This window comes from Antedon mediterranea, chromosome 5 (assembly GCF_964355755.1).
Source record: "Antedon mediterranea chromosome 5, ecAntMedi1.1, whole genome shotgun sequence".
Lineage (NCBI taxonomy): Eukaryota > Metazoa > Echinodermata > Crinoidea > Comatulida > Antedonidae > Antedon > Antedon mediterranea.
The window spans coordinates 12898512-13011154 of record NC_092674.1 but is presented as its reverse complement, the minus strand read 5'-3'; the positions used below and the strand labels follow the sequence as shown (position 1 = coordinate 13011154).

At 32.3% G+C, this 112643-nt stretch overlaps 3 protein-coding genes, 2 long non-coding RNA genes and 1 pseudogene across 8 annotated transcripts; 1 reads left to right on the top strand and 5 right to left on the bottom strand.

The window, feature by feature from the left end:
* Positions 1 to 4762: 4762 nt before the first annotated feature.
* On the bottom strand, positions 4763 to 19823 carry LOC140049708 (organic cation transporter protein-like; annotated as a pseudogene).
* Positions 19824 to 25186: 5363 nt separating this feature from the next.
* Positions 25187 to 38714, bottom strand: LOC140049707 (integrin beta-PS-like). The gene is made up of 6 exons (XM_072094657.1): positions 38260 to 38714; positions 31060 to 31262; positions 30573 to 30696; positions 28119 to 28226; positions 27344 to 27510; positions 25187 to 26906 (listed from the first exon to the last, which is right to left on the bottom strand). Exons 1-6 carry the CDS (start codon positions 38369 to 38371, stop codon positions 26844 to 26846), a joined length of 777 nt encoding a protein of 258 aa, XP_071950758.1. The 5' UTR covers positions 38372 to 38714; the 3' UTR covers positions 25187 to 26843.
* LOC140049706 (integrin beta-6-like) lies at positions 38590 to 42252 on the bottom strand. Its single transcript, XM_072094656.1, has 5 exons — positions 42053 to 42252; positions 41009 to 41193; positions 39287 to 39523; positions 38920 to 38992; positions 38590 to 38625 (listed from the first exon to the last, which is right to left on the bottom strand). Exons 1-5 carry the CDS (start codon positions 42071 to 42073, stop codon positions 38590 to 38592), a joined length of 552 nt encoding a protein of 183 aa, XP_071950757.1. The 5' UTR covers positions 42074 to 42252.
* Positions 42253 to 42331: 79 nt separating this feature from the next.
* Positions 42332 to 56467, bottom strand: LOC140048534 (integrin beta-6-like). 4 transcript variants are annotated; one of them, XR_011845087.1, is made up of 6 exons: positions 56329 to 56467; positions 44814 to 44910; positions 44309 to 44395; positions 43754 to 43835; positions 42913 to 42990; positions 42332 to 42510 (listed from the first exon to the last, which is right to left on the bottom strand). XR_011845087.1 is itself a non-coding variant. In XM_072093276.1 (5 exons), exons 1-4 carry the CDS (start codon positions 56373 to 56375, stop codon positions 43785 to 43787), a joined length of 282 nt encoding a protein of 93 aa, XP_071949377.1. In that variant the 5' UTR covers positions 56376 to 56467; the 3' UTR covers positions 42745 to 42990; positions 43754 to 43784. The 4 variants fall into 4 exon arrangements, 3 of the variants coding, with proteins under 3 accessions (XP_071949377.1, XP_071949375.1, XP_071949376.1); XM_072093276.1 differs by lacking the exon at positions 42332 to 42510 and having other exon boundaries at positions 42745 to 42990; XM_072093274.1 differs by lacking the exons at positions 42332 to 42510; positions 42913 to 42990; positions 43754 to 43835 and having other exon boundaries at positions 43843 to 44395.
* Positions 51903 to 89659, top strand: LOC140048535 (uncharacterized). The gene is made up of 4 exons (XR_011845088.1): positions 51903 to 52163; positions 87900 to 87974; positions 88317 to 88397; positions 89560 to 89659. It is a non-coding gene; the product is annotated as an uncharacterized lncRNA (long non-coding RNA).
* A 9092-nt stretch (positions 89660 to 98751) lies between these two features.
* Positions 98752 to 100126, bottom strand: LOC140049518 (uncharacterized). Its single transcript, XR_011845288.1, has 3 exons — positions 99898 to 100126; positions 99172 to 99329; positions 98752 to 98794 (listed from the first exon to the last, which is right to left on the bottom strand). It is a non-coding gene; the product is annotated as an uncharacterized lncRNA (long non-coding RNA).
* Positions 100127 to 112643: the final 12517 nt, after the last annotated feature.

The following is a 112643-nucleotide window of genomic DNA, read 5'->3' as shown; positions in this document are numbered from 1 at the left end:
CTGAATTATCCTAAATTATTTGTTGTTGAATTCAATTAGAGGGACTGAATTATCCTAAATTGTTTGTTGTTGAATTCAATTAGAGGGACTGAATTATCCTAAATTATTTGTTGTTGAATTCCATTAGAGGGACTGAATTATCCTACATTATTTGCATTGTTTATTTTGATGTCTTGACACATTAAACTCTGCCAATGATATATAGTGTGCATCATAAGCATCAATATTATGATTATAAATATTATTATGATTAGAAGGCGTACTTGGTATAACTTGGGATTATAAAACCACACGTTTTGAAATAATTTTTAATCAGAATTCTAATCAGCTGCTGTCTAGTGTGTGTGACGATCAACAGGCTTCTGAAAACCTAAAACAGAATGGTCCTTTCTCCCCATTCATCACAAAAATAAGATATTTTTACTGACCGTACAGATGCCTCCAATCAGTCAATCACATCCAATATTAGCATGATGTGTTTTCTAGGAAAAATATGTTAGATAAATTATGAATAATTCCTCCGAACTTTTGAGTTAAAATAACGTTTGTGAGGCATTTGATAAATAGGCGAACTCCCTTAAAATGTCTTGACTAAAAAAGTTTGACATTTTAAATGATTTGAATGCTAGTTTAATATTAACTCTTTTGTAATATTTACGTGTAATCGATTCTTTATTGTGCGCATTTGACAAACTGTAAGTAGGGTAATTTAAAATAAAACCTTATTTTGTTCAATAATCGACTCAACTGACGCAACATTACAAGGAGAGAGAACATTATTAAGATATTTGTAAATATTGTCATTAATTATAGTGAGGGGAACAGTTCTTACTTAAAATGGTTTAAGGAATGGAAATGACATTAATAATTGCTAACTAAAATTGTAAATTTATATTTACAAGATAACTCTTGTAAAGATAAAGTACAATGTTGTGGTGTATGCATGCTGTTGATTTAAACTTAAAAAATATACATTTATTAGTAGAGTTACTAAATAAATACATATTTCATATTCTATTTTAATAAAATAAATGATATACAATATTGTTAACTTTTTTGTATTGCATTTTTAAAATCTCAACGCGACCAATAGGGTTAATAAAAAGAATTTAATAGAAAAACAACACAACATTTAAATCTTCAATTGATCCTAAATGCATGGGACATAAAAATCACAAAATTAAATCATATTCCTGAGAATAATTGTTATTTACTGAAATTACATACTTAGTTTTACATTGTTAGTTTTACATGATTTGTTTATAATAAAATTTAATATTAGGATAATTTCATTTTCATAAAGTTTACTCATGCGTGAAAACCAAATCAAAGCTGAAAGAGCTTCACAAAGACTGTATTATTGTTTGTATTGTGAATAAAAATTGGTACGACAGCACACGCATGTAAAAAATTATGTCAATATTCATTTTTCTTTCAACATTTATATAGTAGACAATTTGCGGCATTTGACACAACCTTGATACTGGTGGTAGTTCCTGGATTAACATACTTACAACAAACCAAGTAACACAATACCAAAAGCTATATTAACTGCAGGAGTGGTTGCAACTTACACAAACTTGTTAATGATGGTTCCTTGATTTACAGGCTTCTCTTCTGTAACACGTTTTATATTCAGGTGCTCAGCAAATCAGCTAAGTGGTAAAAATAAATGTTAAATTGTATAAAGAAAAAAAAAGTATTAGATTGGTATAAACACCATAAACTAAATGTTTATGATTTGAATAGTGAGAATATTTCATGAGTTAAAAATTAACTGATCTCTCAGTAAATTAAATATTCTCGATTCAACATTTTTAGTTTTATAACTCAATACATATCAATGATGATGTGTTAATTCAACATCATTAAAGTACATGAGGATGAAGGAACATACTTCACTTGGTAAAGTATGTTGGTGCAGCGTAGATTGAGAATTGAGAGTTTTAAGTAAAGGCCTACCTCGTCTGAATCTACTTCATTTAGTTGTTCCTCTAACTTGCGTTGATGTAAACGAATTGAATATCCACTCATAGCATACTGTATGACACGTGCTGCCTCATGTCGTCTCTTTACATCTTCTCTCACCTTCCAGCCTCTAAAACATACAACACATCAATTCTAATAAGTGACTCAGCATCATAGCATAGTGTATGACACGTGCTGCCTCATGTCGTTTCTTTACATCTTCTCTCACCTTCCAGCCTCTAAAACCTACAACATATCAATCAGTGACTGAGCATCTAACAGTACATAAACACATTTAGTTTAATTATAAAAATTTTAAAATGAATAAAAGTTAAGATGTAATTCAATGTTAAAATAGCCTTCTGTGGCTTGGTTTGGTAACAGCATGATGCCTGCAAGATATTTGTCAAAACACTATTACAATCAATACCTCTTGTTTACTTTTGGTTGCCAGGATTTTCCTCCACCATATCTGTATTACACCAGCACTTAAATTGAATTCCTTCAATCTTGCAACTTCAAGTTTATCTAACTAAAAAAAAAAAATATATATATATATAATAAATATACAATGATACGGATTCTTACTTACTTTTTTACACTGAAAATCTAAAAACAAAGTATTATAATGTGATGCTACACCTTTTTCATAATGTTATAAGATTGGAATTTTACTGATTTTGATTCAATGACTTACACACATTTAACTGGGTAATAATTTTTAATAAAATGGTATTTTTAAATTGTGTTAAATTGATTTTTCTTTTGATTTATATTTATATACTTTTTTTAAAAAGAAAAATGCCTCAATTTTACATAATTATGTATAGTCAATTTTGATGAATTTCCTATCTTATACTACAAACATATTCTTGTAGCATTACTTTTAAAAAATAAAGGTTTATTTCACGACACTGATTCTGCTCTACTGCAAATGTTTATATTATACAGATATTGCCTACTTTTTTAGAGGTGAAATATAACAATTGACATCCCCGAGGGAATGATATTTTTCTCGATGAACTATATATTACATCTGCTATATTAAAAAATGTAGCAAAGTGTATGGGTCGGCTAGCCTAAGTAATAAGACTGCCTAATTCACCTTACCTTTGCGAAAAATGACCGTATAAAGTCAATAACATTTTCACTTTACAAACGAATATAAAAGTTAATTTATTCTACTACAAATATAAAGTCAACATGTACAGTATGAACAGGGATATATAGTATATATATATATTTTAAACACCACAGGCACAGAATAAATACTATACCGTGATATACTGAAATTTAATTAATTAATTTGAAGATGAGGAAATCTGTGAGAAGGAGAAAAAGTCGCCCCAACCGAGATTCGAACCCGGAACCTTCTGATACTTTATTCTTTATATCAAACCAACAGTGTAAAACACCAATAACAGGTTGAAAATAAAAGCTAAACTATAAAATATGAGCCAATATAAATATATACAAATGAAAAAGAAAATTTAAATAATTTCATTAATAATACATTTAAATTGAGAAAAATTACAGTTAAAAATATCTAAAGAATTATTTTTTAAAATACAAGAATTGTACAATGATTGAAATGCATATGTCCTAACCAATAGACCACTGAAGAATAATATACAGATAATTACTAATTAATGATTCCTTGGCAATAAAATATTCACTTAGGCCTAGGCCGTTTAAATTTACAGAATAATTTCCACCAATAAGCATACATAATAATATTATTATCAGGTCACATCTAGAGAGGACTAAAAACTAAGCGAGGGCGCTATGTATGAATAGTTTAAATAGTTTAGTTGATTAATTTCTTCAAGCAAGTTGCGTGATGGAGTAACAATTCATCGCGAGTTCAAGTCCCAGTAGATGACTTTTATTACTTTTATTAACTTATTTATCGCCAAACGCGAATGTTGCCACACGAAAATTACACAGTCAATATCATCGTACTCGAGAATTTGCTGGATGTTATATATGTTTAATGACAGGGACACGATAATTACTCGACAATTACTCAGTCAATATCATCGTACTCAACCAATCACGTTCACGCATTTATATAGGCTATTTAATATATATATATATATATAATTTATTTCTATGCCTGTAATAAATAAATAGCGAGCCTACGCGTGGATCTTAGAAACACTTTTTAATATTTAATATGATGTATTCAAATTAGTTTTAAAAGCTTACTTATAAGTATTTTGGAAGAAAACAAATTGCTGGCTGTAGTTGTTTGTCTTTTTGTGAGATTCACTCTCTAAACTTTATTTCAATTTCAGTACATCATAACTTACTTAGAATTAGTATATCACTGTTACATATCAGTAAAAAAAATGATGTTTTGTTTTGTTTATTTTCATATTTTGATGCTATGGCTTTTTCTGTTAATACAAAGTTTCCCATGCAGCATCATCCATACATTAAAATAAAATATACGGTATGTACATCAATAACAATTATACATTGTATTATCATTAACAATTCAATAATTGGCTAATTTGTTTATTTTTTCCAATACTCTAAATAGGCCTACATTTTTATAAATTTGAAATTTAATTTTCTAAAAAGGCGAATTGCTGCCTATTCTCATGTTATTCCATTAGAGAATAGGCATCAATTCGCCTTTTTAGAAAATTAAATAATGCTATACAAAGTCTAAATTTAAATCGTGTAAAATACTTACAACCAGTTGATGAAATGCGTTTAGTTACCTATTATAAGGATTTTTATTAATTTGTTGGTATACGTTGATACTAGTATTCTATAAAAAATCTAGAAGTACTGATACAAATCAACATCATAATGTTGATTAAAAAGTGTAATAGCGTTGAGTATTTAATAACCCTTATCATCCCAATTGCTTTTATGAGCAAGCCAAAGGAGACTGGATTATTTTTTTTTTGGAACTGCTGTTTTTTCACGTTTTTACGGAAGTCTATCATGGTACGTTGGTGTAACGTTTCTCATGATATCAATGTTGTTTATGTCATAGCTTCTTTTTCTCCTAATTCTGCTGACGATAATTTTGTCACAGATCTGAAAATAAATGATAAAACGTTAATATTATCATTAATCGACATTAAATAGTGTAGAAAATAAAGTGAAAGAAATTATACAAATACACTCAAGGTACGGCTGGTTAGTTTAACATAAAATAGCTATTTTACGTTTTAACATGTTTGTTCAGACCATAAAATTCAAAAGTGATCGTATTCCTGTAACATTAGCATACGTCTACACGTCTTCCCTGGTCGAAACGATGCTATAAACTTAGAAAGAAGATAAACCACACACACACAGACACCTACCAAAGCAACATGCTCTTACTAGCGCTGACAACAATTGATGCAAATATTAACTTTATAATTACAAAAAACAACAAATTACACATAATAATCATAATTCGTGCCTTGATAGATTAGACATCTTACTGAACCCATTATATTTCAATGACTGCGGTTTATTAGTACATTCTGAATGCAAATTTTGAAACATTTACAAACAAACCCTTACATTTTAAGTTCTGTGACTTCATCCATTGTATCTGGTAACTTTCTATTGGCAGTTTCGGGTAAATGTAAAACAAGTACTCCTGATGAAATAGCTAATACACTGAATGTTAACATTGCAAGTGGTGCCCAATACCTTGACAGGTGGAGGATATATGGTGATAGGATGGCTCCAATCCGACCAGATGTTGAACAAATACCAACAGCAACTGACCTATTGCCAAATGAATAAAGCAGTCGGTAAGTTTTACAACTAGATACATTTATTCAATAACGCCATCATCATAATGAAGATGGAATGGATAAAGAACACATCAACTTTACAATAAAAAAACTAATGAGATTATAATGTCAAAATAAAATAATCATCAGCGAGAATCATTGTTTTATTCTGTATGAGTTTGATGATAGTGAATAGGGGAGTAAAAAGATGATGTGCTTTAAGTCCTCACCACCTCAGGACGTCGAATATACAATTATAATTATTATAATATTACAGTTGCTCGTTTAACACAATATTTAACTTTTATCAATTGAACTAGACTAGCTATAACATCTAAATAGGAAAATATTATATTTCTAACCGTATGTTAGTTGGATACAGCTCTGCAGTATAGAAAAATATAATACCGAATGCAGCGGTTACTCCAAACTTTCCTACCATCGCTACTGTCAGTCGTCCTATTCCCATTGCTTTTCAACAAAATAAAAAATATATTACAAAGTCAATTATTGGTATAAACAAAACAAAGTGATGTCTTACTATATTTATTCATAAAAAATCAATAGGTGATTCTAGTACGAATCACCAATAATTAAGAGGAACTTTTAATTCATAGATCTTCTTCATTGGCTACCAGTTCATCGCAGGATTAAGTATGAATTACTCATAACCACATTTAAAGCACGACCAAATTATTATTTGAGTAGAATCTTGTATCGTATCAACCAACTTGCTCACTTAGATCATCAGATGATACTATCAGACTTTGGACAGCTGGAGAATGTTATGGAGAAGTTTACTATACCGCGTACAACAAGATCGTCAATGTGGGCACCATTTGAGAAGTTAATTAATAGAATAGAAAGTATACAAAGGAAAGCAACACGGATAATGATGTTTAGAAAGGTTCCTGTGACACATCTTATTTGTATAGATTGAAAGTGCTAGAATTATTATCTATTGATGACTTGTTTAAGCAATTCCATCATTAAAAGACCTGGATTATACAGAACGCCTAAAACGACTAAATCTACCAACATTGGCCTTTAGAAGATTACGAGGAGATATGATTCAAGTTTTTAAAATGGTGACAGGTGGTAGTGGAATGCGTAACTTCTTCCCTATGAAAACATACGAGAGAAACCTAAGAAGACATAGATACACCATATATAAGCGACGACCTAAACTGGATATCCGCAAGTACAATTTTTCTGACAGAATTGTTAACCTATGGAATAGTCTACCAGAGGAAGCCGTTAACACCACTACAGTAAACGCCTTTAAAAATAAACTTGATAGATTCATTGAAAGAAAATACAACAAATTTACTTTTATGGGATAAAGTGTATTGCAGAAGAATTTAAATCAAGGAAACGAATGAAGAAAAAACACCAAAAAAAAAAACCATGCAGTGATGACTTGATGAAATTGGGAGGGCATGACATGTACCATACAGAAATGTATGGTCTACTTACGAGCCCGACAAGACTGGTGATTACAGGTGATTACAGGTGATTAAATTACATAGACTTCTATTAGGACTTAATGTGCTGAAATGTTACTGTCCTCATTCTTATAATAATGTAGTATATTAAAACTACTGAGAGGTGTCCGTGTAAGTTTTTACGTTGGAATTCGAAAGGTAATACTTTCGAAAGCTAATTCTGTATTTGACTATGGAAGCAAATACCAAATCCTTTAAACAAACAGTTTAATTACCTTAGTATCACTAGTTGTCGTAGACCTTTATGGAATTTTAACTTGTTTTATTCTTTTTTTAACATAAATGGTTTTATATATGTATGTACTGCAGCTGTGGGCATTATACATTCTTTTATTATTATCATTATTGGTGTTGTTGTTTACTTACGAATAAAAATAGTTAGCAAACAAGCAACGCCAACGAGTAACAATGTTGCTGATAAAGATCGTCTGCGTCCAAAATAGTCCAGAGCTACAATACTCAATGCATAGGCTGGTATCTCGGTAGCACCAGATACAAGAAAAGATATGTAATGATTAACGCCAAAATCAGAAGTACTCAGAGAGAGAGGCCAAAGTAGGAGATATTAACAGCAATCCTTAAAAAAAACAATATTTAAATATTTAAAAAATTATTATTATTAAAAATAGTCATGGTATTGATAAAATTGAAATATACTGTCGCCTTTGACGTATGGTAACTATTGAATAATACTAACACTATTGATAATCAGCCTAGTCTATCTTCTAGCAAACTCTAGTTTGCAAACTTGATTTTGGAAAACTGCTGACAACCATTGTTTGAAGAAGGCCTGCAAAATGACAGACACCAGTAACAGCAGGCAAACAAAATTATGCAAGCAATGGTAGATGCTAAGGTATTAGACAGCTTTAGTTTGCCAATTTCGAGTTTGACAAAGGAAGTTTTCCAATGTCTGTTAGTGGAAAACTTGACAAAACTAAAGAAAACTATTTAGTTTGCAGAAGTTAGATCGTCAAAAGCCTCTAGTAACTAGTGTCCAACAGACACAAAAACATCTCCAAATTGTTAAGTAAACTATGCTAGTGTAGAATATGCTTTAGGGAAGTGGAGACAGATTTTTATTTTTCAGAAGTTTCCTGAGGTTCTTTAAGTTTTTGTCACCATGCAGTAAACAAAATGAAAAGTTTGCTTGTGTAGACGTTTAGTGTTTCCTAAAAAAAAGATCCGTACACATCAGGTAAAATATATTATAAGCATAACTTACCAGCATAATATAACATTAAATGTTCGCTTACAAACTGGCCATGGTCTAAATAAATCAAGAAACGACATGGGTGAAGATGGTTTACCCTGAAAATATAAAAGTTCAACAAGTGAATAGAAGAAATGTTATAACTTAAAAATAATTACATCCTAGTCAAAATATCTAAGAAGCTTTTACCGCAAAATAGAAAGGTGCGTTTAAATTTATGAAACATACATTTCTTTTGCTGTTGTTAACTTAATAAAATACCCTTGTTTCGTGTGTGTTACATTTTTATCTTCATATTTTTATCGTTTGTCTATTAAGGAATACCAGAACCAAGAAATAAGATAAATGTGCCCATGTTGACTTTTAAAAAGATACGGGATAAGATACATATACATCTTCACCGTTTATAAATTAATTCCAGTATTCAACTCTGGTGGTTTGTAATGTCTCTACGCCTCTTTAAATCCGTTCGTTGTTTAAAAATCTCTGTATATATTGTAATTGTTTTACCATCAGGAAAAACCAATAAAAAACATTTTGTATCTTGTATGTGAATGGATATTATTATTACTGGAAATTTTCAATCTTATAAACAATCATTGTTTTAAAATTAAGAAATATTCGATAACGTTTCATATACCTAATTATATGTAATAACTATTACACGTACAGTGTGTTCAGAAAAGTGAAAATCTGTTGGCAAATTAACGTTGTTTACAGTTGCTGCCTTCTCAGTTATCTTCTTTGCTTCATCATATCTTTTTTGAGAAATCAACCACCGTGCCGATTCTGGGAAAAATCTTGAAAAAGAGAGATTATTAGTATTTAAAGAGAGTAATTTCGATCAAGAATTTGAGCAAATGCATTAATTATTGTTTTGTTAAAAACTAAAATAATTTTCTATTAGTCCTATAATGTTAAAACATATGCCCTATTTTAGTTTAACAAAACAATAATGTATTTGTTAATTTAGCGTATTTGATAGCTTTTAACATGTTCATACATGTTTTACCATTACACTGGTCAAAGTGCCAAATAAATGAATGAAAAAAAAATGTTAATCACTTCAATTTACTTTCATTCTTTTTTTTTTGTATTATTTATAATAATTACAAAAGAAAGGCAAAACTCCTGTTATGGACTTGAATATTTGAGAGTAAAACAATAAAATAAAATATGCAAAAAGTGTTACGTTATTTATACAGTGTTTTGGTAACTTTCTCTTACGGTATATAAAGAAAATATAATAGCCCAGGAACACTAGCCACAAGCTGTAAAGTTCGCCATTCACGGATAAAGTATGCAAGTCCCGCCATGATTATTAGACCAAATGCAAAGAAGAATTCGATAACAAGTCCAGCATATGTTCGTTTGGAAACACCGACAGTCTCGGTACCTAAAGAGAATCGATAGTAAATCGTAATAATAATAATAATCGTAATCGATAAACAATGATTACCATTATTATAGTGTATTTTAGTACAGTTTAAGGGCAATTTATACAGACGATTCTAGCGGTTAGTGGTTGGTGGAAAACCTTGTGCTTGTCCCAGGTAGAATTTGTATCTATCATGAGCGGGTTTCCACTCAATCGCTCCTTGTTTTGTAAAAGGTCATACGAAATAACATGATTCTATATAGGCTATTTTTGTTTTCCGCTTACCGCTTACCGTTAACGATCGTTTTGTAAATTGACATTTAGTATACTTACATTAAACTTTTAAAGGGTTGCTCCGGGAATAAAGTAACTATTGTTTATAATTATATTTTTCGTCAGCGTTAAAGCATAATGAATGTAGGCATACGGCTTTACCACGTTGAAACATTGGTTCTCGCCAGGTCGCCGAAGTTAAGCAACATTTTGTCCGGTTAGAGCTTTGACAATAATCTGGTAATATCGGGTGCTGTATATAATGTATATTATGAAGCTTGGTTCCATTAGGCATTTGAAATCATAACTGCTGACACTTATGGCAGCCCCTGTTCAGACGTATTGGTTTATGCGTCTCATCTGGTTAAGATTGGCACTGAACGAGTGAAGCACTTGATTAATGATTGGACCAAACAAGGTGATTTGTTCATCCATTATTCACATGAATGTAATGTAAAACTATTGTTGTTGTCTTTCGCGAAAGACATCGACTAAAGAAAGGTAAGGCAGAGCAATGTTTAGCATCAAGCTACTATTTCAAGATGTTATTGTGTCGATCTTTGTTGGAAATACAATAAACTCGATCTACCATAATTATCTAAATAATTAATATATATAATATAATTAGGTGGTCTGCAATGAGCGAAGATTATGCATATCTCTATATATATACCCTACCTATAACTAAGGCAGTGATGAAAACAGCAGTGTTCGCTGCCGCCGTGATGAATCGCAACGCCGTGTAAGCAGCAAACGATTTCACAAACGAAGTTAATATTCCAGAGCCACACTGCAAGCCTACAGCTAAAAACAAAACAGGCTTCCTCCCAAACCTATGAAGAAAATTATAACAAAAATGCGTATTTGTATCATGTAATAAATTATAATCCCAAATACAGTGTCATCAAGATACAGTGCGGGACTAGTGCGGTGAATACATTGAATAAACCAGAGTAATTTTCTAAATTAGCGTTATAGCTAAAATAGCATATTATGTAAAATAATTTTAACAAATCAATTAGTCAAGAGTTTTACTTTACTTTTGTTGTATAGCTCCATTATTAGCACCAATGGTCTGCACTAGTCCCATTGTATCATATCTGTTTCAGATTGTTACCAATTTTAATTTTAAACCGGTTTAATGTTTAAAAAGTTTCTTTTATTCGAACAAAGCAATATTTATAAGTATGATAAACATAATACTGTAAATAGTTTTGTCATTCTGTCTAACAGACCAAATAAGCTCAAAGAGCTTTTATATTGGTTCCATCAGGAAAAACATTATTATTAAAATGTGGATCAATATACAGGAACAAAGAGGGGTTACAGACGGTACATGCACTAGAGACAAAGGGTAAAAGCTGAGTTGAAATATGGGTTTTATATTGTGATATTAGGTATTTTTGAATTTGTATTTAAATGTGATGAAAGTATGGTCAAGTAACTAAACTTGTTAAGGGAGTCCCATAGTACGGGTCCTGTTGAATGATTGATTTTAGAAAGTTTCGGCTGAGTTAGATTGGACATATTTACATTTCGGTTCGGTTTTTAAGTCACGGAAGAGTGACATTATGCGAACTGTGATTTTGATTATAGAGCAATTCAATGGAATTATGTGTACGGTTACAACATTCGTTGTTTAGCTCATAGCACCAACAAGGATTTATCATTTGATATAACAACACAAAACAATAAATAATTGGAATGTTCTATTAAATAAGCGTTTAGTTGCAAATAAATTTGACATATGAATTTCGCAATGATAATATATAAGTAAGACCATTCAAAATCTACTAACTACATATACCCCTACATTTTAAAACAACAGACAGACCAATACGTCGCCGGTTGTCTGTTCAGTTAGGAAATGCTAACATACTTACTTGTCCGCTAAAGCTCCAAAAACAAGTGAACCAACTAGTGTTCCAACAAAAAAAATTGACTGTGAAAGCGATGGCTTTTCGGCCTTTTCACAGACAAGATCAAACTGAAATTATAAAACAGAAACTGGTAAAATCAAGATAATGGTTTACAACTGATAAACACTTAACGTTAAACACTGTTTGGTAATAATATAATAACGTTCTTGTTTATACATTTTCATTACAAAATGTGATACTTTAAATGATTTAATAAACATGCAGTGAGCTGTACAGCATATACAAATAAAATTAAAAATAAATGATCCTTGTTTATTATCTCTTTCTTGTAACTATCTTTCAACATTCGTGTTTTATTTATTCAAACATTCTGAAAAGGCATTAGTATTCTACTTATTTTGTGCCGATTGTCGTCTTTCCTATCCACAACAAAAAGTAATTCTTCGTTAAAGTGCACAACAACATCTAGTCAACGTCCAGATTCCGGATGAACAGCTTCTCATGCGGACCGAGATTCGCCGAATTTCTTATGGACTAGTGATTCTACAATTGTGCATGGTAGTCGTTAAGTTAACTTTGATTTGTGTAACTCGTTATAATCGTATCACATGCATCATTTGCCAAGAAAGTATATATTATAATGTGCAGTAGGCTACTTTGAGATTTTATTCAGTGTCTTCATGAGCTCTAACAGTCTCACCTACCAACGTAATAACAAACAAAGGGGAAAAAATACGATCACCACAATCATTAGGACGTCATTAGAGCAAACACTCATACTTTCAATCGCAGTTTGTACGGTGGCCTGTAAGCGTCACGGCAACTTTCAAAAAATATACGGCAATTTACAAAATAAACCTCGGTAATTTTTTTTAAAAGCCATGGTGTTCATTTTTAAGTTGCTGGGGTATTTTGGTTCAAATGCCGTATTTTTTTGTAAATTGCCGTGGCTTTTTTGTAAATTGCCGTGATATTTAAAAAAAGTTGCCGTGACACGTACAGGCCACCGTAGATTTGATAACCCTGACCAACTTAGTTTGGTTTTCGGTAAACCTAAATTAAAGTTGATGTACTATCTAACTACTGTTTAAAGATTAGCTGATAAAAAAGGGTTGATATAGCATAAAAAGTTACGTTCGGATTGGATTGCTGAATTGTCATGTCTACTAAAAGCAATACCACGAGAATGGAAAGATATAATTTATTCAAAAATTGATAATGTAAAAGAAGTTATATCAATACAGTATAGTAAAATGAGTTGTAAAAACATTCGTCTCTTTTTTATCAAAAAAAAATGTAAAGAACCAACCAAGAGTAAAACAAAGTGGGAAACACATTTTAATATAGCGAACGATTGGACACTGACGTGGAAAAGAAAAGTAAATGATATTAAAGATAACAAACTTAAACAGCTAAATTTCAAACTATTGCATTGTATTATTCCTACCAATAGAAAGCTCTTTAAATGGAATATTAATAATACAGACACTTGCCTGCAATGTAATGTAATAGAAGATGATAAACACTTCTTTTACCAATGTACTGAAGCAAATGATTTATGGAAATACATTAATGTTTATACCACATATAAGTTTGCAATTGAGGCAAACTTTCAAAATATTGTACTCAGTACCGGAAACAGATATGTTGACCACATTTTCTCTCGTGGATGCTTCTGTATCTATAAAGCACACATTTTGAAAAAAGTAAAGAAATGGAATTATGGTTCACTTTCTCGCCTCTTTTTGGCAGAAAAAATAATAGGTTATACCTTAACCGACTATTATAATACGGTATATTCTACAGAGGTTTATATAACGTTGTGCAATGCCAATATGTGGTTAAATCTTTATATAGAATTATTTAAAAAAAATGAAAATAAATGAAATAAATATTAAAAGCAAAACGAAACGTAACATATAAGTAAGCAACAAATATAATATAATATGAGACATAAAATTAAAACACAAGAGTAAGGAAAGAATTTTTTTAAGCTTACTATAATTACTCTAGTAGCTTGATCAACTTTCGTATGCACTTTGAGGTCCAGAGAATTTGACTTCAGAAATTGGTTTAGGGTGGTCAAACAATCATTTTTGGCTTGGTTACACATTTTGAAAATGTGGCGAAAGGTCAAAAGGTCAGGGTCAAAGGTTATAAGATCAAACACCATTATGTCCTTAAATCTTGACAACCACTGGTCACAGCGAGGTAATTTTGGTCTCAAATTGATCAGAAGGTATACATTCATATTCAGTCTAATGAAACATTTTAGTCGAAAATGACCGGAAATGCCATTTTTGACCTTTGACCCATAAACCAGGGCATGTCTGTATCTCCGTAACTATTGGCCGTAGAGATTTGTATTTGGGCTCAAATTGTTCGAAATATACATTTAGTTATTTGTTACACATTTTGAACAATGTTACAAAAGGTCAAAAGGTCAAGGCCAGGGGTTATATGAATAAACACAAATAGGTATTTGTATCTCGGCAACCACTGGTCACAGCGAGTAAATTTTGGTCTCAAAATGTTCAGAAGGTATACATTCATATTCAGTCTAATGAAACATTTTAGTAAAAAATGACCGGAAATGACATTTCTGACCTTTGACATACATACCAGGGCATCTTCTTATCTCTGTAAGTACAGATCGTAGAAACTTAAATTTAGTATCAAATTGTTAGAAATATACATATTTACATTCATTCTAACAGAAAATTTGGATAAAAGATGATCAGAAATACTATTAAGTACTAATCTTTTAAATGAAAAACATATCTACCCAACTTATCATTAGACAGTAATGTTATGCAATAATTGATGCTTAATGATTTCATTATACTGTAGGAATTAAAACAAATCCTTTACTGTTTGTAATAATTGTACTTTTGCTTATAATAATGCTAGAAAGTATTGTTGACCCCCGAACGTTCAAACATTTTGAGAATGCTAGAAGTAATTTACTGTAGTTACCCGAATAAAAGCCACGGGCATTTATTTATTCAGGGAAAGGCGTTTATTTTGTTGGGTGTAATAATGGTAACATGTATAATCAAATAAATACACCCAGATATATATATATATATATAAATATATAATAAGAATAATAACGGGATTAAACCTCATTCTATCCTGGTGGAAGTACAATCATGTAATAAAAGGTATTGGAGACCACAATAATAGACCAAGTCATTGTCATTATTACGTAACACTGTTGCATAATAGTTTTGAATGTCAACGACAAAACTTATACATATACACGTCTGTTCCCAGTGTAGATAATAAAACAATATATATTTCTGGAGATTTATTATCAATACCACTAGAAACTTTGACATGTTTTAGGTACTGAATGCATTGACAATAAAAGCATCAGAAGTTTATGATGATGAAAAAATCATACTACAACACTGTACTACAGTACACAAGGGTGTTTTCAGGAAAGCTGGACATATTGTACAATAGTAATGAAACTATGTATTGGCATTTAAAACTATGCAAAAGATTGTTGTCAAATTGTAGTTACAAACAAATAGATGATAGAATGAAGATCCATTATGAGTGCAATCGTGTCAGGATAATGATGTGTCATTGTTTTATATCATTATACTGGCACCTGGAGGAGAAGATCCATTTAATGGAATCTATCACTTTTATTTTAAAAGACAGAAACATTTCGTTAAAAAGCATAAAGAGGAAAACAAATCATGTAAAGTACCTTTTATCAGTTGAGAAACGAAATACAATTATTACAATTAGAGTATTCCTTCAAATAAACGCCACCATTCCCTCCAATAGAACACCATGTGGAATAAACGCCCCGCCACGTGCATTTACACAATAATTGTATCACGTCAACACATTTCATTAACTACCATAATCTACAATTTACCAAGCATTTTGACATAATTTTATCACTTTTTTATATTAATTGTGCAGTATTTTTTTACATCTAGGTGGTATTTATTTGATTATACGTGTTACCATATTATACCCCAAATGAAGATGCCTCCTTTCCCCCTAAAAACCCTTTTGAACAATAAATGCCTGGGGCAAGTTACTTCTATCATTCTGAAAAGAACTGTTGAGCTTAACGTTTCTATCAAAATGTCCTCAGGGACAGCAATAACTAGTACTTGAAATTAAAACAATTTAAAGTATCAGTTATTGCATAACATTACTGTCTAAGGATAAGTTGTGTAGATATGTTTTTTATTTGAAACATTGGTAATAGTATTTCTGTTCATCTTTTACCCACATTTTCTATTACAATGAATGTAAATATGTATATTTCGAACAATTTGATACCAAATTTAAGTTTCTACAACCTGTACTTACAGAGATATGAAGATGCCCTGGTATGTGGGTCAAAGGTCAGAAATGGAATTTCTGATCATTTTTGACTAAAATGCCCCATAAGATGGAATATAAATGCATGCCTTCTGAACATTTTGAGACCAAAATTGACTTGCTGCGACCAGTGGTTGCCGAGATACAAGTACCTTTTTTTATTTGTTCAAATAACCCTTGACCTTGACCCTTTGACCATTTGTAACATTTTTTAAAATGTGTAACAAATAACAAAACATATATTTCGAACAATTTAAAACCAAATTCAAGTGTCTACGACCAGTAGTTACGGAGATACATACATGCCCTGGGTTGTGGGTCAAAGGTCATAAATGGCATTTCCGGTCATTTTTTAATAAAATGTCCCATTAGACTGAATATAAATGTATACCTTCTGATTAATTTTTGACCAAAATTACCTCGTTGTGACCAGTGGTTGTTGAGATTTAAGGACATATTTATGTTTGGTCTTATGACCTTTCACCTTGACCTTTTGACCTTTCGCCACATTTTCAAAATGTGTAACCAAGCCAAATATGATTGTTTGACCACCCTAAACCAATTTCTGAAGTCAAATTCTCTGGACCTCAAAGTGCATACGAAAGTTGATCTAGCTACTAGAGTAAATTATTTGAATTTTGTATTTTTAATTATGTTCTTATTGTAAAAAAAAAAAAAAAAAAAAAAAAAGAATTAAGAATAATAATTGTATTGCATTTTATATATTGTGTAAATATTTATTTATTTATATACCTTTGTCGTGGGTACGTATGTATGCATGTGCGCAATCATGTACTCGAATATATATGCACTTGTGTGTTTTGTACAGAGACATAGACCTATTGTAGAAAGGAATAGTTAAAATAAAAGAAAATAATGAAAAATGTGGATAATACATATAAAACATATATATATATATATATATATATAAACAAATCAGGCAAAGAAAATTAATTCTAAACCGCCCGGTGATATACTGAAATGTTATTAATTAATTTGAAACGATAAAGATGAGGAAATCTGTGAGAATGAGAAAAATCCGCCCCAACCGAGACTCGAACTCGGACCGCCTGCTTGATATGCAGATGTTCTAACCATTACACCACTGGGGCTTTCATGGTATTGTTCGAACTCGATTGGATAGCGACTCTTCAACATTCTCGGCGTGGTACGGCGGAACAGCACTAGTCCTCAGTTGTACGCACGCGCACCAGAGATCAAATTGATACGCCCTCATCTTACAGTATTTTTATTCACGAGGCGGGATCTCCGAAGAGATACTTTTATATATATAAACAAATCAGGCAAAGAACATTTGACCGACTTGTTTCGATCAAATCGTACTAAAGATAAAAGAAAGTACAAGAAAATAACAGAACAGAATAACAAGGGAATATATATTTGGATGAAGTGTAAAATCATTGTATTGATCATTTGAGAATGAAATGAATAAAATAGTGGTTAACGCCACAAAAGAGAAAAAAAAAGTTACGTTCGGGTCTTTTTTCAGTGTGTCATTTGAATATAAAACGAAATGTTTGGAGTTGTGATAATTAGTTCACTGGATGGCCCCGGCATTTATACTCACAATGCATTCATACGGAAGTGAAATGTCTTGTTTTGTAAGTAACGCGGTATGCGGCAAGTGTATGACTATTATTCGATATTTTAACAAATATATTGACACATTATTGACATTTTCTTGGCATAATTTTAATTGCTATAAATTTCATACCATTTGGCCTACTATCATAAAAATTAGAGTCATGGAGTCATGGATTCATTTTAATAAACATTTCATGAAAGATGTTATTGTATAATACTGACAATATAACGTTGCAATTCATATTTATCCTATACTACAAAGTGTAACACGGAAAGCATCTCACTCAATCGTGCATGATAAAGTGACCATCAAATCATTTCTTTTTTTAAATGGTTAATACAGTTGAACCTCCGTGAGCGTGAGTGGAGATTCTGTCCCAGTAATCTGTTCCCAACCACATAATGCAGTCTTTGCAGTACCACAAAGAAAGACAAACTGTCATTTGATCAACCAATCAGAAAAGTTTCTACCACCATATGCCATTCAGCTCACATCAACGCGTACAATATCTCTTAAAATTCTCTCATACAATAATGTCGACATTTAACCCTCATTGGAATATTTTTCTAAAAAAAACGCTAATTCTGTGATAATTTTGTCGTTAACGGATGGGTTTGTATACTAGATAAATGTGCTCTAACCATTGTACGGGAGGTATTTCCCTGGTTCGACACAGCGTCCCTAGAAACCTGTATTACAAAAAGAAACAAACACGTAACTATAATTCTTATAGGGGTTCGTATTTGAGAAACAGTTGATTCTTTATTAGCAACCAATTACGATTTCGATTAATTGTATTAAAATATATAAAACAGCATAATTTGAAATACACTAAGACCGTGGTGGGCGACGATTTTCAACAGAAGACACGTATAGCGCGACTGAGCCAGTTATAGAATTGGACCTTTAGTTGACCGGAAATTAAATAAAAATTTGTCAAAGTTCCAGCTTGGAATTAAGTAATTATATAAAATATAAGATAATTGTTCGAAGCTCAATACACTGATTCCAGTGGTTAGTGGTGGTGAGATGATTTCTATCACCTCATCCCACTAGTGCTGAAGCAAGATAATTTTGAGACTTTTACCAGCATTACGATATCATAACATGCATTCTTTTCTCTTTCTAACAAAACTTCCAAGACTTTATGTGTAACTCCCTTCATACCGCCCAAATCAATATTATGCCAAACAGACCGAATGTATAAGCTCTCTGCTGAGGCATATTGCAGCGAATAATGTTCTTTCAGCCAAAAAAAACCGGCTTGTGGTGTGGGCTTGCACACATAGTTATTTATTAGTTCTCCATCTATTTATAAGCATTCTTATACAGTAACTATTGAGAAAGAACCATTCCCTAAATTGTGAAACACCTAAATGTCCGTATTGACTTGACAAGGAACACAAAATGAGGCATCGTTTGTGATGTCACGCTACTAATATTAACACAATTTTAGATGCTTACGTAACTACCTATATTTGACTTTACCTCTTGAATGATAGTTGACTTGTACTGAGAGGTATCGTATTCCCATCCATTTGTACACAATGTAATGTCAAGTTCTCGAGATACGTTGTTTGTAAAAAGTGCTTCCGTGATGTCTTCGCTAGTATACATCCAGCATTGTGCTTCGTTCGGTATTGTATTTACATCATCTTTAGGTCTTGCTAAGTTTTGTTTTATTTTGATACATGCTTCCCTTTCGACTGAATCACTGTTTGTACAATTAAAGTTTTGTAACTCCGGTACGACACACCAGTGATCTGTTTTAGCGGAGATAAACACATGCGATAGGCTATGTATTGCAACAGGAATGACGATTAACAAACCATGACATACTGTCGCTTCTGATATCGACCGAAGTCGCCAAGAAGTTTTAGAACATCGTCAAAATCCATTGTAAAACGAAGTTGATATCAATGTATCTATATAAAATGAATAAAACTCTGGAGTAGGAGAGGACTGCACTGCACTGCCAATTGGAAGCCATAATCCTTTTATAAGTTAGACCAGCTAATAAAACTTCATGCTGTGTACGATTAGTCCACTATTGTTGCGTGTGACATTTTACGGTTAGATGATTCGCTAGACTTGATCCACAAGTTTGTAGTAGTTATTGTTTGTTTATTAATATTTCCAGTGAGTGGGCGTTCCAGTTTGTATCTGTTAAGCTTGAATTATACGTACTAGATGGTACGCTCGCTTCGCTCGCGTACCATCTAGGTCGTGCCCATAGATGGTTCTCAAATACATAATAATTTCAGCGTTAAAAAACTGACAATTTCAAATGTACGTACAATAATACATCTCGTTTATACAGGAACGAATAAATAGACACTGATTTATGTACTCAACTAAAATTAGCACCCTGGGAATTACTTCCGAAAAAGAAACGTGTCACAAAATGAGACCAATTGTTTAAGTCAAATTTAAACAAACTTAATTTGTGTTTTGTATGTAACATTAGGGTTGAGGGATGGGGAAGAGGATGGGTGCAAAGAGGAACAATTTTTAAATATATTCTTTATCCATTTAGTAACAAAATATTAATTGTTTTCATGTTTTACAAATAATATACCACTAAACACAGTAAAACATTGCGATGTAATACTTTGTTGAAACTATCAGTATCACCGTCCTAGTAGATTGAAATAGCAGTACAAGTAACGATACATCACTACGACGTGTATGTTTATATAATGTTAAACAATTTGTGAAAACCACCTCTATTCGGGGGAAAATCATAAATTCGATTTAATCGTCAATAAATATTTTAATATTTAAGTTGAGTTAGATAATTTAAAAATTATCTAACTCAACTTAGTTAGTAGTGGTAATGGTTTTCAATTGTTTCTTAGAGCCAATTCATACTTAAGTTGGTTTCTACCCTACCAACCAAAGTTGTTTTGCGTTTAGGGCATATGATGCACTGTAGGCCTATCAGGCTCTACTATGGCTTTACAACGCTACTCATGCCAGTGAGGGAAGGGTGATGATATGGGTGGTTTAACTGCAATAATAAAGATTTGTGCATAATATACGGCCACTGAAAACGCTAGCACTAGCTCATTATCCGTTTAAAAAAAATTATATCCAACCTCTGCAGCACAGATTTAAAAAAAATGGATCGAATTTCTGTTATGAGTATACAGTACTTTCCTTTACGACGCCTGAGGGAATAGACACTTGTGGAACGACAAAATGAGACCAATTGTTTAAGTCAAATTTAAACAAACTTAATTTGTGTTTTGTATGTAACATTAGGGTTGAGGGATGGGGAAGAGGATGGGTGCAAAGAGGAACAATTTTTAAATATATTCTTTATCCATTTAGTAACGAAATATTAATTGTTTTCATGTTTTACAAATTAATAATATACCACTAAACACAGGAAAACATTGCGATGTAATACTTAGTTGAAACTATCACCGTCCTAGTCGATTGAAATAGTACATGATACATCACTACGACATGTTTATATAATGTAAAACAATTTGTGAAAACCACCTCTACTCGGGGAAAATCATAAATTCGATTTAATCGTCAATAAATATTAAATTATCTAACTCAACTTAATTAGTAGGCCTAATGGTTTTCAATTGTTTTTTAGAGCCAATTCATACTTAAGTTGGTTCCTACCCTACCCACCAAAGTTGTTCTGCATTTAGGGCATGTGATGCACCGAAGGCCTATCCTCTACTGGCTTTACAACGCTACTCATGCCAGTGAGGGAAGGGTGATGATGTGGGTGGTTTAACTGCAATAATAAAGATTTGTACATAATATACGGCGACTGAAAACGCTAGCTCATTATCCGTTTAAAAAAAAATGTACAGTATATCCAACCTCTGCAGCTGCACAAATTGAAAAAAAATGGATCGAATTTCTGTTATGAGTCATACAGTACTTGCCTTTACGACGCCTGAGGGAATAGACACTTGTGGAACAGAGATTGGAATGTTCCATTCATCGCAAATAAATACATTTGTATAAACGTATATTAAATCTATCAAAATAGAATTTTTTAAAGAAAATCGGCCTGTCTTCAACATTATGATGCTGTACTCGAGCTGTTCAGCCGGTTTTCAGCCATTAAAAACAACTATCGTAGGAGGAGATAGGAAAATGCGAAGCATCCTTGTATTATTGACTGCGGGTATTTTTCAAGACGGACATCCATTAGACAGTGTATACCACGATCTAAAAACACCCCTATTTGGGGCAAATCGTTGAACCTAAATTCGTTTTAATCGTCAATAACTAATTATCTAACTCAATTTAATTAGTAAACAGGGTTACATCAGGTGGTTAAAATCAGTACCGAGATTCTAACCAACTTTATATACCATCGAGTAAACATTCTAGAAATAACGCGCGATTTACCGAATTTTGCCCTTACGTAAATTTATATATAGATAAGACGTCATGTGTTATTCTTTTTACCAAGTTTAAGCCAAATCACTGTATATAACCTATAAAGGCGGTGATGGAAATATGATTATCCTCTATCCTAAAAATATGTTTGCAATATGATGATTTTTCGGAACAAATAATCGGAAAAAAAATTGTACATCTATAATTTTCATTGTCACCTTTTGGCATCTGAGGCGATGTAATCGCACGAATTATTAGTTTAAATTGCATGTCGTGTTTCGTTTTAGTTCATAAAAAAGGGCCTCGTTAAGTATGTTTTGTACGCCGTGCATAATACGAGCGTGACGCTAACAAGACGGACAATGAAATTATTTGAAATGCTTAAAATGGCCGGCAACGTTTTAGGACATTTATTGTGTGCATTTTAAATGGTAAAGCTCTGTAGAAAGTTTACTATTTTAATATTATAAACCAGTGCTGCATTGGAAAATATCTGGTTTCGAATTTATGATCATAACATTTCATAAAATCGCGCGTAGTTCAGACTAAACCATATTATAAAAAAAAATCTTTGGCAGAAATGAATACAGTAAAGACCTATTACCTACAGTATCCATATTTATCTGCTGGTGGTCAAGTAAAAGATAACTGTTCATTCGTATGTTAAGTTAAGTTATAATATAAATTTGTATATCGTAAAATAAAAGAAGTATATTCAATGACGTAACACAAAGGGAAAAATGATGTGATAAAGTGTTTTATTTGATATTATCCTATAATAATATAGCTATTATAAAAACATTTGTGTACGGTTAATACTATAAATATCTATACAAAATATTACAAGCTTTTTTTTTCAAGGCACTTACGGATTACATTTAACTAATTTATTGTTTCAAACATTATATACATACACTAAATTCATAAGGTTCTAAGACAGCACTCGCAGCGCGCACCACTTCATCTGCTGGACATTGCAAGACATCGCAGTGTCCTACGCTGTCGATTTTAAAGACGAGAAGACGATACAACGCCGTAATACACCACACAGGCCATACTACTAATAAAGCAGCATTCATAATTCTAAAATATAATGTTACGTAAAGGTTGTAGTAAAGTCAATTGATTTAATGAAAAGTATATGGCAAAATACACGTACAGTTAATATCAACACTCATAATAAGTAAACGCGTGATCTATATTATACCTGGTGTACAAATTGAAGTTGGTGCCTTCATGACCAATCGACACATTGCTATTTATTATTGCCGATCTCTTTCTTCTAGTATATAACATTATGATCAGATACAATTATTTACAGACAAAAATAAATAAAAATAAAATTGTGTAAACTAAGTTATAGGCCTAAATATATTACAAGATTATATAAAAAATGCTGTTGGAAAATCAGATACACCTTTTTTTTTTATGTCACAGAATTGGGTTAGATGTGATTGTGTTTTGTATATATTATTTAATAATTACATAAATACACTATTTTATAGTAATTCACAATTAAATAAAAAGCAATATCAATTTTGGTATTGTTGATGTTTTTTTTAAGGGCCGGGAGCTCTGTACTGTAATTTTAAAAGATGAACGAGTCTTACTCTTCGCTGTTCCTAGTCCATAGCCAAGATTTTTCAAAGAAAATATAGCTGTAGGCCTAGTATAGTAGTAGATGAATGAATTTGCCAAATAATTGTCATGAGGCCTATTTACCACTTTCGCTGCTGGTTTCTAACTTGAAAAGGGCACCTTAGGATTAGAATTATTTTGAACCGAACGACCCGACATCCCTGGACGAGCTTGTGCTCTTACATAGGCCTACAATAAGACTTGGTTTATATTAAATTCACTAAATACTCAATGTTTACACAATTCAAACCCTTGAACTATTAATAACTACCACATTGATACTAAAAAAAATCAATAATGTACCGGTAAACAGTTTTTTTAAGACGGTAATTTCATCAAAAATGTCTATTTAAAGATTGACATTAAACTTGAATTAAATAATTCTAATGCAAAATCTAATGGCAAAAAGATTAAATTAATGACGTTTCATATATGATTTTTAAAACATTCTCTGCCAATTTTATATATTTGTCAAGGAAGCAGACAAGAAGATGCAAGATTAAATAAAAGTAGCATTTGGAAAACAATACATTGTAGAATAAATATACGAGTTCATGGTTAAAAATGGTTGCAAGGTCATTAATATATCCATACCATATAATAACACGATCATAACTTCTGTTCCTTTGACATTATAATACAGTCTATTTCGAAAAAGAAGCCCATAGTATCGTGAAAAGAAGCCTAATAGGCTTGATATCGAGATGGACTTATTTTCGATGTTTTACGGTATATTATGTATATTATTGTTTGATCTTGAAAGTGGTTCCACGATGGTTCATAAACGTTGTTATCTCATTTTGTTATTACAATTTATATTGAAATTATATATTAAACGTCTTTTCTGTCTTAAACAAGTAATAATAATATACACATACAATAACAAAGTAATAATAAAAACAAACTTAAAACAGTAGTAAGTAGTAATATTACAATATTGTTTTACAACCAGTATTGCTTATTAATGTTTATAGTGTCAGTATGACACTAATGTAAATTGAGTCAAATTTACCAGAAAAAATGTTATGTATTGACCTGTGATTGTACATAGTGAATGAATACATTGCCGAATGGCACAAGTTAAAAAAAAACAGTAGTAAGTGTATATCGTATCGGAAGGATAAATATAAGACATTTATTCAGAAAACATGAACATCTTTTAAAAAGAGTTTTGATATTTTCAATACTTTAAACATTTTAAATATTCTTTTTACTGTTTTATGTATTAATTTAACAGTTAAACCTTTGAAACATATCCATGTATAAATTGGAGAACAATCATCAAATCAGAAAACTAGATATTTAGGATATTTTTATTCTTATGTACCTGCATAACTATTACAGTGGAAACTGTATTATGGGGACACATTTGGGACCAGTGTCCCCTTAAAGTCTGGTTCACAATATGACACAATGGATTCTACTTATTTGCTTGCGTTGCGGCCTACGTCCTTGTACTGCGTCCTAGTGGGAACCAAGCTGAATAGAGTTTCCCTTAAAAACTGGCTGGGAGTTCTTATTTATACAGTCAGTACTGTGTTTTTTAAGTTTTCTATCATAATCATCAGTCGGCTGCGGAGCAGGTGACTACAAGCTTTCTCCAACCACAACGGTTCTTGGCTAACTCTGACAGCTTATCAGAGGTAATCATGCCTCCTTCATCCCCTAAAAGCTGTTGGATGTATCTCAGAAAGTTGGTTCTCTGACTTCCTCGTTTTCTTTTCCCATGTTGAGGAACATACAGTGCGTACTCTTTGAATGGTTCGTCATCAGGCATTAGAAGCGCGTGGTCCAGCAACTTTAATTGACGGGATCTAATATTTTCCTTTACTATAGAGTAACCAATTACAGTATTACTTTTAATAGGCTCACTAATGTATACTGTCCTAAGAAAAGATATTATTATAATTTTACACACAAATAACAGCATTTTCACATGTTTTATATAAAATATTTATCTTAAATAAAATAAAGCACTTTTTTTAAGGCAGAAGACATGGCCACACCACTATACGCTACTCTAATTTATTCTTAAATCCTAATTTTGTTGTTGTCATATCAACCTCTAATTTTATCACATATTGCAACTTAGCACCAAATTCAGCATGATCTAGGTACCATTGAGGAGGTAATAGATTGACTAGAGTGCTAACTATGTTACAGCAAATTGACGAGGACAGTGTTGGTGCTTAAAAATTATCCGCTGTATCTGCTCAAAAATATTATTTAATAATATAAAACAATAACTTACCATATTATGAATACATGAGTTAGAATATATATATATATATATATTTTAAAATATAAACATACATAAAAGTACAGTCCAGTTTTTACAAATTACTTATTTTTTTAGGGTAATGAATAGAACAATTTATTGTTAAATATGGAGTTAACTCTCTAGCCAAATAATTAATACCTCAATTTATACTACAGAAATGTCATGTTCTATCAGATACCTGTGGTGAATTCTGTTTGACAAGATGCTCTGGTTGTTAGTTTCTGGTATCAGACCATTTTATATAATTATGTGGTATATTTTGTGTTGTGTGCCTACGACATCCGATATTATTAAACATCATTTGAATGTTTTTCTGGGATCTTTATCTGGATCTGGACATGCCTTGTGGATCTGGACAAGCCACTTTGATCTGATATCCTACTGTGTGGCCCAGTGGAGAGTATCTCATGGTACTTTGATCTGATGTCAGTTGTGGCCTAGTGGGCATTTCTTTTTCTGATAACAGGCTTGATTGATCTGTCAGTTACAGTCTGAACTTTGCCATAAATTATTATTCTGATATCATTTAGTCTGTGTATCAGTTTTCAATTTGATCGGGCCTTGTTGGATGGTTCTGAATGAGGTCTTGTTTGGCAACAGGTATCAACATCTTGCATAAAACCTTCTATTTACCATATGTTGGATTCTTGTAGGTTGTAGTAGAAGATTTAAAAAGGGGATTTATATTCTGAAAAAAAAGCAAGTAAGTATGTCGAGGTAATATTTTCTTGGTTTCATTTTTCATAAACATATAATTAAATTTCAATTAGTATTTTCAATGCTAATGTTCCACTGCAATGCATGTTAATCACATAAATTGACATAAATATATACTTATACTTTAAGTTTAAGGTATTTACTAGTACTGTTAGATTTAACATTTTCAATTACAATACTACGATACATCATAATCATACTAGAAATAGATATAGAGATAGATAGAGAGTTCAAATGCAAATAGAAATGTTTAAAATAAATAATGTTGTCTTGGAACGTCAGCTACAGTGAACTTGGATGCTATGTAGTGGTGACTCTACATAAAAATGGTCTGGTCTTTAAAGGGAAACCATAAATAATAAATAAATAAACATTAACTACAAGATAAAAAAAGTAATCATTCCTTACTGCATCTGTTCGTGCATTTTCTAACTCTTTCAAAAATTTAGCATATTCTCGTTTGTCATATATATATGTAGCTATCTTCCAGGCCAGCAGAAGGGCTAGACCAACTAGTAATATACCAATAATGATGCCAATAGCCAGCCATAAGGCATCTATTCCTTCTGGGCAAGCTGAAAATAAAGTACCACATGTTGATAAATATTCATATAAATTATTAACATGAAGTGTTGCACATGTTGAATCAAGACAAGCCGTGTTTGCTGCACTTGAATGACATTTATTTTTCTGCAAATATTTCCTACAAAAAAGCCATCACAATCATTTTTTTCACTCTAACTCTATCATGCATTTCACATACTTTGTACAAACAAGTCTAGTATAATAATGAAGTGCATGTCTCAAATTGAAAAATAAAAGATGTTTAATATACAAAGAATACAGGTTACTGATGGTACTCTTTCGTAATTGTTTGTGAAAAAAGTTCAGTATGTCTGCTGATGTCCATCAAATTGTCCCTGTCAAATGAGGGGATGTATACTGTATATATGAAGGTGTGTGTGCGCGTGCGTGAAGTGCACAGAGATCTCAATATATAGCTCTATGTCTACACTATCAAAATAGTTGGACAAAAAAGTGTAATGTACCCATTACGGTAGTTTTCATCACCATATATGGGCACATAACATGTTTTTGTCACATAAAGTTTGATAGTGTAGACAGAGCTTTAGACAATGTATTGGGTTTCATTTTGCTTGGGTTTTCTTTTTACATTACTTACATGTTATTTTCTGTACCAGAATCACCTCCATTGTTCCATTCATAACAAAGTTAAAAGAGAAGAGACAACCAAGTTCATCTTTGTATGTACAAGGATCAGTTCCATTTACTGTGAAAAAAACTCCACCAATTTGGCATAAATAAATTCATAACCTCCATACTATTATTTTATTTTTATACACTTTTATAATTTTAACTATAGTGAACTACTTTCTATCTATAAAGATACCAGATATTTCAATAAAAGGTTAAGACAATTGTAGAGTACAATGATGATGCGTTTCATTAAACAAACATAAAGTCATGGTTATGTTTCATATAAAATAAAGTTAAGTGGCAATATTCAAAAAATGTTTTTTTAACCAAAAGGTGTGGTCCTCATATTTATTTTATTTCAACAATATTTAACAAGGATAGTACATCCAGACAAAGCTGATCATAATAGGGACCCTTAGTACAAAATAATTTGACAAGACAACATAAAAATATAACACTTAAAAACAACATTTATAAATAAATAAAATAATTTAAAAAATAATTAAAATCAGAAAAAAATGATTTAAAAAACAGAAATCGCTACAAACGCTAGTGAGTTGACCAATCATAATTGACAGTTTGGATAATCCATTGCGTTGACAATAACGTACATCATACGTTTTTAAAGACACTTTGCTTCAAATAGTTATTTTTTATGATGTTAATGTAATCTACATATGTTTCATTGATTGTACCAGCAATATTAGTATTATCATTTCTAAATTGAATCCAATTGCCATCAGATTATTTTATTAACATCAATAAAATATTTTTAATATATACCATATTTTTTAACCCAATATGTTGTCTGAACAACAGCCAATCAGAAAGCAGAAAATGTTGTGTTTTTTGTCGGAACACATATATTTAAGCTCATACAAAGTTTTGATTTGTACTGTACAATATGCGGTTTTCGTACCAACATCAAAGCGAATTCCTTGTTTTTATACCAATATCAGAGTGAATTCCTTGGTTTCCATACCAACATCAGAGTGATTCCTATAAATTTATTATTATTACAAAATCATGGCTAACCCTTGTATTATATGTCTTAAAAATTGTGAAATAATTCCAAATAATAAAAATCAGAATGTTATTATTATTATTATTACTGGAATCTGTGGCATTTTATCAAAATACTTATATAAAACCAGAAATGTATTATATATTTATTATTAAGTTTTATATTTTACTGGAATCTCTGGCATTCTCCAATTCATTACACACCTACCTAGCACAACATATAAAGCATCCACCTGTAAAACTATGTGGAGATACAAGGTTTTTATAGAAAGCAATGCATAGTTTTCTTCATAGGGGAAATATTTCAACAGTGTTTAGAACCGTACTTTTTTTAAGGCGATTTATATTTTGAAAGTAAATAAAATGTTTTGGCAAACAATGTTTCAGTCATTACTGCCAAAAGTCATGGGTTTATGTCCCACCCGAGAATTACTTCCATCAATTCCTGAATTTTTTTTCAGTTCGCAAAAAGTAAAAACTATTCGAACAACCAATTTCCCTGAAAAGAATTTATGAACTGAAAACATCAATATGCAAGTGCTGAAAGCTTTTGATTAACACAAACAGGCCTAGCCCTATAATTCGCTAGATCAGCAATACACAACCCCATAGAAAACAAATGATGAGGACCATTTTTTAATCAATCTTAATTTTAACGGATGAATATATAAATGAAATTAAATAAAAAATAAATATAATAAATTAGTTTATTACTTTTCAACTTTTCGACTTCTTACCAATTAAACTTTCTTCTTCCTTTCTAAATAATCTTTATTTTTTAGAAATTTTTTATAATTCAAGATAATAAACAGCTAGTATATAAAACAATTAGATCACCGAAGATTTCCTTTAAGTGCTTAAGAAAGACCTTATAATAATATTTTACAATGGCATAAATTATACAGTACCTGCAAAAACTCAGTATAGATTATACAGTTCTTATAACATCATGACCAGATAGCTAATAAAGAGCATTCATTTTCGTTCATTTGCATAACAGCGTAGTTTTGAGAGAAAAGTTTTGTTAAAATACTTGTTCATTTTGATTTTGCTTCGACAGTAAGTTTAGTACGCAACACATGTGTCGCGAAAGCAACATATGCATAAGGCCCTCTTCCCTGAACGAACCAGAAACATTTCCTAAATTGTCATATGCTTGTCCTACTATACTTTATAGTTTATAAACACTGTGAACCACCAATTACAACGTGGCAACTCAATACATTGAATTGTACTAATGTAATTTAATCGGTGTTTTATCCTTTATAAAGTTTTTTTATCGGATGGTTAAAATAAAAGAAATGAAACAATTAAGGTTTATCAGAATCTTGAAGACAAATATAATAAAATAAATTAGTTCATTACTTTGTAATTAAAATGTTTCCACAATTCTTACCTATTAATTCTTCTTCCTCAACAAGTATAATTCTTTGAGGACACTCTTGGCATTTTTCCTCAGATATACCTGTACCGTAAGCTAGACATTGCACACAGTCACGATCACATTTAGCTGGACATGTCTACAAACAGTAAATATGATTATGGTCATTTGAGGTTCTGTACATGATAGTCCTATAGTAAGTACAAAATATAGGTGGAACGGATCGTCTATAGAACGATTTGCTGATGGGTGTCACATGACTTAAACTTAAGACAGTTTTACATAGAAAATAGAAGTACATTTATTCATCATCAGAAAAATCATTGGAAAAAGAATGGTGCTGTATAAATTATTATGGTACTGTACAATGTTAAAATGATGAAATGGGGTCTCAACAATGTATTAATATTTCATGAATAGGACATTTGATAAATCCTGATGATGATGACATCATACATTTGAATTTAAGGATGCATTAAGATTTTAATATAAATGAACTTACATCACAATCCTCACAAGTTGGGCCATCGTAGACCAGTGTTGCATTACACATGCAAACACCACATTCACAGTGTCCAGCGTCATTGCACTCTTTTCCAGTAGATGCTAGGCAGTTTTCAATGCTCGTTGGACAACTGCAATCAGGACCACTATAGCCTGGCTTGCATTCACACTGACCACAAATGCATGTTCCTTTTGATGGACCTATCAAAGTTAATAAACACCTATAAGCTCTGTCTATACTATCAGACTAGTTTGACAAAAAAGTGTAATGTGCCCAAATATTGTATTGATAAGATGTTATCATGTCCATGGGCAATTTTTTATTAGTTACACAAAGTTTGATAGTGTAGACAGAGCTTAGTCATAAATTATTTCTATCAAATCTAAATATGTTATATAGCACAGAGCATACAGTACATAATACACAAGACGATCAAAACCATTTTCATAGTAATTAATAATAATTAAATACCTCATTTGTATACTACAGTACTGATTACAAATCATGTACCATAACCCGCGTTTGTCGCGCGTGTAAAATATGTGTAATTGCCGCGTGCCTGTATTTGCCGTGTGGACCATGACGTCATCACTTTGTAGCTTTTTACTGGTAAAATATGGAACTCCCGGTACGACGCCCGCGACAACACACATGTGGATATCAGTTGTTCTGTTTCTATTGTTTAGGCCTACCAACCATCATATTTATGTAATCTGAACCTGCCCGTTACTGTATGTAACAAAGTTTCTTTTTCTCTATTGTTAGGCAAACAATAAATAAGAAAGTTTATAGAATTCATGTAAATTGTTTTTCATCGGGGTTTTGTTTAGAGTTCACGTCGTATTATTTTATACAGTATAATGTGAGGCGTACAGCTAGAAGTGTAGTCTGGGCTCCAGACGGAGTTTTGTCTTAATATTAGTAAAAATATAAATATTTTTGCACATATGGCGTTTCATACATGTATTACTTGAGTTTGGATACTCCGTCTGGGGAAACACGCATAAGTCACGTGGTTTGACACCAAGAATTCTTGGTGCATAAATTATCCAGTTGACTAGTTTCAGCCGCATGCCATTGGCTACTCACTCGCAGGCAGTTTTAATATTCATATTTCAGAATTTCAAAGACTCAACATCTAAGATGATACGCATGCGCTATGCTACGTTTAGACAATGTGTACTTGGGTATACATTGATGAAAGTTTCTGAAGGCTATAAATGATTTTATATGCCTAGTAGTCTGGTAAACATTTGATGGGATTTTTCCCAAGAACATGAAAACTCGTCTTGATATGATAGGCTAGCTTCTCCGCCAAATCAAACATTGAATGGATCATATTATGCGGAGATAATTTGATTTTATAATTCCCACCCAGACCCTGTCCTGTTCTGTGTTTGTGGTGGTGTAGCCCTGTTGTGTGCCGGTCGGTGGTGGTATGTACCTTATTTATTGGCGTTTTATTTGGCAGGTCATACGTACGAGTTGAGTAGCCCTACGCAGGAGGACTAAACAATTAATAAACAAAACAACTTGGCAACACGATTTTATATTTCATCAACAGTTGTTCAGTCTCGATAGTACATTCAGCACTGTACGTACTCGATCTTTTTCATTTTGAAACAAAATGATCATTGGTTGATTCAAAATCCATATTTACATACCGCCCGCCCCATATAGCCAAATACGGTATGATAACCTACGTCATTCTTATCGGAGGTTTGCGGTCTGCAAATCGATTTCTATACGTGTTTCACAAGTCTGTATTTTCAGACAAAAATCGCTGTCGAAATAAAAACAAATAAATAAAAAAAAAAGACAATAAATACAGACTTGGGGCAAGTCTACTAGAAGTGTACAACAGCAGGGAGGCTAGGCTAGAATAGAGAGCTACTGTACCTAAGCCCCCCCCCCCCCCCACAAAAAAACATATTTAGCGATCTTTAATAGGTGCCTAGGTCAATAAATAGCCTAATAATAGTAATATTATAAAATGATGTTTCCTTGTATTTTCATAACCGTAAGCCAAATATTTAAATTAAAATACAGAGCTAGTGTTTTAGGCCAAGTACATAAGGATTCCCGTACATAACTGTGAATGGGTTTTTCCGCCGCTCGGTGTAGAAAGTCAAATTATTACGTTCTTCCAACACATTTATTAAATGTCTTTTAGTATATTTCTATCTAACATGTCTGCATTGTATACTTGCTTTATAAATTCTCTGCTTATGAAACGACTTAATAAGTTGCTAAATTGATGTTTAAAAAGCAGATATTTGTCTGACATCAGCCCATGTTTATAATGAAAACAAAACAGGGTTCCGAAAATGGCACAGTCCAAAATGAGGTGTGCAATTAAATAATATCAACGTAAACATATGCGCACGGTATCAGGGCTGTAATTATAAGAGAACTGATTTTCCCTGGACGGGAAATGGTAAAAACTTGTATTTATTCGACCTCGCTTCTCTCTCGCTCTGGCTGTGTGCGGGGAGGAGGATCGCTCCAACTTGGTTTCGTGGAGCGATTAATGGTCCAGTCCGTAACAGGGGTGTACATTAGTTACCACGCTAAATACATGCATGTCGTTGTAATACTATATAAATTATTTCCTCCCCGACGGGGAATGGTAAAACCTTTATGTTATTATTTGGCCTAGCAACTGTGTGTACTCAATGGATGAACTCTACAACGTGGTGCGTACAGAAAGTACGTCATTCGGCCACCAGCGACGATCGTGTTTTGAAAGATATTGTTAATTTAGTTAGTTTTCTCAAATACTTAATAAATATAACTTAAAAATATATATAAACAAACTCTGAAAGCAAACTAGGCCTAGAATAGTAGTACTGTAGTGTAGTAGGCCTACTAACCTCCATGATTGCACTATGATAAATAAATCGATTTTTTACTCGGGGTACCCGAGTCTAGTACTTACTCATTTTCTCCTCCACCATCTGGACACTATTGAGTAAAAAGTGCGATTTTTAAAGTACTACTCCTCCCTTATTAGTTGTAGTATTGAGCTGGGATTTGGCATGAACATACTACAGGGACATGTCCTCAAAGCTATAGAGCCGGATTTTTAATTTTTTGTTAATTAATTTGTTTAATTAAGAATCCACAATGTGTGACACACACCACAGCGTTATGTAGTTATATGGTTATATGCGGCTTCTTGGCGTAGTGGTTATCACGTTTGCTCAATACGCAGAAGGTACCTGGTTCGAGCCCGGGCTAAACCTTTTTTTTTAAACTTTATGGTGAAAAGTACTGTATACGCAATATGATAATTATACACAGTATATCTTATTATTATTTTTTAAAATACTTATTTTGTGTAATCGGTAATTATCACTTTTACACATGTTTATTTTGCTTTGTGCTTATTACCATTTATTTGTAATTTAAATGGATTAAAAAACTTTCTGTAACCCACAATTTCAATGTAAGAGGTTTCGTAGTGTAGTGGTTGTCAAGTCTGCTTAACACGCAGAAGGTCCCGGTTCGAGCCCTGGCGAAACCTATTTTTCTTTAACTTTCTAACTGTATACGTCTGTATACAGCTTCTTTCGCTGTACCCCGAGTATTGCACATTCGTGCTTGTTAAAGTACTACTCCTCCATTATTAGTTGTAGTATTGAGCTGGGATTTGGCATGAATATACTACAGGGACATGTCCTCAAAGCTATAGAGCCGGATTTTTAATTTTTTGTTAATTAATTTGTTTAATTAAGAAGCCACAATGTGTGACACACACCACAGCGTTATGTAGTTAAATGGTTATATGCGGCTTCTTGGCGTAGTGGTTATCACGTTTGCTTAACACGCAGAAGGTACCTGGTTCGAGCCCGGACGAAACCTTTTTTTTTTAAACTTTATGGTGAAAAGTACTGTATACGCAATATGATAATTATACACAGTATATCTTATTAGGTTATATGCATGATTATGCATATAACCTCTTGATTCTGTCAAAATCTTTATTTATTTATTTATTTATTTATTTATTCTTTCCTTAGCACTATTTGTCCGTGAATTATCTTGGCATCAGTTTCATCTATCTAAGTCAATTTTTCAGAGTATATTCCTTATGGCCAGGAATCGATGTGGTTATGTTTTCACGATGCGCAATCAAAAATTACGCGGTCTACGCGCGATTTAACGAAATCACGTTTGTAATCATATCTTCACAAACATGAATCACTTTTAAACAAAATTTGGTACTCATAAATTTCAGGTCATATTTCATCATATGGCAATACAATTACGTGCGTAGCGCATATAACGCATGCGTACGCGCGCTTAAAAAGTTCAAAATTGTCAGAATTTATTTTCGATGAAATTAGAGTACGTTTCAGGCAATTTTAAGCGTTTAAAAAATTGCCATGAGTGCGCAGATTTTTGCACGCGCACTGCGCGTCAAACGTTAATGCGCACTGTTTGTGTCCGATTACTGTTGTATAACCTTTCTTTAATAATATCATCATATTTTATTCACTTTTCAACGCGAAACAGCGTTATACGAGCACGTCAAAAGTGACGGGCTACGCACGTGTAAGTTAACAAAATGGTGAAAATATGCTAAATTTTAAAATTAATATATATCGTTAGAATGCTCGGGAACACCTATTTTTTATTTAATTTTCTTGAAGTGTATGTATCATATGTATGATTTATTATGAAATTAGAAGAACAAAAGTTGATTAAGTCATCATTAATGGCATATTAAATTTAACAAAATTAATTTCGACAATCAAACAAATTATAACATTTTCTTAGGCCAAAATAACAAACTTAACATTAACTTTCTTCCTTAAGAAGTTCATATATTAAAGTTAAAAGTATATAGTTTGACAGTGCATCATTTTTTTCAATTTTTAAAGATGTCATCATAGTAAAACATTATAATCCATTGCGGTATGTAATAATCTATCTGCACCAAAGTGGTTACTGCATAGTAAATACACGGAGGAATCTTTTCATAACTTTTAGTCAGTTGTGTATGGCTCGGTGGTCTTTGCTCGTGTCTATAGCATTCAAGTACCGAGATCGAGTCTCACCTTGGGAAACGAAACAAAATTAGTTTTTTTTTATTATCCGTATTGTTTGTTCAAATTTATTTCTTAGTGTATAGATTATACACATGATTTATAATGAAATCTAGATAAAAAGTTACTTTATGTCTTTATTATTATGTAACAACAAATGTGGTTTATGACATTATACGCATATGGATCTTTGATCGGATTGTGATACCGGCTATGGTGTTCGCGTTAGCAAGGTCCTATCATATATTATAAATAATTAAAGATTCTGAGAAAATCAATCAATCAATATATATTTTAAAAATCAATTATCTTTATTTAAATCAATGCATATAACCTATAATTCGTCATAGTGACGAATTAAATCTAGTTTTTATTATTTTTTTAAATACTTATTTTGTGTAATCGGTAATTATCACTTTTACACATGTTTATTTTTCTTTGTGCTTATTACCATATTTATTTGTAATTTAAATGGAATAAAAAACTTTCTGTAACCCACATTTTTAGTGTAAGTGGGTTTCGTAGTGTAGTGATTGTCAAGTCTGCTTAACACGCAGAAGGTCCCGGTTAGAGCCCTGGCGAAACCTATTTTTCTTTAACTTTAACTGTATACGTCTGTATACAGCTTCTTTCTCTGTACCCCGAGTATTGCACATTCGTGCTTTTTTACTCGGGGTACCCGAGTCTAGGACTTACTCATTTTCTCCTCGTTTGTTAATTAATTTGTTTAATTAAGAAGCCACAATGTGTGACACACCACACAGCGTAAGGTAGTTATATGCGGCTTCTTGGCGTAGTGGTTATCACGTTTTCTTAACACGCAGAAGGTACCTGGTTCAAGCCCGGTCGAAACCTTTTTTTTTTAAACTTTATGGTGAAAAGTACTGTATACGCAATAATAATGATAATTATACACAGTATATCTTATTTTTATTATTTTTTTAAATACTTATTTTGTGTAATCGGTATAATTATCACTTTTACACATGTTTATTTTGCTTTGTGCTTATTACCATATTTATTTGTAAATTAAATGGATTAAAAAACTATCTTTAACCCACATTTTTAGTGTAAGAGGTTTCGTAGTGTAGTGGTTGTCAAGTCTGCTTAACACGCAGAAGGTCCCGGTTCGAGCCCTGGCGAAACCTATTTTTCTTTCACTTTATGGTGAAATATACTGTATACTTAATATGATATAGAGTATATCTCGTTTTATTACTCGGTGTACCTGAGTCTAGGACTCTCTCATCTTTTCCTCTTTTTCTTCCATCCGGACACTATTGAGCAAAAAGTGCGATTTATAAAGTACTACTCCTCCCTTATTCGTTGTAGTATTGAGCTCGGATTTAGCATGAATATACTACAGGGACATGTCCTCAAAGCTATAGAGCCGGATTTTTTAATTTCAAACCGGATGCAGCCATATCACGTCTCGAATATGATACCGTATAGCCGTATTTGGTAGCGCGGTTATTGATGTGTATGTGACGTTACATCCGGTCTTATGACGTCATTACAGCTTCTTTCGCTGTACCCCGAGTATTGCACATTCGTGCTTGTTTATTTCAAATAGGCCTATATTTTTTATATAAAATGCTGTTATCCTGTACTGTAATTCCAGTTATTGTCTGTTTGATGATAATAATATATGAACAAAACATCAACAAGTTATAAATGCAGTTCGCTGCAGTTGAATTACTCAATGCAGTAATGCATGAGTGAATATGGACAGTATTGTTATTACCTAATTACACGCGAGTCACGCGTTTTTCACACCCGTGTAAAATGTGTGGGCTTGGTATATGATATGTAGTCAGTACTGTACCTTTTTCAAAAATGTTCAAAGGCAATTCACAATAAAAAAAAAGAGATTATTATCTTATTGCAGTTATTGCAGTAACTAAACTATTTTGTTTCTGTTTAACCTGTTTATGCAATAATCTAATAATCTAGTTTGGGTAATAATACACACTGTTTATTGCAGTGACTCTCATAGCTTCTACATTTGAAACAGACTAAAATCATATTCAAGATATTTAGTTACTGTAGTAGAAAAATGCTGATATGGTCCTTAATATTGTCAGCAGAGCTTAAATTTACCAAATTCTGTGCATGAAAAAGAAAATATAAACAAAATTGAACATACCACCACAAATGAGGTCAGCAGAATCTCTGCGACAAGAGAAGTTATCACAGTTGCAAAACTTTCCTGTGATTTTTTCTAAAGGATTCTTGAAAAAGAAAAAAATATTAATCATAACAAAAAAGCTCTATTTATAATACATTTTATATTATATTAATCGCATTCAAGAAAATATATGACCAGTATATAATCAGGATCCGGGTTACAACATTTGGCAAAAAATTAGTGGGTTGGATTATAATCTAGCTTGGCATTATAAACATGTTCATATGGTAATAACATTTTAACTGTAATATATATTTATTGATTGTAATATTTTATTAAACTAACTGGTCACGACACCAGTGTCTGTGATCGTATAGTGGTTGACTATTATTAGAAATAGAGAAACTTAACATGTACAATAGTTATAAATAACAAATTGACTCCTTGAGTCTCGCCTCCTCCTCTCAAACCCTATATAAAATAGTGACATTCTCTATGTATAGGGTTACATTATTTTTAATCTTTTGCATTAATTGTCAATTGTCATCAGCAACAGATTTTAAAAAAACTTCTTTTTTCCTCTAATTGACCCACAATAGTATACTCACAGTACATACTGTAATAGTTGACCTACTGATATGCCCCAATAAGAAAATTATAAAATCATATTTCACCTACTTGTCGCTTGTTACACAAACATTTCCCACATATGCATGACCCTTGACCTGAACAAACCAAAGATGAGTTACTTCTATTGAAATAAATAAAAATAGGATTTGACAAATATTTTTTAAACATACAAGAACAGGCCTATACATCATTTCATTGATTGGATATTGAAAATAAGAAATCAAAATTATGATTTCTGCCCTCTATAGTTTACAGTATGTGTTTAGAAAATAATGGTTAAACAATTGTAAAATACTCAACAGCAATATTTTTTTTAATGCTTGATGTATGATGAATAAACAATAGTAAACTAGGTTAGCGGTATATCATGCTTTTCCAAAATGGAAATAAAGTAAAGAAGTTGAAAAAACCTTACGTTTGACATGGTAAACTATCTGCAAGTGTTTCAGTTTCGTCTGAGCCAGTGTCATCACATTCACAGACCTCTCCATACCGGCCTTCATTACACTCACAAATACCACAGACCAGTGAACCATTACCATTGCTACATAGCTCACTGTCTGCTGTCACAGATTTGGTACATTCACATTCACAATTTGTTATTATGACAACTTCTAGGTTCTCTTCAAATCCGAGAGGTTTAACTGAAAAACTAAATATTTTGATAAAAATTCAAGCACATCATGTATCTTGTAACTTATTAATATTAGATGAAAGCTCTTATTTGTTCAACCACTGCGTATTCAACCGCAGCGCCTACCAAATCAGCACACCGGGAGACGATCCCCTACTCTTTTCGAATAGTGTACCAAGTTAAGTACACGGGACCAACGGCTTTACATCCCATCCGAAGGACGAGGCAATGAGAGTAAAGCATCTTGCCTAAGGATGCAATTAGTGTGGTACAGATAACCTCGAACCCACGCCTATCACATGCTAGTTCGATATTACCATTACACCATCACTCTCCAGTATAAACAACTGTTAAGTACACGGGACCAACGGCTTTACATCCCATCCGAAGGACGAGGCAATGAGAGTAAAACATCTTGCCTAAGGATGCAATTAGTATGGTACAGATAACCTCTAACCCATGCCTATCACATGCTAGTCCGATATTACCATTACACCATCACTCTCCAGTATATACAACTGTTAAGTACACGGGACCAACGGCTTTACATCACATCCGAAGGACGAGGCAATGAGAGTAAAACATCTTGCCTAAGGATGCAATTAGTATGGTACAGATAACCTCTAACCCATGCCTATCACATGCTAGTCCGATATTACCATTACACCATCACTCTCCAGTATAAACAACTGTTAAGTACACGGGACCAACGGCTTTACATCCCGTCCAAAGGACGAGGCAATGAGAGTAAAGCATCTTGCCTAAGGATGCAATTAGTATGGTACAGATAACCTCGAACCCATGCCTATCACATGCTAGTCCGATATTACCATTACACCATCACTCTCCAGTATATACTGTACAGCACCCGCCGCAATTTCTAGATGGTCTCCCATCCAGAACGCAACCGGCCCAACATTGCTCAACTTCGGTGATCTGACGAGAACCGGTGTTTCAACGCAATATGGCCGTATATATTATTATTATGTCATCATCATGCTTTATTGCCACCATTAAAATCATCATTATTGATTATGTCACTGCATTTAAAAGGGAAATGCTAGAAACACAAGAATTGTTATGTTGCACAGGAACACCATCAATTGAAATACATGGTCATATCAGTAGTACAATTTCTTTTTATCTATTTTGTGTTTTATGAATAAATAATATAAATTTTAGATTTAATAAAATTGGCAAAACTTTACAATAGAAATAGAGGACACTAGAGAAATGTTTGCATGCAATTACAAAAACAAAGATGTTTGTCCAAGAAAGCCTAAATGTTGATAAAGAAAAAAAATGTTTCGGAAAATAATATTGCCTTTAATTTTAATTGTGCTTTCATTAAATGCTCCTACAAGTAAACAAATAAAAAAAGAAGCTGACCAAATTTTGGGTCGGTCAGGCTTGGGCAGCAGAAACATTTATTTTAAGCGTGCCAATGCATACACCAAGGTTAATGCCTCACTTGTGGTAATAAACAATGTAATCATGTCTTACGAGATAGGATTTGCTGTACACTCATCAACGCTAACATCTAGTTTAAATTTAATGACATTTCCTAAGCGAATGTTACTACAGTTCTGCGAATTAGGCGTCAATGTCTCGCCATCGCAATAGGCTGAGTAGGTTACATGAATAGGAGCTGTCACCGTGTCTACAAGTTGAATCTCAGATGTAATTTTCTATAAAAATAATTTTTTGAATTAATTATGATACTAATAACTAATAAAACATGTGCAATAAACAAAATGTGTGCATTAATCCTTTCGCTGCATGGTGTATAACTCAACATCTGTGTGAAAGATGTTTTTTACAGAATTAAAGTAATTTTGAACAAGAAAAATGTTACTTTAATTGAGGTTAAGTATTTTTATGTAGTTAAATGTTTAATTTAAATTAAATTTAAATCAAACTTTCATTTCAGTTATTTTTCTCTCCATAAAAATACAATATAGAAAAACATGGACAAAGAAAAGAAAACATCACACAAAACTAGGCAGAGACAGGATTCCTAAAAAGAGACCTTAATCACTATCTAGTAGGTCTCCTATTGCACTGATTGTATAAAAAACATTTACATATAACATACATATAACATTATAATTTGTATAAACATTAAAAAGGCATATAAATACTATATAAAAACAAAACAAAAATATATTGCAATATCATTAAAAATCGTCAGTACTTTATTCATCAAAGTCTGTAGAAAAAGCAATTTTTCAATAAGTTTTAATGGCATGTAGGCCTAATTTTATTTACACTCGATAAAGGCCTATAAATCCAAAAATTGTTTCACAAACACCATAAATATTTGTTTAGCTGGTTTTGTGTTAATGACATAATAATTGGTAAAACAAATACTGGGAAAAAATCTCAAATAAAAATAAAGGTGCTATGAAAAACTCCAAACTTACATCATAACTACTACGAAAAAGTTCAATAATGTTTCTTGAATCACTAGCTAGTTCCCACAGATCCACCTGGGAAAAACTCATTTACAACTTCCTGTTGAAATGAAGAAAAAAAATTAAAATATACCTCATACTCCGGATGGGACATAAAGCCGCTGGCATGTTAAAGAACTCGGTCCATTATTCGAAAAAGAGCAGGGGTCATCTCTTGGCATGCTGATCTGGGTAGATGCTGTACTGTTGGCAGGTAGGTAAATCATTTTTTGCCAACCAATTTTTGGAATGGACTAACCATTACATGACATTAAAATGGCATATCAAACCATTATTTTTCAGATAACAATATATATATATATATAAGTTGATCAAGTAGCAGATACTAAATCCATGCACTAATAGGACTAGCATGTGGAGAATTCTAAAGAACTAACACAAGATACTAGAATGTATTCTATCATGATTCAACATATTCAATACCTGATAAAGAGCTGGATCAACACGCTGTTTTGATTTTGCTACTGCAAAAATTGGAATTACATTTCTTTCTAATAATTTCTCATGAAGCTGTCCTAAAGATGGAAAATCCTGAAATTAAAAAAAGTAAATGTAAAATATGTATATTAATCATACTTTGAATTGACCTCTTTTTATCATAATAGGAGAGAGGGAGTGGAATGCATAACAAGAAATTGACATGCGTTTGAGAAAGCGTGGGTTCAGATAGTGCATGCACCATTTTGTCTTGTTTCCCCTCTGATAGAATTATGTGGATTTTTAATAGATAACACAGTCAACTCTCTCAATATTCAGTTGGTAGGGTTGACCGTATTATTTTTATTGTAATTTAATTAATTAATTGTGTTTTTATTATTTTACTTGGTTTCAATTTAATCTCATATTTCTCATATTTGGACTATTGTCCGTATTTACATAAGTAACACAACAATGATAAATTAAATCAGAAAAGTAAATCAGAAAATTAGTTACATTTTTTACAGAATGAGTATAATATCCTTGATCATCTAAATGACATTCACCATCGTTTGGTAAGGTCAGCCCGCCAACCTAAAAGAAAAATTAAAAATATTTGGTTGCAATTTTTTTTTTCTTCCACTTATGAACTCACTCAAAATGTGGTATATAAGAACACAAAAATGTTTCCCTCATTTCTTTTAAATCAATGTGGTATAATAAGTTTGAAAATTAATTCATAAATGGTACAAAATACAAAAGTAGGAAAAATTGTTACACACAGCAGATACATCTCCACTCTCCCACATGGAAATTATCCACATCTTTGGTCTTAATTTTGAATTTTTTTTATCTGTAAATAGTTTATATAATAATATTAATTATTTACAATAATTAAATTATGACTAAATATTTTAGCCAGCTACCCTTCAAATGCGTCAGCTACCCCTCAAATAATCCAGCAAACATCAAATGAGACAGCTACCCCTCAAATGATACAGTTACACCTCAAATGAGCCAGCTACACCTCAAATGATACAGTTACACCTCAAATGATACAGTTACACCTCAAATGATACAGCTATCCCTCAAATGAGCCAGCTACCCCTTAAATGATACAGTTACACCTCAAATGAGCCAGCTACCCCTCAAATGATACAGTTACACCTCAAATGATACAGCTACCCCTCAAATGAGCCAGCTATACCCCTTAAATGATACAGTTACCCCTCAAATGAGCCAGTTACCCCTCAAATGAGCCAGTTACCCCTCAAATGATACAGCTACCCCCACAAATGAGCCAGCTACCCCTCAAATGAGCTGGCTACCCCTCAAATGAGGGGTTTTTTCTACAAACCTTGCCATCAAGTGCGAAGTGAAATCCTGTATCACTCATAAATAATAAAATGTCTTGAATAATTACGCCAACCAATATGCTCCTGAAAAATCAATTACATCAAATGATCATTAAAAGTGTGGAAGGCCTTCTCTTGGTTGGGTTTCATTTTGAATTCATGTTAAAGATGAAAAAAAAACCATGAAAATTGAACTTAAGTCTTAATAAAAACAGACTTTAAATAGGCAATTTTGTAGTTCTAATAAAGTTAATCACTTCTCTAGAAAAAAAAAATGTTTTTTAACTTATAAAACTTAGTCAAAAGAAACAGTTAAATTAAACACAAATCAAACAAAACATTGTAAACAGTACGATCACAGTAGGCCCACTATTGTATAGAGAAATAAATTATAAATTGTTAATACATTAAAATTAAATTAATAGTATTGACACATCCTTTGATTGATAGATAAATCAATATAAACATAAAATAATAAACTACTTTTGATCCAACAATATTATTTAGGTTAATTTAGCATACAAACTACCAATAAGTAAATAGGTAAAATTAGATACCCTGCAGACAGTAGCTTGCATCAGGGCATCAAGTCCACCCTCGGGTCTATCAAGACTCCTTGAAAAGGTTTGATCTTTAAGTGTTCTCTAAAAAAAAAAAAGTATGTGCAATTATAAAAAAACATAAAATGGCAAGATAATTTGGTATTTAAAGTCCATGCAAAAAGCAAGGCTCAGATTTTAGCCAAGCCTATATTGGTTGGTTTTCACATTTTTGGGCTTATTACATGACAACAAAGCTCACCATTTTCACTTGCCCGGTGAATGGGACCATTGAATGTCACTGTTATCACTGAATGCAACAAAATTACTAATGTCACATGATATAAAATAGTAAATTTGGTAAGTAAAAGTCTTCAATTCGATGAATGGGTTGTTTTGTGTGAGCAAGTGATGTGTTTAATGTGCGCTTAGAGCATTAATTCCTGAGCCATGTCAGTAGCGTTTAATATAGCCATCATGCCAATAGAAACAAAGTCTAGGAACTCAACAGAGTATATTTTACCTCAAATAAATTAATATCATCAACCAGTGGAATGACATTTCTAAAACCATAAGGTTGTTCACAAAAATCTCCCTCTAGAAAACATGGATTGTCACGTCTAAAAAAGAAACAGACAATGGTTGAAAAATGTAAGTAACTACAAATTCAAGCAAATAAAAAATGAGTGTATTTCAACAGTTTTAAATTAATATGACTGATGAGTAATTTATAGTATATACCGCGCTCTATAAAGATCCCATAATTTGTTTCTTCTCAACAAGCATGAATTCAATCTAGTTTGAAACTATTGTTATATTGTTTTTATTATAAATAAGTGTACATTTATAAGAATGTACACATTTGATTAAAATAACAAAAACTGATAACATGCATACAAATCAACTGGTTGTACACTTTCTTAATTGTGAATGATCCTCATTCATTGACAATACAATAATAATGATGTAGGCCTACCTAGGCCACAATACAAACACAGAGACAACTGTTAATTTAAAATGCGTTGACCTGATATGATCTTCAACGATTAACTGCAATAGTAATCAAACATACATAAGATAAAGGGGCTAGGCCTAGGCTAGACCAGAACTAGGCTAGGCCTAGCTAGCTAGGGCCAGGCAGGCACAGCTAGCTAGAGAGGGCATGATAATTTATAAACACAAACATAGCTAATAAAACGGTAACATGTAAACTCATTCAAAGGGGTACAGATATTTACCGTACAGTTGAATTTCTCTGATATGGACAACTACATTGCATATTCATTAATGTTTAATAGCTTCTATGTGATTGTTTTATACTGCAAATAACTAGTTTAGCCAACATCTCAACATGCTTGCATGGGCGCAGCCATATTAATTTTCCATTGACAACCTTTTCCAAGTAGAGGGCGACAAACACACAAAAAAAGAGAGTTGGTGGCAATTAACAAAAAGTCTTGAAACTACAGATCATTACGTTTTTATTCTAAAGTGTACATTTTTTAAAAGCATGTACACATTTAATAAAAATAACAACAGATTTTAACACTAGAGGGTGAGCTCGCTTCCCTCCCCCTCTAGGAAGGAGGGGAGGGGGGAGGTTGGCCTTTTGGGGAAGAGGTGGGGCGGATTTCATTGAGGTAGGTGCTTATTCGAGGGATACGTTTAATGTTTTAGTTTTAATATGGTAATAGTTATAATCAAATAAAATCCTCTAATAGATATGAAAAGTGGTAAAAAAAAATGCTTGGTAAGAATTCTACTACAATGTAATTGTGTTATAAATACAATACACTGTGTAATGTGGATGGGCGATTATTATTCTAAGTGATGTTTTATTGGGGAGCTGTTGGGCGTTTATTTCAATAAATACCATCCTATTTGGTATAATTAATACACTATTTAGTTTAAACAACGTTTGGAAGCGCGAAACAGTTAGTCCGGGAGCCCATGAACATTTGTTTAGCATTGCGAGTACAAAAGGTCTGAAGCATAGCATTTGTCAAGTACCCAGGTAGCAAGCCCATATGGGCCCATGACTTAAATATCTGGGCCATCCCATATGGGAAATCCCATATTTAAAAAATAAAGACCCCATATGGGATATCCCATATGGGTTTGCCCCATGATAAACCAATGTGGCACTTATTTGCCAAAAATCTGGGCTGATATATATGGGCAAGCCCATATATATTCTATATGCGACCCATCTGCCAAACATCTAGGGTAATACATATGGGCAAGCCCATATATAATCTATATGGGACCCATCAGCAAACGTCTGGGCTAATACATATGGGCCAGCCCATATATAATATATATGGGACCCATCTACCAAAAATATGGGGTAATGCATATGGGCAAGCCCATATATAATCGATATGGGACCCATCTGCCAAACTTCTGGGCTAATACATATGGGCGAGCCCATATCTAATATATATGGGACCCATCGAGCAGAAGTGTTTCGCAACAAGAAATTGCTTAAGAATTCTTCTTACTCTATAACCGAGAACTTAACACCTTCTCGCATGACCCTCCTGCGCGAAGTGGGCGCACATGCCGCTGTGGAAGCGAAGATTGTCATTAGGTCTACATCCGACCTCCGTAATCTCTAGATGTAATTAAAACATCAACTATCAATTAATATTGCTTGTATGTTCCGCTTTGCGGATTCAGCTACAGTAAACCTTGATTGTTCCTGTCTGATCCCAAAATTATATATATTACATATTACTCCTGCTGTTGTCGTTTATCGTCATCATCATCTTTTATTATAATATTATTATTATTATTAATGTTAGTGTTATTTGTTATTATATTATTATTTATTATTTTTATTTAAATATATATATTATAATATTATTCATTTATTTTTGGTAACGAATATTTCCTTGCAATATAGGCCTGGCCTACTAATACCGTACCACCCATAGGCTAGGCCTAGCCTAGGTAATAATTATTATTAATATATTCTACCCATAGTTGCCATTTCTGGCATTATTATGCTTTTTGGCATTATTTAGAGGCCCACGGCATCTGGCATAATGCCGCGGCATTATTTAGCCGTTTTTAGCATAATCTGGCATAATTTTGTGTTTTTTGAACAACCAAAAAAATAATATACCACAGAACAAAAATAAAATATTTTGTTTAATCTTGCAATTTAATACATATCACCTTACACAATATCATATCGTACAAAACAGATCTGTTCGGGTTTTCCGTCTTCCATCCTTTTGTTTCGGACTTAAATAGACTCTTCGGATAGGAAGACTGCTCGAAAACTACCGTGTGTGCGATATAGGCAGCACAACAAATCCGAAGAGGCTATTTCAGAGACCATGCAGGTTATTGGATCCCCAGATATAGAGACAATTGAACGAAAACATTATGAAAGGGGTTTTGTTGTTTCAGTTCATAATTATAAGTGGCCGCATCCCTACCCCAACCCTTGAAATGGCAATTTCCAGTAACTAATTAGAAGCTCTAATTTTAAAAAGAATTTCTTCTAGGAGAATTTGTTTTCCATATTTCAAATTATGTTCCATTTGCATCGTCGTAGCAACCCTATTTTTCCAAATGTTCTTCACCTCTCAGCCCCAGTAGTGACCATGTGGGCGAGGTAATTTTTATTTAAAATTAAGTGCCATTTCCGCCCATCAAGCAGCTCTATTTTTCCATTTTTTTTTACCTCACCCCCAACCATGGTGGGGCTGAGGTCATGGAGACACTTAATATACATTTTTATTTCCTATTTTAAATTATAATTGCCATTTTCAAAACTATGATGGGCTAAGATCCTGGAGGTACTAATAAATATATTTTTATTTCATATTTGAAATTAAGTGCCATTTCCGCCCATTGAGCAGCTCTATTTTTCCAAATTTTCTTACCTCAGCACCAGCCATGGTGGAGCTGAGGTCCTGGAGACACTTAATATATATTTTTATTTCCTATTTTAAATTATAATTGCCACTTTCGAACTATGGTGGGCTAAGATCCTGGAGGTACTAATAAATATATTTTTATTTCATATCTGAAATTAAGTGCCATTTCCGCCGGCCATCGAGCAGCTCTATTTTTCCAAATTTTTGTACCTCAGCCCCACCATGGTTGGAGACACTTAATATAATTTTGATTTCCTATTTTCAATTATAATTGCCATTTTCAAACTATGGTAGGCTAAGATTCTGGAGACACTAATAAATATATTTTTATTTCATATTTTAAATTAAGATGGCATTTCCGGCCATCAGCATTTTTCAAAAATTTTCTTATCAACCATGGTGGGGCTGAGGTCCTGGAGACACTTAATATATATTTTTATTTCCTATTTAAAATTATAATTGCCATTTTCTAATTATGGTGGGCTAAGATCCTTTCATATTTGAAATTAAGTGCAAAGATCAAGCAGCTCTCATATTTCAGCTCAAAAATTCTAAATTTCCATGCCTGTAACAGGTTTTTTTGGGGGGTGGGGGGGGGAGTAAGGGTTCGTGGGTTGGTGTTTGTTTCATTTGCAATTACCATTTTCGCACCCCAGATATTTTTAGAATTATTAGTTATTACTCACAAAAATAAAAATACAATTTTTGAACGACATAGGGATACAATTAAGGCCCTATTTTGTATCAGTTGGGGTTTTACAAACGTTTATTAGACATACAACCGTTGGTGGCGCTGTTTAGGGCCAGATTTTGGGGATCTGGCATTATTTTTCCCAATCTTGCATTATTTGAGACAGGATACGGCATAATTTAAATTTTATCGCTGGCAACGCTGATTCTACCTAGCTAGGTCCAGTAATATTATTATTTAGGCCTATTATTTAAATTAGGCTTATAGGCCTATGCCTATAGAGGCCTGGGAGATTTGCCCTTTATCAAGGCTTTGTAGGCCTATTGTATGTATTGTAGGCATGTATGGGCTAGGCCTAGCCTATGCCTACCATTGTAAACCAATCTCTGATGGTTTTATACAAAGTTTCTGGATTGTCAACAACACTAATTTCTTTCACCCTTTTCCATGCCTCAACTTGTGTATCCCGTTTTTTTAAACCAATCGAAGATTTGTCATACAGACATGGAAACTGTCTTACCTAGTCTTTTTTACATCGTGTTTCATAACTTATATTTTTTGTGCAATCATGTGTGTGTACATACTATTATGGAACGCCGTTTACGCAACATTTCGATGATATGAATTTTATGACGCGATATGTGAATGAAATGCATCGATATGAATTAAATGGTGCGATATATGAATGAAATGTTTTGAATTGAATGCTTTGAATTGAATATTTTGAATGAAATGTTTTGAATGAAATGTTTTGAATGAAATGTTTTGAATGAAATGTTTTGAATGAAATGTTTTGAATGAAATGTTCTGAATGAAATGTTTGAATTGAATTGAAAAGTCAAACTATTGGTGGCGTATGTCATTCTCGCTCGCGATTATTTTCTCAACCTCTTAGGCCTAAGCCTGGGTACCCTCATCTCCTTTCTTCCACGCTGCCTTTACAGAGAATCCTAACAGACCTGGGTTCGGAAATATGTATTCCAATGTTTCAGGTCTGTTAGGGAGTCTCTGTAAAGGATTCATATTGATGACAGCGTTGAAAGGAAATGAGGGTACCCATGCTTAGGCCTATTAAGAGGTTGAAAAAAAATCGCGAGCGGGAATGACATACGCCGCCAATAGTTTGAATTTTCAATTCAATTCAAACATTTCATTCAAAACATTTAATTCAAAACATTTCATTCAAAACATTTCATTCAAAACATTTTATTCAAAACATTCAATTCAAAACATTTCATTCAAAACATTTCATTCAAAACATTCAATTCAAAGCATTCAATTCAAAACATTTAATTCATATATCACGCCATTCAATTCATATCGATGCATTTCATTCACATATCGCGTCATAAAATTCATATCATCGAAATGTTGCGTAAACGGCGTTCCATATACTATATTATAGTGTATATTTATTTATTATTGTACTAATAATTGTCAATCTTCAAGAAGAATTTCTGTTGTTATTTTATGATGATGATGGACAAATAAAGCATTTCAGTATTCAGTATTCAGTATTACAACATCCATGAACACCGCCTCGCATTTTGAAACCATTTTGCTAACACACACACTACACACCCCACCCAGTGATAATGTGTAAAATTCCCCTGGACTACCACCCGTCGAGACTACTCCCTCTGCTAACTAGCTGCGGAGACACCGCGATGACCGCGAAACAGCAGGCGGAAAACTTTTTGATTTCATGGTCTGAGCATGCGCTATACTATGTTTCTCTTGCGTTTGCCTTACGTTATTGCGTAAAATCAAACTGATTTGATTTCCCGTAGCGACTGTTTGCAGCGCTGTTTTGTTGTCAACTGCACAACGTTACGTCGTTCGATTCCCACTTGTGATTACGCAATACGGCACGTTGCGTCGATACGTCATTGCGTTGCGTTACGTTGCGTCCTAGTGGGAACCACACTTTAGGAAAACCAGGTAGGCCTACTTGTTTATTCATATACTTTGTGTGCAAAAATTATAATATAATCCGCTCGAAAAGGGGAAAACTTATCAGAGAAAAATCTCCAAATACGTTATAAATCTGGTCGGCGTAGGAAAAGGTAATAAGGAAATGTCTACATTCGTAACAACATTAACGTAAGCGCGCGTCGTGAATTTTAAATCTTGTTTTCCACTAGCGACGCAACGTAACGCAACCTACGCAACGTAAGCAATTGCCCTTCCAATAATTGTGTTTGCCCCGCCTTCGTGAAATCACTGACCTGTTTGTTGCGCGTCAACGTTAGCATGCCGTAGACTTTGACCTGGTTCACCACGCGTAGTTTTAAGTACTCGCTGTAGGCATACTATGTTTTCCAGTGTTCTTTTGCCTTGCGTTGTTGCGTGAAATCAAACTGATTTGATTTCCCGTGTTGATGTTTGCAGCACTGTTGCGTCGTCGGTTCCCACTTGTGATTACGCAATACGGCACTTTTCGTCGATTCGTCGCTGCGTTACGTTGCGTCGAGTTCAAGTGGGAACCTATTCGGGGCTACAGCAGTTTTCGTGCAGCACGATGCGATCTTGACAAACATCGTTGACGTTATTTATTTTTCAACTTTGCCTACAAGACGTAAGAATCTTGGATGCAAATGTGATGGCGCCCTCTGTTTACAGGTTTTATACATTTCGTCAGTAAATGCGGAATAAAATGTGACTGACTGTTTTATGATTATTTATAATGTTAAAATGTTGTTCTTTAGTATTATTATTCTTGTTTCTTGAAATAGCGTCAATTAATGACATATATTATAAATGCGTTCTCTTTTCTTTCCAACAGTTTCTTTTCAATCTAAACATAACCATAATAATATATCCTACTGTCTTAATACTTGAATTCAACAAAGATTTACACAATCGTGATGTTTTTTTACCTATTTTCCTATATCCTCTGAGTTTTCATTTCATATTATACATATAAAATACATTTACCTATTGAGTACGTTAGGTTTCTCGAAGTTATCACTCTAAGAGTATACATTATTGTGTACAAGTTATGTAATCTGATACCTGACTACTTCTGGGGTTATATAGAATTGAATGACTGTAAATATTAATTGAAATTCTACACAATGATGTGTGCATCTCTAAATAAGTTCATTAGACCGTGGAAAGGTTTTTGTGCTATTACTATTATTGTGATAAATTTAAGCATACATATTGTTATTATAAATACTAATATGAAAACAGACAAAGGAGTGCAGGTACTGTAAACAGCTACGAATTGGTTGAGTTGAGAGTGGATCGGGAAAGTTTGTTCAGTTTTCATGTCCAGTGGCAATAGTTGGTAAGTTGGCAATGTATAATAATATTATAAGTATAACACAACCCTAGTGGAGTACAACAGACACAGGACAACGAGTGTTAACACTCAGGACTATAGAAACTAGTTTATGCTATAAGACCGCTAAATGGATCGATCCATTTTTAATCAGAGGGTTGGAAAAAAATGGTATACCTTTGTATAAATATTTCATTACATTATTAGTTAGGGTTTATTACAATAAAAATATCGTTCCACCATTAGCATCAGTATGCATTTACCACAAAAAGTGACCCTAATCCACTACTGGTATCAAATGTTTCAAAGTTTAGTTAAAGATAAGCAGTGCATTTTGAAAACCTTGCTTTTACCGTACTGTGAATTATTTATACAAACTGATTAACCATACAATATATACGGCGCTTACTACCTGTTCTAGAAGCAAGTGTTGCTATTTTGAAGTGAAATAGAATAATTATTTTCGTAAATCAGAATTGTAACAGTCGGAGACTTACATAGTATTACAAGAATGCAATTGACAAAAATATGAAAATAAATTATTAAATTTTGAAAGAAGCTGGTTACTACTGACACTAAACATTTACATAATTACTGTTTGAAGTCATTCTTATGAAAAATGTTTAAAGTCCCATTCCCTACGTTTTTTAAATCTAATTTATTAAGGTCACAACCTACATTTAATGTTAAAATAAATACTATAGGCCTATGGTTCTATTGTGATAACTTTTTTCGTCTGTGAACGGTTAAAAATGTGAAAAATAAGTCGATTCTAATCATTATTAGTGGCCCGCTAAACATCCCAACATGCATTACGCGCGGATTGATTCTTTAGTTTTTCTTTTGTGATTCACCTACTTTCGATCGATCGTGAAGTCCAAAATAAATACAGTAGAAGAATTTATTTCAGCGAAAATACCGGGTTTCCCCAAGTTTGTATTACAGATTCTGGAAAACAGAAATACAATTAATGCAGCAACTATACAACGTCAGGCTAGGCATAGCTAGCGTCCGATGTTCGTATATTACTGTTGTTTACCAGCTATGCATACAAAACTAATTAATTACGTGAATTTATGCTAAAAAACTCGACTAGTGGCCGGCCAGGAATAGTGCTGTAGAAGTAGTCTGGGTTCCAGACGGAGTTTTGTCTTAATATTAGTAAAAAGATAAATATTTTGGCACATATGGCGTTTCATACGTATACTACTTGATTTTGGATACTCCGTCTGGGGAAACACGCACAAGTCACGTGGTTTGACACCAAGAAATCTTGGTGCATACGATTATCCGGTTGACTAGTTTCAGCTGCATGCGATTGGCTACTCACTCGTACACCGTTTTAATATTCATATTTCAGAAGTTCAAACGCTCAACAACTAAGATGGTGCGCATGCGCTATGTTACGTTTAGACAACGTGTACTTGGTACATTGATGAAAGTTTCTGAAGGCTAGAAATGATTTTATATGCCTAGTAGTTCGGTAAACATTTGATGGGATTTTTCCCAAGAACATGAAAACTCGTCTTGATAAGATAGGCTGCTTCTCCGCAAATCAAACATTGAATGGATCATTTATTACGCGGAGATAATTTGATTTAATTCCCACCCAGACCCTGTCCTGTTCTGTGTAGTGTGTGGTGTAGCTTTGTTGTGTGCCGGTGGTATGTAGGCCTACTTTATTGGCGTTTTATTTGGCAGGTCATACGTGCGAGTTGAGTAGGACCTCTACGAAAGAGGCCTAGGCCAATGACTAAACAATTAATAAAAAAACAACTTGGCAACACGATTTTAGTAACAGTCTCGTCTCGTACATTCTGCACTGTACGTACTCGATCTTTTTCATTTTGAAACAAGATGATCATTGGTTGATTCGAAATCTATATTTACATACCGCCCGCCCCATATAGCCAAATACGGTATGATCACCTACGTCATTCTTATCGGACGTTTGCAGTCTACAAATCGATTTCTATACGCGTTTCACAAGTCTGTATTTTCAGACAAAAATCGCGGTCGCAATAAAAACAAATAAATAAAAAAGAAAATACAGACTTGGGGCAAGTCTACTGTAGAAGGTGCACGTTCCTCTGGCGTATTCGTCCCTCACGTTGCTTTATTGAAAACACAAACAATATAATTATTACAATGGAATAACACTTAATGTATAACACACCCTATTACTACTAATAAAAAAGATTCGATAGTACAGTAAATGATATATAAATATTCGGCAATACCGTACGTAAATTATTAATGCAATAATGTATAAAGATTCGATACTATATAGTATGTAAATGAGATAAAGATTCGACAGTACCGTACGTAAATTACTATTGCAATAGTGTTTAAAGATTCGATAGTATGTAAATGAGATATAAAGATTAGGCAGTACCGTACGTACATTATTAATGCAATAATGTGTAAAGATTCGATAGTAATTAAACGAAATATAAATATTCGGCAATAACGTACGTAAATTATTAATGCAGTAGTGTAAACGATTCGATAGTATGTAAACGAGATATAAAAATTCGGCAATACCGTACGCAAATTATTATTGGTTTGACTGTAACTCAACTATGCAAATGAGATATAAAGATTCGACAGTACCGTACGTAAATTATTAATGCACAATACTGTAAACGATTCGATAGTATGTAAACGAGATATAAAAATCCGGCAATACCGTACGCAAATTATGATTGGTTTGATTGTAACTCAACTTTGGCTGTAACTCAACTCGCCATAGACAACGACAATCAAAGATTAAAGCGCACATGGCATTCCATACAAATGACGATATTAAACTGGCGGCCGCTTCGACCATACTCCGCTAGGCTAAACCTAAAGCCATCCACGAGAGGACATTGTGTCAGACGGTAAATCTGGTCTGTAGCACGTTGTTGTAACTGATATAACCTCATACTTCTGTGTCAGTAGAATAAAATTCATCGAATGTATTATTAATGATCTAGCGTTGCACAGAAAAAACGTTAGGAATCTAACATTATGAGTGTTATTCTTCATAAAGTGAACCATGATAAGCTCTGTTGTCGACAACAGATTGTTTGTTGTCGTCCAATTGCTGTATCAGAAACTGTTGTCGAATACTGAATGCATAATCTAGGCATACTATTTTTTTTTAAATAAGTGAATTTAAGTTATTGTTGTATCAAGGCAGGACAATTTAACTAACATAAATATCCGTACTTAAAGGGACGCTAAAACGAATAGTTAAATAAAGAAAATAAGGAAAACTAGGTTCTTATTTATGCATATACTTTGTGTGCTAAAATTATAATATAATTTGCTTGAAAATGTATCACATTAAGAGTATACTATATTGGGTACAGGTTATAATCTGATACATGAGTACTTGTGGTTATATAGAATTGAATGACTGAAACTATGAATTGAAATTCTACACAATGACTTGAGCATCTATATAAAAAGGGTCATTATACCGTGGAAAGGTTTTTGTGCCATTATTGTGCTAACTTTAAGTATGCATATTGTTATTATAAATAATAATATGAAAATAGACAAAGGAGTGCAGGTACTGTAAACAGCTACGAATCGGTTGAATTGAGAGTTTATCGGGAAAGTTTGTTCAGTGTTCAAGTCCAGTGGCAATAGCTGGTAAGTTGGCAAAGTATAATAATTATAAGTATAACACAAACATAGTTGGTATAACAGACACAGGACAACGAGTGTTAACATTCAGTACTATATAAACTAGTTTCTGCTATAAGACCACTAAATGGATCGATCCATTATTAATCAGAGGGTTGAAAATAAAATGTATACCTTTTTATAAATATTTCATTGCATTATTATTGATATAAGTTATGGTTTATTACAATAATAATATCGTTTCACCATTAACATCACTATGCATTTTCCACAAAAAGTGACCATAACAAACTGTTATCAAATTCTTCAAAGTTTGAATTTTGAATGTTGACATATTTGGACTATTAAAACATTGCTTTTACCGTACTGTGAATTATTTATACAAAATGATTAGTCATACAATAATTATATACGGCGCTTACTTCCTAGGTAGGCATAGGCTATAGCTAGCTAGAGGGCATGATAATTTATAAACACAAACATAGCAAATAAAACTGTAACATGTAAACTCAATCAAAGGGGTACAGATATTTACCGTACAGTTGAATGTCCCTGATATGGACAACTACATTGCATATTCATTAATGTTTAATAGCTTCTATGTGATTGTTTTATACTGCAAATAACTAGTTTAGCCAACATCTCAACATGCTTGCATGGGCGCAGCCATATTAATTTTCCATTAACAACATTTTCCAAGTAGAGGGCGACAAACACACAAAAAAGAGAGTTGGTGGCACAAAAAGTCTTGAAACTACAGATCATTACGTTTATTCTAAATAAGTGTACATTTTTAAAAGCATGTACACATTTAATAAAAATAAAAACAAATTTTAACACTAGAGGGTGAGCTCGCTTCCCTCCCCCTCTAGGAAGGGGGTGGGTGGGGGGAGGGGGGAGGTTGGCCTTTTGGGAAGAGGTGGGGGCGTATTTCATTGAGGTAGGTGCTTATTCTGAGGGATAGGCCTACGTTTAATGTTTTAGTTTTAATATGGTAATAGTTATAATCAATAAAATCTATCTCTAATAGATAAAAAAAGTGGTAAAAAAATGCTTGGTAAATTGTAGTCAATGAATTCTACTACAATATAATTGTGTTATAAATACAATACAATATATTATGTGGAATGTGGATGGGCGATTATTATTCTAAGTGGTGTTTTATTGGGGACCTGTTGGGCGTTTATTTCAATAAATACCATCCTATTTGGTATAATTAATACACTATTTAGTTTAAACAACGTTTGAAACCGCGAAACAGTGGGGCGTTCACGTACCAAAGAAGCACTTGCAACATTGCAACATTGGCAGAAGTCCAGGGTCCGAACGGGACTGATAGTTCACAGTTTATTTATTTATTTATTTATTTCGTTTTCTTTCAGTAGGGTAGCCCTCTCAGTAATAAAATAACTGCTCTTCCGAGGGGCCCTACGGCACATTTAAACAAACAACTTAAACTAAAACTTAAACTAAAACTAAACTTCAATGCATGTTATTATTATTATAACTTTTATACCATATTTAAATATATTTCACAGGAACCATCCTAGACCACCGGCAACAGTTATTCCTGAGAGCTTACTCAATAACTCGGCTATCGGGGTATCACTGGATTTAAAACAAAAGGTCTTATCACTAGTTCTCCCGATGTAATTTTATATACTATTCCCCACAGTAGGCCTATACTTTGAGTCTTTATGAATATATTTAATTTAATCTTTATTAATTTGCATTATAATTTTTATTTTGCTAATTACCTACTGATCCCTTGACACACGTGGTCCTAAAATAAACAAAATCCGATCCAATTGATTGATTATTTAAAATATTCAAACAGTTTACAATTTAACAATTTGGATTTTGGATGTTCAAATTTGTTTAAATGTGTAACAAAATAAAGTCTTTATGTAAATATATTATGTTATGTGTCAGAAATATATTTTCTAGTCATTTTAGAAGAAAATGTTCTATTAAGACAAATATAAATATGCACATTATGAACACTTTGAGACCAAAATGAAAATCATAAGACGAGATATGATCAAGGTCGAGGTTAAAAGGTCAAAAGGTCAGAAGTGGTACTTCTGGTAATTATTGTATGAAACTTGTCATTAAGATAAATATAAATATGTGTATTACGAACAATTTGAGAGCATAATTGAGTTTCTAGAGTAAGCGGTTGTCGAGATATGATATAGGCGGCCATTTTGAGAAAGCGCCCCCACACGGTGAAAAACGCATCTAAAAGTTGGACACTAAGTTGAAATTTGTTTCTTATGATGCTATTGACCACCACATGAAAGTGAAAAATCAAACTTGGCCAAATCGCATAAAGTAAATTACAAATGCTGCCTACAAATATTAAGTATTATGTAGAAAATGAAAATAGTTATGGTGCTCTGATTTCTTTAGTCTTCTGTAAAGCTTTTGATTCAATTGATAGAAATGTTACGATTAAGACCCTTGAAGCCTTCAACTTAGGTAAAGATTTTATTAATTGAATATTAATTATGTAATGAACAACGGCTGGAGCTCAGAAGCTTTTGAAATGAAAAATGGTATTAGACAGAGATGCCCCCTGTCAGCCCTTCTTTTCATTTTGACTGTAGAAATCCTAGCAATATCACATTATAAATTCGTAGATGTTACGTTCAAATATTTATATAATATAATATACTGTATATTATAAGTTTCATGTACAGTATAATGTAGTTTAACAATTATATTATTTGCATCTTACGTTCTTATACATGATTAGTAGTACCAATTGTTGTAAAGTGTTTACATCATTACAGAAGTAACCAAATGTATAATACATTTCGTTTACAAAAATCAATTCTGTATTGAGTATCTATTTTACCTTGACGTTCTTATGACAACAAAATGCTGTCAAGTGTCCATGATGATCCACGTCATTTCAATTAGAAACAGGGTACTATCAATTTGAAACAAGTTGCTATCAATTTGAAACAGGGTGCTATCAATTTGAAACAGAGAGCTATCCAATTGAAACAGAGTGCTATCCATTTGAAACAGGGTGCTATCAATTTGAAACAGGGTGCTATCAATTTGAAACAGGGTGCTATCCATTTGAAACAGGGTGCTATCCATTTGAAACAGGGTGCTATCCATTTGAAACAGATAGCTATCCAATTGAAACAGAGTGCTATCCATTTGAAACAGGGTGCTATCAATTTGAAACAGGGTGCTATACATTTGAAACAGAGTGCTATTCATTTGAAATAGGGTGCTATCAAGTTGAAACAGGGTGCTATCAATTTGAAACAGGGTGCTATCCATTTGAAACAGGGTGCTATCCATTTGAAACAGGGTGCTATCCATTTGAAACAGATCGATATCCATTTGAAACAGAGTGATATCCATTTGAAACAGAGTGCTATCCATTTGAAACACGGTGCTAACTATTTGAAACAGGATGCTATCCATTTGAAACAGGGTGCTATCAATTTGAAACAGGGTGCTATCCATTTGGAACAGGGCATGCTATCCATTTAAAATAGAATAGGGTGCTATAATTGAAATAGGGTGCTATCTATTTGAAGATAAACAACTGCAGTGTGTTCAAAAACCATTATCTATATTTTTAGTTTCGGCTTAAAATTTATTTTAAAAATATAGTAATTAAACATCCTAATTTAGAATTTAAAGTAAAAACCTGGCTACATTTTAAATTTGCATCCCTAGACAACAATGGTCACTGTTTATTTTTTGTTGGCCATTTTTGGAATAAATAAATACTGTATAATAACTTTTAATTGAAACCACGTGATAATGAATCTATATATTTAAATTCAGTTTTAAATTATCATATATTTCATTACCTTTGTTACAATTTCCTTTTAAGGCAATATTTTGACTGCTTCCCGATGGATGTTGGTAATTGACAGTCACATTGTGATGAGGATATTAAAACTTGCTTGTCAGGCCTGCAGTTGCTATCGTACTATTGTTTCGGTATACAATTAAATAAATACCACGTGGATGCTATTGCCACAGTGGATTTTATACAACTGTAATTTAAGTTTTTATACCGAGTGCATTGACCCAACAAACAGCTGTCTCAAGCAATGTAAAATAAATAGAAACATTCAAGCGCCCTCAATATTGTTAGACGTGATATGTGCCTGAGTACACACACTAGTGTGAAGCCGCGCGAGTGGTTGAATCTCGTTCAACTTTCGCGACGTTTATAACTTTTATTTAGTACACTTTAAATTAATTTAATCAATTTCGTCATAAATATTATAAAACCATTTTTATACTATTCGTTAGAATATAACTTAAGTTTGTTAATTACCGATTGTTTTGAAATAGTAAAGTACTTAAGCAGAACTCAGACTTTACGAAATTATTTACACCCCGAAGTTTCGAAAATTAATCGATCGGCCTAGCAAATGTAAACAATGGTAAGTTTGAAAAAATGGTTGTCAAATTGTACAGTTTTTGTTTTTATTGGTAATTTTCATAATTATTTGGAAAATCTAGGTAAATGTTTGATTATATATGCTTACATAAGACATTGCATTGTTAGTAGGTGATGGTGAAAATCAGTGGTGGTGCCAGGATTTGCCCAACGGCGCGGGGCCGAAATCCCCGACGGGGAGACCGTACGCGCGAAACAGAGGTGGGTTTTGAAATCCTTCCTAAATACTGTACGGATCTTTTTCGAAGAACTAATAATAAGCTTTGATCGAGAAACACTTCAAACGAAATGAACATTTGGTAATGCGGCACTCCGAAAATGCCTCGATAGTACATGTGTTTAGTGTACGACTGTGCTTTGGTGGTCTGTTAACCTCAGATATATACCATACAGCCGAATAGTGAATACAGTGAATAACTCAATGTAATTTAGTAAACAATGATTGCAGTAATCGCCCTGTCTATAACACAAATCAATAAAACGCCTAATACGCCACACACCTTTTTTCGGCCGTGTACATAGAACAAGACATTTCATGGCTAAAAATAATAAAAGAACACCATGTTTCTCGTTTATTTTTATCGTTTATACTATGGAACGCCTCCTCTGCCTTCAGTGCGCATTTATCATGCAGTACACACCAATCGTCCACCATGCAGTACACACCAAACATCATGCAGTAGGCCTACACACCAATCGTCATGCAGTGTACACACCAATCATGCAGTACACACCAATCGTCATGCAGTACACACCAATCGTCATGCAGTACACACCAATCGTCATGCAGTACACACCAATCGTCATGCAGTACACACCAATCGTCATGCAGTACACACCAATCGTCATGCAGTACACACCAAACATCATGCAGTACACACCAATCGTCATACAGTACACACCAAACTCATGCAGTACACACCAATCGTCATTCAGTACACACCAATGGTCATGCAGTACATACCTATCGTCATGCAGTACACACCAATCATCATGCAGTCAAATATTGCGTAATTTATACTGCCACCTTTCGACAAAATCGAATATCACGTGACGTTTATTAGACGGCTGTAAAACTAAGACTATTTAAACTTATTATTATGGAATTCAATAATTGCAATGACCTCCTAGCCGCACCTAACACCTATACATAAATTATTGTATGAGGCATGGCATCACAAAATCGGCGTAGTGTCGGAAGTTATGTTTATTTCGCTTTTTATATATTCGTAATCTATATTTAATAAGCTTTAAAATAAGCTTTTTAAACTCTTGAATTTATAAATAGTAATTCAACTCTTAGCTCTTTCACTATGTAGGCCTATTTACACAACTATAGCTCTAGCCTACTCTTCTTAATTAACAGAGTCAAGTGCGTCGAATCCACGTCTAGCGACGCTCGCGGTTTTGGTGCATCTTTCTTTTTTGAGAATTAAGTGTGGGGGGGGGGGGAGGGGTGGCTAACCACCCTATTCATCCCTAGATCCGCCACTGTTTATGAGCGAAAAGAAACGTGGCCAGACCCTGTTTTATGGTTCGGGCCAACCGCTTCCTTTTCCCCAATCGAACCCCCACCCAAACCCCCTTAATCGACGGCGAATATAGGCGGTACATAAATGGTTATTCGTAAATTGAAACAATTCGTAAACTCAATCGTGAGAACATAAATCGTACCTTTACCTGTATGAACGTACGTCCATGCGTTGTTGCAAATGAATTTCCGATTTCAGATATGTCGACCGGGCCGCGTATGAATGATTCGTACAGAGACACCGACAGACAAATGCGTACCACATACTGTTTACTTCGCTGTCAGTCAGTAGGCATGAAGTGTATAGCCCTCCGACGTACGTCAAAAATGGAATGCCGCAATTATTAAAATATATAGTAGTACACTTATTATGGTTTTATTTTTTACCAGAAAAGAAATTATCCTATTTTTCTATTTTTTTTTGTAGTGCGGCATGTATTGGTAGATAAAAATTGTCTTACTGCACATTTGACCACATGTCTACATTAATAAGATTTTATGGATTTTCTAGATTCACTATTCATTTTGTATTAGAAGGTGCGATTAAGTGTGTACCACCTCAGTCTCACGGTTTTAAAATACCTCATTCTATTCGATTATCCACTGATTACATTCACGGAAATGTACTCGTATGTCAAATAATATCAGAAACGTCCCAACGGTTCAATCATTTAAAATTAACTCCCTCCCAAACATATCTTACACACGCTAGGCAAGAGACCATGTTTCGAAATAATATTAGTATAAAAGATAAATCATTTTGGCACCTGTTGCGTTTTATACTCATATTTAGCTAACATTTCCAGACAAAGTTGAAATCTCGACTGGTGAATTAATAGATACAGACTTGGGACAAGTATCCCAGGTAAGAATTTGATCTCATAGTGATCTCATGTTGATCTCAACATTGATGTCAGCCTCTGAGATATTTGAGAGATCACTTATGATATCATATTGAAATCACAAATAGATACCAGAGTGATATCAGCAATTGATATCATAGAATGATCTCATGGCGATCTCAACATTGATGTCAGCCTCTGAGATATTTGAGAGATCACTTATGATATCATATTGAAGTCACAAATAGATACCAGAGTGATATCAGCAATTGATATCATAGAATGATCTCATGTTGATCTCAACATTGATGTCAGCCTCTGAGATATTTGAGAGATCACTTATGATATCATATTGAAATCACAAATAGATACCAGAGTGATATCAGCAATTGATATCATAGAATGATCTCATGGCGATCTCAACATTGATGTCAGCCTATGAGATATTCAAGAGATCAATTATGATATCATATTGAAATCACAAATAGATACCAAAGTGATATCAGCAATTGATATCATAAAATTAGATCATGGTGAGATCTCACCATGAAGATAATGAGGAGATCATGGTGAGATCGCCATGAGATAATAATGAGATCATAGTGAGATCGCCATGAGATACTAATGAGATCATGGTAAGTAAGATCACAATGAGATCCTGATGAGGTCGCCATGAGATAATTATAATAAATAATCATAGGAGATCATGGTGAGATCGCTGTGAGCTTAACAATAATAAATATACCATAGAAATATCCTTGATTTAATGCCTATTCTTGCGGACTAGATTTTACACTCTCAATAACATGATCCTCCCCATACCGCGAGAGTCATAAATAAACCAATACAAGTAATGTAATAATAGGCAAGTAACATTTTATTATTACAAGCTATTTTAAAATCTTGATTAAAACAAAAAATAGTAAGCAAAGTGTCTATTAAAATTAAAAAGGAAGCTGAAAAAAGTTGTTATTCTATGTTGGTTTGTTGGTATATTTTATCGAATCTACGGCACGTGGTTAAAGCGGAGTTATAATGATGTTATTTAAAAAAATAGTAGTTCCATGTGTGTCTTGGAGTTGGTGGGGCTGCTTTTCTTTTAATTCTGCTCACAGCATTTGAAAGAAAAACCTCCATCTGTTTTCCGGCTTCCATTTTTACTGTTGTATTGATGTACTCCTTTCCCCTCTTCACTTTTATGTTGTCATCCTTGTGGAAGTGTTTCACTGTAGCTGCAACAGCAAAATAAATAATATATTATATTTCGTTTTATTAAAAAATCAGTTATTGCACTACCCAATTTGAGAAATATGTGCCACCCCCCTTTCAAAAGCAAATCTAATTCGCCGAGATCCGGGCCACTCACAGGACTAAAGCATTTCTAGCTTTAATTGTGTACAGTACTGTACACTTATATCTTGACTGTACACTTATATCTTGAGTGAGATCTGGGTGCAGCACAGCATCATAAGAATTGGGCTACAGATTTTACTAAACATCTACATAGGCCTATACATAGTTCAATATGTAGTACCAAGAAAAAGGACTTAAAACTATTTTAAAATTATTTTATGAAAAACTACAGAGTTTGGTCAGTAATATGTTTAAAATTTAGACATTTTTTAACAGATTTAAAGTTAATAGTTATAGATTCCAACCACATTATATGTTGAAAATAGATAATTTAATCTCGTATTTATAATAAGCATTGGGCTACAGTACTTACTTTTAAAGGTTATGTATGGTCTATAAATAGTTCAATATGTAGTACTGTATTAGATAAATAATGCATACACAATCACTATATAAAGTCTCAAATTATAAATGAATATAAATAATATTAACAGTGTAATAATTATTGCACAACATATTTTCAAGTCAATGAGTTAAGCACTATACCAACCTTTTATTTCTGAAATCATTGATCATCCCATATTAGATATTATCTCAATGGTCATCTGTATATGTTTAGATGCACATCATGTCACATCACCTTCACCTCAGTGAAAGCTAGGGCAAATCGGACCACTGGACAGCAACACTTAATTGTTTATACTGTAGTAACTCCCGTTAGAAATCCCATTAGAACAATTATAAATTCCACAATATACCAACTCAGTGAACAGTTAATAGATTATCATATTCTCTCCAGTCTTCGGACAAGCAAAATTAGTTCAATTCAATAAAGCTCATATACATTCAACAGTATCAGTGTATTACTCCTTTTAATGTAAAACAACCGTCAACGTATATCAGAAGATATTACAGTTAACTGTATTAAAACAGTTATTATTCCATTGCTGTCTTTTCTAGCTAAGTAATGGCTTGTTATGGCCTACTAAGCTACTTACTAGGCTATAGCCTATAGGCCTACATCTGAAAAAAAAGAAAGTGAGTGAGTGTATTGTATAGCTGTGATACCTAGCATGTGTTTATAGGAGCTGCAGACAGCCTAGCCAGGCCTACAACATACCATTTTATAACCTTCATAAAAAGTACTGGAGTTATCCTTGGCATAGTATCCAGTAATTATAATACAGTTGAGTTCAGCACCCTGCCAGGCTCTAGTTAGTTTTTTATTATCACAACACAAGCCAAGTGAACTAAGGCTATAGTTATTATTGTAAACTAGTTAAACTGTAAGGACTAAGCTTATAAATTAGTAGATTACTAAATAAAAACAAGATTGTTTTCTTACCTGTATTTACAATTATCAAAAAGATGAGTCTTTGTCTCAACACCACCACCATCAACACCAAGCAGCTGACAACAGTTTAAAAAGTGTATCAAAATGAAACCAACCAATGACAAGCTTGTATCTTATGAAATTTGATCTTGCGTGAAAGGTCATTTTGATTCAATACAACTGGTATAGGCTATAGTTTTTATACATTAGGCCTACTATTAATATGTAGAACATTTGTATTAAAACAAATACTGTATAATATATAAAACCATGGTGTCATTTTAACCAAAATTGTCAAATGAATTTCAACGTTAAATTAACGTTAAAATGACACTGATAAACAAACAAACATAATAGTTGGTTAAAAACACTACATAACTTCAACCTTTTTTGACAAAAATGTCAACTTAATTTGAACATTATTTCAACGTTAAATTAACATTGATAAATAAACGTAAAAGGTTAGTAGTTAGAAAGACAATGTTATTTCAACGTTGAATCAACGTTTAGAATACGCTGTTAACATCATTTCAACACATCAACGAAATTTTAACGTTGATTCAAACGTTGAAATTATGTTCTGTGCCCACTGGGATATATTTTGTTAGAGTTTAATGAGCATGGCGAGGTATGAAATAAAATGTTATCCCAAGGTATGAGACTGATGTAAGTCTGAGATTATCGGATGATATCATACAATTAAAAGTTTCATATCAGAATTATATCATTGTATTATCATTAATATGAGAAGTTTCTGATAGACTTATAGGCCTATCTAAATTATATTATGTATATGATATCATTGTGTGAGAGGTTGCCGATATCAAACTGATATCCCAGTTCTATCATATTGTATGATATCATTGTGTAAGAAGTTGCCGATATCAGACTGATATCTGAGTTATATCATATTGTATGATATCATCAGTGTGTAAGAAGTTGCCCAGCTAGCAATCACACGTTGTACCGACGTTGGCGTAAGGTCAACAGTTACGTTGGGCCAACAACTTTAGGCGACGTAGGCCCGACGTAATTTTTTCCATCGGCCCTTAGTGGGCCCAACGCGTTGTACAGACATCGGAACAACGTGTTGGGGCGACGTCGGCCAAACGTCGTCGTTTATGGTTGGCTTGACATCTTTTACCGACGTAGGCCCGACGTTACTGTTACCAACGTAGGCCCGACGTAATTTTTTCCATCGGCCCTTAGTGGGCCCAACGCGTTGAACAGACATTGGAACAACGTGTTGGGGCGACGTCGGCCAAACGTCATCGTTTATGGTTGGCTCGACATCTTATACCGCGACATAGGCCCGACGTAATATTTTCCGTCGGCCCTTAGTGGGCCCAACGCGTTGGACAGACATCGGAACAACGTGTTGGGGCGACGTCGGACAAACGTCGTTATTTATGGTTGGCTTAACAACTTTTACCGACGTAGGCCCGACGTTACTTTTACCGACGTAGGCCCAACGTTATTTTTTACATCGGCCCTTAGTGGGCCCAACGCGTTGGACAGACATTGCAACAACGTGTTCGGGCAACGTCGGACAAACGTCGTCATTTATGGTTGGCTTAACATCTTTTAACGATGTTGGCCCGACATGTGTTTGGTTGACGTCGGCTTAACGTCATATACATTACGTTGGTCTAATAACTTTTGATGACGTTGGTTCAACGTATTTTTTTATTTGTCGTGTCTAGGTTGGCTCAACGTGTTGGGTTGATGTCGGCTTAACGTCATTTATATTACATTGGTCTAACAACTTTTGATGACGTTGGTTTAACGTAATTGTTCTTCGTTGGGCATTAGTTCGCCCAATGTGTTGGGTCAACGTCGGTCATCGTATTTTGTATTCGTCGGTTATGCGTGAGCACAACGTGTTGGAGTAGCTGTGTTAATTTACATCGATTCACCGTAGTAAATAGATTGTACCATCGAATGAATATGAATGAAACTTAACAATTAAATAATGCCGGTACTCTGCAAATATTGGATTGGAAATTGTTTTTATTAAAGGTATACTTATTTAATGATAAACAATTTAAGTAAAACATTTAAAAACTAGACAATTAAAAATCAAATAAACTATATAGATTTGAACTCGTCTCTTAAGAATGTAAAAATGTATAATTAATTGCAACGTTTGATTACATTTTAATCAAGTTTTTAACATTTCATCAATTCGGAAGTTAATTTGAGCACACATTTAATCATGAGGGCCACTTTTCATCCTGAGGGGCTATAGATTACAATTTACTATATAGATTAAATTAATTAACCCATGTTGTTCAAATGTTGAGACATAATGAGGTCATCAAAATTAAAAAGTTTACTACTCATGCGAGGAATGATTTATTGAATAAGAAAATATTTAAAGCTGGGAGAAATGGGGTATCGATAAGCGAGATGCGCTCTTTTAAATATGAATAATAGTACCAAAGAAAAAACAAATCCTATTTTACAAAATCTACTGGCAATATGATGCCGTAAAAGCATCCAGTATACGGATAACCAACAATTCAAATAAAAAGTTCATCATCATCATCTATGGTATCTTCGGCTTCGTCGGTGTTTGCTGCTGCTGCAGCTGCTACAAAGAGAAAAGAAAAGCAAGTTATTGTCAATTAACTGTAAATTATATACGTTTACTAAATACACACATAGTGATTACAAACCATAAGCTATAGTAGAAAGCTTATCGCATTGCAATTTATTTAACACAATGTTAGTTTTTAGTAAAAGTTGTACAAATTTCAAAAAGCGCGCACCGCCGCCCTTTTACGTGCCCAATTAATTTTATTCCAAATCTTTTATCTTTTTGCTCAATTCATCATCTTCATGTTTACTTTGATAACGCCATCATACCAAAAAAAATAGAACATAATGTGGGTCCCGTAATTTCACCTATGCTACATTGTATATAGATGTACATATGCTGTAGATAATTATAACTCAGCACTATAAGCGTAAATGCATCAGGTCAAAAGATGCCATAATTATACAGTATCAACATTTTGCGATGGTATTTTAACGTAAGTGCATGATTTGTTTTAAAATAAATGTCAGTAAAATTATAAAATGACATCACTTATAATTCGTTAAAGAGACGAATTAAATTCTAGTTTGAAAATTAGTAGTCGTAATAAATAACCACCAGCATGGATTATTGTTGTTGCCGTCATGATGGTGGTTTAAAATGACTTGATACCTGATTTACAAGTAAAGTACAAACATCTTTAAATACTAAATTTAACTATTGAACTGACCTTTCTTCTTTTGTTCCCTAAGTTTTCTTCCCCCAGCTCTGTCCTTGCTGTATTTCAGCCAAGATTTTATTTTATTTTCACATGTGGCCTCCGTCATTCCGGTCCATGATCTTCTAGCTGAAACTGCAAAGTGTACAAACATTGTGCATCAACAGAATACTTTATCTCATGTGAAAAATATATAATCAAAAGCCTCTTGCTTCCCTATTAGCAAGATAAAACAAGCAATTATGCATTTGAAATAATTATTTTAATAATACTAAATAAGATTTTTAAAATATTATTTTGAAAACGAGGAAGAGACATCCAATTTTATGTGTGCAAATGATGGTATGTCCCTCCTGCAATGTCCTCTAGTCGGTATGAAGTAAGGGTATGTTTTAATGTTCGTGCATCTTTTGGAAGATTTGGTACACAAGTTTTAAGAATACTAAGAAGTGAAGTAACATGACATGATGGTGTTTGGCTCTCAATAGCCCATCTACAGAGTTCATTTCTTATCGTAGTTGAAGGATTAATGTTGTCTTCCTCATCATCGGACAGAGAACTAGAGGAAGTATTGCCCGGACTACTTGAAAAATAAGGAGGATGAGATAGGCTAAAATTACTACTACCCCCACCACTGGTAGTAGTGGTAGTATTAATAATAGTAGAACTAGTACTACTATTACTACGATCAATATCATTTATACTACTGCTGCTACTACTGCTGCTACTAATTTCAATTCTGCTGATATTACTACAACGTTTGGGACTATTTTTAGTTAGGCTACAACTGGAAGTAACACTACTACTACTTGCTTTATTAAGACTACTAACACTCTGGTCATCATGACTAGTAGTACTAGTAGTGACATTGTCAGTTTGGCTATTATCAGAAGGAGGTAGAGACGGAGTAATATTGACACTTCCGTCGTCAACGTGTTCATCATTATAATAACGTGGATTAATAGGCCTAATTACATTATCCGTATCAAAATTCACATTAGGCCTAGGCCTACCAATTTGCCCTACAATCTCATTAGCCCTTCTTTTGGCTCTATTGCGGAGAGTTCTTTTACAGTAAATTTTACTATTTACATTCATAGTTACAGTAATACAGTACTGTTTTAATAATTGTAAAATGTTGTTCAAATTAATATAATACAAATGTTCTATTATTACTCACTGTATTTGAAGAAGTCGAACAATTGATGAAACAGAAAAGGTCAATCAGGAACTTTTAAATAAAATTTCAGTAGGCCTACAGTTTCGATGACAAAAAGTTTTTGAGCAGCAAGTTCTGAGCGTGATACAGGGACGACAGCGTGTGCTAGAATGTTTTTTGGTCTTTTCAATGGTAAGCTACCGTCAAAATCAATCACGCTTGTAAATCAAATTCCAACAGGCAAGGACATTCGCGGACTGGAAAGTCAATCACAATCCGTTCATGATAAACGAATGCAATGTAAAGTAGTTTGACAGTAAGGTACCCATGTTACCCACATCATAGAATTTTGAAGAATGTTGGATTTGTATTCTATATATTATTATACTGTACTAGGCTCATCAACTAGATGACACGTACAAATAATATAGGCACTCAGTACTAAAAGTGTATATACTGTATATGCATCAGATATGCATCAGGTCATATCATAGTATATCGCAAACATTCAATTCAACATTTATTTCTACCAAAATCAAACATCAACATATGTATATTTAATAAACAAAAATATAATAATAAAAATAAAAACAAAAACAAAAAGCATCATTTGGTCGAGGCAGAGATTCCATACAAAAAAGTATTACATCAAGTACACATAGACCCTGATGATTAAAGATTAAACGAACTGTTTGACAAAAATCCTAGCCGAATGAGAGAACGGAATAAGAGCAGTATGTATAGATACAAAATAGAATCAAATTTTCTTGAGTCCAGATAAATTATGATTCATTGTAGTATAGGCTTACAGTATTCGTTTTTCCCGCGATAACTCCTATTAGGAGTTGCGGGTCGGAAAGTGTGAGTTGCGAGTCGGAAAGTGCGAATTGCGAGTCAGAAAGTGCGAGTTGCGGGTCGGAAAGTGCGAATTGTGAGTCAGAAAGTGCGAGTTGCGGGTCAGAAACTGCGAGTTGCTAGTCGGAAAGTGCGAGTTGCGAGTCGGAAAGTGCGAGTTGCGAGTCGGAAACTGCGAGTAGATATCGGGGTTGACAACATGCAGAATAAACACAAATACATGCTTTGTTCAAGTACACGTACAGTACATGATTGTAGGCATATGTCAAATGTATTACGTGTATTTAAAGTAACTTTAGCAGAGTACAGGGCCCACAACTACAATGTAGAAGGGATTATTATTACTTATACAGTATTGTTTGATGAATGTGTGATACAGTTGTATTTTAGTTGTTGTTCAACTCGATGATAAAATGTACACAAACTAAGATTGTAAAATGGGTGTAGCAATTATGACCTCATCGCATAACTTTGATATATATGAGTTAGTTTTTGATCAAACTTAAATAACTCATCATCTTTAAGAAGAAATTTAGATTATTATATTTTATTTTATTAATTTCGGCAAAAACAATTATACAAACATAACAATACAAAAAATAGCTAGATTTTGCGCCATGGAGCAACAAAAGAGGCTAACACAGCTTCTGTCGCCAATTAGGCGTGCCACAAAAAAGATGACATCTTACTTTAAGTCACAATCCCTTAATTGGTATAGCACACAACAAGTGTCCATGACAGGTAAATTTATTGGCCCTTTGGTTGGGAGAACCTAGTACAAAAGTCTGCATATAGACTTATTTATTTATTATGATTTATGAAAATGATTGTACAATTTAATAAAGTTAAAAGTAAAGTATAAAATAAAAATGCATTAAAATCATCTGGTATGCTAAACTGTCAGACTTCTTATATTTATTAGAAGGTAGCAGATACAAATACCTGCCCCAGGGTGGGAGTTATTTGCTTCATGGAGACCATGCATGATTGAAATCACAGGTTAAATCCTTCACAGAAGAATTCATTTTGATTCATTATCTCTGAATCCCCATCTAACCACCAACCCCACCTCAGCTCATCCTCTCATTCTCAACCAACATCCACATACCATACATCCTTGAGATGGTTCAAATGTACACTTTAAATCAGATTATTTTGATACAACATTACCCCTAAATGCCAGTTTTTCCTTATTTTTGTACATGAACCTTTAAACAAAGAAATATCTGCGAGATCTATCTTTTTGTATGGATGATGGTTATTTCTTTACCATGAAAGAGTTCGTCGTTTTTTTAATATTTACGGTTTAAAAACAAGAGTATATCCAATAACAATAAGCAATACAGCAGACGGAATTGTAATTTATAAACCGGGTTGGGGTAAGAGTCTCCACCAAGTCACATATAATTATACACCATCATTATCGTCGGTATAATGTTAATGTGAAATGTAAAAGAATATTTATATCAAGCACCTTGATTGAATTTGTTGTATTAAAAATCATTGTCAATTCAATGCAAGGTTTCGATTTTACATGAGATTATCATTCTTCATTGATCATCACATTATATATTATTTATCTATCTATACATTTAAATCTACGAGTAGTGGTGTTCACAGAATGTCTACCCAGGGAGTTGTATACCTATGTACATTCTCCTTTGTGTTTAAATTAAGCATTTTGTAATCAAAATGTTGAGCTATTTGCTAGTTCACCATTCATATCATAACCTTGAATGATCTGTCTTCTGGGACTGTTTAGTGACCTTTGAGATATAAACACAGGATTTTATGAGAATTCTATGCAAATCATGCTTATTACAGTGTATTCTGTTTTCGTAAATGACCGATTGGACTCCAGGACATTCATATCGGCATGTGAATAAAGTAAAAAACAGAGAGCTATGGAAAGTTACAAATACCCAAATCAATTACAAAAAATAGACCCTTTTATCATTCATCATTGCAAAGTGTTAAAACAAAAATCAGTACATTGTTTATTGGAAAACATATCAAATAATTTACATAAATACATAGTCAAATATCGTATGCGGATAAAAAGGTATACATTCTGAACTCATTAAATTATTATTAACCAAATAGGTTTGATTGAATTTCAAACGGGCTAAACGGATGTTCACTGGTATTTGATATGGCCTAATTTTCTATTTATAATTAAATAAATAATTTCTATGTATAATATTAATGACCATTTATTACACTATCCAATACTGATAAAGAACCAAACTATTATGTATAAGAAAATCCTAAAATTGATTGTATTTGTAAAATACAATATCACTGTATTATTTTACGAAACCTCATTAGGGCTTTTGTTTGTTGATTATGCCCAGTCGAATTTGAAAAACACTATGAAAGCACCAGCATATCAAGCGAGGGTTCCTAAATTTTTCTTATTCTCACAGATTTCCTCATTACATGATCGTTTTAAAATAATTAGTTAATTAAATTATATCACCGGGCGGCTAAGAATGAATGTTCTGTACCTACAGTGGGTCTGGGGTGTGTGTGTTTGTGTTACATTTCAAATGTGTTGTTTGGGCTGTATATTTTTGAACCGATACATTTCTTTCATTTTTCTGTACATAGGTCTAATAATATAATTATGAATTATTACAATTGCCCAATTCTACTTAAAACATTCAATAGAATGAATTGAGTATGATTGGACATTAAAGTATGTATTGATTTATAAATCCAAAGGCAAATTACTGAAAAAATGACAATGCTGTGGCTGGATCTCAATGGAGATACAAAAAAAAGAGAAAGCTAAATCAAAACGATAAGTAAAACAGTCAGAAAAGTTAGCAGAGCTTTCGGCCAACACTAGCCCTTCATCAGTGCAAGTGATTTATATATATATATATCGTCTCTGGCTTTTTTTTAAAACATTTAGGAGAGTACATCCGGGCATCCGTGTCAAGTCGACTCGATTTACACGTGGAACTAGTTACATATCCCATTCCCAAGAATACCTACAGTAATGCATTTTTGCACGCTGGTAGGAGTTTTTTTTTTTATTTGATTTGAGTATTTAAAAACTTTAATTACTCTCTGTTTTTGCATACGCTGTTTTTGATACTTTATTCACATGCCGATGCGAATGTCCTTCAATCCTGTCGGTTGTTTACGATATAAGCATTGGCATTCGGTTTTCGTAAACAACCGACAGGATTGAAGGACATTTACATCGGCATGTGAATAAAGTATCAAAAACAGCGTATGCAAAAACAGAGAGTAATTAAAGTTTTTAAATACTCAAATCAAATAAAAAAAAAATCAAATTATTTTATCATTCATCCTTAAAACACTATATGTTTATTTGGAAATGAAGTAAAAAACATGATGGGCCAATGTCGTGGAGACTTTTTCGCACCTCCAAATATGTTCAGTTACATCCATCAAAACTTAACATCCGCGTTTTCGAAACGGCCACCCGCACACACTTTTTATGTATCTTAACTGAAGGGGTATACGAATGTAATTTAAATAAAATGTTCTGCTGAATGAAATACATTAATAGCTAAAACGAAAACTAAAGAGCATCTCATCAATTATTTTTAGAATTAATATGGTGTGAACTTTTAATTCGCTACTGCCCATAGTCCCACGTATCCCTCCAATTTACTGCGGACTGTAGCACCCCACACACCATTCCCTATTGTCAAACTATAATATCAGCTCACAGAGTTTTAACACGTCACGGGTCTCGCATTTTTAATGAAACACACATTTCGCACAAACACTGTGTAGGCCTACGCGCATCTTTTGTTGAACTTACGCATTACAGTATCTGTTGCTCCGATATTGTAATAAACGTCAGGTTGGTAATTCCCCCTCCTCCCCAACCGGAGCCAATGCGTATATGTAATGTTGCATACAGCGCAAACAGAGAGCAATTTAAGTTTTTAAACACAATGTTTATTTGGAGAAATGATTTAGTACAAATATCGTACAGTACATATGGATAAAAGTAGTATAATTCGTATTTAATAATTTCAAAATCCAAACAAAATAAATAGTGAAATTAGTACATTTTAAAGAGAAGTACCAATTACGAAATCATTTTTTAATATATCCCCGCAACATGTGTAGGCCTAAATATTTTTTCATTCAGCTTTTTTTTTTATCATTTTCAATTTCGGTTTTTGACATAGGCCTAATAATAAGTGAAAATATGCTCAAAATGGTCTAAATGTACTTCATTTCATTTTCTATATATATGTTTTTTGTTTATAATATTTACAAATAGTATACATGTATTAAGATACGCGCCTGTTGTTTATTTATTTTGCTGTCAATCACCGATTTAAATGTGTGTTGAAATAAATAAATGAAATTGATTATTGAATTGAAAATGCAGAATTATTAATATGGGTGAAAACATGGTAATGCTATACAATAATAGGTGTACTATTATCGGTATAAATTATAAATGTATCGATCAAAGTAAATGGCTAAATATTTATGTTAAAAAAGTATGAACCATATATTTCTATGAATGTGTAAATTAATGTATTCCCAATAAAATAGTATAATAATACAGTATGTTGAATAAACTCGGGCGGAATAATACCGTACATAAAAAACATAATCATTTTCTTATCGAAATGTTTACATTTATAATGTAAGTAAATATTTATTCATTTTTTTACATTTTTTAAAACAAAAAAGTGCACTTTTCTGTTGTTTTTTGTTTAATTAATTTTAATTAAAAATTATTACAACAAACCTATCTAACCTTTCTATTATTGTCACTGATAATATGTTTTGAGTCAGATTGTTTTCAATAAAAAAAGTTAAAACAATTCATTTGACTTTCAATGTACTATGTTGGTTCAGGAAGTGTGTGTGCACATTTAAGACCTAAATCAGATGTTGAATCTGAAGAAAAGAAGTATAAGCGGATACTCTTTCAAAGAACTCCAAGAAGATTCACACAAAAATATTTACTTTCCAATAAAATAGTATATTACTGTAGTATACAATACAGTATGTTGAATAAACTCGAGCGGAATAATAACGTACATAAAAAACATAATCATTTTCTTATCGAAAAGTGCCCTCTCTAGTTTTCTATTGATTTATTAATTATTTATAATTAATTAATGGGTAAGGTTAACATGTTTTTAACATTTAATGTAGGAAGTTGGATCTACTCCTAACAAAATTTCATATCTCCAAATTTCAACAACGTTGTCTAATTACTTCAATAAATATCATATTTAACATCACAAATTAGGGTTATTGAAGGAATTTTTGCCTAAAAACATATATAAAAAACGTCGATAAAAAATACTTTTCGTATTTAAAAACAGTTGAAACTCGTTTTATATGTTCAATATAGGTTGCTCTATTCACAGAAACAAAATTGCTTTCATAACCCTTTTCTGTTGGTTTTTTTTTTTTAAATCGTTATTAGGTTGAAAAAATGAGTTGGAATTGTATGGTCGTTCATAAGTGTAAATTTTGTAAAAACGTAAATCACAACAATCAGTGAATTATGGTTTGATATTTATTTTTCTTTAGCAATATGGATAGAGCAACTTATATTGAATATTCACACCAAGTATCAAATGTTTTTAAATACGAAAAGTATTTTTTATCGAAAATTATTAGCAAAAATTCAATCCATAACCCTAATTTGTGATGTTAAATGTGATATTTATTGAAGTGCTTTGTCTACCTTGTTGAAATTTGGAGATATGAAACTTTGTTAGGAGTAGAACCAACTTCTAACATTAAAAGTTAAAAATATTTTAATATTACCCATTAATTAATTATTAATAATTATTAAATCAATAGAAAACTAGAGAGGGCACTTTTCGACAAGAAAATGAATGTTTTTTTATGTGCGTTAATATTCCGCTCGAGTTTATTCAATGCTCTGTAATGTATACCATTATACAATTTTATTAGGAAGTAATTGTTTTTGTGTGAATCTAGGTTAGATAGGAATTGTTGTCATAATTTTAATTAAAATTAATTAAACAAAAACAACAGAAAAAGTGCACCGATTTGTTTTAAAAAAATGAATAAATGTTTACATACATTATAAATGAAACATAATATAACTATTTTAGTAATGCATACACAAGTACAGAATATTATATCAGAAATCAATGAATCATGTGTCTAAAAGTGTCTTTAATTTGCTTTGAGACAAATTTGATGCCATTGGCCTATACACAAAATCAAGGCAATTAGACAAAATATTTACTTAAACAATATTAATACTATTAATAGGCATAAAATAATAGGGTATATCAACTTTCCTTAAAGAATAACAGTATAGGGCCTTACAAATTTATTTAACAAGACAAATAATATATAACATATGAACTATATTAATACTTTGTTCAACAATTTATACACTGCTTACATAATAATGTATTATTTTAATTTTATGTCTTGCGCATTATTTCTTTCTTTATCCACATTTTTGTATCTCATCATTTTTTGTTTTACGTTCGGTAATTTAGAACATAACATAACATAAGTTTATAAGCCCAAATAGTTCATTAACATTCATGTACAATTTTTATTTTTACATAAATTAAATTTGAAGCCTCTGTAGAATTTAGTTACTTTGGAGTATATAATATAATACACACATATATCTTACTACGAATTAAACTTAACCTATGCCTACTTTTTAGTTTTTATAATATCAGCGAACATTACAGATCATGAACGTTATAACATCGTTTTCTGAGACCGTTTATTGTTTGACCATTTGTCAATTCGTTATTAGCTTCTCTTATATTGCGAAAAAATGGAGGTGTATTCCCAATATCTATCTTGACAAATGTTTTTAAATAAATTTAATGTTAGGCTGTTGAAATGAAAATGCAATTAAACGTATTATCAGTGGAATGAACTTAATCGTTTTTCTTTATTTTGCATTTATGATGTATGGTGGTATGGTTGCATTTTTCCGTTTAGAAAAATAGCCAAGTACATATTTCAATATTTATCTTTTAATACCAATAATTGGTTCCTTGTAAATTGTAGATTTTGTATTTTCATTAATTTTATAAGATCTTTGATTACATTCAGTTTCTTGAATGGGGGCGCCATTTATTTTAAATGGAACCATAATTAGGATGACCATCATTAAATCAATCATTCCATTTCAATAGCTGCATTCAAACGATAAGTGTACAGACATTCTCTTAATATATAAAGTTAGATGTCCTAATTAATGTTCAAAAATATTTAGAAACAATCTAAAGAAGAATATAGGCCTACTTTTCTTTAATATCCATATCAAAACATAATATTGCATTTTGTTTGAATCAACTTTTCTATGTGGGGTATTGTATTATTTAGTAAGTTGTCAATCAGTTACTCTATCAAGTTTGGAATAAACACGATATGTTTGTAATATTTAAGCGTTGGTACGACGTTTAAAATCCGACTTAACCAGTAATACAATTGTTACTATAAAGTCAATGTGAAACAAGTCAATGTAATGTCGTTGACAATTGCTGACGTTGGCTTAACAAACTTTTATTTGACGTTAAACTGACGCTAGAATAGTGACCATAAATGATTGTATTTTGCGTCAATTTCAAGCGTTGGCACGACGTTTGATATCAGACTTAACGTATACAACTATAAGCCAACGTCTGCATGACGTGGAACAAGTCAATGTAATGTTGTTGACAATTGCTGACGTTGGCTTAACAACTTTTATTTGACGTTAAACTGACGCTAGAATAGTGACCATAAATGATTGTATTTTGCGTCAATTTCAAGCGTTGGTATGACGTTTGATATCAGACTTAACGTATACAACTATTAGCCAACGTCTGCATGACGTGGAACAAGTCAATGTAATATTTTTGACAATTGCTGACGTTGGCTTAACAACTTTCATTTGACGTTAAACTGACGCTAGAATAGTGACCATAAATGCTAGTATTTTGCGTCAATTTCAAGCGTTGGCACGACGTTTGATATCAGACTTAACGTATACAACTATTAGCCAACGTCTGCATGACGTGGAACAAGTCAATGTAATGTTGTTGACAATTGCTGACGTTGGCTTAACAACTTTTATTTGACGTTAAACTGACGCTAGAATAGTGACCATAAATGATTGTATTTTGCGTTAATTTCAAGCGTTGGCACGACGTTTAATATCAGACTTAACGTATACAACTATTAGCCAACGTCTGTATGACGTGGAACAAGTCAATGTAATGTTGTTGACAATTGCTGACGTTGGCTTAACAACTTTTATTTGACGTTAAACTGACGCTAGAATAGTGACCATAAATGATTGTATTTTGCGTCAATTTCAAGCGTTGGTATGACGTTTGATATCAGACTTAACGTATACAACTATTAGCCAACGTCTGCATGACGTGGAACAAGTCAATGTAATATTTTTGACAATTGCTGACGTTGGCTTAACAACTTTCATTTGACGTTAAACTGACGCTAGAATAGTGACCATAAATGCTAGTATTTTGCGTCAATTTCAAGCGTTGGCACGACGTTTGATATCAGACTTAACGTATACAACTATTAGCCAACGTCTGCATGACGTGGAACAAGTCAATGTAATGTTGTTGACAATTGCTGACGTTGGCTTAACAACTTTTATTTGACGTTAAACTGACGCTAGAATAGTGACCATAAATGATTGTATTTTGCGTCAATTTCAAGCGTTGGCACGACGTTTGATATCAGACTTAACGTATACAACTATTAGCCAACGTCTGTATGACGTGGAACAAGTCAATGTAATGTTGTTGACAATTGCTGACGTTGGCTTAACAACTTTTATTTGACGTTAAACTGACGCTAGAATAGTGACCATAAATGCTAGTATTTTGCGTCAATTTCAAGCGTTGGCACGACGTTTGATATCAGACTTAACGTATACAACTTTTAGCCAACGTCTGCATGACGTGGAACAAGTCAATGTAATGTTGTTGACAATTGCTGACGTTGGCTTAACAACTTTTATTTGACGTTAAACTGACGCTAGAATAGTGACCATAAATGATTGTATTTTGCGTCAATTTCAAGCGTTGGCACGACGTTTGATATCAGACTTAACGTATACAACTATTAGCCAACGTCTGTATGACGTGGAACAAGTCAATGTAATGTTGTTGACAATTGCTGACGTTGGCTTAACAACTTTTATTTGACGTTAAACTGACGCTAGAATAGTGACCATAAATGCTAGTATTTTGCGTCAATTTCAAGCGTTGGCACGACGTTTGATATCAGACTTAACGTATACAACGTTTAGCCAACGTCTGCATGACGTGGAACAAGTCAATGTAATGTTGTTGACAATTGCTGACGTTGGCTTAACAACTTTTATTTGACGTTAAACTGACGCTAGAATAGTGACCATAAATGATTGTATTTTGCGTCAATTTCAAGCGTTGGTATGACGTTTGATATCAGACTTAACGTATACAACTATAAGCCAACGTCTGTATGACGTGGAACAAGTCAATGTAATATTTTTGACAATTGCTGACGTTGGCTTAACAACTTTTATTTGACGTTAAACTGACGCTAGAATAGTGACCATAAATGATAGTATTTTGCGTCAATTTCAAGCGTTGGCACGACGTTTGATATCAGACTTAACGTATACAACTATTAGCCAACGTCTGCATGACGTGGAACAAGTCAATGTAATATTTTTGACAATTGCTGACGTTGGCTTAACAACTTTTATTTGACGTTAAACTGACGCTAGAATAGTGACCATAAATGATAGTATTTTGCGTCAATTTCAAGCGTTGGCATGACGTTTGATATCCGACTTAACGTATACAACTATAAGCCAACGTCTGTATGACGTGGAACAAGTCAATGTAATGTTTTTGACAATTGCTGACGTTGGCTTAACAACTTTTATTTGACGTTGAATCGACATAAATAAACAACCCAAATGCTTAAAGTCTTGTATCCAATTTCAAACGTTGGGTAGACGTTAAAATGCCTACATAAATTTTACAACCATTAGCCGATGTCGGTGCAACGTGAGGAAAATGACTTTAGTGTGTCGACATTCGCTAACGGTGAACCAACGACTAATGGCGACGTTAAACCAACAATAATTTGCCGACTTGATAAGTTGTCATATATTGGCAAATTGTCAACGTTGTGACGACGTTTGATTGTTGACAACTCTTTACAACGTTTTGCCAACGTTGATGCGACGTGTCAAAATTACTTTAATATGTTGACGTTTGCAGACGTTGTGCCAACCAATGATAACGACGTCAAACTGACGTTGGATTTATGTAATCGCAAGGCACATTTTTTTGTCAATTTTTCAACGTAAATACGACGTCGGCAGGGAGTTAGGTTAACAACCATTAAATTCACGACTTATAGTACACGTTGTAATAACGTTGTAATAACGTCGGCAATTTGCCCGCGACTTTGTCGACGTCTGCCGACGCTTGCCGACGTCGGGCCAATGTCAAATTGCTAGCTGGGTGCTGATATCAGACTGATATCTTAGTTATATCATATTGTATGATATCATTGTGTAAGAAGTTGCCGATATCAGACTGATATCTTAGTTATATCATATTGTATGATATCATTGTGTGAGAGGTTGCCGATATCAGAGTGATATCTAAGTTATATCATATTGTATGATATCATTAGTGTGAGAAGTTGCCGATATCAGACTGATATTTTAGTTATATCATATTGTATGATATCATTGTGTAAGAAGTTGCCGATATCAGACTGATATCTAAGTTATATCATAAGTATGATATCATTTGTATAAGAAGTTGCCGATATCAGACTGATATCTAAGTTATATCATATTGTATGATATCATTTGTCTAAGAAGTTGCCGATATCAGACTGATATCTTAGTTATATCATATTGTATGATATAATTGTGTGAGAAGTTGCCGATATCAGACTGATATCTGAGTTATATCATATTGTATGATATCATTGTGTGAGAAGTTGCCGATATCAGACTGATATCTTAGTTATATCATATTGTATGATATCATTTGTGTGAGAAGTTGCCGGTATCAGACTGATATCTTAGTTATATCATATTGTATGATATCATTGTGTAAGAAGTTGCCGATATCAGACTGATATCTTAGTTATATCATATTGTATGATATCATTGTGTGAGAAGTTGCCGATATCAGACTGATATCTTAGTTATATCATATTGTATGATATCAAAGTGTGATAAGTTTCTTATATCAGACTGATATCTGAGTTTTAACATATTGTATGACATCAAAGTGTGATAAGTTTCTTATATCAGACTGATATCTGAGTTTTACCATATTGTATGACATCAAAGTGTGATAAGTTTGTGATATCAGAATGATATCTCAATTATATCATATTGTTTGATATCATTACTGTGAGAATTTTTTGATATCAGACTGATATCTGAGTTGTATCATGTGTATGATATCATTAGTGTGAAAAGTTTTTGATATCAGACTGATATCTTAATTGTATCACATGTACGATATCAGTCGTGTGAGATGTTTCTGATATCATAGTGATAGGTGGTTTATATCATGTCTTGACTGGGATGTTTATTATGCCTACCTGTTGTGCATATTTTTAATTGATTCACAATTATCTAATAAGTTCACATATGTAAAATGGACTACTGTTATATAATAATAATACAGTACTATACCTCAACTGAACTGAACCTGATAACGCGTTTAACAAATAAGAAGACTGCTGACTCGCGGTGCGATAAATACACATGTACCTTGATATTGTTAGATATTGTGTTCAAATGCACGTACGCATTTTGTAGTTACAATTATTGTCTATATCTCTACGGTGAATTGTAAACCAAAGTATGACCAACACCTACATTCTTGGTCTCCAATAACAATAAAAATGGTATTATCAATGTAAAACCTATAATACTAGTAAAACTAAAATACACCAGAACCATTAAGGTATCAATGTTCCTATGTCACCTAGTCAAATCGGAATGCATTTTACGTTTTTCAAATGTGTTTCACTCATAATCCATTAACAAATATAACACCGATAGAAAGTTCTTGGCACTTATTAGAATTAAAGGAAGTGAATTATTATTCATAAATTATTAAAATAGAGAACTTTGTAAAAACAAACTTATAACTCATTCTATAGATAGATTTCTCAGGAGCGTCATTATTTTATTAAAGTTCACATCAAACCTTGTTTCCTAAGGATACCTACATTAATTGTTATAATCAGATAGGCTTATATCAATTTGGATAGGTTACAAATGGAATCACAAAAACATGGAAACGACCACATCACGTTGCAATGTGAATCTAAAGGAAGGCTTAAGTACCTCTCTTATGACACAATCCGTTTCACAAGTAAAGCGGAGGTTAAATCGGCAACCAATGTCAGCTGGCTACTAGTCTAAGCTTTATAGTAAAGATGTCCTTCCAGTCGTCAGAGGCCAGTTGCATTAGACTGTAGATGCATTGGTAGTTTGTAGTATACTAGTGTACTATAGTGTATATTGTATAGTATTTAGTGTACTGTAATTTTAATGTGTATGTTAAATATAATAGATTTTGTCTTTTTATCAAGAAGAATATAACTGCTTTGGGAATATCACGCTTTATATTGCACCGATTACACTTGGGCAAAAGTGTCATTAAATAATCCCTTAAATATATATGCTTTGACTTATTTCTACTTGAAGTCCAAATATGGCATTAGGTTAGGGGTTACTTGGGGTCCGCTACTTGATATTCGTTTTAACTAAATAGAAAATTGATATCTGTCTTTAGCTCCAATTAGCTTTATGACATGGATCAAATCAAACAGTAAATCACGCCACTATTTATTATCCATACAAATTGTCATCTTTTTATCACATTACAAATAATGATATCAATGTGTTTGATCTTCTGTGTACAACAACTGAAACATGTTATCGTTCGTAGATAAAAATATGGATGTTCTAGTTCGTCTTACGAATCTATATTCATCACTCTGCTAATGGTATAAAGTAGCCAGGTAGAACAAATTGAAACGATAAGCTAATATTATTACACATTCTGTACACATATTAACTATATAATACAACATTGAACCATGCTTGGCTTAACAAACAATCTTCTTTTAACAATCTAGGCCTACTTTTAGCCATAATTTGCTTAATGTTTTATGAAATATTGTAATCTAATCTATGTAACTAAAGCTTACCTTGTGGGACCCCTCATACAGGTATACATACATATTTAATAACATTTTATTAAAATGGGAAAACAAATGTTAAACAACTTAAAAATATTTATTTCATACTACAAGTCAAAATCAACATATTTAAAGTGTACAATGGAAATGAGAATGTTAAAAGTGTATTCCCACGACATAAAAAAGGAAAGATGGATGAGAAAAAAAAATACTTGTCATACATCCGGATTAGCTAGGATAAGACACAGTTCTATTTTACACATGTAGGAGCATATTATTTAGTTTCAATTTCTTTTTAGATTTTGCATCCACACTTCAAACATGTGATCATTAATTTATAATTATAAAGATAAATGAAATAATTATTTTTTAAATGCCTTTTACTTATGCAACAAAACATGAATATGTTATATTAGTTGAACGGAGAGAATATTTGCAGTCCTTAGAGGATTGACTTCTTCTTCTATACTAATCCACTCCGTCTCGTTATAAAATTGTCAACATTTAAACTCATAATTTATACCTCCTGTACTGTCGTGATAAAAAAAACCTATTATCATCCCATTTTTGGGGATTTTACTCTATAAATCTATATATGAAGGCCTAAATAATTATGTAAATTGAAAATGTATTACATAATGTCTAAAAATAAAAGAAATATTATAACTACGCATCAAATTTAAAAAGAAATGGAGTTGTAGCTTGGTGGTTAACGTTCTTGTCTTCCAATCCCAAGGTTCAGGTTTCAATCCTGACCTAGTGCCGGGCCATGAATGATTCGTACAAAGAGACACCGCCAGACAAATGCGTACCACATACTGTTTACTTCGCTGTCAGTCAGTATGCATAAAGTGTATAGCCCTCCGACGTACGTCAAAAATGGAATGCCGCAATTAAAATATATAGTAGTACTCTTAATATGGTTTTATTTGTTATAAGAAAAGAAATGATCATATTTTTCTAATTTTTTTTTGTAGTGCGGCATGTATTGATAGATAAAACTGTCTTACTGCACATTTGGCCACATGTACCTACATTAAATAAAATAGAATAAGATTTTAGGGATTTTCTAGATTCACTATTCATTTTGTATTAGAAGGTGTGGTTAAGTCTGTACCACCTCAGTCTCACGGTTTCAAAATACCTGATTCTATTTGATTATCCACTGATTACATTCACGGAAATGTACTCGTATGCCAAATATTATGAGAAACGTCCCAATGGTTCAATCATTTAAAATTCACTCCCTCCCAAACATATCTTACACACGCTAGTCACGAGACCATGTTTCGAAATAATATTAGTAAAAAAGATAAATCATTTTGGCACATGTTGCGTTTTATACTCATAATAATTTAGCTAACATTTCCAGACAAAATTGAAACATCGACTGGTGAATTAATAGATACAGACTTGGGACAAGTATGTTTATTATGCCTACCTTTTGTGCATATTTTTTATTAATTTACAATTATCTAATAAGTTCACATATGTAAAAAGGAGCTACTGTTATATAATAATAATACAGTACTATACCTCAACTGAACTTGATAACGCGCTTAACAAATAAGAAGACTGTTGACTCAAGGTGCGATAAATACACATGTACTTTGATATTGTTAGCTATTTTGTTCAAATCAACAACTGAAACATGTTATCGTTGGTAGATAAAAATAGGGATGTTCTAGTTTGTCTTATGGATCTATATCCGTCCCTCTGCTAACGGTATAAAGCCCGGTAGGAAAATTGTAACGGCGGAGCTAATATTATACATTCTGAAAAAGTACCAAATCATTAAATAAATTTAAATTTTTGTTCAAAGAACATTTATTATCATTTTACAAAAAAAAAAATAATACTTGTTACAGGATTATAACTATAACACAAAATTGAACCATGATTGGCTTAACGGCACCAACTCTTTAATTTTGTTATTCAATTTTAAAAAAAAATCTAATATTCTTTTAACCACCTATGCCTACGTTTAGCCATAATTTAATTAATGTTTTGTGTAATATTGTAATCTATTCTATGTAGCTAAAGCTAACCTTGTGGGATCCCTCATACATGTATACATACATATTCAATAACATTTTATTAAAATGTGAAAATAAATGTTAAACGAATTAAAAATGTTTATGTCATACTACAAGTCAAAATCAACATAGTAAAGCGTACAATGGAAATGAGAATGTTAAAGGTGTATTCACAACATAAAAAAAGGAAATAAGTATGGATGAGAAAAAAAAGTACTTATCATACATCATACGCGGATTAGCTAGGATAAGGCACTGTTCTATTTTAGCCAAACCACAACTAGCAGCCTATTTAGTTTTCTTTTTGATTTTGCATCCACACTTCAAACATGCATTCATTAAATTATATTTATAAAGATAAATGAAATAATTATTTTTTTTTAATGCCTCTTATGCAATCGTACAAAGAAAATTGAATATTTTATATTAGTTGAACCGAGAGAATATTTGCAGTCCTTAGAATAATATACCATATACCAAATTTAGAAAATTAACTTCTTTTCTTCTACACTAATCGACTCCGTCTCGTTATAGAACTGTCACAATTTAAACTCATAATTTATACCTCATGTACTGCCGTGATAACAAAACCTCATTATCACCTCATTTTTTTAGGGAATTTGCTCTATAAATCTATATATGTAGGCCTAAATAACTACCGGTATGTAAATTGAAATGGAGTTTTAGCTTGGTTAATCCTGACCTAGTACCAGGGTTGTAACTCACATCTCTTTCAACTCCACGACCCGAGACTCAAATTAGACTTAGTTTATAAGCACGATAAATTATAATTATATTTAAAAAAAAGCCATGTTCTTTGAATTAGTGGTTGAGGAATGTATGTTTACATTTATGAATTGTACTTCGACCTCGTTAACTAATTCGGTATTACTTTGCTCACCTAAAATGGCAATTCACATCGGTGTAGCTCCTATCACCTTATGATAAGATCAAAGCAAACAGTAAATAACAAATCCGGCTTGTTGTAGCAACTTTTTAGAATGTACTTGTTGTCGCTTATACAAATGATAATGTATAGTGTCTGGTGTTCTGTACAAAAACAGTCAACTGTTGATTGAGGAAACATATATTTCAGCACAAATCAGGTGAGTTTGAAAAGTAACTTTAAAAAAGTACGTAACTATACGTGAGTGTAGTGTATAGGGTTGTACGTAACTATACGTGAGTGTAGTGTATCGGGTTGTACGTAACTATACGTGAGTGTAGTGTATCGGGTTGTACGTAACTATACGTGAGTGTAGTGTATCGGGTTGTACGTAACTATACGTGAGTGTAGTGTATCGGGTTGTACGTAACTATACGTGAGTGTAGTGTATCGGGTTGTACGTAACTATACGTGAGTGTAGTGTATCGGGTTGTACGTAACTATACGTGAGTGTAGTGTATAGGGTTGTACGTAACTATACGTGAGTGTAGTGTATCGGGTTGTACGTAACTATACGTGAGTCTAGTGTATCGGGTTGTTGTTTAATGTACAATGTTAACACATCATGTATCTAAAGGTATACTTTTTTTGTTAGCTACTACTACAAATGTTGCTATACAAGTACCAGATATTTATCTTAACGAACATTTCCTATGTTTCTGTACAAATAAATCAGAAGAATAGAATTATTTATTTCTAGCATTTATATTACAAATGTAATGCATGTACATTTAAAAAAATGTATAATATTTAAATTTAAAAAAAAATAGTTCATAAGAAATCAAACATACAGCAGTAAATGTGGTGTCCATACGAGTATTGCGCACATTAAATAGAAACATTATCGTCGTAGTGGCGGCCGTTTGAGCGTCATTCTTTCTCTTACAGCATCTATACTATGGTTTAAATTTATATACATTCTGAAACCATTTCTGAAGGACAGAACATTGTTGATCTGTTCTGTACCACAAGTATCTAAAATAATAATAACTATTAATACGGTAACTATGAAACGTTTATTTTGATAGCATTTTGTTTCTACACACCATGTTTGCATTCCTTTTATTAAAGATTTTACAACCAATTTGTATTATCCATTGTTAACCACTTCTTTTTTGTTTTGCTACAGTAGTACACGGTATAGCAACTACAAATGGATCTTAAAAAATATCTTATAAAACTATGTGCCGACAATAGCCTGAAGGTAGGTGATTTTACTATGCAACTACTGACAAAAATATGTAGTATCAGTAATAGTATTTTACCTTGATTATGTTGAAACGTAAAAAGAGTTGTACCTTCCATCTTTGTACAGCATATTATAGACAAATAAATTTACTTATTAATTTACAACAACTTTTTTTTAGTTTTCTTCACGATATATTTAATTTAAACATCATCATCATCGTCATCGCCATCGCCATGATCAACGATTTATAAAATAGAATATTCTTATCTTGTGTTTAACAATAATATCAATGCATGTCATTAAATTACATAAACAGTTGGATTTATATTAATAGCATTATCGGTTCACATTTTATAGATCCCGGAAAGTGCAAAGACTAGTGAGATTGGTATATGTACCCATATTATAAATACAAAGAGCGTAAACATTGAGGACCAGGTAGGCCTACAAATCAATTATGTAAATATTAATACAAATACCAATATATTATCTGTATTAACATATTGACATCAGTCTGTGTAATATCATGTAGATGATACACATTGTTTGTCATATGTGTAATAAAATACAAATACTGGAATATTAATGCAATGATGCAGATAAGAAGAAAAAAAACATTAAGCAAAATTAATAATGAAAATAATAATAACTAATTTAAATATACTAAATGGGAAAACATAACATTCTATTGTGATTGTTCGTTTTCTTCGAAGTATTTTTTGGAATTGAAATGGAATTGTTATTCTGAAATTAATTGATCAATCAAATATAGTATATAATATAATATAAATATTCAATATTTCAAATAACAATTCCAGCAATCTAAATAATAAATGGATTAAATTTCAAATTACAAATTTCAATAAAATCATGAACAATTACTAGGTTCATTATTTATCGTTCTGTAAATATTAGAGAAAAAAATTACTGACATGATTTCAGCAATAGTGACAAACCAACACGAATTTAAACTAAACCGTTTGCCACATGCACACGTTACACGTTATGTCAAGTGTCCATCAACCATCAAAATTATCATTTACCTGAAAAACTGTAATATTTAAAACAAAAAGTAGTCATATCGACTGACAACCAATATTTAGTTGAATGTAACTGTTATGTTGTCTTTTTGTAAGTGAAACATGCATCTTTTTCCCAGGGAAGTGTTTAACTGAAACAACGCTATAAAATGGCATATTATAGTTTTTGGACGACAATACAGTTTTAACGTTTGAATTTTAAGAAGTTAAATTACCTGCCTAGTCTATTCCCAATTATTTTTTTAAAACTATTTTATAATGCTCACATTTCTTAAAATATACAAAAACTATGACAAATGAATCAAACTTATATGTATTGACTTCAGAGCAAATAATATAGATGCAAAAACAAAAACAAATGTGTCTATCACACACAAAATAATATTCTATTTTAAAACACATAGCCAAATTAGTCATTGATAATGATAATTATTTCAAAAACAGTTGTGCTCTAGTGAAGATAAAAGGGTAGAAAACATTGAATTGAACCTATGATTAATTAATCTTCAATAATTGGGGTTTGACAAAGATAATTGTTGAAGTTTTTTTATTCTCATCAGCATGGTCACACTGCACTTTTTGTGGGGGCATATTTCAATAATGTCACTGTTTGCCAGTATTTGATCGATTCTGGTGCAGACGTTAACGTCCGAGATAACGTAAGTAATAAAGCATATTTTATTTTTTTCCTTTTAATAAATCTAGAAATTGGGTTTATTTATTTAACATAATATAATATTATATAATAATAAAACATTTTATAACTCGCAAATTCTTTGAAAATATAACCCGATTGAAGCAATTTTGTAAACAAAAAAATATATAAAATTGTTGTAATTGAGATACATAAAAAAGTAAGATTCCAATGGTAAAACTTGCTTGAACTAAACAAAAAATATTTTTATTTTTTTATTTTTTAAACGAATAAATGAAGTTGAAGACCAATGAAGAGAGCATGCCAAGTGCAAAAAGCTAATCATTATTATTCTATCAATTTTGCACCCCCTACCCCTATTTACAACAATTACTGTAGTTGAATCATCGCTGTTGCCACGAAAATGTATTCGGTTCCCCCTATAACTTTGTAATGTAGGCCTAACCACACATATGTTAAAACACTAGTTACAAAACGATTTGTCGGGGTTTATTCTCTGACATATTGATAATTTAAGAATAATTTCGTTGATCTGCCTCTGCTCAAATTATCTTTTTTAATAGTGGTGGATTTAATTTGTCTTCCTTCGTACGATAATTAATGCGAATTATAAATTTAAAAGTTTAAAACTAAAAGAAAAAAATTTAAACACTAAATTGCACACTCCCGGTACTAAGAACATTGCGCCAATATACATTACATTATCTTGGCGGCGTTTGCTACCTTGCAATCAACGCAGTGTGTTGCAATCAATGCGACACTCGGCGAACAGTAATAGAGTTGCGTTTAGGTCAACGATACCGTGTTCGAACGTGAAAAAAAACGCAAACAGCGAGACAAGTAATAAAGTACTTATATTGTTATGCTTAGAATATAAATACACAACACATCTTACTTGGTACCGTTCACTTTATTTATTCATTCGTTGTGCACAACCTAACTTTTCCTTTTACAAATACCTCGTCTATTTTAAACCAACCCACAGTTGGAAAATATGCAACTAAGTACTGTGTACCACAAACGACGTCACAAAAATATGATAATACAAGTTACATATATCTGTATCAGTATTGTTGACTTCCAAAAAAAGCAAACAATTAAAAAAAAGATAATTAATGGCAAAATATGCTTTTACAAAATTAATTGTTAATGGTGTTCAATTTATTCTTAAAAGTGGCAACGTTTGGTGCATTGCTTTTCTTTTGCTCTATCCGATTCGTTTAGGAATTGTCTTCGGGTAGAGTGAGTAACAATAATTATATTTGGTGGTTATTATTATGTTTATATTGGCCACCACTTGTCCAGTAGTAACATTATCATTTTGTTGACGATATTTAATAATACTAGATGCATTGCTCAATTCGCTCGCGTAACATCTTAGGTCGCGCCCACATATGGTTCTAGAATACAAAGAACACCTAATAAAAGGTCACCTTTGGAACCTCACCTTTCGAAAATTGTCTCCTAATAATAGATCTGGACTGACTGAATAAATCTAGAAGAATTGAAAATACAAAATTTCGTCCCAGAGAAAGTACCAAAGTATTAATAATGATGGATATTTAGTCATTTTTCTGTTTGCTTTTGTAGTGTTGTTTCTTTTGGCATTCAGAGTTCTCGTTCCCTGAATCTATCTAGGCAATTAGTTCATCCATTGTTGAATGAAGCCCTCCTCATAACATTTCCATTTCTGTCTAATTCTTGCTGTCCTAGTCCATGCAGCCGTTCCAATGTATGTTGTTATATCATCTCTCCACCTTCTTTTTTGTCTTCCTCTTTTCCTCTTTCCTACCCTTGGTTGCCATTCTGTTAATCTGTATGTCCATCTATTATCTTGAAATCTCGCCACATGCCCAGCCCATCTCCATTTTGATTGTCTTACTTTCTCCATTATATTTGTAACACCTGTCTTTTTTCTTATGATTGTATGATTTACCCTGTCTCGAAGCGATAAGTTCATCATCTTCCTTTCCATTGCTCTTTGAGTAGTTGTAAGTTTCTGTTCAAGTTCCTTTGTTATTGCCCATGTCTCTGAACCATATGTCATACTTGATAGCACACATTGGTTAAATAATTTCTTTCTCAGTGACATTGGTATACTCTTGTCAGTCAACATGTGTTTGTGTCTGCCAAAATTCATCCATCCTGCTTTTATTCTTAACATAACTTCTTCCTTCGTGGTGTCTTCCATTTTCAGTGTTTGTCCTAGATATTTATATTCTTCCACTTTTTCTAGTTTCCGGCCCTCTATTTCAATGTCTTCCTGTGTGTCAAAGTTAGTCATGTATTTTGTTTTGTCTTTGTGCATAGTTAGTCCGATTGATTTACTCTCCTTATTCAGACTTGAGAGTTGGTTTTTCATATCTGCAACTGATGTTGAAATCAATGCCACGTCATCCGCAAAACGGAGGTCTGTAAGCATTTCTCAATCAATAGTTATACCTCCATTAAGCTGAGCCTTTTTGAATACTTCTTCGATGGTTGCTGTGAATATCTTTGGGGACAGAGTATCACCTTGTCGTACCCCCCTCTGTATATGAACCTCTCTTGATATATCATTATCAATATGGATTCTGGCTATTGCATCAGTGTAGATATCTTCTATGATTCTGACGTAACCTTCATCAACATTTATTTTTCGGAGCGCCTCAAACATATCCAAATGATCAATAGAATCGAATGCCTTTTGGTAATCCACAAAGCCAAGACAGAGTTTGAGTTGGTATTCACTTGCCTTTTCAATTAGCTGGTTTATTGCTTGTAGATGATCTATTGTCGAGTACCCTGCTCTGAAACCTGCTTGTTCTCTAGGTTGGTTGTTGTCTAAAACATCTCTTATTCTGTTATGGATTATTTTAGTGAAGATTTTGTACAGATGAGACAAGAGGCTAATGGGACGGTAGTTTTTAACATCTGCTTTGTCCCCTTTCTTGAACAAAAGAATGATCTTGGCTTCTTTCCATGCTCTTGGTATCTTCTGTATCACTAAGATTTGGTTGAAAAGTTTTATTAGCTGTTGGATTATCTCCTCTCCTCCTTGCTTGATGATGTCGCTTGTAAGTTCATCGTTTCCTGGTGCTTTATCATCCTTCATGCTCTTTAATGCTTCCTCCACTTCTTTTTCCAGTATCGGTGGTATATCTGTATTTCTTGATGAAATGTTTATATGTTCAGACTGTTGGGTTGATGATTTGTAGAGATCTTGGTAGAAATCTGCACAAATATCTAGCAGTTCAGATCTCTTTGAGGTTTCAGTTCCATCTTTTTTCTTTAGTTTACTCATTCTAGATTTTTTGCATTGCTTTTTTTGTATTGTCTTTGGCCCCCTTCCTCTTTCCAGTGATTCTAAGATGAATTTAGCAGTTCTCCGCCTCTTTCTTTGTCTGCGCTTCTTCTTCACTGTTTTCACTACTTCAGCATATTCCACCTTTTCATGTACAGACATTGTTTCTTTTAATCTAAGTTCTTTCCTTCTTTGATCTAACTCCTCTATTTCTTTATCCTCCTCCGATCTTTGGACCTTTATTTTTTCTGCTGGAGCTACAGCTCTGGCTTCTTCTAACATAATGGTTGTCACCATATTACATTGCTCATCAATATCCGACTCTTCCAACTCCAACCCTGCGAAGCGGTTTTTTATTTTTAGTTGAAATTCCTCTCTATTCTCTTTCAACTTCATGATGTTAATTCTTCTCTTCTTTTTATTTTGGATGAACTTCAGCCTGGCTAGTCTTTTGTTGATTTTGAGAGTTGCCCTGACCATTCTATGGTCACTTGCAATATCTACACTGGTTATTACTTCACAATTCTGAATTATTCCCCGCTGGTTGCTTAGTATGTAGTCAATCTGGTTTTTGTGTTTTCTGTTGGGACTCTCCCAAGTCCAGTACCTAGTTTTGTGTTTTTTGAAATACGTATTTGCCACATTTAGGTTGTGTTCCATTGCAAATTCTACCATTCTAACTCCTCTCTTGTTCCTTTCTCCTAATCCAAATGTTCCCATTATGTTTTCTTCCCCCTCTTCTCTTTGTCCAATTTTAGCGTTGAAGTCCCCCATTAGTATTGTATATGTACTTGGAAAATCTGTCATGATCTTGTTGATGTCTTCATACAATTCCTCTACCACTGCATCATCATAATCACTTGTGGGAGCATAAACTTGTATGATGCACATTTCAGTTTTTCCTGTTAGTTGTACCATCATGTATGCTACCCTATTAGAGACACTTTTTACTTCTTTGACATAGTCCTTAAATTTCGTATGAATCAGGAATCCAATTCCTTTTGCATTTTTGTCCTGTTCTGTTTTGCCCCTGTTGTAAAGCCATACACCTCCCTCAAGTTCAGTTAATCCTTCACCATGTATCTTGGTTTCTGCTAGCCCAATAACATCCCATTTGAATCCATCTAGTTCCTCTAATAGGCTTTCGATATTTTCCTTTCTCAAAGTTCTGACATTATAAGTGCATATATTGATTTCAGTTTTCCCGTTGTGACCAGATTTATTACATTCATCCATTTTACAGCTTCCCGAAGGCTTTGACTGCAAAACATCATACGAAGAAGAAGCTCCTTCAATGCTTTTACTGGTCGAATTGCAACTAATGTTGCGCCCGTTATGGCCATGGGCTCTACGGCCTCCTATATAAACTTTCTCCATATTTGTTATGTGGGTTTTTTGCCATATACTGACGCGCTGGCAGGGCGTGTTGTCAGTAGGGGTAGCGACTACTAATCAAGATAGGCTGGAATAGTAGTAGTCCTTCCACCGGTGCTCGATGCTGGCTGTACCGTCTACGGCATTACGGTAGCAATTTGAAGATCTTAGTCAAAATTGGCCAGACTCTCTCAAAATTGGCCAGACTCTCTTCCCTGAATAGGGTGTTCTAAATGAGAGGTTCTACTGAACTGTAGTGAAGTTTAGGCGTAAATAAATAAGTGTAGGCAATGCTGTGTGTACAACAGCATACATGTCGACTACATGAACAAATAATACAGATACGTAGATTTATTAATCGTATACAATTCGAACCCTGGAAATTACATCCGAAAGAGAAACTTGTTATAAAATGACTCCAAACTATTGAATTAAATTTAATCAAAGCTAAATGTGTGTTTTGTATGGTATCACCGATTACTGTCCTTGTCATGGCACATTTGATGAATTTGGGGGGGGGGGGGGGGGTACGTTCACATTTAAAATTTAACTCTCACGGAGAAGCATTTAGTAGCATTTTAACAAATTTTTCTCGTTCACTTACAAAGTCTGTTTGCAATTTCCAGCGTCTTCAGTACTTAGAATTGTGTTGAATGCAATAATTGGCAAATAGTTTCACTTTAGAGATGATAGGTATCTTTAGCTTTTGCATTATAGACAGCACATCCATACTTTGCACTTATTTTAACACAATTACCAGTAAAGCCTATACACTGAATAAATGATAAACTTTTTTTATATTTACACATGAATGTTTCCTTCATCGATTATACAGTGTAATACATACGGTGATTATTATACCATAATTATTACCATCAAGAATAAGGTTTTCCAATTCCGATTTGTTAGAAAAAGGGGAAATCGAAACATTTTAGTTAAATGAAATTCGATTGACATGAATAGGAATGAAATATGTGTTAACAATTGTTGAACTGTGTTTATAAATTTAACGATAACAAAAGGTTCAAAATAACGTAATCATAATTTTATAGCAAAATATTTTCACTGATTGTGTAAATAATAACTAAAATAATAACAATAAAAAAAAATAAGTAAAACTATAAATTATAATAAAAATAAGCCAATTCAATTTAGGCCTAATATTTTGTCTTCAGCCCACGCATAAGCATGTTGAAGCATCATTTGTTTTACGCATTCTTGGTTTTCCAAAACTCCAGCAAGGCTCGAATTGGTTGCCCGGCTTGATCATCATCATTACCGTTGGTTGTTCTCAACTTTAACAATTAAAAAAATAACCCAACTCGGTGTCGACTGGAAAACAAGTACCAACGTGATTTATGACAAAGTGTAGTATAGCTATAAATGCAACGCTCGAATTGGTTGATGGTGTTTAGAAATCATGACAACACAGCAAAATTCTGATTCTTGTTTTAAGAAAAAAAAAACTTGTTTCAAGCAAAATATTTCTTGAAACAAGTAAATTTTGACTTGTCCGTATTTCAATACTTTTTGGCTTACCAAGAATCGTAAAATTCTTAACAAGAATCACACAAATTCTTATCAAGAAAATTATTCTTACCAAGAAATAATACTTTAAGAACAATATTCTTACCAAGAATTTAATTGCTTTTTTCATTCTTGTTTTAAGCAGTATCTGCCTTAAAATAAGTAACAATTTATCGATTTTTTAAAATAGAATTCTTGTTTCAAGCAATATTTTTCTTAAAATAAGTAAGAATATTCCGATTTGTATTTTTTTGAATTCTTGTTTCAAGCAATATATTTCTTAAAATAAGTAAGAATATTCCGATTTGTATTTTATAGAATTCTTGTTTAAAGCAATATATTTCTTAAAATAAGTAAGAATATTCCGATTTGTATTTTTTTGAATTCTTGTTTCAAGCAAGATATTTCTTAAAATAAGTAAGAATATTCCGATTTTTATTTTTTGAATTCTTGTTTCAAGCAATATTTTTCTTAAAATAAGTAAGAATATTCCGATTTGTATTTTTTGAATTCTTGTTTCAAGCAATATTTTTCTTAAAATAAGTAAGAATACTCCGATTTGTATTTTTTGAATTCTTGTTTCAAGCAATTTTTTTCTTAAAATAAGTAAGAATATTCCGATTTGTATTTTTTGAATTCTTGTTTCAAGCAAAATATTTCTTAAAATAAGTAAGAATTTTCCGATTTTTATTTGTAAAATTCTTGTTTCAAGCAATATTTTTCTTAAAATAAGTAAGAATATTCCGATTTGTATTTTTTAGAATTCTTGTTTTAAGCAATATTTTTCTTAAAATAAGTAAGAATATTCCGATTTTTAATTTTAATATTCTTGTTTCAAGCAATATATTTCTTAAAATAAGTAAGAATATTCCGATTTGTATTTTTTGAATTCTTGTTTCAAGCAATATTTTTCTTAAAATAAGTAAGAATATTCCAATTTGTATTTTTTGAATTCTTGTTTCAAGCAATATTTTTCTTAAAATAAGTAAGAATATTCCGATTTGTATTTTTTGAATTCTTGTTTCAAGCAATATATTTCTTAAAATAAGTAAGAATATTCCGATTTATATTTTTAGTTTTCTTGTTTCAAGCAATATATTTCTTAAAATAAGTAAGAATATTCCGATTTTTATTTGTAGAATTCTTGTTTCAAGCAAAACTTTTCTTAAAATAAGTAAGAATATTCCGATTTGTATTTTTTGAATTCTTGTTTCAAGCAATATTTTTCTTAAAATAAGTAAGAATATTCCGATTTGTATTTTTTGAATTCTTGTTTCAAGCAATATATTTCTTAAAATAAGTAAGAATATTCCGATTTTTATTTGTAGAATTCTTGTTTCAAGCAATATTTTTCTTAAAATAAGTAAGAATATTCCGGTTTGTATTTTTTAGAATTCTTGTTTTAAGCAATATTTTTCTTAAAATAAGTAAGAATATTCCGATTTATATTTTTAGTTTTCTTGTTTCAAGCAATATATTTCTTAAAATAAGTAAGAATATTCCGATTTTTATTTGTAGAATTCTTGTTTCAAGCAAAACTTTTTTTAAAATAAGTAAACAAGAAGTCTATCAAATAAAAACCAGTAAATGTTTACTTATTTTAAGAAAAGTATTGCTTGAAACAAGAATTCTATCAAATTAAAATTCGTAAATTCTTACTTATATTGGGAAAAAAATTGCTTGAAACAAGAATTCTATAAAATATAAATCATTAAAAATTTATTTTAAGAACGATAAATGAATACTCATTTTAAGTAATATTTTACTTAAACAAATAAATTCAAGAATGTTATAAAACATAATATTAACAATACTGTTATTTTCATTAAGAACTACAATTTATATGACATTAGGTACAATAATATATACAACTTCTTTAAAACAAACTTGTTTTTATTAATAATAAAATGCCATCAAAAGAAAACTTAAAAACATTAAAATGGTAAAATACAAATTTCGTAAAATTCTTCTCCCGCACCTGGGCTTTAAACTATTAGGTGTCTTTAAATTTATTAATGTATACTAATGATGATTCAACAGCCTTTGTCAAGTGTACAGGTGTGTTTTCATCACAAATCACTAACTGTTAAAGGATAGTGAGGCCTACTTCTTTTCATTTTGGATAATCGAAATCCAGAAGGTAAAAAGTTGAGAGGAGAGTAACTAGAGCCTCATCTAATTTTGCTTTCTTTGTAGTTAGAATTGTTTGCTAAACTTTAATGTAGGCCATTTCTGTGTCCAAAAGCAATACCGGCATATTACCTGATCGGCGTGAAGACCAGGATTCTGGATCTTTATTCATGTTCCTAAAAATGAAAAGAGATTTATATAGTTTTAGTTATTACTGTATTTAAAATATGTGTAACATCATCAACTAATTGGGTACGGTGTGGTTTTAGAGTCCTATATCTGGGGCGGTAAACACAAAAACATGACGCAATATTAGAACGGTGGTAAGAATAATTTTACATTATAAGACATAAGGGTGGGTGGAATATGCATTTGAACTTTTTAATCACAAACTTTGCCCTGTTTATACCGATCCCAAAGACAGGCCTGGCTGTATCTATTATTTTTAGTTAAATTATTAGGGTCTAAATTTATTTTTAATATTACTATTTAGGAAGACAATACGCAAAACGGTGCTCAATCCTGATTGATGTTTTTATTCCGTATCAATGTTTATAATAACAATCATACAATTAAATGTAAATTTTGTTTAATTGTTTGATTTTAATAAATTATTGTAAACATAGTATATACCTCGAATTTTAAGCTAAGATAAATTTGATTTTAAAAAAACACTTTAAGATATTTTTTTTTAATGTACATAATGTTACTAGTATTTTAAATTTTTAAAAACACTAAATACCTTCAAGGTCGGCAGACTTTTTTTGATGAGTTTTTCCCAACAATATGTTTGACAGATTTGACAACATATGGGTTATCTTTGAACCTAACCAAAAATAACAAATTGAAAACATTATATTATATAAATTTATTTAAATGAGTGGAATAATGTATGGACATAAACTTGATATACTGTAGCTCAAATTTTTAATAATGTAGCCTACAGTTTTGTAGGTGGTCAATGTAAAAGGAAGGGGAAAGGGTGGGCTGGCCAGGAGAGCATTAATATGTCAAAAATTAATATTCATAAGTCATTTATTTAATTTTAGTTGTCAAAGGGAGGAGTGCATGACACTAGCTTGAGTCGAACCAAGCTGTTAAAAATACGTACACAATATGTACACGTATTTTCCTCACTACCATTGGTCCATTATAAAACTATTTATGAATAGATAAAAGTACAAAAACATACACTGTACTTACCAGATGGAGGACTGGTGTTTCTCTTTAAAATACCAAAATAAACTATATTATTCTCTTCTTTGGAAAAATTTGCTAAGCACTTTTTTAAAAAGCTTTCTTTTGTATTTCATTCCTCTTTGCCTAGTAATAATTAGTATCCTTCGAACTTCTTCAATTACCTAACAAATAATTTAAGATATTGTAAATAACACAGTTTTTTAAAAAGAAATTTAATATAACAATTTTAGTTATGCAGTACGTATGTTTTTTGTTTGTTTTTTTAGTATGTTTTTTTTTAAATTTAGAGTTAAAAACATAAAGTTTCAATATCGATGTGATCACTTCGGGGATTACTTAGTGTGTACAATTAATTAAATATAAAGAAGTGTTTTTAAATGTCATTATATTTCTCATTGGAATATGTGTATATAATACAGTACAGTATAATCCTTCGTAGATATTTCATGGCTACATTACAAAATAACTGTTACATTATAATTGTATTGTATTATCTATTATATTAGGCCTTCCTTATACCTAGCTGAAATAGGTCCGACAATATTTGTCCCCTCTGTCAATGTCTGAACTAAAATGCTAAGCTAAACCTATACACCTGTCCGTCAGTACAGGCATAGTAGGCTAGCCTAGACCTACTAGTTCCAGGCCTACAGTATTACTAACTAGGAAGGAGCCTAGGCTAGGCCTAGACTGCTGGCAGATTAAAATATAATTATTAGGCCTACGAACCTGTTAAAATGTTGGCCACTTCTTCATCTATTTCTCGGATCTTCAACAAAGCGTCTTCCTTCGACATTATATTAGACTAATCTTACTAGGCCTATTGAAGCATTTAATATATAAATTGCGATGAAAGGTGTCTTTTACTTACAAACTCTAGATTTTGAATGATTACTTTAAAAAACCGTTGGCCATGATCCCGCCGGGAGCTAGGTCATCGACCACACACAGTGTTGTTTTTCAACTATAACCAAAAATTTATCGCTGGCCTTTTACCCAGAATGTATAAGGTCATTATACTGCTCAACGTTAAAGCATGGAGGTATAAACCTCCATGGTGGTTAAAGCAAATCTATAAAACGTCTGGACCAACAGTAATACGACAGACAATAATAATGACACATGTTTGTTGCAGTCCGAAAAAAAGCGATAAGTTGGTGCCAGTAAACTGAAGTAGGTACAGTATTTGCTACCCTATTTGCTAAGGCATTATAATTCAATTCATGGAAATACTCCAAATTTTCGAGTAACATGTGGAATTGGTGGTTCGCTGCCCGGCAAGCTTTGGAATTTACAATTCGTTTTACAAGCATGTCATAAGACGCCATTTTAAGGACGAGTATAACAATCGGCAACCTCCTGCAGTTGACGATGGAAACATCAGTATATAAGTATGCCTGGAGAAAACGAGGATGCCAATTGAGGATGAAGTAGAACTAGGCCTAGACTAGGAGACTGACGAAGTTAATGAAGAAAAAAACTATTATAACGGGGATGATTTATCAACTGACGATAGTAGTAGTGATAATTCTAGTATTGTTATACTGTTAATGATTGTTTAATATTAATTATCTTGTTGATGCTCAGCAAGAAGGCCTACTAACTAGAGGATGAACAAGCAGATAATAGTATAAAAAATGCTGATTTCTTTCTACTAAAATTAAAGGAGAGAAACAAGATTCCACAGGTAAGCCATTTTGCTTTAAAATTACAACAATTATGCATTTTAAACTATTTTTTATTAGAGAAATACGTCTATTTCCTAGGCCTTGCTGGTACTGTTATTATACAGGACTATTAGCTATAGTAACTATAGGACTTGGGTACTAGGCCATTTTTTTGTGACCAATTTCATTGTTACAAATAACATTTTTTTTGTTAGGCTGCATAGCTCCCCAACTAAAGCACAACTTAGTTTTTAAACATATTAAAACTTGAATATAAAAAATATTAAATCAATATTATTTTCTTTAGGTTGCAGTGCAATCGATTATTCAAAGCACAAACAGTTTGATTACCCAGATTTTTTCATCAGTTGAAACTGAAGTGCTAACTGCTCTACCGTTGTGTGAATATAGGATATTGACAATCTATTTTAAGTAAAACATTTCTCAAAATAAGTATTTTTAAGAATATTAAAATAGAATTGACTTCAATTCAAGCAAAAATAGTCTTGATAGGATATAGTATGATATTGACTTCTTATCTTAAGTAAACCATTTCTCAAAATAAGTATTTTTAAAAATATTGCGAATCTCAATTTAAGCAAAAATAGTCTTGATAAGATAGTATGATATTGACTTCTTATTTTAAGTAAAACATTTCTCAAAATAAGTATTTTAAAGAATATTGCGAATCTTGATTCAAGTAAAAATAGTCTTGATAAGATAGTATGATATTGACTTCTTATTTTAAGTAAAACATTTCTCAAAATCAGAATATTGCGAATCGGAATTCAAGCAAAAATAGTCTTGATAGGATAGTATGATATTGACTTCTTATTTTAAGTAAAACATTTTTCAAAATAAGTATTTTTTAAAATATTGCGAATCTCAATTTAAGCAAAAATAGTCTTGATAAGATAGTATGATATTGACTTCTTATTTTAAGTAAAACATTTCTCGAAATAAGTATTTTTAAGAATATTGCGAATCTTGATTCAAGTAAAAATAGTCTTGATAAGATAGTATGATATTGACTTCTTATTTTAAGTAAAACATTTCTCAAAATAAGTATTTTTAAAAATATTGCGAATCTCAATTTAAGCAAAAATAGTCTTGATAAGATAGTATGATATTGACTTCTTATTTTAAGTAAAACATTTCTCAAAATAAGTATTTTTAAGAATATTGCGAAACCTAATTTAAGAAACTTTGTCTTACCTAGAAAAATATTTATTGTTTTAAGTAATTTTTAGAATTCATCAATCTTGATTTAAGAAAAATTATTCTTGATAGGGATAAATATAATATTGATTTCTTATTTTAAGTAAAATACTTTTCAAATTAAGTATTTTCAAATCTTGTTTTAAGCAAAACTATTCTTAATAAGAAGAGAATGATATTGACTTCTTATTTTAAGTAAAATATTTCTTGTAATAAGCATTTTCAAGAATATTGCGAATCTTGATTCAAGTAAAAATAATCTTGATAAGGGTAGTGTGAAATTGACTTCTTATTTTAAGTAAAATATTTCTCAAAACAAGTATTTTCAAGACTATTGCGAAACCTAATTTAAGAAACTTTGTCTTACCTAGAAAAATATTGATTGTTTTAAGTAATTTTTATAATTCATCAATCTTGATTTAAGAAAAATTATTCTTGATAAGGATAAATAAAATATAGATTTCTTATTTTAAGTAAAATACTTTTCAAATTAAGTATTTTCAAATCTTGTTTTAAGTAAAACTATTCTTAATAAGAAGAGAATGATATTGACTTCTTATTTTAAGTAAAATATTTCTTGTAATAAGCATTTTCAAGAATATTGCAAAACTTAATTTAAGAAAATGTGTCTTTTCTAGAAAATTATTTCTTGTTTTAAGTAATTTTAAATCTTGACAAGAAAAAAAATACTTATTTTAAGAATTTTTTCTTAAAACAAGATTTTTTTTTCTTGCTTAGAATTTCAAATTTTGCTGTGAATGTATAGTATAGTATATTAATATATTATAGGTATTCTTACAATAATTGAACATTAAACTATAAACTAAACACCATCAACAGTGTTAGCTTTTTTTGGCAGAACGACTAACTAAATAATATTTAGTAATAGATAGAAATACGATAGAATTTAAATTCAAATTAGAAACACATTTCAATTGATAGCATTTTCTGCAATGCCTACATGCAGTGATACAATTTTCAATACATATACGTGTTTGATCTATTTCATGGAAATGGATGGAAATGCGCCGTTGCATTGTGCTGCACAATAAGGTTGTACAGATATTTGCAATATTCTGCATATAGCAGGCTCTGATGGGAATGTTCAGAATAAGGTAGGCCGTGTGTGTTTATACACTTGTGGAAAATTTATTTGAATTAATGGTAGATAGTATTGTACATGATACGTGAATGCATACAATGTGAAATAGGCTAAGGATTAGATTTAATAATCCAGTAAACGTGATTCCAATTATATCAAACACGCTCATTCTCAATTGATGAAATAAACAATGGTATTCATTCATTCATTTTATTTTTTTTCAAAATCATTGTCAACATATAATGTATACAAGATAACAAGAAAAATACACATAAAATGGATTTAAATGGTAAAAAATAAAAAAAATATAACCATAAAAGCAGAAAACGTGAGATAAAATATTGAAAAATACTGTCGTAAAAGTTTATAGTAAAATATGTTTAAAAATGTATGAAAAAAACCTTAAAAATTGAATGTATTGTATACAATAATATTATAGTAAAATACTTTGAAAAGGTATAACATTAGGCCTACATAAAAAGTGAAGGTATAGGCCTACACTAAAAATAAAAAAGTTTTTGAAATGGTTGAATTTTGTTATATTGCGTTGTATTTAGGATAGGAACACACCCAACAATTAAAGTTAACCTGTGCCCTCAATTCATTTTAGTACCCATAGCCTACTCAACGTGGAGCCGACCAAAGCAAGCAAAGCCTAGGCCTATACTTATGCTGGCCGCAGTTGCCTTCCATACAATATTTGTGGCGTTTCATATTGTAACTTTTCGCGGCCCTGTTTTGCCTATAGTTGTTAGATGAATCAGTCATAAACTTCAGTCGTACCTTTATGGTTTACGATGAAATCGGTCGCGTCTGAAATCGGTCGCGTTTGAAATCGGTCGCGATAAAATCAACTTCCGGTATTTTGTATGGCGCGCCGCTAGAGCTATACTTTTGATTATATCGGTCACGTTTGAAATCGGTCGCGTTTGAAATCGGTCGCGCTATTTTGTATGGATCGAGCGGGATGCATGCTAGAGCGGGATATACATTTTTTGTTTATGTAGATTTAATTGATATTTTGTAGTAACTAGATTATTTATGTGGATATTTTTTACTTGGTTAATAAATATTTATTATCAATCATTAAATTAATTAATTTTGTTTTGTATTTCACAGGTATCGGAGAAGGACTGTGTCTTTTCAAAATATGGCCATTTCTAAACACGTTTAAATATTATATTAGGCATAATGTTATATTAGGCATATCATAATTTACCTCTATTTATATGTACTGTAATTAATATATTATGTAGAGAATATAGGTCTGTAGTGTCTTTTATTATGCAAACAATTACGTAAGAGAACAATTTATTTAAAAACAATAATTTTTACAATATAGCCCATAAAGCCAGCGTATCCATTTTTATACTTATGCATACTGTGGCAGATTATATCATATCCATGTCGTTAACAACATACAATTCGATCACCTTATTTTTATTTCTATTTTATTTCTATCCGTTATGTAGGATAATATTAAGTGTATAATGATTATTGTTGAGGCAAATCACGTGTATACTTTTATCTCTAATGTTTTAGTAAAATGATCATTATATGCATATGGTTAAAAGACGAGTTACTGAAATAAACCCCCGAATAAGCCATATTGGAGATGCGCCTTCTATGATCGTGCAGCTGTTTCCTCTAACAATACGTTATTTTGCTGACGGGGTTTCCCCTTTTTAAAAAACACGCACTTGTTAGTGTGTCAAATCATGGACAAAACACGTACGATCGTTGTCCATGGCGAAGTAAAGATGACGTCTATTACTAATAACCATGTTTGAAACGTCTATAGGCCTCCTGCACGTGTTTTTGTGAAACGATCCAATGAGCTATAGATGCTCGACGCGATTATGAGATCATGTTCATTCATTCATTCTTTATTTAGCCTTTAAAATCGAAATACATTTAAAACATAGGTAACCAAATCAAGACACGTGGAAATATAAGGAGGCAAGGAAAACAAAAGCAATTAAAATCGCTGTAGCTCACAGGCTCACAGGATCCATAATAATTCCGAATAAAGCACTTTTTCTATAATTTGACAGTATGAAAAATACGAATTTACGTATATACGTCGGCGATACTATAGATTTTAATTTGAACATCTTTTATTTCTTCATTTATAATAATCATTTAATGTAAATAATTAAGTAAGTGCAACTCAGTGTCTCGCATTCATACGCCGTTCGTAAATCTAAATGTTTAAATATCAGTGCAGATTACCTCTTTGAGAATCGTGTCCACGTTATCCATACATTATTATGTGAGTGAGTGGCCGAGCGGTTAAGACAGTGGAACCGTAATTACGTAGCCATAACATCGGCAGGGGTTCGAGGCTCACTCACTCCATGGTTCTGGTGGTAGAACGAGTCTTCTCGGATAAACCGTAGGTCCAGTGTACACATACATCTAGCTCGTGTGCACTTTAAAAAACCTAGTACATCTTTCGAGACGAGTATTAGTACATCACAGCCATTGATCACCAACTGGGCCTTCTGGGAGACCAGTCTTTGACTGAAGAGGTTACCCAGTATAAATATAAATTTCAATCAATCAATTATTCGCACATCTATCATTGTACATCATAGTCCTCTGTAGGCCGGTAGATTGATTTATAACGGCATATTATCTATATATTTCATTAATAACCTAAAACCATACGTAGGCCTAATTGTTTGCATAATAAAAGACACGACAGACGTATATTCTTTATATAATATATTAATTACAGTACATATAAATAGAGGTAAATTATTTTATGCCTAATATAACATTATGCCTAATATAATATTTAAACGTGTTTAGAAATAGCCATTTTGAAAAGACAGTCCTTCTCCGAGACCTGTGAAATACAAAAAAAAAATTAATTTAATGATTGATAATAAATATTTATTAACCAAGTAAAAAATATCCACATAAATAATCTAGTTCCTAAAAAATATCAATTAAATCTATATAAACGAAAAATGCATCGCATCCCGCCCGATCCATACAAAATAGCGCGACCGATTTCAAACGCGACCGATATAATCAAAAGTATAGCTCTAGCGGCGCGCCATACAAAATACCGGAAGTTGATTTTATCGCGACCGATTTCAAACGCGACCGATTTCAAGCGCGACCGATTTCATCTGACACCACCTTTATAGGTAAGAAATATTAGTTTAAAATGGATAAATCACTATAATTGTTGAATCAGCTTGTTTTAGATATATTTAGGATACTATGGATATTAATGTTATTGCATTTTGAGAATCTATATAATAGTTTTGATTGTGTATAGGCTAGTTCGAAGGGTGAACTAGTTCCACACAGTATGCACACATGTGCGCGAGATGATGTATAGCCTAGGTTTGCGGGATGGTTTCTTCTTAGTTGCTATGGCAACAGGGATAGTGTTGAAAAGGCGACTGGATGTACCTTTCTGATGGTTATGTTTAGGGTGATCCCTTAATGCTTACATTTGTTGTATTTTGTACTTTTTAATAGTTTTATAGATTTCGTAGATTGTCAGTTATAGTTTTCTCATTCATAGGTATTAAAGTTTAAAGACCCCTTCCCTGCAATTTTGGACGTTTTTTGGAAAATAATACATTTATATCACTTTAAAAACATTAAACCATGTCATTCCTTGTCTTAAATGTACGTTTTATGGTAAATTATGATAAAAAGTGAGAAACAATGCACTACCTAAGTAGCTCGCGGCGATCGACCTCTCGTGGACGGTCTTAGGCCTAGCCTAGCTAGGCTTAGTTTTGTAGGCCTAGCTGGTAAACATCGGTAACGTACGAACATCGTACGCGAGCTATATACCTAGCCTGACGTTGTATAGTTGCTGCATTAATTGTCTTTCTATTTTTGCCAGACTCCGTTGATACAAATTGGGGAAAACCCGGTATTTTCGCTGAAAAGTTAGGACTCTTCCATTTGTTTTGGCCTCACGATCGATCGAAAAGTGGGTGAATTACAGAAGAAAAACAAAAATATCAATCCGCGCGCAATGCATTTTGGGATTTATAGCGGGCCGCTATAATTATTAGAATCGACTTATTTTTCACATTTTTAACCGTTTAAAGACGAAAAAAGTTATCGCAATAGGACCATATAGTATTATTTTTACATTAAATATAGTTTGTGATCTTAAATTAGATCTAAAAAACGTAGGGAATGGGGCTTTAACAGTAGAAATTCACATATGTTTTTCATTGTGCTGAATCCATAGGCTCACAGCTTTGTAAGTTATGTCATACTATAAAAGATACTGTAGGTAAACAACAAACTATGTAACAATTTAATTAACAATAATATAGCATATATAATCATATTTATATGATAGCAAGGTTTAAAGTATTTTATATGTACTACTGTATTTGAATATCAATTTGAAGGAATTATACTTTCTGTTAATGTTATTTTCAGTTACCATACGTACCATACACACATATTCAATCATTGAATAAAACGGTATACTTAATGGAGCATTTCTAAGCTGTTTGATTTTGTGTCCGTGAAAATACTTTCAAACATAACATAAACTAAAATAAGTAACATAATCAAACTAACTTATTTTAAAATTCTCTTATCATGTTCTTCATATTATTACAATTACTGTCGTGAAATGGCTGTCTATCCCACTTGTGATGACCGTAGGTATAAGCAAACTAAATTACTGTTGGCCTATGTATATTTATATACGTGTTTCATAACGTTATGCATAATACGGACGATTGTTTCCTAATTATCGAAATCTTTATCATCCAGTCTAAAACAAATTGCAGGTTTGTTTGGGGCTGGGTTAAGAACATTTTGAACAAAATAGAGCTGCTAAATCCTCAGAAATTACATTTATATTTTGAAAATATATGGCTTAGTTGGGTAGAAAAAAGGCCAACTAGTTAAAAAATATAACATACGGACATACTTTACACCATCTAACAAAATTAAAAACTTAATCGCTACACAACAAAAACATCCAGTGGCTGGAAAGGAGACCAATCGGCGCCATAATGACGCATAGCAACTGAAGAAGTCAAGCTGATAGCTAGATGAAACTGTCTTGCAAGACGTAAGTTTACATTACTGGTTTACCATCAAAGCACTACATATCAAGATATTAAATAATTTGTGTAAACAGCGTTTGCCAACAGAAATGTTTGGTCTAGTGAAAATCAGTTGGAAATCTGTTGCCATCCCATTCGGATTATGTACTATTTATTTTCTAAAGAATGCTTTCATATTATTTAGGCTTGGGTCAAATGACATATAAAATAAAGAAAAGATTACTTTAAATATTAACATTGAGACAATTTATTCATGATTATAATTTCAAAGATCACGATTAAGTCTAAAATTTTAATTATTTTGATCTTCACTTTTACACATAGTGAACCAGAACAGAATCAAAATTATAACGCGTTCATAAAGATACGATATGGGACACTATACAAAATATACCTTTACCATTACTTTCAGTGACAAACAAGGAATTACTATTGCATCATACGTATAATGTACAAACAATATTATTGTTAAAATATTTTCATAGTTTAAATCTATCCAACGATACAAAACAGGATATGATTTGGCAAAAGTGTATGTCACCTTTTGGTCATTCAGTATAGTTTCGATACCAAGTACATTATAACATTCTGACTTGTCAATGTAATACAATGTTTAGTATTAAATGCATGGCCATGTTTAGTGTGGAGTGTCGGACCAGTATTTGTATTCTATAAAACTTTCAAAATGTTAATTCGGTTACAATAATTATATAATACTACTATACCTCATAACATGATGCAAAAACTGATTTAAATTAATCGTATATCATGACAAATTCGGTTACAATAATAATATACTTTTTATCATCAATACATTAAAATGTTCAACAATCCACATTGCATGTGGCATACTACTACACCTCAGTAACATTATATCAATACTAAAACTATCTGAATTTCAAATCATCGCATATGACCAAGGTCTATATAAAGGAGACTGATTAATATAATGTTTCAATATATCGTCAGTGTGAAGTTACACCAATCACTTACTGTGTTCCATAACAACAACGTTTTTCGAATAGAAAACATAATGTTAGCTTTAGTAAATAAATATTAATTTCTATTCTTAATTTGCACGCACGCACGCACATCTTTGATTATCAGCTATTTAAAAGGTTAATTAACTATGATGTTTTAAAACTAGTATTTAAAGGCGAATTAGTTCCACTTCACACGCGTACAGACTGTAGAATTGTCTTTCAACTTTTTTTTAAAGAAGCTACTAAACTTTTGCCTGAGTGCTGTCTAAAATTAGGGACGGTTATACCAATGTTGATTAAAAGGTTTATATTTTATAATAAGTAATATACATTTTAAAGCCGCGGTGTTACGCTTTAATACTAAGAGAAATTACCTGAATCCTCCACACGCTTATTGAAAAACAATATACAATCAAAAATATAAAGAACACGGCGCATTACAATAAATAAAACAAAATAATTATAATAATAGAATATCAGATGTGTCATACTAAACTACGTCCGATAGGTAATCTGTTCCATAGGCATAGTGCGTACACTTAATCTGTTAAATATATTATATTTAAATTATTTCTATTTGTGTAGCAATCTTCAAATATTGCACAAACAAATAAAAGTAATAATAATTTTAGTAGAACCAATGGTATACCAACTCCCTGTGTATACAATTTCATTAAAAAATCATCAAAACAAAGTGCAGTATAACGGTATGTAGATGCTAACTAGTATAGTACAATGTGATTATATTACATAGAGATACTAATAATATAATTTTAATTTTACATTAAAAAACAGAAATGGAAACCGTATAGGTCAAATTCAACGTTTTATATAAATGTGCTACAATACTATTCATATTAGTAAAATGGACGAGTCCACCAATACGGCAAAGCCACGCTGGTGATTTTCAAATAAACCAAGTGTTTTAAAACTACTTATATAAATAATCCTGTACCTTAATCTTAAATACATTTAACATATTAAAAATAAGGGATAATAACTCTTACATTTCGTGATTGATTGATTAGCTTTTGCATGGTGGAACAGCCAATATCATTGGATAACTAGGTCAAACGTTATAAACGTTTATGTACAAATTGACAAAACAAGCCTATTCTTTAACACAATTTTCAAATCGTCTAACTTTAAAAATCAATGCCGACGACGTTTAAAGTTGTTTTAACAATTAAAAATAACATGACATTGTAGGTACTCAAATAGACATTACAATGTCGAAACAGCCATAAAAATCGGTCAATTTATAAGAAAGTTACATTGAAAAAACCTCCACAAAATAGCTGTTTTTGTTTGTTTTTTTTTTGTCGCATAATCTATCAACACCAAAATATATCGATATCCCCTTTTTGTCATGGGTTTAATTGGCCCTACTAAATCTACACCTACTCTTTCGAACGGTTCCTCGATTGTAGGTATTTTGCCCAATGGTACTTTAAGGACCCTTCCTTTAGATACGGTTTGCTGTCATATGTCGCACAACTGGCAAAATCTACTTACATCGGATTGCAACCCAGGCCAACAAAAAATTGTTAAAATGTTGTCAGTGATTTTCTTAACACCGAGGTGACCACCTAATACAGATTCATGGGCCCACTGCAAAACTACCCCTCTAAGAGTTTTAGGAACAACTACTTGTCTTACTAAATTACCGAATTCCACCTTAGGAGACAACAACTCTCTCCACGAAATTCCGTCACTAAATATGTATTAAAAGTAATTTCCATTTCTAGTCATTTGTTTATCTCCCCTTTTTGGCCAAATCTCTAACTTTCCCCAATGTAAAATCATTATACTGGTCTTCGATTAATCTTTCATGAGTCACATCAATTGGTATAGGAGTAGCTACTTTTAATTGTTTAAGGTGTTTTCTCACGGAATTGTGCTGGCTTCTAGTCATCATGGCACCGGATGGTTCTGCATTTTCGATATCATTGATTAACGACATTTTATTCTCTTTTCTTCTACCGTTATTAAGGGCCCAATTTTCTTCAGGATCATTCGGATCCATTACCCCTGTAACATTTCCAATAATTAATCCAAACACAGGCTTTTCCATACAACTCGCCTTTACCGGTCCTGACAAAAATGGAGTATTAATATTAATATTAGCTATAGGAAAACGCCTTACAGTTCCATCTATCAATACACACGTACTAAATTCTCCCACTAGTGGTTCCGATTTCACAAAGGATCGTTTCACCACGACACTACTACACCCAGAGTCACGCAAAACTTCGGTAATATTATTGTCTACTAAACCTTTCCACACAGGCATACCCGCTTTATTTTCACACGCCGCTGTTAGAATAGGCAATTTATGACCACAGTTTAAAGAGAGAAAGTCATTAAATTATTCCTATTATACCAATATCCACATTCTGATTATGTAGGCCTACTATTTATTTTCTAAAGAATGCTTTCATATTTAGGCTTGGGTCAAATGACATATAAAAAAAAGAAAAGATTACTTTAAATATTATCATTGAGACAATTTATTCATGATTATAATTTTAAACATCACGATTAAGTCAAACATTTTAATTATTTTGATCTTCACTTTTACACATAGTGAACCAGAACAGAATAAAAATTATAACGCGTTCATAAAGATACAATATGGGATACTATACAAATTATACATTTACCATTACTTGACAAACAAATAATTACTACATCATACGTATAATGTAAAAACAATATTATTGTTAAAATACTTTCATAGTTTAAATCTATCCAACGATTCAAAACAGGAAATGATTTGACAAAAGTGTATGTCACTATTTGGTCATTTAGTGTAGTTTCCATACCAAGTACATTATAACATTCTGACTTGTCAATGTAATACAATGTTCAGTACTAAATACATGGCCAAGTTTAGTGTGGAGTGTGGGACATTACTTACCAGTATTTTACCAGTATTCTATAAAACTTTAACAATGTTAATTCAGTTACAATAATAATATAATACTACTATAACATGATGCAAAAACTGATTTAAATTCATCGTATATCATGACAAATTCGGTTACAATAATGATATAATTTTCATCATCAATAAATTAAAATGTTCAACAATCCACATTGTATGTAGCATACTACTACACCTCAGTAACAAAATATCAATACTAAAATTATCTGAATTTCAAATCATCGCATATGAGGTCTATGTAAAAGAAAAAAAAATTAACATAATGTTTCAACATATCGTTAGTATGAAGTTACACAAACTACTTAGTGTGGTCCCTATAACAACATCGTTTCTCGAATAGGAAACATAATGTTAGCTTTAGTAAATAAACATTAATTTCTATTGTTAATTTGCACGCGCGCACAGCTCTAATTATCAGATATTTAAAAAGTTTAGTTTAATTATGATATTTTTAAAGGCGAATTAGTTCAACTTCACACGTGTACTGTG

Excerpts from the sequence above, each read along its gene's own strand:
- LOC140048534 (XM_072093274.1), bottom strand. The coding sequence starts at position 56,375 with ATGAATATGCAATGTAGTTGTCCATATCAGGGACATTCAACTGTACG. Across the intron at positions 44,911-56,328 it reads CAGGGACATTCAACTGTACG|ACGTGACAATCCATGTTTTC; the intron begins GTAAATATCTGT and ends TTTCTTTTTTAG. Across the intron at positions 44,396-44,813 it reads ATGATATTAATTTATTTGAG|AGAACACTTAAAGATCAAAC; the intron begins GTAAAATATACT and ends TTTTTTTTTTAG.
- LOC140049706 (XM_072094656.1), bottom strand. The coding sequence starts at position 42,073 with ATGTCCCATCCGGAGTATGAG. Across the intron at positions 38,993-39,286 it reads GATAGTTTACCATGTCAAAC|AAGTAACTCATCTTTGGTTT; the intron begins GTAAGGTTTTTT and ends TTATTTCAATAG. Across the intron at positions 38,626-38,919 it reads GTTTGTGTAACAAGCGACAA|TCAACCACTATACGATCACA; the intron begins GTAGGTGAAATA and ends TTCTAATAATAG.
- LOC140049707 (XM_072094657.1), bottom strand. The coding sequence starts at position 38,371 with ATGATTAATATTTTTTTCTTTTTCAAGAATCCTTTAGAAAAAATCACA. Across the intron at positions 30,697-31,059 it reads CAACTTGTGAGGATTGTGAT|ACATGTCCAGCTAAATGTGA; the intron begins GTAAGTTCATTT and ends TACTGTTTGTAG. Across the intron at positions 26,907-27,343 it reads AAAATGCACGAACAGATGCA|AATATAAATCCCCTTTTTAA; the intron begins GTAAGGAATGAT and ends CTTTTTTTTCAG.